The following is a 142433-nucleotide window of genomic DNA, read 5'->3' as shown; positions in this document are numbered from 1 at the left end:
GGGAGAGGCAGGCAGATCTGTGAGCCAGCATAGTCTACACACTGATTTACAGATCAGCCAGGATATATAGTGAATCTAAAGACGAGGCTGCATGCTCTCCAGAGTGCTGGGATGAAAGTTGTGCACCACGATGCTTGGGGAAAAAATTAGTAACTTTAAATTTTATGTGTATGGATGTTACATACGCTTGTTTGTCTGTGGACCATATTTGTGCCTAGTGCACAGGACTTGGTGGCCTTGGAGATGTGGGCAATAGTGAGTGTCTGGGCACTAGAAATGAAATCTGGATTCTCTAGAAGAGCAGTGGGTGCTCTTAACTGCTGAGATATGACCACAGCACACAAAATGGTTCTTGAGACAGGGTCTCTCTGTGGAGCTCTGGCTAGACTCCAATTCAGAGATCTGCCTTTCTCTGTGTGCCTAGTACCTGGACTAATTCTTTATTTTAATAATAAAAATGATAATTTTAAAATAAAAACAGTTATTGCAGGCTGGGCACTATGCCTAACTCTGCTTACAGCTCCAAAGGCTGCGGTTTGAGGGTCAAGTTCCAGGTCAATCTGGAACAAGACCCCACTTGAAAAGAAAATCAATAAATAAACAAATACCAGCAGGCAACCACTAGTCCCAGCAATGAGAAGGTCAAGGGATACAGACCCGAGCTAAGTGGAAAATGTCCTTGGAGTCTGCAACAGCATCATTGTAATTACCAGGAGCCGACACCGAGGAAGAAAGATGTTCATCAAAGGACACAGGAGGAGTTCTGGTACTTGGGGGTCCTTCTGTTGGTTTGCTGTGAACGCCTCACCTTGTGGCCCTGTACAGCGGGGAACTCGGCATGGCATCCTCCTGCATCAGTTCCCTTGTGTGGCGTTGCAGGTACTTCGTGCCCAGCTAAATTTGCAGCAGCCAATTTCTGTCTGCATCCAAAAACACAGCCTCCCTAAACCCAACTTCGTCCCTGGTTCACTTACCTCTAGGTCCTGTCTTTGTGCCTGCAGCAGCCTTGAGTCTTCTGAGATCTCTCTGTAAAGTTACAGGACCTCTAGGATCATGGCTTTTATTCAGATTCAAGGGACTGTCTTCCGGTTGCTAATTATCAGTGATCACCTGGAGCCTTTAGACACCATTATAGATGTCATTTCAGACATCGTGAGATAAATTACAAGTTAACCCTGGAACTGCCACAGGGAAGGGATGAACTTATTAAACTATTCGGTCATGGTCCTGTAGAACTGTGATAGGAGCTATTGAGAAAAGGATGCTGGAGGATCATAAAGTCAGGGTTTGCCTGGCCTCCTGGGTGAGTGTAAGGCAGCTTAGGAAATTTGGTGAGATCATGTCTCAAACTTAAAACATGAATCAATTAATAATTTTATTAGCCTTGCCTGGGGATGCAGTTCAGACTTCAGGGAGCTTGCCTTAGCATTGTCTGTTCCTAACACTGGATAAAACTGGGTGTGGCCAGGCTGCAGTTGCGTCTCACACCTTTAATCCCAGCTCTCAGGAGGCAAAGCCAGGCAGATCTCTGTGAGTTTGATGCCAGCCTGGTCTACAGTGGAAGATCCAGGACAGGCACCAAAACTACACAGAGAAATCCTGCCTCAAAAAAGCCAAAAACAACAATAACAAAACAAAACAAAAGCCTGTGTGTGGTGACACACTGTAATCCCAGGGAGGTGGGTCACAAATTTAAAACAGTTTGGGGCCAGCCTGTACTAAAAGAGACCCTTTCTAAAAAAACAAATGAGATCTTGGGACAATCAAGGATATGTTTCAGTGGCAAAGCATTTGCAAAGTATAGTGAGGTCCTGCCTAGTTCAATGTCTAAAAGATAATAGGGTAGATATGGGACATGATAGGCCAAGGAATAGAGGAATATGATCAAAATATGTTGTGTGCATGTGTGCAATTTGTAAAACATTGATGAAAATATGTTTAAATGATGAAATACTTAGGTGTGGTGGCACACATCTTTAATAGCAGCACTCAGGAGGCAGAGAAGGGTGGATCTCTGCAAAGTTCAGACCAGCCTGGTCTACACAGCAAGTTCCATAGTATCCAGGGTTGCATAAAGAGACTCTGTCTCAGATGGGCAGTCGTGGCTCAAGCCTTTAATCTCAGCACCTTAATGCAGAGGCAGGACGATCTCTGTGGGTTTAAGGACAGCCTGGTCTACAGAGCTAGTTCTAGGACAGCCAGAGCTATTGCACAGAGAAACCCTGTCAAAACTAAACAAAACAAACATGAAGAGGCCCAGTGTCAAAAATAAATAAAGGATAAAAAAAATCAATAAGATAAAATAAATGAGAAGGCATGCCTAGTTCTCTGGTCATGGACTAGGGCTGCATGCTCCTGCCATGATGATAATGGACTAAACCTCTGACATTGGGAGCAAGCTTCCAATTAAATGCTTTTTAAAAAAAGATTTACTTATTTATTATGTATACAGCATGTATGACTGCAGGCCACAAGAGGGCACCAGATCCCATGACAGATGGTAGTGAGCAACCATGTGGTTGCTGGGAATTGAACTCAGGACCTCTGGAAGAGCAGCCAGTGCTCTTATCCTCTCAGCCAACTGTCCATCGCCTAAATGCTTTCTTATGGTGTCTTTTCTCAGCAGTAGAACACTAAGTTACTTGCCTTTTGTTTTTTGTTTTTCTCTTGTGGCTTTGTTTTACTATAAATGTCTTAAAATGTTTTATTGTGGAAAAAATATTTCTTTTAAAAATTTCACTTTTTTTTTGTATGTGAATGGGGTAAGGGAAGGTGTGCCAAATGCTCATGCCGACACATGACAACTTTCAGGATCCAGTCCTCTCCTTCCACCATATGGGTTCCTGGGATCCAACTCAGGTCATTGTTTGCATCATGCTCCTTTACACACTGTGACAATCAATGGCCAGAAATAAATCTCTCAACAGAGCAAGTTCCAGGACTACACAGAGACCCTGTCTGGAAAAAACAACAACAAGAAAGAATACTGTTACTTCTGTGTGCACATGGCAGAAATGATCCCATCTGTGCTCATTTGGAGATGAGATCAGGAACCATTGACTCTTTAAATACAGCATGTGTAGGAACACAGAGTTGGAAGACTAGGATGAACTAATTTCTATATATTTGTTTTTGTGTTCTGAAACTGAATTTTGCTCTGTAGCCCAGGCTAACTTCAAATAAACTTTCTCTTTTAATGTCTCCAGTGATGGGATTATGGGTTGAGTCACCAAACCCATATGCTTTTGTGTTTTGAGCAGGGTTTTCTCTCTGTACACCAGCTGGCCTCAAACTCAGAGATCCTTCTGCCTCTGCCTCTGGAACACAGGGGTTAGAATTCTAACCAGATTTTAGAGAGAGGCTGTCTTAAAAGATTCGAGGGCTAGCCGGGCGGTGGTGGCGCACGCCTTTAATCCCAGCACTCGGGAGGCAGAGCCAGGCGGATCTCTGTGAGTTCGAGGCCAACCTCGGCTACCAAGTGAGTTCCAGGAAAGGCGCAAAGCTACACAGAGAAACCCTGTCTCGAAAAACCAAAAAAAAAAAAAAAAAAAAAAAAAAAGATTCGAGGGCTGGGTAGTAGCTCAGTGGTAGAATGCCTGCCTGGCAAGTGCAAAGACCCTGGGTTCGATACCCAGCATCAGAAACGAACAGACAAAGAAACAACAGAGCGGGGGCAGGGCAGCCACTTCTTTAATCTCAGCACTGGGAAGGCAGAGACAGGAGGATCTCTATGAGTTTGGGACCAGCCTGGGCTACGTGGTGAGTTTCAGGACAGCTAGGGCATACAGTGAGACCCTGACTCAAAAACAAACAATATCAATAGAGCAGCAGTGCGGAACAAAACCCTATAGACTCCAGGTAGCTTTGTTGGCGCTTTCCAGCGAGGCACACTTGCACATAGGCGATCAAGATGCTCCCGGAACCTTTATTTACTGCCTCACCTACAGGCATTCAGGAAGGGAAGGAAAGCACACTCGCGACACTGATGGACAGCGATTGCAGCCAATGAGAACGCTAAAGCCTGTAAACTACATCCTGTAAGACAGCCAAGGAAGTGACGTCAAGAGAACCTCGGCACCTGGTCAGATAAATTCCAAGTGGACCAAGGAGAACTGTTTCCCTCTCTTGTGCGACTGAGAGGAAGCGAAGATGTCGGAACGGAAAGTTCTAAACAAATACTACCCACCTGACTTCGACCCTTCAAAGATCCCGAAGCTCAAGCTACCCAAGGACCGGCAGTACGTGGTTCGCCTCATGGCTCCCTTCAACATGAGGTGTAAGACCTGTGGAGAATACATCTACAAAGGGAAAAAGTTCAACGCACGCAAGGAAACAGTCCAGAAGGAGGTCTACCTGGGCCTGCCCATCTTCCGGTTCTACATCAAGTGCCCGCGCTGCTTGGCCGAGATAACGTTCAAAACAGACCCGGAGAACACAGACTACTCCATGGAGCACGGGGCTACGCGCAATTTCCAGGCCCAGAAGCTCCTGGAGGAGGAGGAGACCCGTGTGCAGAAGGAGAGGGAGGATGAGGAGCTGAACAACCCCATGAAGGTCCTAGAGAACCGCACAAAGGACTCCAAGCTTGAGATGGATGTGCTGGAGAACCTGCAGGAGCTGAAGGACCTTAACCAGCGGCAGGCGCACGTGGACTTCGAGGCCATGCTGCTGCAGCACCGCCTGTCGCAGGAGCAGCGGCGACAGAAGCAGGAGGAGGAAGACGAGCGAGAGACTGCGGCCTTGCTGGAGGAGGCTCGACACCGCAGGCTTCTAGAGGATTCTGACTCAGAAGATGAAGCTCTGCCTTCCCGACCACCGGCAACAGCAAGACCCAACCCCACAGCCATCCTGGACAAGGCGCCGAAGGCCAAGAGGAAGGCAGAGGCAGTGGGCAGCAAGGCACAGCTGGCCGGCTTGGTTGTGCCAAAGAAGTTGAAGGCAGAAGCCAATGGGGGCTCAGAGCAGGTCTGGATGCCCGCCACAGGTGCCCCCGAGAGCAGGAAGGCGGTCAACCTTTTACTCCAGACACCCAGGGCCTCCTCCCTGAGCCAGCTGGGTGCATATGGGGACAGCGAGGACAGTGACAGCTGAGACCCCCCAGTGGCATCACAGACCCAAGAAACCAGAGATGGGAACAAGAAAGGCGTCCTCAGCAAATACCTCGTGACAATGTCTGCTGTTGATCCTGGCAGAGATGGAAGGCAATGTCCCTTAGCACCAGGGGCCCCAGGATGGACAGCCTGGTCCACTCCTTCAGTCCTTGAGTTATGGAGAGCTTTTTGGCCCCATCCCTTCCTGCCACAAATCTGAACACTATCTGACATGGGCAGGGTCCCTGGGGACCACCACCCAACAAGGCCTGGGGCTCCATCCACAACACAATACTGTGTGAGAAAGAAGATCAGGTGACAACCATTTGGACCAGCGAGCGACCCTGCCCGACTGTGTAACCAGGTCTTAACGCTCACCTGGGATTATGGCCACACACCCAGCCTGGGCCTGGACCCTCGGCACATGTCCTTCCTTCACAATTTAGCATTGCATTGGTCTGTGTTCTGGTACTGAAAGAAAACTGCTGAGGCTGAATCTGTTGTATAGAACACGGGGAGCCTGGTACAGAGTGGCGGTGGAGAAACAGGCACGTGTAGCCCCAACTAGCCTCCACCTCCCCAGTGAACCACCAAGCTGATCTTATGCCTGAAAAAAAAAAAGAGATTTCTAACCAGAAACCAAGGGAATATTCTCCAAAGGCATGGCTACCAACATGACTCGAGACAGCCTCCCAGCAGAGCAGAAACCATCACTAAGATCTCAGGTTGTCAATATTGAGTCACAAAATGGGAGTGATGGTTGTCTCCTAACACTGTGAAATGTGATTTTCCAACACATTACTTGTAACCAGGCCAAGGACAAAGCTTCTATAAGTGTGTATCTCCCCATTTACATTAATAAATATATTGTATTTTTCCAGACAGGGTTTCTCTGTGGAACAGCCCTGTCTGTCCTGGAACTCACATTGTAGACCAGGCTGACCTCCAACTCAGATTCCCAACCTTCTCTGCCTCCTAAATGCTGGGATTAAAGGCGTTGGCCAACACTGCCTGCCTTCTTGCAGGTCTTTAAATATTTATGGGTGCCTCCCCTGCACAGGATGTGTGGCTGGTACCTGAGGGGCTCAGAAAAGAGTGCTGCATCTCCTGAGACTGGAGTTACTGAGTGTTGGGAGCTCTTATGTGGGTGCTGAGATCAAACCCACCCGGGTCCTGTGCAAGAGCAGCCAGTGCTCTTAACCACTGAGCCATCTCTCCAGCCCCTTCTCACATATTTGCGGGTCACTTTCAAACCTGCACCTCTCAATTTGTCCTTAAATATTAAGCAAGTCAGTTTACTCTAAATAAAAAACAAATGTGTCAGGACTCTGAGAGAATTTTGGGTATCCTTGACTAACACCAGCTTCCAAACTCTGCCCACACTTCATTGTTATTTAATATTGACTCAATGATTTAGAAATAAGATACTTTTCTAAAATGAAAAATAATAAATGTTTCCCAAACCTGCAAGGCACACAGGCACTCTGTTCTGGTTTCCTTAAAAAGTATTTCATATTTGTATACATCATTGATGTATGGGTGTATGTAGGGGTCAAAGGACAATTTGTAGGTCTTGGTTCTCTCCTGACACCTTGTGTGTTTCCAGGATGGAACTCAGCTCATCAGACTTGGTAGCAGGCGCCTTTACCCTCTGAGATATCCTGCCGACCCTCCTTTGTTTTTATAAAAGATAGGTTGATGCTAAATCAGTCATCAATCTAGTATGAGCAAAGCTTTAACAGAAAGTGGAAATGTCACCAGGATTCACTCATGTTAGCAATGGCTTCCTGTTTTCCAAGGGTCTTGGAACAAAAATACTAAGACTTGGCATTTCTAGAATGTTGTAGAGTATTATTTTCAGGTGTGTTACATTTGTTTATATTGCATTTGTTTAACTCTGTGAAGCTGTGTTACTGTGCCTGTCTAAACACCAGATGGTTTAATAAAGAACTGAATGACCAATAGCAAGGCAGGAGAAAGGATAGGCAGACCTTGCAGGCAGAGAGAATATATAGAAGGAGAAATCTGTGAGGAAAAGGAGAAGTATCCAGAGAAGGAGGAGGACTCCAGGGGTCAGTCACCCAGCTACACAGCAAGCAAAGGAATAAGAAAAAAATATATACAGGAATACAGAAAGATAAATGCCCAGAGGTAAAAGATTAGTGGGATAATTTGAAGTTAATGGAAGCTGTCTAGACATTATCCAAACTAAGGGCAGGCATTTATAATTAAGAATAAGACATCGCTGCCTGCATCCTCCACCAAAGGAAAAAAAAAAGAATAAGACTCTTTGTTTTATTTGGGAGCTGGATGTCAGGCCCCCCAAAAGAGGAAAAACAACCCTAGACTCAGCACCAATGGGCAGTAATCGGCCAACTGCTGAGAAGTTCTTACTGCAATACGGCTACCCTTCCTTTCCTGACAACATTCTTTTGTGACACGGGCTCTATGTCTCTCTGTTCCTGTCTGTCTGTCTCTTCTTTTTTGTCTTTCTCATGCACTGTCCTTTTAAAAGTCTCAGAGATACAGGAGCTGGAGAGGTGGCACTGTGGTTAAGAGCACTGGCTACTCTTCCAGAGGATCCAGGTTCAGTTCTCAGCACCCACTTAGTTGCTGACAACCCTCTGTAACTCCAGTCCTAGAGGGCCTGACACCCTCTTCTGACCTGGAGCACAGGGCACGCATGTGGTGTGACAGGGAGGGAGGGCATACGGGGAATTGACTGTAACAGGGATCCAGACATTAGCACAACTGACTCCATGATGACAGTCCCATTCTGGCCATAAAACTCAGCACATAGACAGCACCACCTGCCACAACTAAAACAAAGACTTAGTCTATTGAAGTCCAGACTTCTGGGAAAGTCTCTAAATGAGCTAACCTTGCTTTTCAGCTTCTGTAGTTCTGTGTCTGGCTAACCGTTGTTAAGTGAATTATGTCAACCAAGATTATAGTTTTTGTCCTTAATGTCTCACCCAGAGAAATGATCGGGGCTACACTGGAATCCTGAACACCTAGTATTCTATTGTCTTATAACCATGTCCAAGCAGTCAATATCGACTCTACCATGTATAAAGATTCTGTGAAGCCAGGTGGTGGCATACACCTTTAATCCCAGCACTCAGGAGGCAGAGGCAGGCAGATCTCTCTGAATTTAAGGCCAGCCTGGTTTACATATTGAGTTCAAGGACAGCCAGGGTTACACAGAGAGACCCTGTCTCAACAAACAAACAAAAAGAAATGATCCTCAGCTGTTTAGTCTGAGGCCTGCCTAGCTACATGAGACCCCATCTCAGTGGTTCTCAATCTTCTTAATGCCAAGACCCTTTAATCAAGTCCCTCATGTGTGGTGACCTCTCCCACAACCATAAGATTATTTTCGTTGCTACTTCATAACTCTAATGTGCTACTGTTGTGAGTTGTAAAGTAAGAATCCAATGTCCAGGGTATTGGACGTGTGGGTGTTGAGACCCACAGATTGAGAACTGCTTCCCTGTCTTGAAAAAGAAAGAAAGGTAGAGAGGGAGTAAGGGAGGGGGAAGATTGTGTTGCCAAAGGCCCAGCTGCTTCCAAGTCAGTTAGACTTTTCTAATCTCAAGGAGCCTATTCTAATCTTTTGTCTTTTTTGGTCCTTTTTAGCATTTTAAAGAAAGACTTATTTTGCTGGGTGGTGGCGCACGCCTTTAATCCCATCACTCAGGAGGCAGAGCCAGACAGATCTCTGTGAGTTCAAGGCCAGTCTGGTCTACAGGGCGAGATCCAGGACAGGCACCAAAATTACCAAGAAAAACCCTGTCTAGAAAAACACAAAACAACAACAAAAAACCGAAAGCTTTATACACTATTGTAGATATCATTTCAGACATCCTGAGATTAAATTACAACTAACACTCCAACTGCCCCAAGGAGGAATGAACTTACTCAATTAAGCGGGCGAAGTCTTATAGACCTGTGATATGAGCTAGTGAGAAGATGAGGCAGGAGAATCATAAAGTCAAGGATTGCCTGGCCTCCTGGGTGAGTGTAAGGCAGCTTAGGAAATTTGGTGAGATCATGTCCCAAACTTAAAACATGAATCAATTAATAATTTTATTAACCTCGGCTGGGGATGCAGTTCAGACTTCTGGGAGCTTGCCTTAGCATTGTGTGTTCCTAACACTGGATAAAACTGGGTGTGGCCAGGCTGCGGTTGTGGCTCACACCTTTAATCCCAGCTCTCAGGAGGCAGAGCCAGAAGGATCTCTGAGATTGATGCCAGCCTGGTCTACAGAGCAAGATCCAGGACAGGCACCAAAACTACACAAAAGAACCCTGTCTTGAAGAAGCCAAAACAACAACAAAAAACAAAACAAAACAAAAACCTGGGTGTGGTGACACACACTGTAATTGCAGGGAGGAGGTTCACAAATTTAAGACAGTTTGGGGCCAGCCTATGCTACAAGAGACCATTTCTAAAAAAACAAATGAGATCTTGGGACAATCAAGGATATGTTTCAGTGGCAAAGCATTTGCCAAGTATAGTGAGGCCCTACCTAGTTCAATCTCTAAAAGAAAATAGGGTAGATCTGGGACATGATAGGGGAAGGAATAGAGGAATATGATCAAAATATGTTGTGTACATGTGTGCAATTTGTAAAACATTAATGAAAATATGTTTAAATAGGTGTGGTGGCACACATCTTTAATAGCAGCACTCAGGAGGCAGACAGGGTGGATCTCTGCAAAGTTCATGCCATCCTTGTCTACACAGCAAGTTCCATGGTATCCAGGGTTGCATAAAGAGACTCTTTCTCAGATGGGCAGTCGTGGCTCAAGCCTTTAATGTCAGCACCTTAATGCAGAGGCAGGATGATCTCTGTGGGTTTTGGACAGCCTGGTCTACAGAGAAAGTTCTAGGACAGCCAGAGCTATTACACAGAGAAACCCTGTCAAAACTAAACAAAACAAACATGAAGAGGCCCTGGGTCAAAAGTAATAAATAAAGAATAAATATTAATAAAGTAAAACAAATGAGTAGGAATGCCAGTTATCTGGTCATGGACTAGGTCTGCATGCTCCTGCCATGATGATAATGGACTAAACCTCTGACATTGTGAGCAAGCTCCCAATTCAATGCCTTCTTATGGTGTCTTTTCTCAGCAGTAGAACACTAAGTCACTTGCCTTTTGTTTTGTTTTTTTCCTGTGGCGTTGTCTTACTGCAAATGTATCTTAAAATGGTTTATTTTGGAAAAATATTTCTTTTAAAATTTCATTACATTTTTTTATTTTGTGTGTAGGATGGGGTAAGGGAAGGTGTGCCAAATGCTCATGCTGACACATACAACTTTCAGGATCAGTTTTCTCGTTCCACTATATGGGTCCCAGGAATTCAACTCAGTTTATTGTTTGCAGCATGCTCCTTTACACTGTGCCAGTCAATGGCCAGAAATGAATCTCTCTCTCTCTCTCTCTCTCTCTCTCTCTCTCTCTCTCTCTCTCTCTGCAAAATGATTTTTCTTTATTTCATGCATAATTATTTTTCCGAATATCTCCCAGTAGAAATGGAGTTACGGTGGTTGTAAGACATCATGTGTGTGCTGAGACATAAACCAGGGTCCTCTGGAAGAACAGCCCGTGTTCTTAACCCCTCGACCATTTTTCCAGCCCCCAACAAAAATATTTCTAAGAATGGATTTAGTAATGCAGAGATCTGCTCCTTCTAGGATCTGGAAATCATGCAGAAAGTTGTCCCCAGAGGGTGTGGAGGCTGAGCACCCCTATAGTTTCTCCTATCCATCTCTTCATTGCATCCTCTGTAATATCCTTTTGTTTTGTTTTTCAAAAAAGGGTTTTTCTGTGTGACAGCCCTGGCTGTCCTGGAAATTGCTCTGTAGACCAGGCTGGCCTTGAACTCACAGAGATCTACCTGCCTCTGTCTCACAAGTGCTAGGATTAAAAAGCGCCCCCATTAAACCCCCACCTTGACTGCTTAGCTGTGATATCCATTTTAACAAGCCATTCTGATTTAAGGCAATGCTCAACATCTATAGTCATCAGAAAAATGCAAATCAGAAGGACTCTGAGATACAACCTTACACCTATCAGAATGGCTAAGATCAAAAACACTAATGACATTCTATGTTAGAGAGTATGCAGAGCAAGAGGAACACTCCTCCACTGTTGGTGGGAATGTAAACTTGTACAACCACTGTGGAAATCAGTATGGCATTTTCTCAGAAATTGGGAATCAATCTACCTCAAGACCCAGCCATACCTCTCTTGGGCATAAACCCAAGGAATGATCAATCATACCACAAAGCTACATGTTCAACCATGTTCATAGCAGCACTATTTGTACTAGCCACAACCTGTAAACAACCTAGATGCCCGTCAACTGAAGAATAGATGAAGAAAATGTGGTACATATACACAATGGAGTACTATTCAGCAGACCAAAACAATAACAGCATGAAATTTGCAGGCAAATGGATGGAACTAGAAAATATCATCCTGAGTGAGGTAACCCAGACTCAGAAGGATAAACATGGTATGTACTCAGTCATAAGTGGATACTATTAAAGCAAAGAACAGTCAGACTGCAACCAATAGATCGAGGGAGGCTATCTAGCAGGGAGGACCCTAGGATGACTGTGGCTTATAATAAGTGTTGGTTTTGCCCAATCATAGGCCATGCTGTAGTGAAACATTTCACTATTGACATAAGAATTTTTTTAAAGAGTTCTTTTTTTAATGACCAAATGAATGATTTGTCTCTCTTCCTTTCGTTCCTTCTCTTCCACCTTCCTGGGAGGCATGAGCCCCCCAGATACAGAAAGATTTCAATTCTTCTCCTGTTTGGACACCTTTCCCTCTAAGCCCTTCAGGGAGGGCCTGTTGTAGGACAGTTACCGAATCTCTTTCCAGCTCAACTGTGCTGTTCTGATGGCATATGACCTTGAAGGTCAGTTCACTCTTTCCAGCTTTCCTCTCTGGTCTGGACCCACCTCCTCTGACGAATGAGACAGCAGCTTGCAGTGAGGAGTAAGAGCATGTTGAGTAAAAGAGAGAAATTAACTGGGATACATGACTGAACTGTGACCTCATTAGCACTTTGCCTTAACTGAGCTAACTGCTCCAGAATCCCTAAGGTCCAGTAGCCCTGCAAAACCAATTTGTTTGCTGTTCCTCAACTAATTAAACAGCTAATTACTTCCATTTAATCCTTGCCCAGTTCATTCCCTTTACCTTTTCTTGTGTCCCTGCCATTCTGCACCAATAACTGCCTTCACCTGCTTCCTCCAGGAAGACCCTCCTGACTGAACCCAGGGCACTACTACCCTGCATACTGACTTCCTGTATTTTCTCATTGTTTCATGTGTTTGTTATATTTTCCAAGGTTGTAAACATTTCAAAAAGAGACACTTGCCATAACTTACAAGTTTCTTTCTTTCTTTCTTTCTTTCTTTCTTTCTTTCTTTCTTTCTTTCTTTCTTTCTTTCTTTCTTTCTTTTTTGGTTTTTCAAGACAGGGTTTCCCTATGTAGCTTTGCACCTTTCCTGGATCTCACTCTGTAGACCAGGCTGGCCTCGAACACACAAAGATCCGCCTGGCTCTGCCTCCTGAGTGCTGGGATTAAAGGCATGTGCCACCACCACCCAGCTAACTTACATGTTTCTTAAAAACACAAACAAACAAAACTTCTGTCTTGTTTGGTTTTTGAGATAGGGTCTCATATAGCTCAGGCTTTCCTCAAACTCATAATGTAATCAAGGCTGGCCTTGAACTCCTCATGTTCTTTCTAATGCTGAGGATGCAGACTTATGATACCATAGCTGGCTATAACTTCTTCATTGTTTGTTTTCAAACAAGTTCTCACTATATATTCCTGGCTTCCCTGGAACATCCTATGTAGGCCTGGCTGGCCTTGAACCCCCAGAGATCTGTCTGCCTCTGCCCCTGCCTCTGCCTCCCAAGTGCTGGGGCTAAAGATGTGCCCACCACACTTCTAAAACTCTAAGTTTCTACCTACTGACCAGTTAGTGTAGTGCGGTATATATTCTGAATCTTCGTTAGTGTTGGGGGTAGCCCCCAGAGAAGACCGCTGAGGAAAGTCTTCATCAGCCAGCCAGCAACTACACAGGGGATCCCGGCGAAGACCCGAGCCCTTCTCAGGGTGAGCTTTTTAAGCACAAAAACCATATCCTGGTTGACATGCTTCAGTTAACAAGAACCATTAGCCAGAAGCAGAACTACAGAAGTCAAACAGCCAGGTTAGCACAGGCAGGAAATTTCTCACCACTATGGAGGTGGATGGATTAGGTCTTTGTTTCCATTTTTTGGCAGGTAAACTGTCTGCCTACTGAATTTTATGACCTGAGTTGTATCTCTATCATGGAGTCAGTTGTGCTAAGGTCTGGAGGCCTGTTACATTCCCCACTGTTCCATCATGGAGTTGGTTGTGCTAAGGTCAGGGGGTCTATTGTTACATCAGAAGAATGAAAACCTGTCTAAAGAAAGACAAGGCAAGTTAGGCTTGGTTCTGAACACCTGGGGTCTCAGAACTCAGGATGAATTGGAGGCCAGACAAGGCTACATAGTGAGTTTGAAGCCATCCTGGGCTACAGAGAAAGACATTGTCTTTTTTTTAATTAGTTAACTTATTTTTCTATTATCAGCTTGATACAGTATAAATTCTTATCTTAATAGTGAAATGTTTCATGGAGGCTTGCTCAGTAATTGAGTAAAACCAAAACTTTTTATAAGCCATAGTCATCCTAGGGCCCATATGCTATATATATATATATATATAGCATATCATCCATGGTTCTGTGGGTTCCAGTCTGATTGTTCTTTACTTTATATCTAGAATCCACTTATGAGTGAGTACTTACCATATTTGTCCTTCTGGGTTTGGGTTACCTCACTCAGGATGATTTTTTTCTAGTTCCATCCATTTGCCTGCAAATTTCATGCTGTTATTGTTTTTCTCTGCTGAGTAGTACTCCATTGTGTATATGTACCACATTTTCTTCATCCATTCTTCAGTTGACAGGCATCTAGTTGTTTACAGGTTCTGGCTAGTACAAATAGTGCTACTATGAACATATTTGAGCACGTATCTTTGTGGTATGAATGAGCATTCCTTGGGTATATGCTCATGTCTGGGTCTTGAGGTAGTTCGATTCCTAATTTTCTGAAACCGCCATACTGATTTCCGCAGTGGTCGTACAAGCTTGCATTCCCACCAACAGTGGAGGAGTGTTCCCTTTGTTCAACATCCTCTCCAACATTGACCTTCGTTAGTATTTTTGGTCATAGCCATTCTGACAGGTGTAAGGTGGTATCTCAGAGTTGTTTTGATTTTCATTGCTCTGATGATTAATTTGCAGGCAAATGCATGGAACTAGAAATATCCTGAGTGAGGTAACCCAAACCCCGAAGAGCAAACATGGTATGACCTCCCTCATAAGTGGATACTAGATATAAACAAAGAACAGTCAGACTGCAACCAATAGATCCAGGGGGGGCTACCCAGCAGGGAGGACCCTAGGATGACTGTGGCTTATAATAAGTTTTGGTTTTGCCCAATCACAGGCCATTTGTAGTGAAACATTTCACTACTGAGATAAGAATTTGTACTGTATCAATCTGATGAAAGGATATGCTGGCTGTACTTTCAGGAGGGGAGGCTAGAAAATGTCTGACAATTCAAACAGTGAAGGGGAAGATGAACAGGAAGCTCACTTCCACAACTTAAGTAAGCATAACTATCTGAACAGATGAAGATAGATTTCTTCTGTATCCCAGAATCTAATCAATATTTATATGTATATTTTAGCTTTCATTTGGCTTAAAGGAGTTTATTGAGAAATGTTTTCATATTTCCTGTTTTCTACAGAAAAAAATATTTTCCAGTTTCAAATAACACTGGACATTGGAATTATAACCTATTTTTTGTTCAAAAAACAAAACAAAAAACCCAAAAAACAAAAAACAAAACAAAAAACAAGTCAGTCTTTGTGTTTCCTTAATATCTGTGAGTCACTGTACAAGTCAACAGATCCCAAGGAGGAAATCGTATATTTTCTTGATTAATTAGGTATAATTTTAGATAAATGACCTTCAGACACTTCAAAGACCTACAGAATATAGCATCTAAAATGCTTCGTTTATTATAGTTTTTCATGACATGAGACACTCTGCTCCTGGTTGTATCAATTTATGTCAGAGATGATGGGCATTGAAGAAACTTCTTATGGAGTTTGATTTCACTGTGGCAAGGCTAGCCACTGGGCCAAGGAACTGTTCTTGCCTTTGACTGCTGTGCAGACTGGACATGCAGGACACACAGGAAAAAAGACTGTTGAACTTGCCAGAAAAGGCAGGACATTCCTAAAATACCTACTTCACAGAAGACTCTGCCAGACATTCTGCAGGACACAGGGGAAAGCGGCTGATGAATTTTGTCAAAACAAGGCAGGACAGACCAAAATTACTGATTCATAGAAAAGTCGGCCAGACACTCTAAACCTCTAGGCTGAAGATGGATGCCCCAACATTGCCGAGAAACTTTGGGTGACTGTCCAGACATCCAGATGTCTCTGTTCTTAGATAATATTATATCCTTCTGGGTCTCTGATGAAGTTGAAGACTTAATAACTATAGTTTCAGCTTTCTTTAGATATAATAGAAAGTAAATTATGTACAAGGTTTTGGATTCACTAAGTTAGGATAGATGACTCATTATTTTCTCTGAATTTGCTAAATACGAATGCACTGAATAATGCAAATGTAATTCTAACTCGATAATTTTTTTAAAATATTTGACACAGGGTTTCTCTGTGTAGCTTTGTGCCTTTCCTGGAACTTGCTCTGGAGACCATGCTGGCCTCGAAATCACAGAGATCTGCCTGCCTCTGCCTTCCTAGTACTGAGATTAAATGTGTGCGCCACCAACACCCGACCTGATAATTGTTTCTGTTGTTTATCGTTTTAGCATGTTAAAGTAAACACCTTTATATTTTTAATTTTTATTTCTATATTTATTATGTATACAGTGCTCTGCTGTAGCTTGAGTTTTCCTGCCTGGCCCACAGTCAGGATAAATCTCTGCCACCCGCCAGTCCCACAACCGCTCAGACCCGACCAAGTAAACACAGAGACTTATATTGGTTACAAACTATATGGCCGTGGCAGGCTTCTTGCTAACTGTTCTTACAGCTTAAATTAATCCATTTCTATTAATCTATACCTTTCCACGTGGCTTGTGGCTTACCGGCATCTTCACATGTGGCTTGTCATCATGGCGGCTGGCAGTGTCTCTCCCACCCAGCTTCCTGTTCTCTCCATTCTCCTCTCTGTTAGTCCCGCCTATACTTCCTGCCTGGCCACTGACCAATCAGTGATTTATTCATTGACCAATCAGCAACACATTTGACATACAGACCATCCCACAGCACTCTGCCTGTACATATGCCTGCACTGCAGGCCAGAAGAGAGCACCAGAACACATTCTCAATGGTTGTGAGCCACTGTGTGGGGAATTGAACTCAGGACCTCTGGAAGAACAGCCAGTGCTCTTAAACTATGAGCCATCTTTCCATCTCCACCTTTATATTTATTTAGACAAAAAGAAGGACATGTTGTAGAATATTATTTTAAGGTGTGTTACTTTTGTTTAAGTTGCAATTGTTTAATTCTGTGAAACTGTTTTACGGTGCTGTGTAAAACACCTAAGAGTCTAATCAAAAGCAAAACAGCCAATAATGAGGCAGGAGAAGGATAGGTGTGGCTGGCGTGCAGAGAGAATATATGGAAGGAGAAATCTGGAAGAGGAGAGTCCTAGGAGCCAGAGAAGGAAGAGGACGCCAGGGGCCAGCCACCCAGCTACACAGCCATCCAGAGTAAGAGTAAGATATACAGAAGTAAGAAAAGGAAAAAGACCAGAGGCAAAAGGAAGATGTGATAAGTTAAGGAAAGTTGGCAAGAAATAAGCCAAGCTAAGGCCTGGCATTAATAATTAAGAATAAGCCTAAGTGTGATTTGTTTTAAATCTGGGTGCCCTCACCCACCCAAAGAGCCAAAACAATCAAACAATTTGCTTAAATTCTTGACATATTTGTTTTGAATTTAGAGTAAACTGACTTGCTTAACATTTAAGGGCAATTTGAGTGGTTCAGGGTTTAAAGTACCCTCCTTAAACATATGACTAGGAACTGGAGAGATGGTTCAATGGTTAAGAGCCCTGGCTGCTCTTGTAGAGGACCCAGGTGGGTTTGGATCTGAGCACCAATATCGTGGCTTACAACACTTATTAATTACAGTTTCAGGAGATGCAGCACTCTTTTCTGACCCCCTCAGGTACCAGCCACACATTATGTGTAGGCCTAGCACCCATAAATATTTAAATACCTGTGAGAATCTAGGCAGTAGGGCACATGCTTTAATCCCAGGATTTGAGAGGCAGAGGCCAGCCTGAACTACAAAGCACATTTCAGGACAGTGAAAGGCTATAGCACAGAGAAACCCTGTCTTGAAAAATCATTTAAAAAAAATAAGGGGTTGGGGATTTAGCTCAGTGGTAGAAGGCTTGACTACCGAGTACAAGGTCCGGGATTCCCTCCTTAACTCCAAAATAATCATAATCATAATCATAATAATAATGTAATAAAGGTAATGAGGACATATACACAACTATAAAAGTGTTGTCTTTAGCCTGGGGATGATGGCAGCTACCCCTTTAATCCCAGTATTTGGGAGGCAGAGTCAGGTGGATTTCTGTGAGTTCAAGGCCATCCTGGGCTACAGAGTGAGTTCCAGGAAAGGTACAAAGCTACACAGAGAAGTGTCCTTGGCCAGAGACCAAGTAATTTATTGGAAAATCACATTTTACAGTTTATGAGGAGACAAACATCACTCCCATTTTGTGACTCAATATTTACAACTTGAGAATAACAGCACCAAGTAAAAACAAAATATAACAAAAGCCTTTCAAAGGGACATCTCATCACTCTGGGCAGAGGTATGAGTCCAGTCACAAGTTCATGGTCAATCTGGGATACATAGATAAGTAGGTCTCTAGTTTCAAGCTAGCCTGGGCTGCATAGTGAGTTTCCAGGACAGCCAGTGACACATAGTGAGATCCTGTCTCAAACACACACACACACACACACACACACACACACACACACACACACACACACACATACACACACACACACACCAGTGTGGCATAGTGAAACACAATTGTCCTCAGACCCTCAAGGGATGAGACATCCCTTTAAGTGCTCCCAGGGTGTTGCCATGTAACAAGGGTAACCTAGCAACAGCCTCTCTAGGAAAAGACTTCAATCTGGATACAGACTCACAAGGACGGCAAACATTTATTTTTTATTTTATTTTATTTTATTTTTGGTTTCTCGAGACAGGTTTTCTCTATGTAGCTTTGTGCCTTTCCTGGATATCGCTCTGTGGACTAGACTGGCCTGGAACTCACAAAGATCCGCCTGCCTCTGCCTCCCTCGTGCTGGGATTAAAGGCGTGTGCCACCACTGCCCAAGGATGCCATTCTTGAATGGATTTTCATGTGTTGTTTCAGAGTCCCCTGCTGTCTGAAGGCCTTGTCACACTCCTTACAACTGTAAGGTCTTGAGTCACTGTGGATCCGGAGATGGATATTGAGGTTGCCCTTGTGACTGAAGCATTTCCCACAGTGCTCACACTCATAAGGCTTCTCATTTGTGTGGGTCTTAGTGTGACCCCGCAGAGTGGACTTGTGGGCAAACCTCTTGCTGCAGATGCTGCACACATAAGGCTTTTCACCCCTGTGGATGCGCTTGTGGACCCGAAGGTCTGAGGATTGCACAAAGCCCTTGTTGCACACGCTGCACTCAAAGGGTCTCTCTCCTGTGTGTGACCTCTGGTGGAGGATGAACTGAGACCTGTACAGGAAGTTCTTCTTGCATTCACTGCACACAAACTGAGCCTGGCCGGGGAGTCGATCAACAGGCTCCACAGGTCGTAGGGTAGGAAGCCCTAGCTGCCCATTTTCTGTCCTGTCCACACAGAAGGCCCTTCCTTGACAAGGAGGAACATTGTCTCCATTGGAACTAGAGAGACTCTGAAGACCTGTGAGTGCAGCTAAATCTCTTCTTTCCAGAACGTGGGTGAACAGTGTGACAGCATCTGTATTTGCATCTTCCTGGGGCATCTTCACATCCTTTCCTCTGACAGAATCTGCTGGAAGAATGTCCACATACAACATTTAAAACATGAGAGTTCTTCTCAAAAATGGATTGCCTGTATTAATTGATTATGGAGGGGGGATGACACCCTAAGGATGTGGAGATTGGAGAACACTTTTGGGTTAGATTAATTCTCTCCTGTCACCATGAGGGTTCAAGGGTCAGTGCCTTACTACACTGAGACACACAACACTTATTAAAGATCATCCCATTCATACCAGACTCATTAGATCTCAACTCTGGTGCTGGATGGGGACATCCCATCAATATCCCAAGCCTGAGAGCTCAGCCTGTAGAATGCTCTGGAAGGCTAGTGACAGAGAGTGTGGGAGTGGGGGTCAGCTTTCTCCCACAGGGAAGGGAGTGCTGGACAGGGTATAGTAAGTCCCCAGTCCGATCCCACCTCGAACTCACCAGAACTCTGTGTCGGCTGAGGGTCCAGAGGTATCAACACAGAGGTATCCTCTAAGTACTGCACCCAGTCACTCCCCAGGCTCTGCTCATTTCTCGGGTCGTCCTGTTCTCTGCTTGCAGGAACTGTGTCCAGCAAAACTTCCTGTTTCTTGACATGGCACAGTGAAGAATTATGGGTGTGTGTTCATTCAATGGTGGATCATAGACATCTGTCTCTACTTCATCTTCGCCACTCAATTGTCCCACATTTGTGGGAATGTTTGTACTTCTATGGAACATCCTAATACTCCACATAAACAAATTTTCTTGTGTTATTATTAAGCCTGTTTTGGGATCGGTTGCCTTCTTTTGGCCTCCAAGAACAACAGACACATGTGGTGCCCAGGATACATAGATGAAGAAGGAGGAGGAGGAGGAGGAGGAGGAGGAGGAGGAGGAGGAGGAGGAGAAGGAGGAGGAAGAGGAGGAGGAAGAGGAGGAGGAGGAGGAGGAGGAGGAGGAGGAGGAGAAGGAGGAGGAAGAGGAGGAGGAAGAGGAGGAGGAGGAGGAGGAGGAAGAGGAGGAGGAGGAGGAGGAGGAGGAGGAGGAGGAGGAGGAGGAGGAGAAGAAGAAGAAGAAGAAGAAGAAGAAGAAGAAGAAGAAGAAGAAGAAGAAGAAGAAACAAAAAATGGAGAGAAAAACAGAGCTTGTGCACTCTGATTCAAGATGAGCCTGTTAGCTTACACTGTTTCCGATATGCACAATTCCTTGGCTTCTAAGCCAAGTGTCTGGGCCACATTCACAAAGACAAAACAAGCCCATAAAGATCCCCAGACATTGCCATTTATCACTTGGGAAGCCAAACTCTCCTCTTAGGAACTACTGACTAAGGGCAAGACCCTCAGTGGGTTCTGCCTCCAGGTCACCGTAGACCCAAGGCTGTCTTTTCCCTCAGCCCACAGCTGAGGCCCTGCTTACCCAATGTTGAGGTTTCCCGCCATCCCTCAGCATCTTCTCTAACTCTGTGCAGCTCTTCACTCCACTCTCCTTCACTAAGGCCTGCAGTTCTGGAGGCATGGAGATCAGGAACTGCTCCAACACCAGCTGATCCAGGATCTCCTCCTTGCTATTCAGGTCTGGTCTCAGCCACTGATAGCATAGCTCAGAGATCCTCTTCAGATCCTGGATGGGGTCTGACTGCTCTGATGGGCTGAAAGCTCTGAACTTCAAGTGCCAAACCTCAGGGCTGTAGTCTTCTTTTTCTGAATTCCTGTCCTGGGATATAGGTGATGGTGTCTGCTCTGATGGGAGGCTGTCTGGTGGCAGGTTGGTAGCCATGTCTGCTGGGAATATTCGCTTGGTCTCTGTCAAGTTGGAATTCTATAAAATGACTCTTGTCTCAACAGACCTACTCCTTTAGCCACAGGGATGGGCTTGGTGTTGGTTCCGAAGCCTGGGGGCAATAAAGAGCCAGATCAGTTTAACAATGCTGCCTCCTAAATGTCATCATTCATTATAATATACCCCCCCCTCAACACACTGGGACTGTTTAGTAAAGCAGAAATAAATCCATTCTATGGATCTGTGAGATGGCTCAGGGGTAAAGGTGTCTCCAGCCCAGCCCAATGACCCCACCTAAATCCCCTGGACCTAGAGTGTGAAACGATAGTCTCAGCTCTGACAAGCTGTCTTCTGGCCTCCACGTATGAGCACTGGTGCCCACCCCATATCCCAAGATAATTTTTTTAAAAACATCAATTACTCTCTTCTAGCTGTGTATCATGGACCATATCTGTAACCTCAGAGGTGGGAGCCAGATGCATGTCACAATTTCGAAACCAACCTAGTTTAATATTAGGTACCAAGTCTACAAGGGAGTGAGGGCTACAAGTGACACACTCTCCAATTCAAAGAACCATCCCAGCAGTGCTTGCACACCTGTAATCCCTCAGCCCAGAGGCAGGACAGGGAGATCTCTGAGTTCAAGGCCTGCTTGTGCTACCTAGCAGGTTCCTGGGCAGCCAGGACTATTAAAGGTGTGAGCCACCATACCTTTAGTCCTAGGACTCAGGAGGTGGAGGTAGGCAGATCTGTCAGTCCCAGAGCAGCCAGAGCTATGCAGTGAGACCCTGTCTAAAAGAGAAAGCCAAAAAGCATGGGAGAGGTAGAATTGGTTAGAAAACCTCGCTGCTCTTTTAGATAAGAGTTCAGTTCCCAGCCTTCACATTTATAAACACACAGAATTGCCGCTGGGTGTGGTGACCCACACCTTTAATCCCTGGAGGCAGAAACAGGCAGATCTCTGTGAGCCAGCCTGGTCTACCACTGTGTTCCAGAGCAATCAGGAAAGGCTAAATCTCAAAGGAAAAAAAAATAACCACCAAACAAACAAAAACCCCACAAAACAAGTGAAAAGCCCACAATTATTAAATAAATAGGCTAAATTTAAAACCTATTACTGTGTATAATTTGTATGTTAATAATTTTTAATTACATATATCAGGTCTAAATGACTAAGTATTTATGGCTCAAAATAGTCATTAGAAAATTCAGAACAAACGGTTAACAGAAAATAATTGTAGCCAGTTTGGTGGTGCACACCTTTAATCCCAGTTTGAGGCCAGTCTGGTCTACAGATCCAGTTCCAGGACAACCAGAACTACACAAAGAAACCCTGTCTCAAAACAAGTCAAAACAAATCAAAGAACAATAAAATGTGGTTGGTGTTTGGATACTGTGAAAAAACGAGGCCAGAATGTTCTCTGGGTAGACCAGGCTGGGCTCGAAATCAGAGATTCTCATGCATTTGAATCCAGAGTGCTGGGGTTAAAGTTGTGCACCATTAATAACTTAAATTTTATGTGTTTGGATGTTTTATGTGACTGTTTGTCTCTGGACCACATTTGAGCCTAGAGCACAGGACTTGCAGGCCTTGGAGTTGTATGTGATTGTGAGTCTCTGTGGGCACTAGAAATGAAATCTGAGTTCTCTAGAAGAGCAGTGGATGCTCTTAATTGCTGAGCTATGGCCGCAGCACACAGAATGGTTCTTGAGACAGGGTCTCTCTGTGGAGCTCTGGCTGGACTCCAACTCACAGAGATCTGCCTTTCCCTGTGTGCCTAGTACCTAGACTAATTCTTTACTTTAATAATTAAAATGATAATTTTAATATAATAACACAGTTAATAGCAGGCTGGGCATTATGGTGTATATGCCTATAATCCCAGCACCCTGGAGGCAGAGACTGAAAGGTCTGAGAGTTCAAGACCAGCCTGGGCTACATGGGAAGTTCCTTTTCCTGTCAGAGACAGAGAGATTTATTGTCCCAGTCCTACTCTCCTCTGAGGTCAACTTCTGGTCAGTGGAGCCCATTACTCCCCATGTCTTGTTTTGCCGAGCCTAGGATATATAGATTTATTGTTTCAGCCTTATCTTCCCCTAAGTTCAACTTCTGCTCAGTTCTAAAACTGCTGGTCATTAAATACCTTTAAAGGAGGGGTGTGGGGGGGGGCGCGTTGGGGGTGGGGGGCTGTGGGCAGGGTGTGGGGTGTGGGAGATGTGGGGGGGGGTTCGGAGGGTGTGAGAGCCGAGGGGGTTAGGGGGTGGGGGTTGGGTTGGGAACTGGGGTGGAGTGTGTGGGTGGGGTCAGGTAGTGGAGGGTGGAGGGGTAACCGGAAGCCTCTCTCAAGATGGCTATTGATTTTTCCCTTTCAGCCTCACCATGACACCCTGTCTACCAGGGAACTCAGGAAGGCTTGCTCTTGCCTCAGCTTCCTAGTGTGGAGTTGCAGGTACTTCATGCCCAGATAAATCTTGCAGCCTCTTTCCTGCATATGAACACACAGGCTGGCTAACCCACCTTCCTCCCTGGTTCACCTACCTACCCCTCCTGTCTTTGTGCCTGCAGCAGCCTTGACTGTTCTGAGATCTCTGCAAAGTGCCAGAAGCTCTAGGATCATGGCTTTTGTGTGGATCCACGGGACTGTCTTCCGGTTGCTAATCTGCCCAGTGACTGACCCGATCCTTTAGATGCCATTTTACACTTCAGTTTAAATGTCCTGAGATTAAATTACAGTGTAACACCAGGACTGCCACAGGGAGGGCATGAATTTATTAAACTTCCCGGGTGTGGTCCTGGAGGCCTGTGATACTGTTATGCCCAGATTGTGGGGACCCCCAAAAGACCACCAGAGAGACAATATCCGATATGTAAAAGCAAAGACCCTTTATTTTCTTTTCATTTTGGAGCTGAGAACCAAACCCAGGGCCTGGGCTTGCTAGGCAAGCTCTCTACCACTGAGCTAAATCCCGAACCCCTATTTTCAAGACTTTTTAATTTTAAGCTCCAGGACTTGATGTCTCTGTCTGTCAGAGTTGGAGGTGAGAGCCAGGCAAGGTGGGACTTTTATCACAGCAGAGGTTGGATGAGGGGATTTCCAGGGTTTAGGACCCTGATTGGCTGACATTTGTCTAGATGTATAGGGATGTTTGGAATGTCAGATATTTCCTCTTAGATGCAGGCCCCACTGGTTGAGGTCAGCTTATAGCTTTTCCAGGTCCAGGTGTTGCTAGAAGCTTTGTCTGGGCCTCTAAGCTGTCATGGCAGCTGTATGGTCAAATGTTTTAGGGCCTACCACAATATCAGCTAGTGGAATAGGAGGAGGCAGGAGAATGGTAAAGTACTGGCTTGCCTGGCCTCCTGAGTAAGTGTAAGGCCAGATGAGGAAATTTAGTGAGATCATGTCTCAAACATAAAAAATGAATGAAGAAAGAATTGTATCAGCCTCAGCTGGGGATGCAGTTTAGAGTCGAGTGCTTGCCTTAGCCTTGCAGTAGGCTGAGGGTCTGTTCCTAGCACTGTAGAAAACCGGGTGCGTGGACACACACTGCAATCCCAGGTGGAGGTTCAGAAGTTTAAGGCAGCTTGGAGCCAACCTGTGCTCCAAAAGACTGTTTCTAATAAACAAATATGTAAGATCTCGGGACAATCAGGGATGTGTCTCAGTGGCAAAGCCTTTGCCAAGAGTAGTGAGGTCCGACCCAGTTCAGTCTCTAAAGGATAAGAGGGTGGATCTGGGACAAGATAGGGCAGGAATAAGGGGGAATATGATGAAAATATGTTGTGTGTACGTATGGAATTTGTAAAACAATAATGAAAATATGTTTAAATGATAAAAAATACCTGGGGGGGGTGGCAGACACCTTTAATAGCAGCACTCAGGAAGCAGAGACAAGTGGATCTATGCAAAATCCAGACCAGCCTGGTCTACATAGCAAGTTCCAGAGGATTGAGGCCTACAAAGAAACATGTTGTCTCAGAAGGGCAGTGGTGGCTGAGGCCTTTAATCTCAGCACCTTGCGGGTAGAGGCAGGAGGATCTCTGTGAGTTTGAGGCCATTATGGCCTACAGAGGGAGTTCAGAACAGCCAGAACTTTAAAACAGAGAAACCTTGTTTAAAAACAAAACAAAACTAAAAGACAGAGACCCTGTCTCAAAAATAAAATAAATGAGTAGGCATGCCTAGTTCTCTGGTCATGGACTAGGTCTGCATGCTCCTGCCATGGTGATAATGAACTACACCTCTGACATTGTAAGCAAGCTCCCAATTCAATGCTTTCTTATGGTGTCTTTTCTCAGCAGTAGAACACTAAGTCACTTGCCTTTTGTTTTTTTTTGTTTTTCTCCTGTGGCTTTGTTTTACTGTAAATGAGTCTTAAAAGGGTTTATTTGGAAAAAAATATTCTATTAAAAATTTCATTCTGGGGGTTGGAAAGATGGCTCAGTGGTTAAGGGCACTGACACATCCATTTGCCAAATTACATTTCTTTATATACCTTTAGGATTATTTCCTGCAGGTAACAAAGTTTGGTTACAGAAAGAACAAGTAGGACCGCTTTTACAATTTACTTGGCTTGTTGCCAAGTGTAGCTACAGTTTTCCTGCCTGGCCCACAGTCAGGGCAAATCTCTCTCACCCGCCAGTCCCAAGCCGCTCAAACCCGATCAAGTAAACACAGAGACTTATATTGGTTACAAACTGTATGGCCGTGGCAGGCTTCTTGCTAACTGTTCTTACAGCTTAAATTAATCCATTTCTATTAATCTATACCTTGCCACGTGGCTTGTGGCTTACCGGCATCTTCACATGCTGTTTGTCATCGTGGAGGCTGGCAGTGTCTCTCCGACTCAGCCTTCCACTTCCCAGCTCTATTCTCCTCCTTGTCCCGCCTATACTTCCTGCCTAGCCAATGGCCAATCAGTGATTTATTTATTGACCAATCAGCAACACATTTGACATACAGACCATCCCACAGCAGCCAAGTGATAGAAAAAGCCTTTTTAAGCCTTTGTTATTGACATGGTGTTTTTTGTGACATTCTGAGGTCTGCAGCATTTTTCCTATTAATAATCAATCAATTTCATAATTACCTTGTGCTAGAGGACCTGGCAGACCCATATAGGATCTGATAGGTGTTATATATGTATAGGATGTTTTTATTCCTGACTATTTCCTGCAATTGTATAAATAACAAAGTTAATTCTGTTTTATCAGGAATACATTTAGCAGTTTTGATTTTATCAGAAATAAATTTAGCAGTTTCAATATGTAAAACAACTCTTTCTGCACATTGAGAGTCAGTAACTATATTGAGTGGTTCTGTAAAGTCCATTAGTACCATAAGAATGGCATACAGTTCTGCTTTTTATACAGAATCTCAATGGCTTTGAACCACGTTACTTAAATCTCCAGATTTATATCCCTCCTTTCCTGATTTATTAGCATCCATATAGAATACTGAGACTCCAGAGATTGGTTTCTCTCTATAATGTGCTGAAAGACCCAACTGTTGTGTGTCCTGTCACCCCCTCCCGCCCACTACTCCCCCCCAAACATGGTTTCTCTGTGTAGTTTTGGTGCCTGTCCTGATTCTCACTCTGCAGACCAGGCTGGCCTTGAACTCACAGAGATCTGCCTGGCTCTGCCTCCTGAGTGGTGGGATTAAAGGCCTGTGCCAACTCTTTATGGTTCTTTTTATGAATTTAATTCTCTTGCTTTTGGGATAACTGTTGTTAATCTGTCCCAAAGTAATTACTGCAAGCTCATTGGCAGTACTCGTTATCTTTCCATAAAGAGAAAATTTCCTCATTAGTTAAAGGTATTAAAATTTCTGCTGGGTCCATTTCTGTCAATTGAGAAGTCTTAATTTTCCTTTTAAAACAAAATCAGAAATCTTTTCCATATATGTCTTTCTTGGTCTGTTTATGTGGTAGAAATATCCATTTCAATATAATATCGTCCCTCTGCATCAAAATCCCTGTAGGGGATTGCCTAGAGGGTAATATTGAAAGGACCAAGCAGATGCTATAACAGGCTGCTCAGTCTTCTCTCAGAGATCAGGCCTCAATTTCAGTTTCTGAGACTGAGCAAGTCTCTGGGAGGGTCGTGAACAAAAGACATAGTCCTTGCAGTAGCTCCCTTTCTGCACGTACTCTGACTGCTCAAAGTTCAGCCAGATGTTTACTGTCTGTGACCCCTCACCAACTTATGTGCATGAGTCAAGGACAGAGCCTGGACCACTGAGCCAGTACCCACAGTCAATACATGCTAGGCCAGACAGCCCCCATGATGGCTCAAGGACAAAGCCTGGGATTGTGCTGTACTTCCCCCAAAATGATAATTATAACCCCCAACCAGTAAATTCAAAGGTTACATACCCTCACCCAATTAAAAGAGAACAGAGATAAAACTAAACCAATCCAAGTTGCCCCCGTGCAAAACCCCCAACCCCCCCAACCCCCCGAAGGGCTTGCGGTTTTTGCCTTTAAATAGCTAGCCTCACAAAGAAAGAGCAACTCCTCCCTGCCTCACTGTATTGGGTGTAGGAATGAGTTCCCTGTCTAGACTTGTATCTACAGAATAAACCTTGCTGTTGCATTCTGGACATCCATGCTCTTCAGTGCAGTTAAGCTCTAGAGCCACACAATCCACATGTACATTCTGTAATTTCTTTTCCACCAAAACCAATTCCCTCTCACCTTCAGCTGATAATTCTCTTAGACTATTTAAGTCCCTGTCCCCATCTAGGATACTGAAGAAATTACTCAGTTCATCAGGACTTAGCCCAAAAGTGGGTCATATGCAGAAAATGTCTCCTAGCAATCTTTGAAAGTCATTAAGAATCCGCAAGTGATCTCTCCTGATTTATACCTCTTGGGTCTAATTTTTTGTAGAAGTATTTTATACCCTAAGTAATTAAATAAGGTCATCCCTTCCCTGTGGCAGTTCCAGGGTTAACTTGTAATCTCAGGATGTCTGAAATGACATCTATAATGGTGTCCAAAGCTCCAGGCAATCACTGTGAAAATTAGCAACTAGAAGACAGTCCCGTGGATCCATATAAAAGCCATGATCCTAGAGCTCTGGGCACTTTAAAGAGAGATCTCAGAAAAGTCAAGGCTGCTGCAGGCACGAAGACAGGAACCTGGAGGTAAGTGAACCAGGGAGGAAGGTGGGTTGGCAAGGCTGTGTGTTCATATGCAGAAAAGAAGCTGCTGCAAGATGTAGCTGGGCATGAAGTACCTGCAACTCTGCACTAGGGAGCTGAGGCAGGAGGATGCCATGCTATACAGAGCAGGAGTTCCCTGCTGCTACTCAGGGTGGCAAGGTGAGGAGTTCACAGCAAACAAACAGAAGAACCCCCAGGTACATTGAACTTCTGCTGTGTCCTTTGATGATGTCCTTTCTCCCTTGTGCCCGGATCCTGCTAATCACCATGATGCTTTGCAGATTCCAAGCCTGGATTCCACCTTGCTCCAATCTGCATCTCTTGACGCTATTGTTGGGTCACACGGTTCCATGCTGGAATTTGTTTGTTTATGGTTTTACCAGACAGAGTTCTCTGTGTAGCCCCGGCTGTCCTGGAACTCACTCTGTACACCATGCTGGCCTCAAACTCTCAAGAGATTGTTCTGTCTCTGCCTTCCAAGTACTGGGATTAAAGGCATGTGCCAACACCGCCCTGGTTCCACAGTTATTCCTTTTTTGTTGTTGATTTTGTTTCTTTTTTCTGAGACAGCGTTTCTCTGTGTAGCTTTTGAAGCCTTTCCTGGAACTCACTGTAGACCAGGCTGGCCTCGAACTCACAGAGATCTGCCTTCCTCTGCCTTCTGAGTGCTGGGATTAAAGGCATGTGCCACCACCGCCCGGCATTTCAGCACTTATTCTTTTTTTTTTTTTTTGGTTTTTTTTTTGTTTTGTTTTGTTTTGTTTTGTTTTGTTTTTCGAGACAGGGTTTCTCTGTGTAGCTTTGCGCCTTTCCTGGAACTCACTTGGTAGCCCAGGCTGGCCTCGAACTCACAGAGATCCGCCTGGCTCTACCTCCCGAGTGCTGGGATTAAAGGCGTGCGCCACCACCGCCCGGCTTTTTTTTGGTTTTTTGAGACAGGGTTTTTCTGTGTAGCTTTGCGCCTTTCCTGGAACTCACTTTGGAGACCAGGCTGGTCTCGAACTCACAGAGATCCACCTGCCTCTACCTCCGGAGTGCTGGGATTAAAGGCATGCGCCACCACTGCCCAGCATCAGCAGTTACTCTTAATTAACACAATTATATCAAGCTGTGGGAACGAAGAACACAAAAATCCGTTGTGGAGGGATATGTGTACGCTTACCTGTAAATCAGTTCTCAGGAGACATGAAAGCAGATAGTGCTAAGAGTTCAAAGGTCAACCCGGACAACGGAATGAGTTTCAAGTCAGTTTGGGATGCACAGCCCTATCCTGTGTCAAAACCAAAAAGGAAAACAAAATCCAAACCACTATGGAACACATTTAAATCAATGATGAAAATAGTTCTCTTTTAATGTTCCAACTCCAGACACATTAAAGTAGTAGGTTTTTTTAACACCATTGCGGGGGTTGGGGGATGATGTTTGTTTTTAACTTTATTTCTGCAGTGCTGAGGACATGACCCAAGGTCTCAAAGATGCCAGGCAAGCACTCTAACAACTGAACTACATCTCCAACCTTGCAATCTCTTTTTGTCTCTGTCTCTCTGTCTTCCTATGTAGACAGGCTGGGATTAAAGGTGTGTACCACCAAACTGGCTACAAACATTTTTTTCTCTCAACCTTTTATATTGATTTTCTAATGACTATTTTAAGTAATAAATACAATACGTTAAGTCACTTAGACCTGATTTATATAATTAAAAATTTATTAGCATATAAATGATACATACTAATAAGTTTTTAATTTCATATATTTATGTAACAATTGTGTTTGGGTTTTTTGGGTTGGTTGTTTTTGTTTTGTTTTCCAGTTTGTGTTTTTTTTGGTTTTTTTTTTTGAGAGAGAGATAGCCTCACTCTATCCTGACTGATCTGGAACTCACGATGTAGACCAGGCTGGGTCACAGAGATTTGACTGTTTTGTCTTCCTGAGGTTAAAGGTGTGCATCACCACACCCAGCAGAAATTCTGTGTGTTTGTAAGATGTAAACTAGGAACTGAACTCTTATCTAAAACAGCAGCCAGAGTTCCTAACCACCTCTTCCTCTCCCCTGATTTTTGGTTTTTTTTTTTTAGGTAGGGTCTCACTGCATAGCTCTGGCTGCTCTGGGACTGACAGATGTGCATTCCTCTGCCTCCAGAATCCTGGGACGGAAGGTGTGGTTCATGGCTCACACCTTTAATCCCAGCACTTGGAGGTGGAGGCAGGCAGATCTCTGTGAGTTCCAGCCAGCCTGGTCTAGGGAGCAAGTTGTAGGACAGCCAGGGTTAAACAGAGAGACCCTGACAGAAAAAAAAGCAAAAAAAGAATTCTGTTACTTCTGTGTGCACATGGTGGAAACGATCCCATGTGTGCACATCTGAAGACGAGATCAGGAACCATTGATTCTTTAAAGCCAGCATGTGTAGGAACACGGAGTTGGAAGACTAGGAGGAGTGAATTTCTATATATTTGTTTTTGTGTTCTGAAACTGAATTTTGCTCTGTAGCCCAGGCTAGCTTCAAACAACCCTTCTCTTTTAGCATCTCCAGTGCTGGGATTATGGGTTGAGCCACAATACCCATATGTTTTGTTCTTTGTTTTTGTTTTTTGAGACAGGGTATCTCTATGTAGATCAGGCTGTCCTCAGGGATCCTCCTGCCTCTGCCTCCAGAATAGGGACTAAAGATGTGTGCCACCACTGCCCAGCATGTTCTTTGATTTTGAGAGACTCTTGTAGCCCTCAACGTTTTTAGACTTGGTATTTATATATGTAGCCTACAGTGGTTTTAAAACTATGGCAAGCATCAGGCTCCACCTCTCCCTTGACTGGGATTACAGATATATTTCATCATACACAGCTGGACTAGAGTAATTCTTTTTTTTTTTTTTTTTGGTTTTTTGAGACAGTGTTTCTCTGTGTAGCCTTGCGCCTTTCCTGGAACTCACTCTGTAGACCAGGGTGGCCTTGAACTCACAAAGATCCATCTGCGTCTGACTCCCGAGTGCTGGGATTAAAGGCGTGGGCCACCACCGCCCAGCAGAGTTTCTCTCTCTCGTTTTTTTTTTTTATTTATTATGTATACAGTGTTCTGCCTGCATATATGCCTACAGGCTAGAAGAGGGCACCAGATCTCATTACAGATGGCTGTGAGCCACCATGTGGTTGCTGGGAATTGAACTCAGGACCTCTGGAAGAACAGCTAGTGTTCTTAACCTCTGAGCCACCTCTCCAGCCCTTTTTTTTTCAACTGTCTTGGGAATGGGTTGGTGCCAGGTCTCACACAAGGAGACCAGATGACAGCTTCTCAGAGCTGGTACTCTCCTTCCACTGTGTAGGCTCAGGGGATTTAGCTGGGGTCATTGGGCTTGGCTGGAGACACCAATATATGAGCCATCTTACAGATCCATAGAATGGATTAATTTCTGCTCTACTAAACAGTCCCAGTGTGTTTATAGAGAGGGTATATTATAAGGAATTTTGACATTTAGGGAGGCAGCAGAGTTAAACTGATCTGGCCCTTTATTGCGTCCCAGGCTTCGGAACAAACACCAAGCCCATCCCTGTGGATAAAGGAGTAGGTCTGTTGAGACAGGAGTCATTTTATAGAATTCCAACTTGACAGAGACCAAGGGAATATTCCCAGCAGACATGGCTACCAACCTGCCACCAGACAGCCTCCCATCAGGGCAGACACCATCACCTACATCCCAGGACAGGAATTCAGAAAAAGAAGACTACAGCCCTGAGGTTTGGCACTTGAAGTTCAGAGCTTTCAGCCCCTCAGAGCAGTCAGACCCCATCCAGGATCTGAAGAGGATCTCTGAGCTATGCTACCAGTGGCTGAGACCAGACCTGAATAGCAAGGAGGAGATCCTGGATCAGCTGGTGTTGGAGCAGTTCCTGATCTCCATGCCTCCAGAACTGCAGGCCTTAGTGAAGGAGAGTGGAGTGAAGAGCTGCACAGAGTTAGAGAAGATGCTGAGGGATGGCGGGAAACCACAGCATTGGGTAAGCAGGGCCTCAGCTGTGGGCTGAGGGAAAGGACAGCCTTGTTGCTGTGGGGATCGGGAAGCAGAACCCACTCTCGGTCCTGCCCTTAGTCAGTGGCTCTTAAGAGGAGAATTTTGCTTCCCAAGTGATAAATGGCAATGTCTGGGGACCTTTATGGGCTTGTTTTGTCTTTGTGAATGTGGCCCAGACACTTTGCTTAGAAGCAAAGGAATTGTGCGGATCAGAAACAGTGTAAGTTAACAGGCTCACCTTGAGTCAGAATGCCTTGTTATTTTGGTTTTATATTTTTGTTTCCTTTTGTCTTTTTTTTTCTTGAATCTGTGTCTGGTGCTCTTGCAGGCCAGAAGAGGGCATCTGATTCCCTAGAGATGGAGTTTCAGACAGTTCTGAGCCACCACCTTGTGGATACTGGGGATTGAACCTGAGCCCTCTGGAAGAGCAGTCAATGCTCTTAATCTCTGAACCATCTTTCCAGCCCCCACCTCACTCCTTGTTTTTTGTGACAGAGTCTAAAGTTCCCAGACTGGTCCTCAGTTCACTGTACCTGAGTATGACCTTGTGGGCCAATCTATGTCCAGGAAGACAGATTTGCAAATAAGTCAAGCTGGGCTGCTGAATCAGCCCAGAGCAGTGCTGTGGGAGGTACATCCAGGGTCTTAGCCAGGGTCTCATCCTGTTCCCTTTCCCCCACAGTCCATAATCCACTCCCACGGACAACTATATCTCCTTCAGGATTCAAGTCTTAAGGCTGAAGCCACAGAGGATGAATGGGATGATGTGGAATTGTCCCAGGAGCACCCCTGAAATGAGAGAGAGAGGAGCCTCTCAACAGAAGCCAGGCCATCCAGTCTGTGGTGGCCCATCCCTTTAATTCTAGCACCCAGTAGGCAGAGGTAGGTGCATCTCTGTGAGTTCGCGGCCAGCCTTGTCTACAGAGTGAGTTCAAGGACAGCCAGGACTCTTCCCAGAGAAACCCTTTCTTAAAAAACAAAATAAACAAACACACAACAACAACAAAAATAACAGAGGCTAGGCCAGAACCCGGCAGAGACTGAAGAGCCATCCAGCAGCCAGGTGAGCCTGTGACATTATTTCTGGGTGAGTTGGGAGAAGCAACTAGAAGATGGGAGTTTTGAGCGATCTGGTAAGGGTTTGGGTTGAACATACTAGCAACAGATGGACATCCCATGCTTTGACATGGTCTGCAGAATGAAGACCCACCTACCTGTCTGTCAGGGACAAGGATAGAATCTCTAGTTAGTGGAAAAGTACAGACCCCCATAAGACAGGGAACTAGATCATCTTACAGTCAGGTTGCCTAGCAACAGGACATTGAGGCAGAGCCCTTGACCCTTTCACCCTGTAAACATCCTATACAAACATCCTGATAGCTTGCCCCACCTTATGCAGATGACAGCTTCTTGCTCCCCCCACCCTGCAGAAACTATATAAACCCTCTAGGAGAAAAATAAAGTTGCACCTTGATCAGAATCTAGACTTGGTGTGTTTCCTTGTATCTCCTGTCTCTATTATTCCCTCCTTAGGGTGGTCGAGAACCCGTTGAAGCCCTGCAGGCGGGGCACCTGTCTGCTTTAAAGCTTAACAATGAGTATGGAGAAAACCTCTCTGATGACATTTGGAACTGGCATTAATCTATGAGTACAGCAGGATGTCATTAGACATCACTACATTGACATGTGTTTTCTCAGTCCTTTTGGCTTCAGGCTGCATGGGACTGACCTAGGCTCTCTGCATTTGTGTGATATTAGTGTAGTTTGGTGTTCTAGGTGGACAGCTAGCAGTAGGAGCAGGGGCTGTCTCTGACTCCTTTCCCAGTGTTTGGGCCCCTGTTCCTCATACTGGGTCCCTTTGTCTAAAGGTAATACATGGGGAGGTGCCCAGTCTTCCTGCAACTTAATATGCTATGCTTTGTCATTATCTAATAGGATGTCAGGTTGGAGATGGGGAGTTTTGACAGCTACCTCTAGTGTCTTACCTGGAGTCTCACCTTGCTGTGGAAATCACTCTGTATAAATAAAATGCTGATTGGCCCGTAGCCAGGCAGAAAGTATAGGTGGGAGAAGCTGAGAAGAGAATTCTGGGAACAGGAAGGCTTAGGCAGAGAGACGCTGCCAGATGCCGCCATGAGAAGATGTTAAGATACTGGTAAGTCACGAGCCACGTGGCAACTCATAGATTAATAGAAATGGGTGGATTTAAGATATAAGAACAGTTAGTAAGAAGCCTGCCACAGCCATACAGTTTATAAGTAATATAAGTCTCTGTGTTTTCACTTGGTTGAGTCTGAGCAGCTGTGTGACTGTCGGGTGAGAGAGATTTGTCCTCACCCAGGGCCAGGCAGGACCAAGAAAACTCTAGCTACAAATGGTGCCCAACAGGTTGGCAAGAGTTTCCACCTAAAACCTGAGAAAGAAAGATTCTAAAACGGAGCTAAAAACAGCTTCCTAGTTTTCTCTCTAAAGTTAGCAGCAGGGTGCGGGTTTGAGCTACCATGGCAGGTTTCTGGCGTGTGTGTTTGAATTGCAGTATGGCAGGAATGAGGTGTCTCCAAGCAACAACACATTATGCTGCATGGTGGATTTAGTCTTGCTAGTACAAAAAAAAAAAAAAAAAAAAAAAGAGGTTTCTGGGCTGCACACTGCTTTGATGGAAGCATAGAACCACTGTTTCTAAGAGTTGATGGCTCCCAGAGGTGGCCGTAAATGAACCACCGCCATGTTGGGAAGATGAAGTGGGCGGAGCCAGCAGCCACATTGCCATTTCAGTCTTAGAAGGTTGCATTTAAAGCAATAGGTTCACAATAAGACAGATTCAGATGGAATAGTTTACAATGTGTGTAATATATACGTAGGCTTGAAAGAGACAAAAAATGTGATATCTATAGCTCTATAAAGAAATACAAAGTTTTTTTAAAAAAGTCTTTAAAGAGACAGTAAAGTTATATAAAAAAATAAGCCATGTAAAGATAGATATTACACAGAGAATCTTGATTGTGTTGTCTTTGATATTCTTTACTGCAGAAAGACATTTGTTTGTAAAAGCTGTTGAGTTAAGCCAGTATATATATATATATATATATATGGTACCATGACTTCAATATTTGGTTATAGGGATATGTTGCTTTGGAAAGAAGGCTCTGCTTTTGTTTCCACAGAAAGCCAGAGGCTATGGAATTGTTCCAGATTAAGATACATCAGGTTTGACCAGCCAAGACCCCCTGAAAGGTCACAGAAGACACCATGGCCCAGATAATTCAACATCCAGAATGGCTTTAAGACAACTGGCTCAGACAATACACCCTCACGGACTACTCCATAATCCTAAAATTTTCTTTGTGTCCCCATAAAATACAGCACCCCCCTCCAGCAGGAAGTAGTAAGAGAAGCTACGCCCCAATTCTCAAATACACCAAACTGGCTTTGGAGATGGAATTGGTTCACTCCTTCTCTATAACCAAACATACTCTTAAATAAAAAGATTGAGAAATTCTTTTGTCCCATATCAGAAGAGCCCTCTGGTGTGGGACAGAGAAAAACCAATATTTTTATTTAAATCAGGTTGATTATAAATGCAATCCTTTTCTAAACAAAAAAGGGGATATGATATAGATATGAAAGGATGGAAGGGTAGATTAATGATCCTACTTTTAAAGAGCAACAACTTGTTTGAAATGTTTTACATTGGTATAGATTTTAGTTTATCGATAAAAATTTAAAGTTAATTTTGTTATACTGTGTATATTTCTACTCTTTTTAAGGTATTATGTGTGTACAGCTCATTTAAAATTGTAATGGATAATAAAGAAAGAGATTAATATTTAGTTAGTCATCTATGATAATCATACTTGTAGCCATGTTAGCTAAGTCTTCTAGCTTTACATAGATATATTTCAGATGGATAGGAAATCTTCAAACTCTTCAAAGACCTACAGAATATGGCATTTAAAATGTTTTAAAATTTTAGACTTTCTGGATAGTGTGACATGTCTGCTCCTGGCAGCACCAGATTTACTTCAGAGAGGAGGATGGGCATCGAAGACACTCTATATAGAGTTTATCTTCACCTTGGCAAAAATAGCCATTTGGCAAGAAACTGGTGGTGCTTTCCTTTAATCTCAGCACTCGGGATGCAGAGCCAGGCAGATCTTTGTGAGTTTGAGGCCAGCCTGGTCTACACAGTGAGATCCAGGAAAGGTGCAAAGCTACACATAGAAACTCTGTCTTGAGAAAACCAAAAAAAAAAAAAAAAAGAAATTGATCTTGCGTGGACAGCTTTAAAAAATGTATCGATTGGACATGCTGGACCCATGTGATCACTGAAATTTGCTTGGAAAAGTGACCCTTCAGGTTCCTGCTTCACAGAGGAAACTTCCAGACATTCTACAAGACACAGAGAGAAGTGACTGAGAAACTCTAGGGCTGTGGGCTAAAGACAGATGCCCCAACTTTACAAAGGGACATTAGGTGACTGTCCAGGCTGCCTGCCAGCTGTCTCTGTCTACTCTCACAAGACTCCTGAAAGTTGCTTGTATCCTTCTCCCATTTCTCAGGTAGTTTTATATCCTTCTGAGGTCTTTGATGTAGTTGAAGACTAGATAGTTATAATTTCCTTAGTTATGATAACAGATAAGTTAGATATGAAACCTTAGACACACAAATAAGGATAGATAGGATATCTTCTTTAATATTGTAACTGTAACTCTTGCATTATAATTGTTTGGTTATATGCTATTTTACAATGTGAATGTTAAAAACCTTCTTTTTGAAAAAAAGAAAAGGGGATGTGCTGTGGATATTGCTCTGTATAAATAAAATGCTGATTGGCCAGTAGCCAAGCAGGAATTATAGGCAGGAAAAGCAGAGAAGAGAATTCTAGAAACAGGAAGGCTGAGGCAGAGAGACGCTGCCAGATGCCGCCATGAGAAGATGTTAAGATACTGGTAAGCCATGAGCCACGTGGCAACTTATAGATTAATGGAAATGGGTTGATATAAGACATAAGAACAGTTAGCAAGAAGCCTGCCACAGCCATACAGTTTATAAGTAATATAAGTCTCTGTGTTTTTACTTGGTTGAGTCTGAGCAGCTGTGGGACTGGCGGTGAGAGAAAATTGTCATGACCGAGGGCCAGACAGGACCAAGAAAACTCTAGCTATACCACCTGTTCCCTTATCCCCACAGTCTATAATTTCCCATGGACAGACATTCCTCCTATGGGGTTCTGGTTTTGAAATGGCCAAAGCCAAGGCAGATGTCTGGGATGATTTTGTGGTAGTGTTGTCAGAGGAGATTTTCAGCAGTGACCAGGCTAGCCAGAGCCATAGAACCTGCCAGGGACTGAGCTGTCTGCCTTCAGGTAAGCGTGTAACACTATCTCTGAGAAGAGATAGGAGATTTATCAAGGGTTGGGTTCAGACCCTTTGGCCATTGATGCATCACATGCTGGGATGCTGGAGAAAAAAGGCTCACCATCCCATATCTCTCCCACTAACATTCATTGTGAAGAGTGTGGAGAGGACTAGAGAGATGGCTCAGCTCTTAGGAACACTTGCTGCTCCTCTGAGGACCAGTGTTTGAGTCCCAGCACCCTCTCCAGGCAGCTCACAGTTGCCTTTAACTCCAGCTCTAGGGGATCTAAGACATCTTGTTTCCTTGGGCAACAAAGCATAGACACATCAATAATAACTTCAGAGTGGAGAATGTGCTGAAGAAATGGCTCAGTGGTTAATGCCCAGCCTGATGATGTGAGTTTGATTCCCAGGCCCTCTAAAGTTTGAAGGACTGGTCTCCGCCTAGGGCAGTTTGACTCCTGGGGGTGATGCTTGAGGTTTTGTTTTGTTCCAAGCAGAGTGCCCAGTAACTCAGGCTGGTCTTCAATTAGCCACGTGGGGGAGGTTGGTCTTGAACTTGTGATAATCCTGCCTTTACCTTCCAAATGCTGAAATTAATGGAGTGGGACCACATCCTCTAGAGGTGTTTCAGCCCTGTTAACCTACATGGATCGCATGACTAGAAATACATAGCTATATTTTTCCATTTAAGAGACAGTCTCTCCACATAGTTCTGGCTGTCCTGGAACATACCAGGCTGGCCTTGGACTCAGATTTCTGAGTGCTGGGATCCAAGTTGTGCAAAGCCGCACCTGGCTGCTCTGAGTTTTCACAGTGTGCAGTCGCTGTCACTTCAAAGTCACAGTATGGAGCTGAGGAGACCCTCTGCCCATCAGAAGTAATCATTCAACTTCCAATTTTTTTAAAGTTATCCTAATTTTATAGGTAGAGGTACTTTTCTTGTGTGTGTATGTGACCCCACATGTGTGTCTGGTGCCTGCAGAAGTGAAAAGGCATCAGACCCCACACCATCACCTGAATACAGGTTACAGATGGTTGAGAGCCTCCTTGTGGGTGCTGAGGATCCAAGCCAGGTCCTCTACAAATCAGCCGATGTTCTTAACCTCTGAGCTATCCCTCTTCTAGCCTCACTAGCCCCAAATCGGTTTTTTTTTTTACTAATTTTTAAATTTTATTTTACATACCTACCACAGTTTCCCCTTCCTCCTTCTCCAGTTCCCTCTTTCCATCTCCTTTCCACCCCACCTCAGCCACTCTTAAAAAAAGGGTAAGTGCTCCCCTGGGAGTTAACAAAGCATAGCATATCAAGTTGAGGCAGGACCATGCTCTTCCTCCTGCATCAAAGCTGAGCAAAGCATCTCAACATAGAGAATAGGTTCCAAAATGCCGGTTCATGCACCAGGGCAGAATCTGGTCCCACTGCCAGAGGTACCATAAACAGACCAAGCTACACAACTGTAACCCACATGCAGAGGGTCTAGGTCAGTCCCATGCAGGCTTCTTAGCTAACAGTCTAGAGCCTGTGAGCTCCCAGGAACATGGGTCAGCTATAGTGCCCAATTGAGAGTCATTTTGCATGTAGCGTCGAGAGCAGGAAAGATCGTGCATAGAGAATTAAATAGCAACCAATATGACCTGTAGAGGTATGCCGGCTCCATGTCAATGAGAATACAAATAAGAGGAGAATATTGGTTTGTGTAGGGTAGTGGAGTGGGTCATAGAATTAGGAACAACTGTGGAGAAAATTGAGTGGCCCAGATCAAGCAGAGACAAGTTTCTATGCTCCACCTCTCCACTGAACAAACACACACCAATAATTCTTCACTGTCGCCTATAAAGAAAGAAGTTTTGTTGGATATGGCTCCCAAGATCAGAGAACAGGATGACCTGAGACCTGAGCAGAGTCCAGGGAGTGACTCCCTGAAGAGCTGGGACCTCCCTATTGATACCTCAGGACCCTCAGCAACAAAGGGTCCTGGTGAGTTCAAGGTGGAAACTTTCTGAGGACTCACATCCCCTTGCCCAGCACTCCCTTCCCTGTGGGAGGAGGCTGACCACCCACTCCCACCCCCTCTGTCACTAGCCTTCCAGAGCATTCTACAGGCTGAGCTCTCATGCTTAGGATGTTGATGGGATGTCCCCAGCCAACACCAGAGTCTAGATCTAATGAGTCTGGTATGATTGGGTTGATCTTTAATAAGTGTTGAGTGTCTAAGTGGGGAAAGGCACTGGCCCTCCAGCTGACTGCCTGTGATCCATCTCAGGACCCTCCTGGTGACAGAGAGAACCAACCCAAAAGTTGTCCTCCACATTCTTAGGGTCCCACCTCCTTCCATAATCAAGTAAATAAATGCAATCCATTTTTGAGAGGGACTCTCATGTTTTAAATGTTGTATGTGGACATCCTTCCATCAGATTCTGTCAGAGGAAAGGATGTGAAGATGCCCCAGGCATCTATATATATACAAATATAGATGCTGTCACACGGTCCACCCATGTTCTGGAAAGAAGAGATTTAGCTGCACACGCAGATCTTCAGAGACTCTCTAGTTCCAATTGAGGCAAGGTTCCCACTTGTCAAGGGGGGCCCTCCTGTATGGACAGGACAGAAGATGGGCAGCTAGGGCTTGCTACCCTACGACCTGTAGAGCCTGTTGATCATCTTGCCGGCCATATGAGTGTAAGCACTATGGGAAATGCTTCAGCCACATGGGCAACCTCAATATCCATCTCCACATCCACAGGGACTCAAGACCTCACAGTTGTAAGGATTGTGACAAGGCCTTCAGACAGCAGGGGACTCTGAAACGACACATGAAAATCCATTCAAGAATGGCATCCTCATGAGTCTATATCCAGATTGAAGTCTTTTCCTGGAGAGATTGTTGCTAGGTTACCCTTGTTATGTGGCAACACCCTGGGAGCACTAAAAGAGTGTCTCATCCCTTGAAGGTCTGAGGACAATTGTGTTTCACTATGCCCCACTGGTGTGTGTGTGTGTGTGTGTGTGCGTGTGTGTGTGTGTGTGTGTGTGTGTGTGTGTGTGTGTGTGTGTGTGTGTGTGTTTGAGACAGGATCTCACTATGTGTCACTATCTGTCCTAGAAACCCACTATGTAGACCAGGCTAGTTTGAAACTCAAGAGTCCCACTTATCTATGCAGTCTAGATTGGCCATGAGCTTGGAACCGGATTCCTACCTGTGCCCAGAGTGCTGAGATGCCCCTCCTTGGAAGGCTTTCATTACATTTTGTTTTTACTTGGTGCTGTTATTCTCATGTTGTCAATATTGAGTCACAAAATGGGAGTGATGTTTGTCTCCTCAAACTGTAAAATGTGATTTTTCCAATAAATTACTAGGTATCTGACCAAGGACAACAATTTTATAGTTTGTGTATGTCCCCATTACCATTATTACATTATTATTATTATTATTATTATTATTATTATTACTACTACTATTACTACTATTATTATTATTTTGGAGCTAAGGACCGAGCCCAGGGCCTTGAACTTGCTAAGCAAGTATTCTACCACTGAGCTAAGTCCCCAACCCCTTATTTTATAAAAAATGATTTTTCAAGACAGAGTTTCTCTGTGCAACAGCCTTTAGCTGTCCTGGGATGAGCTTTGTAGACCAGGCTGGTCTCTGCCTCTCAAATCCTAGGATTAAAGAACATGCCACTACCCCCTGGATTCTCACAGATTTTTAGAATATTTATGGGTGCTTTGCTTGCATACAATGTGTATGCAATGGTACCAGAGGGGGTCAGGTAAGTGTGCTGCATGTCCTTCGACTCTAGTTAATAAGTGTTGGGAGCCCTTATGTGGGTGCTGGGATCCAAACCCACCTGGGTCCTCTGCAAGAGCAGCCAGTGTTCTTAACAACTGAACCATCTGTCCAGCCCCTAGTGACATATTTAAGGAGGGTACTTTAAATTGTGAACCACTCAATTTGCCCTTAAATGTTAAGCAAGTCAGTTTACTCTAAATTCAAAGCAAATGAGTGAAGAATTTGAGCAAATTGTTTGATTGTTTTGGCTCTTTGGGTGGGGCACCCAGCCCCAAAACAAATTACACATGGGCTTATTCTTAATTATCAATGCCAGGTCTTTGCTTGGCTTGTTTCTTGTCAACTTTCCTTAACTTATCACATCTTCCTTTTTCCTCTGGTCTTTTTCCTTTTCTTACTTCTGTATACCTTACTCTTACTCTGTGGCTGGCTGTGTAGCTGGGTGTCTGTCCCCTGGCGACCTCTTCCTTCTCTGGCTCCTAGAACTCTCCTCTTCCAGATTTCTCTTTCCATATATTCTCTCTGTATGCCAGCCACATCTATCCTTCTCTTGCCTCATTATTGGCTGTTTTGCTTTTGATTAGATGATCAGGTGTTTTACACAGGCACAGTAACACCACTTCACAGTTAAACAATTGCAACTTAAACAAAAGTAACATACCTTAAAATAATATTATACAACATGTCCTTCTTTTTTGTCTAAATAAAAATAAAGGTGGGGCTGGAAAGATGGCTCAGAGGTTAAGAACACTGACAGCTCTTCCAGAGGTCCTGAGTTCTATTCCCAGGAACAACATGGTGGCTCACAACCATTGATAATGTGTTCTGGTGTTCTCTTCTGGCCTGCAGTGCAGGCATATGTACAGGCAGAACACTGCATACATAATAAATATAGAAATAGAAATTAAAAAATAAAAAATAAAGGCTTTAACTTTAACATGCTAAAATTATATACAACAGAAACAATTATCAAGTTAGAATTACATTTGCATTATTCAGTGCGATTGTATTTAACAACTTCAGAGAAAATAATGAGTCATCTATCCTATCTTAGTGAATCCAAAACCTTGTACATAATTTACTTTCTATTATATCTAAAGAAAGCTGCAACTATAGTTATCAAGTCTTCAACTTTATCAGAGACCCAGAAGGATATAATATTATCTAAGAACAGAGACATTTGGATGCCTGGACAGTCACCCAAAGTTTCTCTGCAATGTTGGGGCATCCATCTTCAGCCTGTAGATTTAGAGTGTCTGGGAGATTTTTCTATGAATCAGGAATTTTGGACTTCTTGCCTTGTTTTGGCAAAATTCATCAGATGCTTTCCTCTGTGTCCTGCAGAATGTCTGGCAGTGTCTTCTGTGAAGTAGATATTTTAGGAACGTCCTGCCTTTTCTGGCAAGTTCAACAGTCTTTTTTCCTGTGTGTCCTGCATGTCCAGTCAGCACAGCAGTCAAAGGCAAGAGCAGCTCCTTGGCCCAGTGGCTAGCCTTGCCACAGTGAAATCAAACTCCATAAGGAGTTTCTTCAATGCCCATTATCTCTGACATAAATTGATACAACCTGGAGCAGAGTGTCTCACTGCCATGAAAGATTTTAAATTTCAAAGCATTTTAGATGCTATATTCTGTAGGTCTTTGAAGTTTCTGAAGACCATTTATCTAAAATTATACCTATTTAATCTAGAAAATATACCATTTCCTCCTTAGGATCTCAACTTGTACAGTGACTCAAAGTCATTAGGGAAACGCACAGACTGGTTGTTTTCTGTTTTTGTTTTTTGGGTTTTTTTTTTTTTTAACCAAAAACAGGTTTTAATTCCAAAGTCCAGGGTTATTTGAAACTGGAAAAAATTTTCTCTGTAGAAAATAGTAAAAATAATTACATTTCCCAATAAGCCCCTTTAAGCCAAATGAGAGCTGAATAATACGTGTAAATATTGATTAGATTCTGAGATACAGAAGAAACCTATCTTCATCTGTTCAGAGCCCTATGTTTTCCTTAAGTTGTGGAAGTGAGATTCCTATTCATCTTCCTTCTAGCCTCCCATCCAGAAAGTACAGCCCCCATATCCTTTCATCAGCTTGATACAGTACAAATTCTTATGCTAATAGTGAAATGTTTCACTGAAGTGTGCCCAGTGATTGGGTAAACCCAAATCTTATTATAAGCCACAGTTATCCTAGGGTTCCCCCGTCTAGGTAGCCTTCCTGGTTCTGTGGGTTGCAGTCTGACTGTTCTTTACTTTATATCTAGTATCCCCTTATGAGTGAGTACATAACATGTTTGTCCTTCTAAGTCTGGGTTACCTCACTCAGGATGATATTTTCTAGTTCCATCCATTTGCCTACACATTTCATGCTGTCACTGTTTTTCTCTGCTGAGTAGTACTGCATTGTGTATAGGTGCCACATTTTCTTTTCTTTCATTTTTCTTTATTAAGAAATTTTCTACTCATTCCACATACCATCCACAGATTCCCCCCTCCTACCTCCTCCCACCCCCCAGGACTCTTTCCGAAGCCACCCCGCATCCCCACATCCCCCAAATCGAGGTCTCCCATGGGGAGTCAGCAGAGCCCACACACTGAGCCTAGTCCAGTCCAAGCCCCTTCCCACTGCACCAAGGCTGTGCAAGGTGTCACACCACAGGCACCGGATTCCAGAAGCCTGACCATAGACCAGGGACAGATCCCGATCCACCTGCCTGGGTGCCCCCCAAACAGTTCTAGCCAAACAACTGTCTTCCATATCCAGAGGGCCTAGTGCAGTCCCATGGACTTCCCACAGTTCATGGGCTTCCGCAAGTGGTGCCACATTTTCTTAATCCATTCTTCAGTTGATGGGCATGTCTAGGTTGTTTCCAGGTTGTGGCTATTATGAATAATGCTCCTATGAAGACAATTGACCATGTATGTTTGTGGTATGATTGAGCATTCCTTGGGTATATGCCCAAGAGTTGTATGGCTGGGTCTTAAGGCAGATTGATTCCCAGTTTTCTGGGAAAACGCCATACTGATTTCCACAGTGACTGTACCAGTTTGCACTCCCACCAAGAGTGCAGGAGTGTTCCCCTTGCTCTGCATGCTCTCCAACATAGACTGTCGTCAGTGTTTTTGATCATAGCCCTTCTGACAGGTGTAAGGTGGTATCTCAGAGTTGTTTTGATTTGTTTTTTTCTGTGACGACTAAGGATGTTGAGCATTTCCTTAAACCAAACTGGCTTGTTAAAATGGATATCATAGCGAAGCAGTCCGGGGGCGACGGGGTGTGTGTGTGTGTGTGTGTGTGTGTGTGTGTGTGTGTGTGTTTTAATCCCAGCACTCAGGAGACAGAGGCAGTTGGATATCTGTGAGTTCAAGACCAGCCTGGTCTACAGAGCAAGTTCCAGGACAGCCAGGGCTGTCACACAGAGAAACCCTGTCTTGAAAAACAAAACAAAAGGATATTACAGAGGATGCAATGAAGAGATGGATAGGACAAACTACAGGGGTGCTGAGCCTCCACACCCCCTGGAGACAACTTTCTCCATGATTTCAACATCCTCAAAGGAGCAGATCTCTGGTTTTGTAAATCCGTTCTTAGAAATATTTATGTCTGTGGCTGGAGCAATGGTCAAGAGGTTAAGATCACTGGCTGTTCTTCCAGAGGACCCTGGTTTATGTCTCAGCACATACATGATGTTTTACAACCACCTGTAACTCCAGTTCTACTGGGAGATATTTTGAAAAAAAAACAAATGATATGCATGAAATAAAGAAAAATCTTTTTAAAGAGAGACAGAGACAGAGACAGAAATTTATGGTCATTTATTGGCCCAGTGTGTAAAGGAGCATGCTGCAAACAATGACCTGAGTTGGATCCCCGGGACCCCTTTGGTGGGAACCAGATCCTGAAAGTTGTCATGTGTCCAAATGCCCATTTGGCACACCTTCCCTTACCCCATCCTACACACAAAATAAAGTAAGACAATAAAATGAAAATTTTTTCTTTGTCCTTTTATTTTTCCATAGCTAAGGACAGAATGCAAAGCCTTGCGCTTGCTAGGGAAGCACTCTACCACTGAGCTAAATCCCCAACACCATGAAATTTTTTTTTTTTTTTTAGTTCTTTTTTTTTTTTTTTTCATTTTTTTTTTTTATTAATTTATTTTGCAATACAATTCATATATCTTTTGCAATAGAATTCATACAATTCTACATATCAGCCACGGATTCCCTTGTTCTCCCCCCCCTCCCGTCCCCCTCACCTTCCCCCCAACCCCCCCCCCCCCCATTCCCATCTCCTCCAGGGCAAAGCCTTCCCCACAGACTGAGGTCAACCTGGTAGACTCAGTCCAGGTAGGTCTAGTCCCCTCCTCCCAGGCCGAGCCAAACAATCCTGCATAGGCCCCCAGGTTTCAAACAGCCAACTCATGCAATGAGCACAAGATCTGGTCCCACTGCCTGGATGCCTCCCAAACAGATCAAGCCAATCAACTGTCTCACCCATTCAGAGGGCCTGATCCAGTGGGGACCCCTCAGCCACTGGTTCATAGTTCATGTGTTTCCATTCATTTGGCTATTTGTCCCTGTGCTTTATCCAACCTTGGTCTCAACAATTCTCGCTCATATAAACCCTCCTCATTCTCGCTAATTGGACTCCCAGAGATCCACCCGGGGCCTAGTCATGGATCTCTGCATCCAGATCCCTCAGTAGTTGGATGAGGTTTCTAGCACAACAATTAGGGTGTTTGGCCATCCCATCACCAGAGTAGGTCAGTTCGGGCTGTCTCTCGACCATTGCCAGCAGTCTGTTGTGGGGGTATCTTTGTGGATTTCTGTGGGCCTCTCTAGCACTTTGCTTCTTCCTATTCTCATGTGGTCTTTATTTACCATGGTCTCCTATTCCTTGTTCTCCCTCTCTGTTGTTGATCCAGCTGGGATCTCCCGCTCCCCCAAGCTCTCTTTCCCTCAACCCTCGCCTTTCATTACCCCCCACTCATGTCCAGGCTGTTCATGTAGATCTCATTCCATTTCTCTGTCATTGGGTGATCCCTGTGTCTTTCTTGGGGTCCTGTTTTCCAGGTAGCCTCCCTGGTGATGTGAGTAGCAGACAAGTCATCCTTGTTTCATGTCTAGTATCCTGCTATGAGTGAGTACATACCATGTTTGTCTTTCTGAGTCTGGGTTACCTCACTCAGGATGATTTTTTCTAGATCCATCCATTTGTCTGCAAACCTCATGATGCCATTGTTTTTCTCTGCTGAGTAGTATTCCATTGTGTATATGTACCACATTTTGTTTATCCATTCTTCAGTTAAAGGGCATCTGGGTTGTTTCCATGTTCTGGCTATTACAAACAATGCTGATATGAACATAACTGAACAAGTGCTCTTATGGTGTGGTTGAGCATTTCTTGGGTATATGCCCAAGAGTGGTATAGCTGGATCTTGGGGGAGATTGATTCCCAATTTTCTAAGAAAGCGCCATATTGATTTCCAAAGTGGTTGTACAAGCTTGCATTCCCACCAGCAGTGGAGGAGAGTTCCCCTAGCTCCACATCCTCTCCAGCATAAGGTGTCTTCAGTGTTTTTGATCTTAGCCATTCTGACAGGCGTAAGGTGGTATCTCAGAGTTGTTTTGATTTGCATTTCCCTGATGATTAGGGATGTTGAGCAGTTCCTTAAATGTCTTTCGGCCATTTGAGTTTCCTCTGTTGAGAATTCTCTGTTTAGTTCTATAGCCCATTTCTTAATTGGACTGTTGGGCATTTTGATGTCTAATTTCTTGAATTCCTTATATATTCTGGATATCAGTCCTCTGTCAGATGTGGGGTTGGTGAAGATCTTTTCCCATTCTGTAGGTTGTCGCTTTGCCTTGTTGACCGTATCCTTTGCTCTACAAAAGCTTCTCAGTTTCAAGAGGTCCCATTGATTGATTGTTTGTCTCAGAGTCTGTGCTACTGGTGTTCTATTTAGGAAGTAGTCTCCTATGCCAATGCGTTCAAGACTACTTCCTACTTTCTCTTCTAGCAGGTTCAGAGTAGCTGGATTTATGTTGAGGTCCTTGATCCACTTGGACTTAAGTTTTGTGCACGGTGATAGATATGGATCTATTTGCAGCCTTCTACATGTTGATATCCAGTTTTGCCAGCACCATTTGTTGAAGATGCTTTCTTTTTTCCATTGTGCACTTTTGGCTTCTTTGTCAAAAATTATATGTTCATAGGTGTGTGGATTAATGTCAGGGTCTTCAATTCGATTCCATTGGTCCACATGTCGGTTTTTATGCCAGTACCAAGCTGTTTTTATTACTGTAGCTCTATAGTAGAGCTTGAAGTCAGGGATCGTGATGCCTCCAGAAGTTGTGTTATTGTACAGGATTCCTTTGGCTATCCTGGGTTTTTTGTTTTTCCATATGAAGTTGAGTATTATTTTTTCCAGGTCTGTGAAGAATTGTGTTGGTATTTTGATGGGGATTGCATTGAATCTGTAGATTGCTTTTGGTAAGATTGCCATTTTTACTATGTTAGTCCTGCCTATCCATGAGCATGGGAGATCTTTCCATTTTCTGACATCTTCTTCAATTTCTTTTTTCAGGGACTTAAAGTTCTTGTCATATAGGTCCTTCACTTGCTTGGTTAGTGTTACCCCCAAGGTATTTTATGTCATTTGTGGCTATAGTAAAGGGTGATGTATCTCTGATTTCCTTCTCCGCCTCTTTGTCCATTGTATATAGGAGGGCTACTGATTTTTTTGAGTTGATCTTGTATCCTGCTATGTTGCTGAAGGTGTTTATAAGCTGTATCAGTTCCTTGGTGGAATCTTTGGGGTCGCTCAAGTATACTATCATGTCATCTGCAAATAGGGAAAGCTTGACTTCTTCCTTTCCAATTTGTATCCCCCTTAATCTCCTTATGTTGTCTTATTGCTCTGGCTAGAACTTCAAGTACTGTATTGAATAAGTATGGGGAGAGTGGACAGCCTTGCCTCGTTCCTGATTTTAGTGGAATTGCTTTGAGTTTCTCTCCATTTAATTTGATGTTGGCTGTTGGCTTGCTGTAAATTGCCTTTATTATGTTTAGGTATGTTCCCTGTATTCCTGATCGCTCCAAGACCTTTATCATGAAGGGGTGTTGGATTTTGTCAAATGCCTTTTCTGCATCCAGTGAGATGATCATATGGTTTTTTTCTTTGAGTTTGTTTATATGGTGTATTACATTGACGGACTTTCGTATGTTGAACCACCCTTGCATCCCTGGAATGAATCCTACTTGATCATGGTGGATAATTGTTTTGATGTGTTCTTGGAGTCTGTTTGCCAGTATTTTATTGAGTATTTTTGCATCAATGTTCATGAGGGAGATCGGTCTGTAGTTCTCTTTCTTTGTTGTATCCTTGTTTGGTTTAGGAATTAGGGTAATTGTAGCCTCGTAGAAGGAGTTTGGTAATGTTCCTTCTGTTTCTATTGTGTGGAACAATTTAGAGAGTATTGGTATTAACTCTTCTTTGAAGATCTGGTAGAATTCTGCGCTGAAACCATCTGGTCCTGGGCTTTTTTTGGTTGGGAGACTTTTAATGACTGTTTCTATTTCATTAGGGGTTATTGGACTATTCAAATAGTTTATCTGGTCTTGATTTAACTTAGGTATGTGGTACCTATCCAGAAAGTTATACATTTCTTTTAGGTTTTCCAGTTTTGTCGAATAGAGGTTTTTGAAGTATGACCTGATGATTCTCTGGATTTCCTCAATGTCTGTTGTTATGTCCCCCTTTTCATTTCTGATTTTGTTGATTTGGATGCTCTCTCTCTGTCTTTTGGTTAGTTTGGATAAGGGCTTGTCTATCTTGTTGATTTTCTCAAAGAACCAACTCTTTGTTTCATTAATTTTTTGTATTGTTCTCTTTGTTTCTATTTTATTGATTTCAGCTCTCACTTTGATAATTTCCTGGCGTCTATTTTTCCTGGGAGACTGTGCTTCTTCTTGTTCTAGAGCTTTCAGGTATGCTGTTAAGTCTCTAGTGTGAGATTTCTCCAACTTATTTATGTGGGCATTTAGTGCTATGAATTTCCCTCTTAGTACTGCTTTCATAGTGTCCCATAAATTTGGATATGTGGTGTCTTCATTTTCATTGATCTCTAGGAAGTCTTTAATTTCTTTCTTTATTTCTTCCTTAACCCATTGGTGATTCAGTTGGGTATTATTCAGTTTCCATGAGATTGCAGGTTTTCTGTAGTTTTTGTTGTTGTTGAAATCCAACTTTAGACCATGGTGGTCTGATAGAACACAGGAGGTTATTCCAATTGTTTTGTATCTGTTTAGATTTGTTTTGTGGCCAAGTATGTGGTCAATTTTAGAGAAGGTTCCATGGGGTGCTGAGAAGAAGGTATATTCTTTTTTGTTAGGATGGAATGTTCTGTAGATATCGATTAAGTCCATTTTAGTCATGACATCAGTTAAGTCCTTTATTTCTCTGTTAAGTTTCAATTTGGGAGATCTGTCCAGTGGTGAAAGTGGGGTGTTGAGGTCTCCCACTATTAATGTGTGGGGTTTTATATGTGATTTAAGCTTTAGTAATGTTTCTTTTACATATGTGGGTGCCCTTGTGTTTGGGGCATAAATATTCAGAATTGAGACTTCATCTTGGTGGATCTTTCCTGTGATGAGTATGTAATGCCCTTCTTGATCTCTTTTGATTGATTTTAGTTTGAAGTCTATTTTGCTGGATATCAGGATGGCTACACCCGCTTGTTTCTTAAGACCGTTTGATTGGAAAGTCTTTTCCCAGCCTTTTATTTTTAGGTAGTGTCTATCTTTGAATTTGAGATGTGTTTCTTGTATGCAGCAGAAAGATGGGTCCTGCTTTCGTATCCATTCTGTAAGCCTATGTCTTTTTATAGGTGAATTAAGTCCATTGATATTGAGGGAAATTAATGACCAGTGATTGTTCATTCCTGTTATTTTTTGGTGGTGATGTGTGGGTACTTCTATACGTTGGGGTTTACTGCTGTGGCTTTATCTGTTGCCTGTGTTTTCGAGGGTGTATCTGACTTCCTTAGGTTGGAATTTTCCTTCTAGTGCTTTCTGTAGGGCTGGGTTTGTGGATAAGTATTGTTTAAATCTGGCTTTGTCATGGAATGTCTTGATCACTCCATCTATGGTGATTGAAAGTTTTGCTGGGTATATTAGTCTAGGTTGACATCCATGGTCTCTTAGTGTCTGCATTACATCTGTCCAGGTTCTTCTGGCTTTCAAAGTCTCCATTGAGAAATCGGGTGTTATTCTGATGGGTTTGCCTTTATATGTCACTTGGCCTTTTTCCTTTGCTGCTCTTAATATTCTTTCTTTATTCTGTACGTTTAGTTGTTTAACTATTATGTGGCGAGGGGACTTTTTTTGGGGGTCTAGTCTGTTTGGTGTTCTATAAGCTTCTTGTATCTTCATAGGCATTTCCTTCTTTAAGTTGGGAAAGTTTTCTTCTATGATCTTGTTGAATATATTTTCTGTGCCCTTGAGTTGGTATTCTTCTCCTTCTTCGACCCCTATTATTCGTAGGTTTGGTCTTTTCATGGTGTCCCAAATTTCTTGGACATTTTGGTTCATGACTTTGTTGGCTTTAGTGTTTTCTTTGACTGATGAATGTATTTCTTCTACTGTATCTTCAACGCTAGAGATCCTCTCTTCCATCTCTTGCATTCTGTTGATTATACTTGCATCTGAAGTTCCCAATCGTTTTCTCAGATTTTCTATTTCCAGCATTCCCTCTGTTTGTGTCTTCTTCATTTTTTCTATTTCCCTTTTCAGGTCTTGGACTGTTTCCTTCATTTGTTTCATTGATTTTTCTTGATTTTCTCTCAGTATTTTATTGTTTTCTTCCAGGACTTTATTGATTTCTTCTAATTTGTTTGCCCTTTCCTCTAGTTGTTTACAGCGTTCTTCACATTTTTTTGTCTTTTCCTCTACGCAAGCCTCTAGCTTCTTCATGATGTCATTCATAAGGCTGTTTTCTTCTGCTTCTTCCAATTTCTGATGTTCAGGTCTAGGTGTTGGAGGAGGGCTAGGGCCTGGTGATGCTGTATTGCTATTCATTTTGTTGTATATGTTTCTGCCTTGACGTCTGCCCATCTCCTTGTGGTTCGTTCTTGGCCTTATCCGCACACTTGGTTCAGACAGACCAGGGTTCCAAAAGGGAAGTCAGTGTTCCAAAAGGGAAGTCCGGAGCAAGATGGGAGCTGGGGGCCGGCCTCTAAGTCTCAGGAAGAGGCTTGGGGCTCAGGCGGATGGGCTTGGGGGCAGGGCGTGGAGACTGCAGGGTCTGCCAGGGGTCTTGGAGAAGGGGATCCTTCCCGGTGCGGCTAGCAGGGAACCTGCCTGGTGGCCAGAACCTGGGGCCAAGTTGGGCAGGTCTTCCCTGGAGTGGCTGGTGCCCAGGGATGGGGTCTGGGGCAAGGAAGGGTACTCACCAGTATTCCAAAAGGGAAGTCCGGAGCAAGATGGGAGCTGGGGGCCGGCCTCTGAGTCTCAGGAAGAGGCTTGGGGCTCAGGCGGATGGGCGTGGGGGCAGGGCGTGGAGACTGCAGGGTCTGCCAGGGGTCTTGGAGAAGGGGATCCTTCCCGGTGGGGCTAGCAGGGAACCTGCCCGGTGGCCAGAACCTGGGGCCGAGTTGGGCAGGTCTTCCCTGGAGTGGCTGGTGCCCAGGGATGGGGTCTGGGGCAAGGAAGGGTACTCACGAGTGTTCCAAAAGGGACGTCCGGAGCCGAAATTTTTAAAAGAAAGTTTTTTTCCAAAATAAACCATTTTAAGACACATTTGCAGTAAAACAAAGCCACAGGAGAAAAACAAAACAAAACAAAAGGCAAGTGACTTAGTGTTCTACTGCTGAGAAAAGACACCATAAGAAAGCATTGAATTGGGAGCTGGCTCACAATGTCAGAGGTTTAGTCCATTATCATCATGGCAGGAGCATGAAGACCTAGTTCATGACCAGAGAACTGGCATTCCTACTCATTTGTTTTACTTTATTAATATTTATTCTTTATTTATTATTTTTGACCCAGGGCCTCTTCATGTTTGTTTTGTTTAGTTTTGACAGGGTTTCTCTGTGTAATAGCTCTGGCTGTCCTAGAACTTTCTCTGCAGACCAGGCTGGCCTTGAACTTACAGAGATCTTCCTGTCTTTGCATACAAGGTTCTGAGATTGAAAGCATGAGCCAGGACCACCCATCTGAGACAGAATCTCTTTATGCAGCCCTGGGTACCATGGAACTTGCTGTGTAGACCAGGCTGGTCTGAACTTTGCAGAGATCCACCCTTCTATGCCTTCTGAGTGCTGTTATTAAAGATGTGTGCCACCACACCTAAGTAATTCATCATTTGAACATATTTTCATTAATGTTTTACAAATTGCACATATGCACACAACATATTTTGATCATATTCCTTCTATTCCTTGCTCTATCATGTCCCAGATCTACCCTATTTTTTCTTTTTTATTTATTTTTCTATTATCAGCTTGATACAGTATAAATTCTTATCCTAATGGTGAAATATTTGATTGAGGCTTGCCCAGTAATTGAGTAAAACCAAAACTTATTATAAGCCACAGTCATCCTAGGGTCCTCCCTTCTATATAGCCTCCCTGGTTCTGTGGGTTGCAGTCTGACTGTTCTTTGCTTTATATCTAGTATCCACTTATGAGTGAGTACATACCATGTTTGTCTTTCTGGGTAACCTCATTCAGGATGATATTTTCTAGTTCCATCCATTTGCCTGCAAATTTCATGCTGTCATTGTTTTTCTCTGCTGAGTAGTACTCCATTGTGTATATGTACCACATTTTCTTAATCCATTCTTCAGTTGATGGGCACCAAATCTACACTATTATCCTTTAGAGATTGAACTAGGCAGAACCTCACTATACTTGGCAAATACTTTGCCACTGAGACACATGATTGGATGTCCCAAGATCTTATTTCTTTTTTAAAAAGGGTGTCTTGTACCACAGGCTGGCCCCAAACTGTCTTAAATTTGTGACCTTCCTCCCTGGGATTATACTGTGTGTCACCACACACCGGTTTTTGGTTTGGTTTGGTTTGGTTGTTGTTGCTGTTATTGTTGTTGTTTTGGCTTTTTTTTTTTTTTTTTTCGTTTTTCGAGACAGGGTTTCTCTGTGTAGCTTTGCGCCTTTCCTGGAACTCACTTGGTAGCCTAGGCTGGTCTCGAACTCACAGAGATCCGCCTGGCTCTGCCTCCCGAGTGCTGGGATTAAAGGCGTGCGCCACCACCGCCCGGCCATTTTGGCTTTTTTGAGACCAGGTTTCTCTGTGTAGTTTTGGTGTCTGTCCTGGATCTTGCTCTGTAGACCAGGCTGGCATCAAACTCACAGAGATCCTTCAGGCTCTGCCTCCTGAGAGCTGGGATTAAAGGCGTGAGCCACCACTGCTGCCCGGCCACACCCAGTTTTATCCATTGTTAGGAACAGACAATGCTAAGGCAAGCTCTCTGAAGTCTGAAATGCATCCCCAGCTGAGGCTAATCAAATTATTAATTGATTCATGTTAAGGTTGAGACATGATCTCACCAAATTTCCTATGCTGGCTGTACACTAACCCAGGAGGCCAGGCAAACCTTGACTTTATGATCCTCCTGCCTCATCTTCTCACTAGCTCCTATCACAGTCCTTCAGGACCACACCCGAGTAGTTTAATAAATTGATCCTTTCCCTGTGGCATTCCCAGGGTTAACTTGTAATTTAATCTCAGGATGTCTGAAATGACATCTATAATGGTGTCTAAAGGCTCCAGCCAATCACTGAGAAGATGAGCAAGCGGAAGTCAGTTCCGTGGATTCGTTATAAAAGCCATGATCCTAGAGCTCCGGGCACTTTACAGAGAGATCTCAGAAGACTCAAGGCTGCTGCAGGCACGAAGACAGGAACCTAGAGGTAAGTGAACCAGGGAGGAAGTTGGGTTTAGCGAGGCTGTGTGTTCAGATGGGGACAGAAATTGGCTGCTGCACGATTTATCTGGGTATGAAGTACCTGCAATGCCGCACTAGGAAACTGAGGCAGGAGGATGCCATGCCGAGTTCCCCGCTGTACAGGGCCACAAGGTGAGGCATTCACAGCAAACCAACAGAAGGACCCCCAGGTACCTAAACTCCTCCTGTGTCCTTTGTTGAACATCTTTCTTCCTCGGTGTCCGGGTCCTGGTAATCACCACGATGCTTTTGCAGACTCCAAGGGCAGATTCCACTTAGCTCAGGTCTGTATCCCTTGACCGTCTCATTGCTGGGTCTAGCGGTTGCCTGCTGGAATTTGTTCATTTATTGATTTTTCTTTTCAAATGGGGTCTAGTTCCAGATTGACCTGGACCTTTACCCTTCCACCCCAGCCTTCGGAGCTGTGACCTGTTGTTTTGTGACAGGGTTTCTTTGTGTAGTTTTTGCACCTTTCTGGATCTCACTCTGTAGACCAGGCTGGCCGCGAAATCACAGAGATCCGACTGCCTCTGCCTCCCGAGTGCTGGTATTAAAGGCGTGAGCCACCCCCGCTGGGCTTCTTTGTTTGTTTGTAACTTTATTTCTGCAGTGCTGAGGTCATGACCCAAGTTCTCAAGATGCCAGGCAAGCACTCTACCAACTGAACTACATCTCCAATCTTGCAATCTCATTTTGTCACTGTCTCTCTGTCTCTGACAGGACTGGTTTTCCTATGTATTCCAAGCTGGCCTTGAACTCTCAGACCTTTCCGTCAATGCCTCCCGAGGTCTGAGATTACAGGCATACACCATACTGGCTAGCCTGCTATTAACTGTGTTTTATTTTAAAATTATCATTTTAATTATCAAAATAAAGAATTAGATCAGGTAGTAGGCACACAGAGAGAAGGAAGATCTCTGTGAGTTGGAGTCCAGCCAGAGCTCCACAGAGAGACCCTATCTCAAGAACCATTTTGTTTGTTGTGGCCATAGCTCAGCAGTTAAGAGCACCCACTGCTCTTCTAGAGAACTCAGATTTCATTTCTAGTACCCAAAGACTCACAATTGCCCACAGCTCCAAGGCCACCAAGTCCTGTGCACTAGGCACAGATGTGGTCCAGAGAGTAACATGTATATAAAACATCCAAAAACATAAATTTTAAAGTTATTATTTTTTTTCTTTTTCTTCTCCTTCTTTTTTTTTTCTTTTTTGGCCAAGCATAGTGGTCCACAACTTTAATCCCAGCACTCTGGAGTCAGTTGCATGCAGATCTCTGAATTTGAGGTGTCTACAGAGAGCATGTTGGCCTCATCTTTCACAGATTCCAGCCACTACACACATTTTTCTTGTTCTTTGATTTGCTTTGATTTTATGTTAAAACAGGATTTCTGTGCAGTTATGGAGGTACTGAAACCTGATCTGTAGACCAGGCTGGCCTCAAACTCGTGGCTTAAAGGTGTGCACCACTGGGGCTGGAGAGATGGCTCAGAGGTTAAGAGCACTGACTGCTCTTCCAGAGGTTCTGAGTTCAATTCCCAGCACCCACATGGTGGCTCACAGCCACCTGTAATGAGATCTGACACCCTCTCCTGTCTACATAATAAATAAATAAATCTTAAAAAAAACCCAGCTTCAATTATTTTTTCTCTCAACCTTTTGTACTAAATTTCCAAATGACTAAGTTTATTTAATAATTTTGTATGGGTATTTAGTTTAGCTTCACTATATATCCTGGCTGAGCTGTAAATCAGTATGTAGACCAGGCTGGCTCACAGAGATCTGCCTGCCTCTGCCTCCCTAGGAAGTGAGTCACCACATCCAGCAGAAATTCTGTGAGTTCGTAAATGTGTAAGCTGGGAACTGAACTCTTATCTAGAAGAGCAGCCAGGGTTCCATGCTTGCTAGTCCATTCCTTTGTTTAGATTGTCTATGGGATTAGTGGACTATAAGCCACATTATGTTGTGTGTTGACCTATGTTTTGTGCTATTTTATTCAAATGTTAAGTAACAAGGAAAAAATTAAGGCTTCCTTTTGAGCCATGAAACCCACAGGTCTTCTTATTTTAAAAATGTTTTTTGTTACTTGAAAGCATTATAGATTAGTGCCCTCAAATACCAAGTGCCTTGACTTTCCCCCAAAATGAACCAACTCTGCTTCTTCTTGCTTTTTGGTTGGTTGTTTTTAGACATTGTCCCACTGCATAGCTCTGGCTGGTCATGGACTGACAGATCTGCCTGCCTCCACCTCCCAAATCCTGGGACTGCAGGTGTGGTGGCTCCTACCTTTAATCCCAGCACTTGGGAGGTGGAGGCAGGCAGATCTCTCTGAGTCGGGGGCCTCCCTGGTCAACAGAGCAAGTTCCAGGACAGCCAGGTCTACACAGAGACCCTGTCTGGAAAAAACAACAACAAAAAAGAATACTGTTACATCTATGTGCAGATGGTGGAAACGATCCCATCGGGGTTAATTTGGAGATGAGATCAGGAACCATTGATTCATAAAAGCCAGCATGTGTAGGAACACGGAGCTGGAAGAATAGGATGAATTAATTTCTATATATTTGTTTTTGTGTTCTGAAACTGAATTTTGCTCTGTAGCCCAGGCTAGCTTCAAACAATACTCTTTTAGCATCTCCAGTGCCGGCATTATGGATTGAGCCACCATACCCATATGTTTTGTTCATTGTTTTTGTTTTTTGAGACAGGGTTTCAGGGATTGGGGATTTAGCTCAGTGGTAGAGCGCTTGCCTAGCAAGCACAAGGCCCTGGGGTCAGTCCTTAGCTCCAGGAAAAAAAAAGAGTCAGAGTTTCTCTGTGTAGACCAGGCTGTTCTCAAACTCAGAGATCCTCCTGCCTCTGCCTCTGGAGTATAGGGATTAAAGGTGTGGGCCATGTTCTTTCATGTTCTTTGATTCTGAGAGTGAGTCTCTTGTAGCCCTCATGTCTTTTAGACTTGGTATTTATACATAATCGAGGGTGGTTTCAAAATTATGGCAAGCTTCAGGCTCCACCTCTCCCTTGTATTAGAGATGTTCCATCATACACAGCTGGACTAGAGTAATTGACTTTTTAAAAATTATCTTTGGGGATGGGGTAGGTGCCAGGTGTCCCACATGGAGACCAGATGACAGCTTGTCAGAGCTGGTACTCTCCTTCCACTGTGTAAGACCAGGGGATTTAGCTGGGGTTATTGAGCTTGACTGGAGACATCTGTACCCCTGAACCATCTCACAGATCCATAGAATGGATTAATTTCTGCTTTACTGAACAATCCCTTTGTGTTGGGGAGGGAGGCTATATTATGAGGCTTGATGACATTTAGGAGGCACCAGAGTTAAACTGATCTGGTTCCTTCTTGCCTCCCAGACTTCTGGACCAACACCAAGCCCATCCTTGAGCCTACAGAAGTAGGTCTGTTGATACAGGAGTCATTTTATAGAATTCCGACTTGTCATAGACGAAAAAAATCCCAGCAGACATGGCTACCAACCTGCCGCCAGACAGCCTCCTGTCAGAGCAGACATCATCACCTACATCCCAGGACAGGAATTCAGAAAAAGAAGACTACAACCCTGAGGTTTGGCACTTGAAGTTCAGAGCTTTCAGCCCCTCAGAGCAGTCAGACCCCATCCAGGATCTGAAGAGGATCTCTGAACTATGCTATCAGTGGCTGAGACCAGACCTGAATAGCAAGGAGGAGATCCTGGATCAGCTGGTGTTGGAGCAGTTCCTGATCTCCATGCCTCCAGAACTGCAGGCCTTAGTGAAGGAGAGTGGAGTGAAGAGCTGCAAAGAGTTAGAGAAGATGCTGAGGGATGGCGGGAAACCACAACATTGGGTAAGCAGGGCCTCAGCTGTGGGCTGAGGGAAAGGACAGCCTTGGGGCTGTGGGGACCTGGATGCAGAACCCACTTAGGGTCTTGCGCTTAGTCAGTGGCTCTTAAGAGGAGAATTTTGCTCTGTGATAAATGGCAATGTCTGGGGACCTTTATGGGCTTGTTTAGTCTTTGTGAATGTGGCCCAGAAACTTGACTTAGAAGCCAAGGAATTGTGCAGATCAGAAACAGTGTAAGCTATCAGGCTCATCTTGAGTCAGAATGTGGAAGCCTTGTCATTTTGGTTTTATATTTTTGTTTCCTTTTGTCTTTTTTTTTTTTCAATATTGGTATCCTGTCTACGACATGTATCTGGTGCTCTTGCAGGCCAGAAGAGGGCATCTGCTCCCCTAGGAGCTGGAGTTACAGACAGTTCTGAGCACCACCTTGTGGATGCTGGGGATTGAACCTGAGCCCTCTGCAAGAGCAGTCAATGCTCTTAATCTCTGAACCACCTTTCCAGCCCCCACCTCACTCCTTGTTTTTTGTTACAGAGTCTAAAGTGGCCCAGACTGGTACTCAGTTCACTGTGTAACTCAGAATGATCTTGTGGGCCAATCTAAGTCCAGGAACACAGATTTGCAAATAAGTCAGGCTGGGCTGCTGAATCAGCCCAGGAACAGTGCTGTGGGAGGTATGTCCAGGCTCTTACCCAGGGTCTCATCCTGTTCCCTTTCCCCCACAGTCCATAATCCACTCCCAAGGACAATTGTACCTCCTTCAGGATCCCATTGCTAAGGAGGCAGAAGCCAAGGAGGATCAAAAGGATGCTGTGGAATTGTCCCAGGAGCCTCTGAACAGAGACAAGCCCAACCCAGTGTGGGGGATCCCATCAGAGACTGAAGAGCCATGCACCAGGCAGGTGAGTGAGTGACAGAATCTCTGGGGGGATTTGGGAGATAACTAGAAGACCAGAGTTATTTGAGAGATGTGGTTAAGGTTGGGGTTGGGGTTGCAGACTAGATGTACACCCCCTGGGTTTGACGTTGTTGTGCAGAATGAAGGTCCATCTGCCTGTCTGCACTAAAGCTTAGCATTGAGTATGGAGAAAGCTTCTCTGATGACACTTGGGACAGCTATCAACCTAAGAGTATAGCAGAATATCGTTAGGCATGATTGCATTGACATTTTTTTTTTCAGTCATGTTGGCAGCAAGCTTCATGGGACTGATTAGGCTCTCTGCATATATGTGACAGTTGTGTAGCTTGGTCTTCTTGTGGGACTCTGTGCAGTGGGAGCAGGGGCTGTCTTTGACTCTTTTACTGACATTTGGGATGCTATTCCTCCTACTGGGTTGCCTAGCCAGCCTGAATACATGGGGAGAGGCTCAGTCAAGGTGATATTGCATGCTTTGTCTATATCCATGGGAGGTCTGCCCTTTCTTAATAAAGAGGAGGAGGAGGAGGAGGGGGAGGTAGTGGAGCAGGTGGGGGGAAACTCTAGTGAGGATATAAAATAAATAGATAAATAAGTAAATAAATACTCTTTTAAAGGAAAGTGTGAAGGAAAGATCAGGTAGGGTGGTGCAAGCCTTTAGTCCTAGCTCTCAGGAGGCAGAATCTGGCAGTGCCTCTGAGTTCAAGGCCAGCTAAGGATTCATAGTAAGACTTTCTCTCCAACAATAAATGTGTGAGGCCAGCATCAAAATAAAACTGATAAAACGCAGTGTTATCCTAAACTGGAAGGCATTCAGAAGGCTAAGGTATCAGGTGTCAGGCTAGTCTGGGTTACACACCATTTTGATCAGGGACAGCCTGGGCAAATAGGCAAGACCTTTTTCAAACTGAAAATATTTTAAAGGGCCAACAGAGAGGCCAGAGGTAGAACACAGGCCTAGAATCTACCAGTGAGGAGAGGGCTTGTGGCTCTGCCACAGAGTGCTTGCCTGCACAAAGCCCTAGTACCATATACCAGTGAAGAAGCAAAGAGAAAAAACCTAGTTGGATAACCACGTCTGACTGGGTGTGAGCAGAGGAAGCCACAATGATGGGAAAAAAGGGCGTCCATCCTCCTGCAGAGTCTCTCAGGTCCAGAGTGAGGCCAGAAGCTGTAAGGAAGTTTCTCTTCACTGTCCACTCTTCCCTCTAACCTCTCCCAGACCCATAGCAGGTCCCCAGTCTCCAAACTTCTGTTCCTCTTAAAAATAATACCGCCAGGCAGTGGTGGTGCATGCCTTTAATCCCAGCACTGGGGAGGCTGAGGCAGGTGGATCTCTGTGTGTTCAAGGCCAGCCTGGGCTACCGAGTGAGTTCCTGTAAAGGCACAAAGCTACACAGAGAAACCCTCTCTCAATAAAAATAATAATAATAATAATAATAATAATAATAATAATAATACCACCCCACACCCCTAATTCCAATTTGTATGATCCATATGGTTCCTCGGTGTGGAGGCTCTCACCAGAGTAGCGTCCACCTCCCCAGAAGCCATCCACTCTGCATAGATCCTTGGTTAGGGTGGGGACTCCCGATGGCCTCTCCCTCCAGGCTGGAGTGGTGTCTGGCTGGAGACTGAAGGCGTGTGCAGGCAGCTCCAGCTGTGTGAGCTCATGACTGCAGGGGTGTCCTCTCTGAAACACTCTGCCCTGTTCTCGGCCTCCCCAACTCTGCATCTGAGAATCTTACCAGATCATATTATCTTGAGACAGGGTGTCTCTAAATAGCCCTGGATGTCCCAGAACTGTGTAGACCAGGCAGCCTCCAACTCACACATCTGCCTGCCTCTCCCTCACAAGCCCTGGGATGAAACCCCACCAACACCACACCTGGCTGCTAAGAGTTTTAACAGTGTGCAGTCACTGTCACTTGGAAGTCCACAATATGTAGCAGAGGAGACCCTCCCCCCATCAGAAATAATCATTCAACTCCCATTTATTTTACAGTTGTCCTGTTTGTATAGTGTGGGTATTTTGCTTGTGTGTGTACCAGACCCCACATGTGTGCCTGGTGTCTGCAGAAGTGAAAATGCATCACACCCCCCATCATCACCTGAGGAACTGGGGTTACCGATGGCTGTGAGCCTCCTTGTGGGTGCTGAGACTCAAACCCAGGTCCTCTAAAAGCAGCTGCTGTTCTTAACCTCTGAGCGGTTCCTCCTCTAGCCTCATTAGCCCAAATCTTAATAGCACCAAGGTTGAGAGGCATTTTGCTTTTAGAGTCGAGGGCAGAGAAGATCGTGCATAGAGAATTAAAATGGCAACCAGTATGAGGTACAGAGATGTAGTGGCTTCTCGTTCATGACAGACTTACAAGTCAAAGGAGAGCATTGGTTTATGTGGGGTATGGGAGTAGGTCATGGAAGTGTGAACATTCCTACAACTCGGGGAGAAAGTGAGTGGGCCAAATGAAGTAGAGACAGATGTCTATGTTCCTTCCACCTCTCCATTGATGAACTCGCACCCATAATTTTTCACTGTCCCCTGTGAAGAAAGAGGAAGTTTTGCTGGATACAGTTCCTGAGAGCAGAGAACAGGACGACCCAAGACCTGAGCAGAGCCTGGGGAGTGACTCGGTGCAGGACAGGGAGGAGGCCTCTGTGTTGACACCTCAGGACCCTCAGCCCACACACGGTTTTGGTGAGTTTAGGTGGGAACTGACTGGGAACTTACTATAACTTGCCCACTCTCTTCCATGTGGGAGGAAGCTGACCACCCACTCCCACCCCCTCTGTCACTAGCCTTCCAGATCATTCTACAGGCTGAGCTCTCAGGCTTGGGATGTTGATGGGATGTCCCCAGCCAACACCAGAGTTTAGCTCTAATGAGTCTGGTATGATTGGGATGATCTTTAATAAGTGTTGTGTGTCTTAGTGGGGAAAGGCACTGGTCCTGGAGCTGACTGCTTGTGATCCATCTCAGAACCCTCATGGTTGGTTACAGGACAGAACCAACCCAAAAGTTGTCCTCTGACCTCCACATTCATAGGGTGCCACTCCCCTCCTTAATCAAGTAAATAAATGCAATCCATCCTTGAGAGGGACTCTCATGTTTTAAATGTTGTACATGGACATTCTTCCATCAGATTCTGTCAGAGGAGAGGATGTGAAGATGCCCCAGGAAGACACAAAAGATGCTTTCACACTGTTCACCCATGTTCTGGAAAGAAGAGATTTAGCTGCACACACAGATCTTCAGAGTCTCTCTAGTTCCAAGGGAGACAAGGTTCCCACTTGTCAAGGAGGGGCCTCCTGTGTGGACAGGACAGAAAATGGGCAGCTAGGGCTTCCTACCCTGCGACCTGTGGAGCCTGTTGATCGACTCCCTGGCCAGGCTCAGTTTGTGTGCAGTGACTGCAAGAAGAACTTCCTGTACAGGTCTCAGTTCATCCTCCACCAGAGGTCACACACAGGAGAGAGACCCTTTGAGTGCAGCGTGTGCAACAAGGGCTTTGTGCAATCCTCAGACCTTCGGGTCCACAAGCGCATCCACAAGGGTGAAAAGCCTTATGTGTGCAGCATCTGCAGCAAGAGGTTTGCCCACAAGTCCACCCTTCTGGGTCACCTTAGGATCCACACAAAGGAGAAGCCTTATGAGTGTGAGCACTGTGGGAAATGCTTCAACCACAGGGGCAACCTCAATGTCCATCTCAGCATCCACAGCGACTCAAGACCTCACAGATGTAAGGAGTGTGACAAGGCCTTCAGACAGCAGGGGACTCTGAAAAGACACATGAAAATCCATTCAAGAATGGCATCCGAGGTAGGCCCGGCGGCGGAGGCTGGCAGAGGAAGACAGGTGCCTCAGTGGCGGCAGTGGCATCAACCAGCAGAAGCAGGCAGACCCGGCGGGTGGTGGCCAAAACAATAAAAAGCAAAGAAAAAGAAAAAGAAAAATTTGAAATATTAAACAAATAAAAAAAAAGGTGAACTAGGGACTCATCATTCCTCTCCACATTCTATTCTTTCCCTTTTTTTATATATTTTAAACTTTTTATTGGTGGATTCTGCTGGAGTTTATCAGTGGATTCTGCTGGAGTATCCGATATAGATAAGCACTGGAGGGCTCCTGTTGCAAATCACCCTCTGGAGCGATGGAAGGATCTTTCTACTGGAGGAGACCCGATCTAGTGTTGGTGTGGCCCCAGGGTTCTATTTATGTCTTTCCTCAGGACAATGAGGTTCCTCTTTGGATTCCTGAGCACTGAATGTGCCCTATGGCTGCTGCTGAAGCCCAACATGACAGAGACCTAATGGGTCTTCATGAAAAAAATCTACCCTTCTGATGCCAATGGGAATTGAGAGCCCAATATCCCAGCTTTGGCAAGCATTAATGTAAGCCTAGGAACTGTAGCCATGAGATTGGATTGTCCGGAAGAGCTGCCAGCTAAAGTCGTTCTGGGATCAAGAAAAAAGGCCTTGGCGGTTCGTGTTACTGGAGTTGTATCCATACCAGTGGTTGTCCACACACCCCAGAAGAGAATTTGACATTGCTGCTGCCGCTGTTGCTATTATAGCAATGGCGCCCACCACTGCTACTGTTTCTGGGATTACCATTTCATAATTGCTTACTACAGCTAGCACAGTGGAGACCCTGGCAACAAAAGTAGCTACCACAGTTAGTTAATTTTCCATTCTATTGGGCATGATAAATTTAATTCAGTAGTTATATACATCTCGATTGGCTTTGAAAATTATAAATTTATTAACTCAAGTTCCAGTTGCTTTTGGGATACCATCTTACAAGGACTCCAACGTATGGAGTACAGTATGGCTCATTAAGGAAGGGAATGGCTCAGTTGCCTTTAGCCTACTGGCTATGGGTGAGATAGGACCTCTGTTAGTCTTTTTATTCTGTCGAACACACAGATTGCAAGTCCAGTGCCACTATGAGATCTTTGGCAGCAATTAACTCTGCAGCTCACACATGATTGAGCCTATATGATAATGAGTATTCAGAGACAGGAAGGGGGGCACTCACCAACCTACCTAAGACAGAGCACCTATGTGGCCTGGGCAGGCGTCTCAATGATAGGTAAGGTGACCTGCTTACATCCCATGCAACCCAAGTCAGAAGCTCATTTTTTAATAAAAGGGGGACCTGTAGGGTCCTGGCCCCCATTTTGGGTAACTGTTGCCTTGTTTGCTGACCTTGACCTTGATATACTCCCTATGCTAATTCCCCGCCAGGTTCCATCCTCCTGAATGCTTAAGGGAAGTTCCTTGTCTGTGTATCCTGAATAATGGGCTTTAACAGCTTAGATGCAAGATTGTAAAACATCAGTAGTGAACTTCTGCCCTCCGGGGTCCTCTCATTGTGCTGTAAACCTGTGTTTAAGACCTCTTCCCCCCTTCAATAAATGACATTCGGCATTTAAAATTTATATATATATATATATATATATATATATGTATGTATGTGTAATTGAATGAATACTACGAATGTAATCTATGAATACCACAAATGTGATTAATATCATGAGTGTAATTAATGATATGAGTACAGTCTAAAAAATAAATAAATTAATTAATTAATTAAATTTAAAAAAAAGAATGTCATCCTTGTGAGTCTGTATCCAGATTGAAGTCTTTTCCTAGAGAGACTGTTGCTAGGTTACCCTTGTTACATGGCAACACCCTGGGAGCACTTAAAGGGATGTCTCATCCCTTGAAGGTCTGAGGACTATTGTGTTTCACTATGCCACACTAGTGTGTGTGTGTGTGTGTGTGTGTGTGTGTGTGTGTGTGTGTGTGTGTGTTTGAGACAGGATCTCACTATGTGTCACTGGCTGTCCTGGAAACTCACTATGTAGACCAGGCTAGCTTGAAACTCAAGAGACGACTGGTCTATGTATCCCAGATTGGCCATGAACTTGTGACTGGACTTATACCTCTGCCCAGAGTGTTGAGATGCCCCTCCTTGGCAGGCTTTTGTCATATTTTATTTTTACTTGGTGCTGTTCTTCTCAGGTTGTCAATATTGAGTCACAAAATGGGAGTGATGTTTGTCTCCTCATAACTCTGTCAAATGTGATTTTCCAATAAATTACTTAGTATCTGGCCAAGGACAACACTTTTATAGTTGTGTGTATGTCCCTATTATCACTATTATTATTTATTATTATTATTATTAATTTTTATTTTGGTTTTTCGAAACAGGGTTTCTCTCTGTAGTTTTGGTGCCTGTCCTGGATCTCAATCTGTAGACCAGGCTGGCCTGGAACTCCCAGAGTTCTGCCTGGCTCTGCCTCCCGAGTGCTGGGATTAAAGGCATGTACCACCACTGACAGACCTTCCTTTCTTTTTCTTTTTCGAGATAGGGTTTTGATATTTAGCATTGACTGACTTGAACGATATAGCTCAGGATGGTCATGGGCTAGTGTCCTGTCTCTGTCTTCAGAGTTCTGGGATTACTGGCTTGATCATCGTACCCACCAAATGGAGCTCAAAAAACTTTTTGAGGCAGAATCTCTCCTTGTTTCCCAGGCTAATCTTGAAATCACTACCATCCTCCTACCTTGGCATCTGGAGTTCTGGCATTACATATTTGAGCCAGTACATCCAGCATAAATTTAAAGTTTTGTCTTTTTATGTTTTATAGTGATCATGTGTCATTGTTATGGAAAATGTCCAGCAGGTGGAAGCAAAGGCCCTTTTCTGACATGTGGGGCAGGCTAGTTCAGCTTTGACTAGATAATGCTACAACCATTCAATGATTCAAACAAAGGAATGCTTTTTTTCTTAATGTTTTTAGATTTATTTCTTGTTTTATGTGCCTTGTGACTGTGCGTGTGCCTGTGGTAGTCAGAATAAGGCATCTGATCTCCTGCAGCTACTGTCATAGGTAGTTGTGAGCCATCATGTGGGTGCTGGGAATGAAACCTTGATCCTCTGAAAGAGCTTCGAGTGCTCTTAACTGCTGAGCCCACTCTCCAGCCCTTGGGAATGCATTCTAGCTGATAAAACAATAAAAGCGACATCTGTTTGAAGTCATGTAGAGTTTTGTGCATGCAGTGTGAAGCTAAACTTACCTACCATTCCCATCTCCCCAAATTTGTTTTTTAAAGATTTATTTAAACAACAACAACAAACTAATGTTGCAGGAGCAATGGCTGTGCACACCTTAGTCCTGGCTCTTGTAGGCAGAGGCAGGTGAATCTCTGAGTTCAAGGCCAACCTGGTCTATAGAGTGAGTTCCAGGATAGCCAGGGTGACACAGAGAAACCCTGTTTTGGGAAAAATAAAGATTTATTTTAAATTAAATATGTGTGTATAGGCCAGAAGAGGATAAAAACCCGTTGCCTGAAACTGGAGTAAGAGGAGGTTGTGAGCTGCCCAGTGTGGGTGCCGGGAGCCGAACTCAGGTTTTCTGCAAGATCACTATACCCCAAACCACATCTCTTGGTCCCCACGTTTTAACTACATTTATTTCTTTCATGTCTGGAGGTTGATGAACATGTGTCCTGATGCCCATGTGATGGTCAGAGGACAAGTTGTGGAGGTCAGTTCTCTTTCCACCCTGGGACCGCCTGGGATAGAACTCCGGTCCCTGGGCTTGGTGGTGCCTTCGCCTTCTGAATGGTCTGCCTGTCTCAGATTTGCCATGTTTTGTAAATCTCATCCTGAGTTATTTTGTTATCACAACAATGAAATAGATGAGGTTGTTAGTAGTAGGCAAGGACCTCTTGCTTGGATGGTAACTTGTTTTTGTTATGCCAGGATTTTTATTTATTTTTTATTTTAATTTTTTTAATTTATTGTCAGTACTGAAGATCAATCCTGGGGCCTCCAGCCCCTTAGGCAAGTGCTCTGCCATTGAGTCACTCCTCCAGCCCCTTATTGGATTCTGGACAAGCATACTCCTGGCTGAGTCACTTTTATTTTTTTAAATTTTGGGGCCAGGTCCAGTCCAGGCTGGTCTTGAACTTGTGATCTTCATGCCTCAGTCTCCTTAGTAGCTAGGATTACAGACCTGTGACATCAGGCATAGCTTGTTTTTAATTATTACATTTTTTTGAGACATGTTCTCATGGAGCCCAGGCTGGCATGAAATTCTCCGTCATAGCTGAGGATTGATTTGAACTCCTAACCATTCTGCCCTTTCCTCCCAAGTACTACCATGCCTGGCTTATGCATTTAAAAAATTATTTATTTTAAATATGTGTATATGTGTGTTGTGGTTGGGGGTTGGGGGGACAGTGGGATGTGTGTATGAGAGTATAGTGTCCCAGAGAGGCCAGAAAAGGATGTTGGATCTCCTGGAGCTGGAATTGCAAGCCACCATTGTGGGTGATGGGGGAATCCAGTTCAGGTATTCTGCAAGTGGAGTATATGCTCTTAAATACTGAGTCATCTCTCCAGCCCTCATTTTTTCTTTAATTTTTATTTATGGTTATGGGGGTTTTACCCGTAGTGCCCTTGGAAGGCCAGAAGAGGGCGTTGGATGCCCTGCAACTGGAGTTACAGCCAGTTGGGAGCTGTCAGGTGGGTGCAGAGAATTGAACCCAGGTCCTCTGTAAGGAGGGTCAGTGATCTTGACCACCTGAGCCCTCCCTCCAGCCCTCATTTTTAACAAATACACGTCAACTCTCTTTGTTGGGTACCGTATTCTACTTCAATGCATGGATACGTTGCCCTGTGTTAAAAGTGTTCTCCTCCAACATCTGCCATTTCCAGTGGAGACTTTCAAAGCCTTTTCTCCTGCTGTGGGAGAGCAGCAACATCAGAGCCTCATTCCCCATCCAACCATGACTTAGTGCCCACTAAAGAATAAGAGCTTCATTTACTAATCTAAGGAATCTCTTTGTAACATATTGATAACTGAATTTTTTTTTCAAAAGCTAGCTAGCTAACCAGATGTATGGTACACCCAGAAATTTCTACAGCACACAATGTCCAGACAAGAGAAAGTCATACAGAGCAATCTACAGGGAGATCTGTGCTTTCTCATCTGTCTTAGTTTCCGTCACTGGAAACAGGAAAACTATTTGTACCAGAAGTTTTGTATATCCGTTTATTTGTACGTGTCTGTGCCTTGTGCACATACACCCACATGGAGGGCAGTGGACACCCACTGGCATTGGCTCTCTTACCATCCTTTGGGTCCTGGGGATGGAACTCAGGTTTCATCACGCTTGGCACCAAGTGCCTCATCTACCCACCGAGCCATCTGGCAGAACCACTGCTTGCATTTTAATTACAAAGTTTCTTGAGGAATATTTAGTGAGCAGGAAAACAAAAACAGCAATCACACAACCAACATGTAAAATGGTGTCTCCAAGAATGCCAATTACTGAGCCTAAGTGTGCTCAGGAGCCCGCAGAGAGCACTCATAGGGGAGTGGGGATCAGACTTGTCCTTCGCCGCAGAGGTAGACACAGAGAATGAAGAAACTTCAGCAGTGGCTCCTGTCATCAGGCCAACAGCAGAAGAAAGGACACAATGCCAAAACATCTTTGGTGCACGCGGGCCAGCTGACTAATTAATCCCCAGCACAAGGCGGCAACACTCACTAGCCATTTCAGAGTTTAACTCTGGAATTGGTTCAAATTGCTTTATTCCCAAATCCTTCTGCCAAACTCAAGGCTATTTTTTTCCTCTTTGGTGCTTGTTTTTTTGTGTGCCAGCACAGGATGGGTGGAGTAAATTGGCCACGAAAATCCCATGGTGATAAGAGTTGTTCAGAGTCCCCGTGGGAGCTCCTGACACCGCTTTTAATGAGTCCCGGGAGAGTGAAGTTCAATTCCTGCCAGCTGCAGTTTTAAATTAGCACCAGAAAGTTAACTCGGAGAACCCGGAAAACATCATTTGTCAATTGCTGGCCCCCGAGGGTGGCCTGCCTTTACTCAGTGCTCATTAATTTAAAGTGATTTTTGCCTGTGTCTGATCTAAAGAGAATACACATGTGTTCATCAAATACACTTGATAACACAGAGAAAGGACAATGGAGAATGTTTATATTGTCCCCAATCCCACCATTTTATTTACAGTTTTGTTTTGTTTTTTTTTACCATGCACAAGAGTCTGCATTCGCCACCCTGTCCATGTGAAGTCAGAAAAGACAATTTTTCCAGGAGTCAGCTCTCTCTATTCACCGTGTGGGTTCAGAGACTAGAGCTTCGGTTGCGGGTCTTGGCAGCAAATGCCTTTCCCTGATGAGCCCTCTCACTGGCCTACAGTTGTGCTGCGGTTTGTTTTGTTTTTAAACCAGGTCTCCTGTAGCTCAGGTTGGCCTCTAACTGGCCATGTCACCAAGTCTGGCTTTGAACTCCTGATTCTACGCCCTCCACCTTCCCAGTGCTGGGTTTACAGACAGGCTCCACTCTTCCTGACTCCAGTGACAAGTTTAATACTGATGGTGGCTTTTAAAGATTTTTGTGTGTATGCATAAATATCTACATTTGTGTGCATAAAAAATTTGGACACACCTAATAACTGTCCCTTAGGATTCTTGGGAGAGTAGTCCAATATCTGCTTCTAAAAGCCAAAAATCAATGGATGCTCAAATTCATTATTAAAAAGCTGCATCCCAATTTCCATGTAATCTATGCATGATCTCATATTAAATCACCTCAAAGCCAGGCAGCGGTGGTGCACGCTTTAATCCCAGCACTGGGGGGAGGGGGAAGAGGCAGGGGGATCTCTGTGAGTTCAAGGCAAGCCTGGTCTACATAGAGAGTTCTAGGACAGCTAGGGCTGCACAGAGAAACTTTGTCTCGAAAAACCAAAACCTCAAATCACTTATAACAGCTGATGCAATGAAATTCTATGCAACTAACTATTACACTGTATTGTTGAAGAAGTGATGTGACAAGAAGTCTGCAACGTTCAATACGGATGTAACTCTGTGTGTGTGTGTGTGTGTCAGGTGATCTGCTCCATCACTCTTCACCTTATTCTTTTGAGGCAGGAGCTCTCCTTGGACATGGTACTAGCTGGCAGCCAGCAAGCTCCAGCCACTGCTCTTTCTCTGTGCACCCCCGACAACGTTGGGGGTTCCGGGTGGGCGTGACCACGTCCAGCTTCCTTGGAAGGCTCTGGAGACTTGAACTAAGGTTCTCACATTTGGATGTGCTCTTGCCCAATGAGCCACCTCCCAGCCTCGGTGCATTTTTTTTTTCTTCAAGTATTTAACCATCTGAAGATGGCTGAATCAGAGGATGTGGAATGCAGATGTGAAGAGCTGTCAAATGTGCATATGTCCCACACGTGATATGAACATTATATGTATGTGTGTATATATATATATATATATATATATATATATATGAAATTCATTTTGTAGGCTAGCAGACAGAGTAATGAGGTGTTTTTGTTTGTTGTTTGCTTTTTCAAGACAGGGTTTCTCTGTGTAACAGCCCTGGCTGTCCTGGATCTTGCTCTGTAGACCAGGCTGGCCTTGAACTCACAGAGATCCTCCTGCCTCTGCCTCCCCGAGTGCTGGGATTAAAGGTGTGTCCTACCACCGGGTGGCCAGGGTAATGCGTTTTATCATGGCCTCTTCGCATATATGTGTCATTATACTTGGTTCTCATTTGTCCCCCTCCCTTCTGCCTAAGGCAGGGAGTATAGGAGACAGTTTAGCCTAGGACACTAGTTTGTATTGCAAACACAGACGCCCCCTTGTGACAGCTCAGCTCCTTCACTTGCACTTCCTATGCACAAACACCCCATCCCCACCCCGCCCCCCAATAAACAATGCGCCTAGCAGCCTCTGAGTTCCTCATGCCACACGCGTGTATCAGGCTACTGTGCTCCCGTCTCTGAATATAAGTTTCCCTGGCCCTAGTAAGAAACAACCAGGAAGTGGGGGTCACTCTGAATGGACACTGTGCATGCATCCGTTGTCCTGTGATGCCGGTGCCCCAGCAAGGCATCTATCTCTACAGTGGGTGTAGAGAAGAGTCCGACATCGCTGGAGAGATGGAAGGCACGAGTTTATGTTGGAGTCTCAGATGGCGACAAAGAAAACCAAGATTGCGGCGGAAAGCCCCTAAAGCAGTGGTTCTCAACCCGTGGGCCGTGGCCCCTGGGGGGGAGGGCGGTCACACATCCGATATTTACATTATGATTCACGGCAGAAAAATGACAGTTATGAAGTCGCAACGAAAATAATTTCATGGTTGGGGGCGGTCACCACAATATGAGGAACTAACTGTATTCAAGGGTCTGGCGTTAGTTAGGAAGGTTGAGAACCGCTGCTTAAAGGGAGCCTGGAGATGGAAAGGTGACCTGAGGTGGAGAGCTTGTCAGTCAAGGTGTCGGAGACAAGTGAGGACAAGGAGACACCTCAGTCAGCAATAGAGGTCCTCTCCTCTGCTCTCCTGTCCTCTGCTCCTCTCTCCTCTGCTCTGCCCCTCCTCTTCTTCCCTCCCGTCCTCCCCTCCCCTCCCCTCCCCTCCCCTCCCCTCCCCTCCCCTCCCCTCCCCTCCCCTCCCCTCCTCTCCCCTCCTCTCCTCTGTTCTCCCCCTCTTTTCTTCTTTCTCTTCCCTCCTTTCCCCTCCCCTCCCGTCCCCTGTTTCTTCTCTTCCTCTCCCCCCACTCCACTTCCTTTCTCTCCTCTTTTGGGACAGTTTCCTGAACGCCCTGCTGGCTTGGAGAGGGTCTCATCAGCCCAGTGTTGAGAGTGCAGAGAGAGCGACGTCTCAGATCAGGAGCGGGAAGGACTAAAGGAAGAGGTGGGAAGGGTCCCCGGGTTTGAACAGGGGCGAGGTGAAGAGGAGTAAGAGACTGGAGGGCATTCGGGCTGGTAGAAGCCCAGGAGCAGACACTGCCCGGGGCTGGGAGAACAAAGCGGGTGGTGGAGCCGAAGCTGGGGGAGGACACAGAAGGCTGGCTCACCAGGATGGGGCCCTCAGTGTTCTGTCAGTGCGACAGGGATCGCTGATCGCAGAACCTAGACGCTGGTTCCCTGGTTCCCGAGGCGCTGACGGGCTTCCCCACCTCTGACACTGTCCCTTGCCTGACCGGAGACGGAGCCCCAGGGAGGCTCTGGAAGTCCTTGGCAGCTGCCCAGAATGCCCTCCTCGTCTGACCCTCAGCGCTTGCGTGGCTTGGGTCCCTCATCGACTCCACACAAACTAGAGTCACCTGGGAAGAGGTACCTCCTGAGAAAACGCCTCCATCAGTAAGCAAGTCTATGGGGGCGGGTTCTGGACTAGTGATTGATGGGAGAGGGAGCAGCCCACTGTGGGCGGTGCTACCCCCAGGCAGATGGTCCTGGGTTGTAATGGCAAGGAGGCTGAGCAAGTCAGCCACCACGGGGGAGTAAACCAGTAGGCAATTTTCTTCACGGTCTCTGCTTCAGTTCCCTGCCATAAGTTGCTGCCCCGACTCCCTTTAGACTTTTGATCTTCGACTGGAACCTGAACTCCAAATAAACCCTTTCCTCTTCAAGTTGTTTTTAGTCTGTTTTTTATCACAGACAGAAACAGAAAGCAAACTCAGCCAGTCCCATCCCAAGGCAGGAGCAGGGTGAGCACTTGAAGTCAGTCAGCCCTACCTTTTCCAAGAGTGACACTCGGGACGCTTGGGATGCTCAAGCGGCTTTCAGTTAACTACCAAGTTCCTTTTGTGGAGCAGGCGTGTGTTGACATTAGGGATAGTGTGAGAAAAGAGTCCTTGCCTTTGAAGACCTCCCAGGCTGGTGGGGTTGACAAACACCCCTGCTGAGGTCTCTTTCCTCTTCTCTTTCCCTCCCTCCCTCCCTCCCTCCCTCCCTCCCTTCCTCCCTCCCCCATGGTTCTCACTACACAGGCCAGATCTGCCTGAAACTTGGGAACTTGTGATCCTCCTGCCTCAGCGTCCCCAGTAATGAACTTGCACACTCAGCTTTGCTGTGGTTTTCAGAGATGCTCACATCATCTCCCAGTCCATCTGAACTACACCTGTCCATTCTCCACCAAGAGAATGTCCTCATTATTACTTTGCAGCCAGATACGGTGATGTTTGTATGTCATCTCAGAAACTGGGAGGCTGAGGGTCTTAAATTCAAGGTTCGTCTGGGCCACAAGGCGAGAACCTGCCTTAAAAGCATACAAAAAGAGGAGCCTGGGAGATGGTAAGGCAGGTAAAGGCACTTGCTGCTAAGCCTAATTACCTGAGTTGGATCCCTGAGACTCACACAGTAGGAGACAACCAACTCTACCATGTTGTCCGATGACCTCCATCCACGTGCCCTTGTCTGAATGTGCACACACCCACAACACCCCTCAAAACAAGCAAGCAAACAAAAAAATGTGAAATAGAAATAGGGGACCAGGTATAGCTTGGATGATAGAATGCTTAGTGCTTGCCTGGGTTCGATCCCCGGAACCACATAAACTGGGTATGGTGGTGACACCTGTTGTCCCAAACACTGGAGAATCAGGGGCAAACACTTAAGGTCATTTTCAGTGACACAGTGAATTCCAGGCTAGGTTGGGTTATGTGATGCCTTGCCTCAAAAAAAAAAAATTGTTCTTGGTGTGGTAGCACGTGACTATAATTCCAAAAGTTGGGACACTGAGGCAGGAGGATCACCATGGATTCGAGTCTAGCCCGGAATACAAAGTGAGATCCTGTCTCAAAGCAACAACAACATACCCAGTAGGGGCTGAATTGATGGCTCCATGGTTAAGAGCGCTGGCTGCTCTTCCAGAGGACCTGGGTTCGATTCCCAGCACCCACATGGTGGTTCACAACCATCCTAACTCTGGTGCCAGAGAGCTGACACCCTCTTCTGGCCTCTGAGGGTCCTGAATGCATGTGATATACAAACATATGTAGGTAAAACACCCACACTGAGCTAGCTGGGCAAACTTTATTTATTAACATACAAATAAAATATCACCACATTTCAGCACAAATAAAACATCATTTTAAAAATGTTAAATTTAAAAATATCATGTTAAAAAAATTAAAATTAAAATGCAAAAGTCACTGTTAGCTACAAATGTCACCAAACAAGATGTTACATTTGGGCCACAGGAAAACGAGCAAGTGGGTACAACATGTCATCATCATAGAGTGTTGCTTTGAGATAAATATCAGGTGCTGGTGGAGAGGGGCAGTTGCTGGGCCAGAAGCTGGTGGTGTGGGCAAAGGTCTCACCAGCTGACTGCCTCCGGGTAGCTGGAGGGCATGTGTAGGCAGTGAATTTTGCCTTGAGAGCCCAGGAGAGCAGTGAGTGAGCAGAGTCCTCTTGAGCCTTGAGGGAGAAGACCAGGCACCCTGTCCAGGCCCCACTATGTGCAGATTGGAGCCGTTTCTGAAGAGGTCCCTGGTGGTCCTCCTTTTCCTGGGCCTGACAGAGGCCTGCATTCCTCGTGAAGGTAAGGCTTCCACCCACTCCTAAACTCTTCTCCGTGGCATCTTAGGATGGGGAGGCCACTGAGGCTGGATTCAATAAGCATTTCTGAGGTCTACCACAGGTTTCCTTGCTTTGGGCTTAGGCAGTTCCTTCTCTTTTCCCTAGTGGAGATGGCTGCAAGAGTCCTGGGTTGCCCGTCAAGATACCAGTGGCTTCTAGTTTGTGGCCTTACCCTTGGAGGTACTAGTGTCTACACCTGGAGATGAGCATACTGTGTGGTTCTCATAAGTGACTTTTTGCCACATAGGAGAGAGACCCACCTGTCTGTGTCGGTCAGCTTCTTGTCCTCTTCTGCTCCTCGTTAGTCACAGACTCTCCTGGACGGCTTTGCGTCACTGCAGAGATGACATTTGTGTAGTGGAGTCACCAGCCCTGTAGCCTGAGTGTAAGGCAGATGCCAGTCCTTTACACCGAGACCCTGGACTGCTCTGTGTCACTGCAGAGGTAGAATTTGTGTGGTGCCGGGAGTCACCAGCCCTCTAGCCAGAGTGTCAGAGATGCCGGTCCTTTACAGCGTAAAGATGCCAAAGGCTACACTGGAAAGTCTCAAGTCCTGTCATGAGCCGGCACTGTTTCCTCCACTACCAGATCTACAGTGCTTTCCAGTTTTAGCTTGTCCTCAGTGCTGGGAATAGAGTTGGGGAGAGGTGGGCATAACTCTGTCTCGATGTGATCCTCATGAGGAGCAGATAACCACATCCCTACAGTAGGGAGCTGTAGGCAAGACCATTCCTGAAGTGTGACGTTTGAGACGAGACTTCAACAAGAAGCAGGAGCTAGCCAGCTAAAGTGGTTACACGTTATTTCGGGCAGACGGAACCGCGTGTGCGAAAAGAGGGTGGGCTCAAGACGCCGAGGGCCTTCGAGGCTCTGAGAATAGTCAGCGTGGATGAGAGCATGGCGGGCGAGGGAAGGTTCGAGCAAGAATAGAGAGAATGTGGGGACCAGAATATACAGGTTATGGGGGTCATATGAGGCGTGTGGTTACTTCTTCCTCCTTCTCTTTCCCCTTCTTTTCCTTCCTTTCTCTTCTCCTATTTCAAAAGTTGAATCTATCTGTCTGTCATCTATCATCTATCTATCTATCATCTATCTATCTATTTATCTACCTACCTATCTACCATCTATCAGTCTGTCTGTGCATGTGAAGATCAGAAGGCAGCTTATAGGAGTTGGTTCTCTCCTTCCACCATGCGAATCCCAGCATCGAACCCAGACCATCAGGCTTTGGTGGGGACAGTACCTTTACCTGCTGGGTCATCTCGCCTGCCCTTCTTCTCCTGAGTCATCAGTCTTTTCCTGTCTTTCATGAACTCCAAACATTTAAATGATTCTGGTCGGCTGGTCTCAGAATGTCTCCTAGACTGACTGACTTTCCCTGAGGTTTTCCCATGCTTAGACTGAGGTTATGCATTTGGGGCAAGAAGACACTGCAGCCACAGTGTGTCCTCACTGGGGAGTTATAGCCAAGTGATTGATAACGGTTTGTCTCTAGCCTATGATGTTCTCTTTGATCTCTTGGCTAAGGTTGTTGGAAAACCAGGTTTCTCCACTACCTGTTACTATTTCCTTTCTTGTAATTGATAAATATGTGGGGAAGATACTTAGACTACATTATATATATATATATATATATATATATATATATATATATATATATATATATACTCTTTTTCATCTTGGCCAATTAATTTTAGCAGTCACCTGTAGATCTTGCCTTAAGATGGGATTTCTGGCAGTGGTGGCGCACCCCTTTAATCCCAGCACTTGGGAGGCAGAGGCAGTTGGATCCCTGAGTTCAAGGCCAGCCTGGTCTACAAATTGAGTTCCAGGACAGCCAGAACTGCACAGTGAAACCCTGTCTCAAAAACCAAAAACAAAACAAAAAAGGCAGGGTGGGGGAATTGCTATAGTGTCTACCAAATAGAATATAAAGATTTTCTCTTCTCTTTATCCATTCTTTGGGTTTTTTTTTTCTTTTTGGTTTTTTTGAGACAGGGTTTCTCTGTGGTGGATGGATGATGGATGGTGAGTGGGTGAGTGGATGGCTAGAGGAGAGGGTGGGGAATCAGTAGGTGGATAATAGGTGTGGGGGTGAATGGATAAGTAGATGGGTGATAGGCAGACATGCGGAGATGGTGGGTAGATATGTGGGTGAGTAGATGAGTGAACCTGAGGAACTTTGATAGAAACTGTGTGTAGTAGCTAGCCTCCAAAACCATGACAGTTGTGGTGGTCTTGATTATTGTAGTGCTTTGAGTCTCATGTCTAATTCTCTCCCTGCACCTGCTTCCCGGCCCCATTGGAATCCACATGAACTATGCTTTTGCCTCCAGTCGCAATGGAAGAAAAAAGTAAGAACTGTAGCTAACCCATGTTTGTGCTCTCATAGGTGGCTCCTCTCAGATTCTGTTGGGTCCGAAAACCCTCTGGGAATTCTGGGGAAGGGCCGAGTGTGGCTTCAGTCTGCCATACAATCTTGGCTTGAGGGTCACAAAACAACTATTAAAAAGTAAGCAGCTGCCAGGCATGCCAGTACCTGTAAAACCAGCACTCAGGAGGTGGAGGCAGAAGAATTGGAAGTTCAAGGTCGTCCTCAGCTACACAGTGAGTACAGGGCTAGCCTGTTCTACATGAGACCCTGCTTCAAAAAACTAGGCTGGCTTAATAGAAAACATCTGGTTCTCACATCTGTAGCTACGTCCAGTCTGTTATGATGTGTGAATTGGACTGAAGTAAATTAAAATGCCATCTCAAACAGGGAAGGAGTTCGAGTGTTGAGCAAACTGTTTCAGCCAGATTTCTCCAGAGAACCAGAAAGAACAGACTAGAGAGAATAAACAGAACATAACGGAAATGGAAGTAGACTAGAATAAAAGCAGGAACAGAATGAAAATATAACAGAAGTGGGTTAGTACCAGGTAGTAGTTTAATCCCAGCACTCAGGAGGCAGAGGCAGGTGGATCCCTGTGAGTTCGAAGCCAACCTGGTCCACATAGTGAGGTCCAGCCTTTACATAGGTTCCAGGCATCAAACTCAAGGAAAAGAAAGAAATAGAATAGAACTGGCTAATATAGAATAAACTAGGAAATAGAATATAAAGATAGAATAGAACAGACTAGGATAACCTATGATAAGAAATAGAATATACAGAATGGAATGGAATATACAGGTGTGAAGGGATTTATTTGGGATATTAGCTCCCTTGATGATGGGGACTGAGAAGGTACACAACAGAACATCCCAAGCTAGAGAACCAGGGAGCTTGGCAGTGTGGCTCAGTCCAAACCTGAAGTCTCAGAAACAGACACCAGTGATATAATTCTCAGTCTAAGGCAAAGGTCCATGGGCTCAGGGAGCTGCTGACCTAAGCCCTGCAGTTCCAAGGGGCAGAACCTAGAGTTTTGACATCCAAGTGTAGGAGATGAAGTTGCAAGAGAACAAGGATGCTTCCCCTTCTTCTGCCAGCCTACTGAACAGCACACACATCCACCGAGTACCATCTCCTCCAAAACACACCTGCAGACACTCCGGGGCCACACAATCATCCAAAGCCAAGGCCAAGCCACCGAGGCTTCTGAAGAGGAGGCAGGGCTTGGTGCTATCGACACACCGAGAACCAGGGATGCAGTGATGAGGTGAAATCATGCTTTCCCAGCCACCGGAGCATCCTTTAATTCACTCAGCCATCACACCTTTGAAAAGACCCCAGGGATGACTCAATGGTTCTTGCCAGGCCCTTGAGAATTATTTCTCCATGACACAAGGAACAGGGAAAGGCCTCTGAGACTATGAATACCCAGAGAGCATGAGCCCTTGTCTTTAAACCTATGGCCTGGGAAAATTCCTAGTACTCAGGTGGACTGAATAAACAGAGATTGCTTTTCTATGCAAATATAAGGTAATGCTATTGTTTGGGGCTGAAAATAGAGAGAAGGAATCAATGGGAATTAGGTACTTAGTGTGCTTTGAGCATGCCAAACAAGCCATGGCACTGAGTTGCCAAATCCAGGTGGCAGAAGGGTCCGAAGCCCTGCACTGTGCCATCCATTCTCTGACTCTCTTGGGAGGAGGTCCATATGTTTAGTTCCGGACCCAGTGAGGTGGCTCAGTGGGCCAAGGCACTTGCCACCAAGCCTGGCCGCTTGAGTTCGACCCCCCAGGACCCACTGTGGAAGAAGACCAAGTCCTACAAGTCTTCTTGTAGCTGTGTGGTCACTACACGAGTGTGTGGGTTCACGCGGGTTCGTGGAATGAAGACACTTAAGGCATCTTAAGAATGAATTTAGCTGGGCAGTGGTGGCGCACGCCTTTATTCCCAGCACTCGGGAGGCAGAGGCAGGTGGATCTCTGTGAGTTCGAGGCCAGCCTGGGCTACCCTGTCTCAAAAAACCAAAAAAAAAAAAAAAAAAAAAAAAGGAATGAATTTAGCCTATCATGGCTGCAGGGGGGTCCAGCCTTGAAGGACTGAAGCCCTTTTCCCTTCACCTAGGGCATATTTATTTACTCTCTTTTACAGTTTAGATAGTTAATTTCTGTACCTTCAAAGCAACCTAAAAGGAGCTCCCAGAGACCAAATGCCAGGTGCAAGGCCTTTGATCCTTGGGGACTCTGATCCTTGACTCTCAAACAAGATTCACATAGGGTAATAAGAGAAACAAAAGGTAAGAGAAATAAAAGGTGTGGTTAAACAAAGGAAGGATTAGGGCTAGGTGCTGCTCTCTGAAGCCAAGCCAGGAGCTCAGCAGAAATGCCGCCACATCTTCTGCAATTTATTTTATTTTATTCATTGTTATTACTGTGGGGGGGGGGGCACATCTTTTTGGCTCCGAGGGCAAGAGGTCCACAAGCAGTGCATTTATATACATGCAGGTAAAACACCCATACGCACAAAATAAAAATGGCATAAAACTCTTATTAAAATATGGAGGTTAGGGGCTGGAGAGATGGCCCAGTGGTTAGGAGTGCTGACCGTTCTTCCAGAGGACCCAGGCTTGGTTCCCAGCACCCACAGGGAGGCTCACGCCATCCGTAACTCCAGTTCCAGGGGATCTGATGTCCTCTTCTTATATCTGAGGGCACTACAAGAAAGTGGTGCACAGACAGACAGACATGCAGGTAAAATGCTCACATACATAAAAATAAAAGCAAATAAAAATCTCAAGAAACATAAGAAAACATAGGGTTAGGGGGCGACTTAGTGGAACTGGTTCTCTCCTTCTACCTTTACAGAGGTTCCGGGTATCAAACTCTAGTCTCCAGGCTTGCAGTGTTTACCCACTGAGCCATCCTGCCAGCCCATTTTCTTTGAAAAAACAAAGTCTCACTGTGTAGTCTAGGCTGGCCTCAAAATTGTGGTAATCCTCCTGCCTCGAACTCCCAAGTGCTGAGATTATAGACATGAACCAGTATGGTTGGCTCAAATATATAAATCATAAAAATATTTTTTAAAATATTTCTTATAAGAACTAACTATTGATGATCAAATAGAGTTATAAAAAGTGCAAAAAAAAAAACCCTGTCTTGAAAAAAAAGTGCAAAAAAATTGTTTGTGGTTATTTGAATAAATGGATGCAGAGCCTGCTCATATTGAGGGCCAACTACATGAATGTAGTGCTCTATCTATATAGATATGTATCTGTTTGTCTCTAGGCATACATATATATGTGTGTAGATACATGTGTATATGCAAATATGTATATATGTAAAGCTAATTTAAAAAACACAAGACTAAAGGAGGTGTCTTAGTCAGTGTTCTGTTGCTGTGAGGAGACACCATGACCACAGCAACTCTTAGAAAGAAAAACGTTTCATTGGGGCTGGCTTACGTTCAGAGATTTAGTCATTATCATCACGGCAGGGAGCACGGCAGCACGCAGGCAGACATGGCGCTGGGGAGGGAGCTGAGAGTTCTACATCTGAATCAGCAGACAGCATTTGAAACCTCAAAGCCCACCCCCAGTGACACACTTCCTCCCACAAGGCCACACCCCTCCAACAGAGCCACACCTCCTAATAGTGCCGCTCCCTGATGACCAACCATTCAAATCTATAAGCCTATAGGGACCATTCTTATTCAAATTACCAGGGGAGGGTTCTGAACGCTTTTGGCAATCAGTGTTACCACCATTTTGACCTTTCTCAAATTATATGCAACCGATTGCGTAGAAGCCCCTGGCTGCATAACAGTGAGCATGTAAGCATTCCATGAAGGAACAAAGAAGTACATGGGGAGACTGAGGTAGTTTGCGTGCGTACTAACCCTACCCTCTTCTTCTACCTCTGTTTCCCATGCTGACTCACTGGCTCCTGGTTCTGACTCCTCTTCCAGTCAAATGTAAGTCACAATCCCTCCAAATATAAACAAGGGTTGGGGTGGGGATTCAGCTCAGGGAGATGGCAGAGAGGGGCAAACACCCGACCATCACATTTTGCAGGAGCAGACTCAGAGAACGCTCAACTTGAACATGGCCATTCAGCCTAGATCTGAAGGTCGTGGGGGTGGGGATGGGATCCACTTTAAGGTCAGCCATTCTCTTAGATCTTGTAGGAATGGTGCGTGCAAGGCAGGAAGAAAGAGTCATTGGTTTCCATGACTACAGCTTGATATTGGTGTCAGTAGGATCAATGAACTGACCCGGTTAAGAGCCTACGTTATCTGTACAAACAGGCTGGATTGTGTATTCACTGGTGAGTTTCAGGGCAGACAGGCTCTCTTCTTTACTGAGAAGTAACCATCTCAGCGCCCAGCTGAGAACAGAAGGTGAGGGTTGTTCTGGAGACCATAGTCTGCTAATCTCCTGGAAGTCAAGTGGACCAGGGAGGCTTTAGATTCCTCACATAACTGGTACCCTGGAGTTCTCACTTCTGCAATAAACGTGTCTTCAAAGAGAAGGAGGAACCATAGGTTACATGAAAGCTCCCCATTCTGGTTCCTTACCCTATTGGGGGGAGGGGGATCTTTGGAGTGCCCTGAGGGAGGATGCACAAAGGATGACTTGACTGATTCCAAATTCCTTCTCAACTTTGATTGGACAAATGTTCTCATTGGTCCTGGCTCACCTCCTCCTTCCCGATGCTCTCATGACTGCAGTGCTGAAAGGTAAGGTCTCAATTTATTTCCTTCTCCATCCATCTGCTCTAGGTGCCTTTGTCCCACAGAAATAATATCCGCTGACTTTCAACAAGCATTTCCTCTCCGGTGTCCCCATCCCAGCTTCTAATCTAGGGGCTGAAGAGAACTTGAGTACCTAGAATACCTCCTTTGATAGAATTCAAGCACCACTCTTTTCCCTCCAAAAACTCAGTGTTTTTTCCTTGGTCCATATGTACCTGGTTTGCGTCTTGGTGAGAGCAAGATCAAAGCAAACTCAGCCAAGAAAAAAAAAAGAGTAAAGAAAGAATTATCATCCGCAGCAGACAGGGAGAGACAGTCGTGATTTCCATGGCAGAGTCCTCCTCCAAGGAAAGCACATAACGGAAGGTGTATTCCCCAATATGCTTAGTCAAAGGTCCCAACTAAAGAAGGGATCATGGAAAATACATTGTGGGGCATGTTTAGCTCAGGGTCATGTTATAAAAGTTATAGATGGCAGCCAGGGACACACCTGAGCATGTCCAGTTTGAATCACAAACCTGGTGGAGAAATGCTTCTGAGCATGCTCAGCTCGTGTTTTCAGATGATTGACAGGAACGTCTCTGAGCATGCTCTGTGTGCATCATAAAGACAGTGGACCGAAATCTTTCTGGTATGGTCATCTTTAATCATGACATTTTCTTTTTTGTTTTGTTTTGAGACAGGGTTTCACTATGTAGCCCTGGCTGGCCTGGAGCTCACTATGTAGATCAAGCTGGCCTTAAACTCTCAGAGATCCACCGTGTCTCTGCCTCCCAAGTGCTGATATTAAAGCCTGCACCACCATATCTGACTAATCACAAATTTTTCACTGAACAGCAACAACGAGAGAGAGAGAGAGAGAGAGAGAGAGAGAGAGAGAGAGAGAGAGAGAGAGAGAGAGAGAGAACAGTTTGAAGGCCCTAAAAAGGCCTTCCTTGTTAATACAAGCTTCAGAATGGGACAGAAACAAAAGCCATTTGGCCAGAAAGCAAACTTTAGATCTACCCTAGATTTAATTTGGTCAGACACATTCAAACAGAAAAAGTCACATGGGCTGGGAAGACGGCTCAGTGGTTAATGCATCTGCTGAAAGCATTAGGACATGAGTTCAGATCCCCAGAGCTTATAACAAAGCCAACGGGCATGATATCCCAGCTGATATTCCCGCCCCAGAAGGCAGACATTTGGGATCCCCAGATCAAGCTGAGGTGAGCCTGGGACCTCCTTCTAGAGTCATGAAAGAGCAGCCTTGCCTCTCCCTCCAGCATGGCTGCAGGCCATGGACTGCTGTTCTCAGCTCACTAAGGTCTCTTCCAGTCTGCTGCAAAGGGACTCTTGGGACTCTCAAAGGGACTCTTAGGGATCTCAAGGAACCCGAGTCTTCATCTCTGACCATGCATCATGACTCATTGACCTATTATAGATTACACTTTCCAACATGTTCCCAGTCCCCAGCTTCTGATCTTGTTTGTCACTTTCTAATTATGGCTTTGTCTCTACGACCCACCTGGCTCAATGTCCTGCGTGTCATCTGTGATCTTGGCCACCATGTCACCTCTCCCGGTCCTGCTGCTGTCAGGAATTGTGGGTAAGCATATGAACACATGGACAATGTCATGGGCTGGGAAGTTCAATGTAAGACTTTGAGCAAGAATCTGTGGGCTAGAAGACAGTAATGGTACATACCTTTAACCCTAGCACTCAGGACAGAGGTAGAGGCAGGATCTCTGTGAGTTTGAGGCCAGCCTGGTCTATAGAGTAAGTTACAGGACTACCGGCTACATAGACCCTGTCTCAAAAAATTAAAATTGTGGACTGCACGCAAGGTTGTCTTTTGACCTCCAACATCTACCATGGTGTGCACACACACACACACACACACACACACACACACACACACAAGCACAAATACATGCATATTTTTAAAGGAGGTTGACAAGATGGCTCAGGGGATAGAAGTGCCTGCTTCTTGATGACCTGACCTCATCCTAGAAACACATGGTAAAGAGAGAGAACCAACTCCAGCAAGTTATCCTCTGCCCTCCATGCACGCAGTATGGTATGGGCAACTCCTCACTTTTAAAATAAAGAACAGAGCAGGGGCTAGAGAAATGGCTCTGTGGTTAGGAGCACCTACTGATCTTCCAGAGGATCTGAGTTCAGTTCCCAACAGTCACATCCAGCAGCCCACAACTGCTTATAACTCCAGCTCCAAGGGATCTGTCGCCCTCTTCTGGTCTCTGTGGGCATTGCATTCACATGCACATACCCACATACACCTAATTAACACTTTTAAAAATTAAATCTTGGGGGTAAGGGGAATGACAAGATGAATGGCTCCTCAAACAGCATTGGAGGTTGACCTTTGGCCTCACTATGCACACACATGCATCTGCATACACCTGAGCACACACATACACATAGAAAATTGGTAAGATTTTCAGCGTGCGTCATGCTCAGATGGTGGAAACTCAAAGATGGAACTAATTCAGAATGTGTTGGGGTCATGGTCATGTGCTGTATGACAACCATATGTTGGGCCAGTGATGAATTGTCTACACTCCAACAGACTCTAATACCACATATCAATGCCATAACCAAAACCTCAGTTTGAGGAAGTCCATTCCATGATGCTTGCACAATGATGAAATTGCCTTCCGACTTGGTGTGCAGACCTCACTGGAAGCAAATGATGCCTTATTTGACTGAGCTGGGACAAGGAATTGAGACTATTTAAGGAAATTCTAAATCAGTGGTTCTCAACCTTTCTAATGCTGAGACCCTTTAATACAATTCCTCACTCCATGGTGACCCCCAACCATAAAATGATTTTCATTGCTACTTTATAACAGTAATTTTGCTACTGTTATGAATCACAATGTAGATACCTGATATGCAGATGGTCTTAGGTGACCCCCGTAAAAGCGTCATTTGACCCCCAGGTTGAGAACCATTGCTCTAAGTCATGTTGATGCTAGCTGGTGGGTGGGTTTTCCTTTTCTTCATTAGTTAAAGAATGAGAAGACTCTCTGTGAGTTCGAGGCCAGCCTGGCCTACAGAACAAGCTCCAGAACAGTCAGGAAAAGAGCTTGGCACACAGTGAAAGTCCATGGCCGGTGGTGTAGATTTATCCGGTAGAGGAGGGACTCTGAGGAGTGCAGCAGCTCTAAGGGGTTTTATTTAGGGTTAGGGTCTCCCACAATTCTCTATCCTGTTTTCTGCTGATCTGAAGTTGTCTATCTGCGTCCCTTCCACAGCAGGGACCGAGTCTCTGTCTATGTCCACAAATGCAGAAATGCCCAAATGGTGGACTGGCTGGGGTCAGAGTAGATTTCCCAACTTCCTTTGTTCTTGGGGTGTAACAGGTCCAGAGAGATTCACCTCGTGTGAGGGGAAAATGGGCTGCATCCCAGAGAAAGAGAAACTGCTGGGGGTGAAAAGCCACAAGAAATGGAAACTTATTGCCTATTGTTGGGGGGCAAAAAGCCATTAAAAAAAAACTAACTGAACTTAAATGCTCTACGTCCTGCCATCCTAAAATGGCCTTGGCCTCAATACCTAGGGCACCACAGTTGCACTTCCCCCAGAGAGCTGGCTGAATCCGTCGGACTGGGAAAATCCATTCCTTGTGGATTTTCTTTCTGTTGCAATTGCTGTGTGTGTTAACAGCATTCTGGTTTTTGTCTCCTTCCTCAGGGCTGATGAGCAGACTGTCCCCGGATGGTAAGTGTGGATCTATGTCGTTAGCCCACAGTCTTTGCTCTTTCTTGTCAATGGGGGATGCATACCTAGTGAGGTTACAGAATGCCTCACGTAACACCCAGTTCCATGCTTTGTTTATTTGGCTTTAAATTTAACTTTTTTTTTTTTTTGGTTTTTTGAGACAAGTTTTCTCTGCATAGCTTTGGAGCCTGTCCTGGATCTTGCTCTGTAGACCAGGCTGGCCTCGAACTCACAGAGATCCGCCTGGCTCTGCCTCCCAAAGTGCTGGGATTAAAGGTGTGTACCACCACCACCCAGCTTAAATTTAAATTGAAAAAATATTGATATTGAAGGGACACTTGTGTCGAGGTATGCATGGGGAGGTCAGATGAGACCTGGTGGGAGTTGGTTCCATCGTTCCACCATGAGGGTCCTGGGAATAGAACTCAGATCTTCAGACTTGCTAGCAAACACCTTTACAGGCTGACCTATCTTGCTGTCCCAAAAGTTTTGATGTGTGTTTGGGATGGGTGTGGGGCGGGGGCGGGGGGAGTGAGTATACACACCTGTGCATGCATGCAAAGGCCAAGGGAGGACAATGGGTATCCTGTTCTGTCCCTTCCAGTCTTAGTACTTCCATGACATAGTCTCTCACTAAACCCGGAGCTCACCATGTTTAGGTTGGCTCAGGCCAGCAAGTGCCTGGGATCCTTCTGTACTGTATCTCCCTGGTATTGGGACTACAGGTGCAGGTGACCTTAGCCAGTTTTTTATATGGGTGCTAAGGATCAGAACTCAGGTCTTCATGCTTGCACAGCCAGAGCTCTTACCCACCATCTCTCCAGCCCCCTGCCTCTATTTTTGGCCAAATATCAATCTTATGTGGCATTAATAGCTGTAATGGTAGATATTATAATATATATACATATATGTGTATATATGTATAAACCATTGCTTCTCAACCTTCCTGATGCTGCGACCCTTTAATACAGTTCCTCATGTTGTGGTGACTCCCAAACATAAAATTATTTCATTGCTAACTCATAACTGTGAATTTGCTGCTGTTATGAATTTTAATATAAATATATCGTATGAAGGATATCTGATATGTGACCCTCCCCCCCAAAATGGGTCACAACCCACAGGTTCTGGTATAGTAGAACAGTATTCCTTTAACATCTGTACAATCAGATTGGAGTTATAGAAGGTAAGGTGAGAGTCATTGGGGACAAGGTAGCAACTGATCAAAATTCAGCAACAGACCAGCAAAATGGCTCACTGAGCAGTCACCTGCTGCCAAGCATGATGACCCGAGTTCAATCCTCAGGACCTACATGGTGGAAAGAGAAAAGTAATTCCTTCGAGATGCCCTCTGATCTCCATATGTGTGCCACAATGTGCGCACACACACACACACACACACACACACACACACACACACACCCCTATTAATTAAAATGAAATGAAGAGATACAACAAACCATACTATTTCACATCTGTAACTCCAGCACTTAGGAGGCACAAGAGGGTCTTAAGTTCGAGGACAGTCTGGGTTACATAGGGAGTACCAGGCTGTATATGTTATGTTTCTCATGGCAGTGACAGAATACCCTGAGCTTAGGAAAATAAGGGTTTATCCAGCTTACAGTTTGAGGGGGGTAGCATGGTGGGGAAACTGAGGCAGCTGGGTATGTTGCATCCACAGTCAGGAAGCGCAGGGTGACGACTGCAGGCGCTCGGGTCACATACTCCTTTTCATTCAGCCCATGGGACGATGCTGCCCAAAGTTAGAGTGGGTCCTTCCAGCATCAGATAATTTTGTCTAGAAAGTCCCCTACAGACATTCCAGAAAAATAGTCTCCAACGTGATCCTAGGCCCCGTGAAGCAGACAATATAAGACTATCCAAATTCGAGCTGGGATTTGAAATCCTGCCAAGAAAGACCGAGAAAAGAAGTTATTAAGCACCTTATGAGCTAATGGATTTTCAGATCATCTGCAGGGTTTTTTTTTTTCCTCTCTCAGAGGAGAAGATACCATGCTATGCTATTATAGTGTGTGGTGTGTGTGTGTGTGTGTGTGTGTGTGTGTGTGTGTGTGTGTGTGTGCCTGTGCTGCCCAGGACATCTCCAGTTTTAACAGTGATATCTCTCATTCTGGAATCTTTTGTATGAAGGTTGTTTGTTCTGTTTCGATTGCCCCTCTCTCCCCTTTTTCTTGTGAGAAGATCTCCTGTGCGGCCCAAGCTGGTCTTGAACCCCCAGGCTACCTGCCTCGGCTCCTGAGTGATGAGATCACAGGTGTGCACCACCTGAATATGATTCCATTGTGTATATGTGCAGTGTAGGCAGGTGTGCATGTTAGTGTGTGCACCGGTGTGTATATCCACATACGCTCCTGTGGAGGCCAGAGGTCAATGTTGGCTGTCTTCTGCAGTCACTCTCCACTTGAGTTTTTCTTGAGACGGGCTCTCTTCACTGAACCTGGAGTTCACTTTCTTTTAATTTTTATTTTTATTTTTATTTATTTATTTATTTATTTATTTATTTATTTATTTATTTATTTGTTTGTTTGTTTGTTTGTTTGTTTGTTTGTTTGTTTGTTTATTTTTGGTTTTTCGAGACAGGGTTTCTCTGTGTAGCTTTGCGCCTTTCCTGGAACTCACTTGGTAGCCCAGGCTGGCCTCGAACTCACAGAGATCCGCCTGGCTCTGCCTCCCGAGTGCTGGGATTAAAGGCGTGCACCACCACCGCCCGGCTCTTTTTATTTTTTTAAATATATTTGTTTTTAATCTTACGTGTCTGGGTGTTTTGTCTGCATGTATGTCTGTGAACCAAGTGCATGCAGTGCCCACAGGGGCCAGAAGAGGGCATCAGATCCCCTGGAGCCGGGAGTTAGAGGCAGTTGTGAGCCACCCTGCGGGTTCCAGGAATCGGAACTTCTGTCTAGTAAAAGCAGCCAGTGTTCTTAACTGCTGAGCCGCCTTTTCCAAGCTTCGCTGGCTTTTTGTGTTGAGGAAATGAAGTGGGTCACACAGCTAGGAGACGGATGAACTAAGATTTGATCACAAGTCCCGTTTGTTCAGCAACACCTCCCTTGCTCTCAGATGGAGTCGAGGATGTTAAGATTGCTCGCGTGTCTTTTCATCATCCAGCTATAATTTTGTCTCTCGGCCCCATTTCCAGCTGAGTTCTTTCCAGGCAGAGCCATCCCCATACTCTTCCCCACGTCTGGGATAATTTTTTCCTTTCCCTTCCAAGGTTTTATTTTCCACTCAGCTAACCCCTGCTCATCTTTCAGGTTTCAGACAAAACATCATATCCTCCTCCAAGACGCCTCCCCTGGTAACCACTCCAGGTCAGCAACCACCATCCCTTTATAAGTTCCCACTGTGTCCTGCAGGTTGACCAGAACACGACTCACACCTCTGTCCCACTTCACAAGGCTTTTGTTCCCCTTCCTCTGCGAGTTCCTGGAAAACCATGGATATTGTTCGCTGGGGTAGATATTGTCTCACCCAGATCTTGCTCAGGCCCAGGATACCGCAGGTGCTCCTTGAATGTTTCTTAGGAGAAAGAGTGGTTGCGGACTTGAGTCCTGTCTTACCCTGTAAATTGAGAGAGTGGAGTTGCCCGCCTTCTGATAGCGTTCTCATCTCTGGTCTCTGACTGGTCGGGGATGCTATTTGGTGGCAAAACTATTAATCTCTCTCTCTCTCTCTCTCTCTCTCTCTCTCTCTCTCTCTCTCTCTCTCTCTCTCCTTCCCCCATACCCACCTTCACTCCCACCCCTCCCTCTCTCCCCGTCTCTCTGCACCCCCGTTGAACATGGCTACATTCACTCTTCCTTACAGACAGGACAGAAGAAGAAAGTAAGTACTTTGAAAATTTATGACCCTCACCTACCCGCCCCTGCCCCCACCCCGCCCCTGACCCCATATCGCCAGGGATTGAACTCAGAACTCATGTATGCTGGGATGGTGCTTTACCACTGAACCACACCCCCAAGTCCTCACTGGGGGATTCCAGACAAGTGCTGTAACTGATGATGAGCTATACCCCGTAAGCACTTTTTATATCTATTTTCAAACAAGTTCTCACTAAGCTGCCCAAGATAGCCGTGACTTCAATTCTGTCTCAAAATAAAAAATAAGAACAGAGAATGGCTCAGTGGTAGAGCCCCTGCCTAGAATCCCCCAGTGAGGGGCTGGGGGTGTGGTTCAGTGGTAGAGCCCTGCCTAGAATCCCCCAGTGAGGGGCTGGGGGTGTGGCTCAGTGGTAGAGCCCCTGCCTAGAATCCCCCAGTGAGGGGTTGGGGGTGTGGCTCAGTGGTAGAGCCCCTGCCTAGAATCCCCCAGTGAGGGGCTGGGGGTGTGGCTCAGTGGTAGAGCCCCTGCCTAGAATCCCCCAGTGAGGGGCCGGGGGTGTGGCTCAGTGGTAGAGCCCCTGCCTAGAATCCCCCAGTGAGGAGCTGGGAGTGTGGCTCAGTGGCAGAGTCCCTGCCTAGAATCCCCCAGTGAGGGGCTGGGGGTGTGGCTCAGTGGTAGAGCCCCTGCCTAGAATCCCCCAGTGAGGGGCTATGGGTGTGGCTCAGTGGTAGAGCCCCTGCCTAGAATCCCCCAGTGAGGGGCTGGGGTGTGCCTCAGTGGCAGAGTCCCTGCCTAGAATCCCCCAGTGACGGGCTGGGGGTGTGGCTCAGTGGTAGAGTCCCTGCCTAGAATCCCCCAGTGAGGGGCTGGGGGTGTGGTTCAGTGGTAGAGCCCTGCCTAGAATCCCCCAGTGAGGGGCTGGGGGTGTGGCTCAGTGGTAGAGCCCCTGCCTAGAATCTCCCAGTGAGGGGCTGAGGGTGTGGCTCAGTGGTAGAGCCCCTGCCTAGAATCCCCCAGTGAGGGGCTGGGGGTGTGGCTCAGTGGTAGAGCCCCTGCCTAGAATCCCCCAGTGAGGGGCTGGGGTGTGGCTCAGTGGTAGAGCCCCTGTCTAGAATCCCCCAGTGAGGGGCTGGGGTGTGGCTCAGTGGTAGAGGCCCTGCCTAGAATCCCCCAGTGGGGGCCTGGGGGTGTGGCTCAGTGGTAGAGTGCTCTGCTAGCATGCACAAGGCCCTATATTGAGTCCCCAGTACCACAACAAAAAAGTTTGCTAGAGCAAGTAATTCACAAGTTAGACAGAGAAAAACCAGAAGTAGTTTGGGGAACTCTGCCCAGACAGGACAGTGGGGCTGAAGGACAGGGGACAGAGGGATGATAATGCAGATAGGATGATGGCTAGGTCACAGCAATTCCGTTGATTTAGTTGGTCCAGCCCATTGCCAAGTCCGTGAATGTACAAAGTAAGTATGCTGGATGTTTCTGATTAGCGGAGCCAAATTCATCTTTTCTCTAGTCTTGGGCAGCTTTAGTTTCCCTGACTGAAATGCCCGAGGCTAGAAGTGTTTCAAGTTTCAAACATTTTCAGAATTGTGACCATTGACACGGACTCTCCCCATTCAGCATCTCTCACCCTATACCCCCAAATCCGGTCCATACAGCTCCTAAATCCAAAGCTGGATGTGGTGGCTCTCACTTGCAATTCCAGGGCTTGGGAGGCCAAGGCGGGAGGATTGGCTGGATTCCACCCTGCACAATGAGTTGGTAGGTAGATCAAAGGATAGCCTGGGTCTATGGACTGAGAAGACCCTATCTCAAAAATTAAAAACAAATGGAGGAGGGAAAGATGACTCAGTGGTTAACAGGACTTTCTGCTCTCCCAGAAAACTCAAGTTAGGGTTCCAGCACCCACCTAAGACAGCTTTCAATTGCCTGTGACTCTAGCTGGCCTCTGAGGGCATGCATATGGGATCTGCTAACACAGACATACATACATAAATAAAAGTAAAATAAGCCTTAAAAATAATAAAAAACAAATCAAAGGGAAACTATTTGAGCATTACATTGACACTCAAAAAGCTTGTCACTGGAGCATTTTGGATTAGGGGTGTTCAGCCTGTGCAGGCATTGATGGGAAATAGCTCAGATTAGACTTGATAATGCCCACAGATGAGGTAAGGCTGAGGCCAGAGGAGAATGGTAAGGCTGCTTGGGGATCCTGCAGACCTGGTCTGCTCTCTGAGTTTGTTCAACAGGACACAGGAATACTCCTAGAATACTCCCAGCACTCTTTAAAATATTTTACCAGGAAAAAAAATGGGAGGTACCAGGGGCAGAGGTACTAATATTCATTCTATTCTCTTTCCCTTTCTTTTCCACACTGACCACTTGATTCTGCTTCCAATCCACCCTCCAGTGAAAAGTAAGTTATTTTTCCTTTTACAGTTAATGTCCTTTGGTGTTTGATGGAATAGTCTTAAGTAGCCCAGGCTAGCTTCAAACTCTATATATAACCAAGGACGACCTCAAACTCTCGATCCTGTCTCAGCCTCCTGCCTAGAGTCCCCCAGGGAGGGGCTGGGTATGTGGCTCAGTGGTAGAGCCCCTGCCTAGAATCCCCCAGTGAGGGGCTGGGGGCATGGCTCAGTGGTAGAGCCATATACAGGTATATACATATACAGTGCTGGCGTTATAGGTATATACCACCATGCCTAGCACAAGAAATAATTTTTAGAGTTTTTCCCTTCCAGTGGGTAACTTGGGTGTTTCCAGATACTTGGAAGGAGGGGGAACAAGAAAGAAGGGAGCCAGGCATGGTGGTACATGCCTATGATCCCAGCCCGCTGGAGACTGAGGCAGGAGGGTTAGCTGCTCAAGGCTAGCTTCAATTACATACTGAGTTTGAGGTTAGACTGGGCTATATGAGGTTCCATCTCCCCCCCCAAAAAAAATAGGAAGAAGAGAAGGGGAGAGGAAGGAGAGGGGAAGGGAGGAGAAGGGAGAGGAAGGGAGGAGAGGAAAGAGAAGAGAAAGCTGGTTTTTGTTGTTATTTAGGTTTTTTTGCTTTTTGGTTTTTTTTTTGGGGGGGGGGGCATTTCAAGACAGGGCTTCTCTGTAGACCAGACCGGTCTTGAGCTCAGAGATCCTCCTGCCTCTGCTGGAATTAAAGGCGTGTGCCACCACCGCCCACCCTGCAAGCAAGCTGTTTTCAGAGCTACCTGTGGAGGAGACTCAAGGTGGCCTTCAGGCTCCACTCGCTTCCTGGGGCTGCATGGAGGGGTCCCAGGATTTGAGCAGATTCTCCAATCTCCACATTGCCCTAGAGCATGGGACAGCAAGAGTTATGTGTGTTTATAGGTAGAAAACAAAACAAAAAAAAACAAGCTTTTCCTCCCTCACTCGGGGAAAGAGAGAAGAGTAGAGACGCCTTTCTGATCCCCTTCAGGTATCTGTAGGATGAATCAATCCCCAGGGGAAACTGAGGCCAAGGGATTCCAGTCATAAGGATGAGTGTGTCTTAAAACATCAGGTCACAGACGATCCAGCATCTCTGTGGTGCCATTTGGACTGGATGATATTTCCACATTCGGTGTGGGGAGGGCCTCTACTGAGGATGCTCCGGGCGGGAGGGGAAAAGGCCAGGCATCGTTAACACTCGTTTCCTCTCGGATCTTCACTGCCGCTGGTACTCAACAACTCCACCTGGTTTTTCCTGTCCTCGACGCTTCTGTTTCAACAGTATTGAAAAGTAAGTTTACAGTTTTCTTCTTTTCATCTGCTTCCCCTTCTAATTGTTGCCCGGAGGTCCGCCATCCGCTCAGGGACTGTCGGGAGTGGGGGTAGAGTGGGACTGCCATTACTTCCGTCTTCAAAAAGGCAGGTGTAGGAACAGCCAGATAACTCAGAGGGAAAAGCCTGAGTTTGATCCCTAGTATCCACATGGTAGAAGGAGAGAATTGACATGTTGTCCTCTGACCTCTGCGTGCATGCTGCGGTGTACACACACACACACACACACACACACACACACACACACACACACACACCAGTAAATAAATACAACGTAACTGGAAAGATTATAAGAGAGGCTTAAAGAGATGGCTCAGTGATCAAGAGCACTTGCTGCTCTTCCAGAGGATCTGAGTTCAGATCCCACCCACGTCTGGTGGCTCAGTATCCGCTTGGAACTCCAGCTCCAGGGGATCTGATGCCTACTTCTGGCCTCAGTAGACACCTGCACTCACACACAAATAACAATAACAACAACAACAATAATAATAATATTAAAACAGGATTCTGGGGAAGTGACTTGGTGGTTAAGAGTGCTTGCTGTTCTTTCAGAAAACACAAATTTGATTCCCAGCACCCACGTTGGGTGACTCATATTCACCTGTCACTCCAGATCCCTGGGCTCCAGTGCCCTTTTCTGGTCTCTGTAGGCACTTGCAGACACACACATACACATACACACACACACACACACACACACACACACACACACACACACACATACACATATACATGTAAATAAAAACAATTTTTTTTAATTAGGGGCTGGAGAGGTGGTTCAGTGTGGAGAGCACTGGCTGCTCTTCCAGAAGACTGGAATTCCTGGCATTCACATAGCCTCTCACAACTGTCCATAACTCCAGTTCTAGGGGACCCAACACCTTCCTTTGACCTCTAAAGGGCAGCAGGCGTACATGTGGTGCACAGATACATGCAGGCAAACACCCCCACACACATGAAATAAAACAAATAAATGTAAAGATAATAATACATTTTAAAGGCCCTGACTATCCCTTCTGTCCTCCATCACTGTCAGATTCTCATTGACCTCCAGATTTCTTAGGCCAATGCTGTCAGGTCAGCTCTGATCTAAGGCCCACTGTCCCGGGCTCTGAGCACATTTGGTCCCTATCTCCCACCACGTAATGCTGTGATGTATTTTTCCCTCTTGTGGTCTCCTCTCTCATGGACCCTGGACTCATCACTACCTCCTGCCTCCCGGACGGACCACAGAGATCCTCGGTAAGCACCTCGTTCTGTGTGGGACCAAGCCCTGTGCACCAAGCCTCTTTTTATTGCCTTGTGTGCCAAAGTGGGGGAGAAGGTGGGAACCTGAAATGTGGTGCCGGTGGGTGCAGGCCTCCTGGGAAATTCAGGATCTGTGGTGGTGTACACCTATAATCCTGGTGCTAGGAAGACACAGACAGGTGGATCTCTGGGGCTCATGGGCCAACCAGCATAGCCTATTTGGTGAGCTCAAGGCCAATGAGAGACTCTGTTTCTAAAAATAAGATGGACAAGCCCCTGGAAAATTACACCTGGGGTTGACCTCTGGCCTCCATGCATGCAGGCATGCATGCCTGTGCACATGGTACACACACACACACACACACAGAGAGAGAGAGAGAGAGAGAGAGAGAGAGAGAGAGAGAGAGAGAGAGAGAGAGAGAGAGAGGAGCAGGATGCTTCAGCAGGAAAAGTCCCTTGCTGCTAAGCTTGCTGGCCTAAGTTAGATTCCCAGGTCCCACACGGAGGAAGGAGAGAGCTGACTCCTGCAAGTTGTCCTCCGACATCTGCATGCTTCTTAGAATATGCTTGTGCTCACAGTCACAAGCATAAACATATATACACCAGTAAAAAGAACAACAACGACAATAATAATAATGATGAGAGAAAGACAATTGGTGTGCTGGGCATAGTGGCACACCCCTTTAATCCCAGAGGCAAAGGAAGGAAGATCTCTGTGAGTTTGAGGCCAGCCTGGGCTACATTGCAAGTTCCAGTTCAGCCAGGGCTGCACAGTGTGACTCTGTCCCCAAAGAGAAAGTGTTAAAGAATAAATTATAGACTTTACACACCTTCCCAGTGAGAAATTACTATACCACTTAGAGATTAATACAGAAAAACTCTTTAATGAGTCTGAGTGGTTCAGGCTAATTGTGTAGAAGGGAACCAGCTCTGAACAGAAAATCCTTTCAGTTTACAAAGTGTCACAGCCCCAAGTTACATTTTGAGCATTTAAAACATGTTTCCCAGAGACAGAAAGGCCAAGCTTTGGTTGTTTGGACGGATGGGGGGACTTACAGTATAAAATATTGTCATAGTCATCTTGAGATGAACAGGCTGCTTTGCCAGGCTGCTGTCAACCAGGGTCATCCTGTCTGCCTGGCAGAATCACAGTCCTCTGGGTAGGCGAACCGAGAGCTCCTTTAGCTAAGTGCTGCTTTGTGTACCTTAATATTTATTTCCTAAGCAAGTTTAGTAGATGCTTTGCATCATCAACTTATTATTCCCAGTTTCTCCTATATCAAAAGGAAGGAAGGAAGGGAGGGAGGGAGGGAGGGAGGGAGGGAGGAAGGAAACAAGCAGGCAGGCAAGCAAGCAAGTCGGTCAGAATTCTGCAGGGCTCGTTAGCAGACAGGGGTTGGTGAGCCTGTGGGCCCTATTGATCTGAGTTCTGTCTGGCTACCTTTGTGATTCTATTTGCGCGTCTCTGTTGTCTTAGGTCTGCTGAGCCTCCAAGTGCTGAACGGTGAGTTGGTGACCTCATCCTTTTTGTTTCTGAATATACAGAGCTATTAGGTTTGGGGGTTGGAAGAGCCTCTAGACGTCATCCAACCCTGCGTCTCTCAACCCCACCATCATTAGCAGGACAACCATATGACGTCACGTACTCACCAACAGATACCACTTCACGTTCCACTCTCTGCGCTGAGTTATCTTCTAGGTGTCGAGACATAACAGGGAACACGATACGTGAAATACGTCCCCAGCTGCAGCTGGCAAGCTGAGCGAGGTGGTGCAGGCCTGTGATGCCAGCACTCGGGAGGCGGGCACAGGAGGGTCAGAAGTTTATCTTCTGCTACATAGCAAGTTCAAGGTCAGCCCACACTACGTAGGACCCTGATCCAAACAAACACACACACACACACACACACACACACACAAAAGAGCCAGGGAAATGGCTCGGTGGGAAAAGGCACTTGCTGCTGAGACTGATGATCTGAGTTCAGTCCTTGAGATGCAAGTGGGGGCAGGAGAGAATCAACTCTCATTAGCTGTGCTCTGACTGCCACACGTGTGCCTGGCCTGCAGATCTACAGCACACACACACACACACACACACACACACACACACACACACACACACACCATTGCCGCCACCACATGTACCACACATACCCCCACTGTGGGGGGCCAGCCCCCACTTTTTCCTCCAGGGTACTCTTGAGCAGGGAGAAATAAGGAATATGTAGATAGAAATATAGAGGAGAGAGACAGATAGAAACACAGGATAGCTCAGGAGGGCCTGGGTCAAAACCTACCAGCCCCTTCTTTCTCTTCTAAAGGGCTATTTATAGAAATGCCAAGGGGTGGAGCAAAAGACCTCCCCCCCAGCACAGCCAAGTGCAGACCATCCCAAACATCTGGTGACCACGCATGTGACCAAGCCATCCTCTAATGCAGCCCTGCTGTGTAAAGCAAACTCAGATCTCACTAGGAAACCTTTGTGGAATCCCACAGCCCACATACACACAGACCCCACACCATACACATACACGCATACACCACCATCACCACCACCACACACCCCATACATACCACTACATACACACAGCCCCCCCACACATATACTATCACCACACACACTACACATACCCCTGCATACACACAGACCCCACACCACACACACGCACACACCACCATCACCACCACCACACACCCCATTCATACCACTACATACACACAGCCCCCCACACACATATACTATCACCACATACACTACACATACCCCTGCATACACACAGACCCCACACCACACACATACATGCACACACCACCATCACCACCACCACACACCCCATACATACCACTACATACACACAGCCCCCCCCACACATATACTACCACCACACACACTACACATACCCCCATATACACATAGACCGCTCCCCCCACACATACACTACAACACACACCACACATAACCCTACATACACACAGACCCCCCCCACACACACACAACATACACCATACACATTCACCAAATAAATAAATGTAATTTTAAAAAACAAAACCAAGCACACAAATGCAGCTAGTATTCTGGCGAGAGGGAAACAAGGGCCTCAAGAAGCCGGCTCAGAGCCTGAACACTGCTGTTCTCTGAGGAGAGGAGTGCAGGGGACATGAGAGCCCAGTGTGTTAGAGCCCAGTGTGTTAGACGGTGCCAGAGGGAAGTGACACCTGAGCCAAGTCTTGAGAGGACAGGGGGACCCACATACATGTGCATATTGTGTGCATTTGTGTGCATGCATGTGTATCTGGGGAAAGGGCGCTTCGTGCACAGGGATAGCATGTGTGCAGCCTGGTAGTAGAGTGCCTGAGTCCAGGGACACCAAGGAGGCCAAGGGGGGTCCCCTTTTACCCCACAGATCCCCATGCAGTCGCTAATTTTCCTTTGTTTCTTCTTCCCTTCCCCCTGCCCCCTTCTTCCTCTCCTCCCTCTCCTCCTCTACTGTCTCCGTCTTTTTCCTTCTTAGAAGAAACAGATGACTGCCAAGAAGAAGGTGGGTGGGGCTGTGTGCCCGTTCCCTCCTGCAGGCGGTGAGCACCTTCCCTCTGAGGGAGGTGTAGCCATTACCCGAGGAAAGTTCAGAGTTCAGATGCGTCGGTACCCGAGTCATCGGGAAGCATCCGTAGCCCTCAGCCACCCTCTCCCTTCGCCTCTGCTCCTCTGGGTCGAGGTGCCTGACACATGGAGGTAAGAAGAGGCATTCTGCTTCTGCCGGCCTCCAAACCCCTCTCATCTGCCTTGGAAATGAGCAGGTAAGTTGAATGACAGGTGTGTGCGCGGATGGGACCTAAGAAAGAATCGTAGAGAGCAGAAGCAAGCCTCCTCCGAGTGAGGGGGATAGTGGAGAGAGTTAAAGGAGCTGGGGTTGGGTTGTGGGGTAGAACTCAGCAGAGTGCTAGCCTGGTAGGCACGAAGGCCTGGGTCCGATCCTTAGGACCACACACAGTGGGTGTGGTGCCTCATACCTGTGACCTCAGGGCTCAGGAAGAAGAGGCTAGAAGATGAGCAGTTCAGGGCCAGCATGGGCAGCTTATGAAGGTCCAAGGCCACTCTGGATTTCGTGAGACTCCCCTTTCAAAACACAGAACCGAGAAGTAACATCAGAAAAGAGAGGTGGGACCACTGGACATCCTAATCGGACATCAGCGTTGGAGGCAGAGGCAGGAGGATTGCAGGTTACAAGCTGGATCTGACTGAGTAGCCAATTCAAGGCCAGCTTAGGATAGTGCGCATCTATATCAGAACCAAAACAAAGCAAAAATGAACAACAAAATAAACAAACAAAAATACCACTGGGCACAGAACACTTAGGACAGTAGATCTCAGCCTTCCTAACGTTGTGACCCTTATGTACAGTTCCTCATGTTGTGGTGACACCCCCAACCATAAAATTATTTTCATTGATACTTCATAATTATAATTTTGCTACTGTTATGAATAGTAATGTGAATATCTGTGTTTCCCAATGGTCTTCGGTGACCCCCTGTGAAAGGGTTGTTCGACCCACAAAGGGGTTGTGACTCACTTAGGAAGTAGAGAAAGGAAAAGTTCAAGGCTAGCCTACGCTACATGGCCAGTTGGAGGCCAGCCTGGGATCCACAAGACCTTGTCTCACAAAAAAAAAAAAAAAAAAGCTAGAGCTATCGGTAATGTCACCAGGAAAATACAGTAATTTATAACAAGTATTGAAATCCTAGAACTAAGAACAGGCAGTTAGAATTAAGAGTTGAGTTTCCGGATTGGCGAGATGGCTGAGAGAATAGAGGAGCTTGCCGCCAAAGCCTGTGGACCTGAGTTTGATCCCCATAGAGGAGAACTAACTCTTGTGAGTTGTATGTTGATTAGAAGAACCACCAAGCAACATGTTTTAGGAGATTATGAGAACCCCACAGAGACCCGATATCAAAATCAGGGCCCCCAGAGGCTCCATGGTTAAAAGAGCTTTTGGAGCAGTCTGAGGAACTGCATTCAGTCAGAACCTACGTAAAGGTGAGGGGAGACAACTAAACCTGTCCTGTGACCGCCACATGTGCACTATGATATGCACACACCAGTGCGGACATATTGCACACCCACACAACGATAATAAAATACATTGTCTTAGTTACTTTCCTATTGCTGTGATGAGATGCCGTGACCAAGGCAACTTATGAAAGAAAGCATTTAATTGGTTGGTTTTCTTAGAGTTTCAGAGGGTGAGTCCATGACCGTTATGGTGGGGAGGCCAGAGGCAGGCAGGCAGGCTGGCATGACGTTGGAGCAATAACTGAGAATTTACATACGATCCACAGGCGTAAGGCAGAGACAGAGAGCGAGCACTAACTGAGAAGGTGTGGGCTTTTTAAACCTCAAAGCCCACCCACAGTGACTTACCTCCTCCAACAAGGCCACACCTTCTCACCCTTCCCAAACAGTTCCAGGAACTGTAGAACCAAGTATAAAGCACACGAGCCTGTGGGGGCCATTCTCACTCCAACCACCACACACATCTTAAAAAATAAAGAATGTTAAAGGGCGGGGCGGGGCAGGCAAGCTGCCTCAGCAGGTGCTTACTGCCAAATCTGATGACCTGAGTTTCATCTCCAAGAAAGAGGGGGCTCTTGCAAGATGTCCTCTAGCCTCCACACTGGCCCATGTGGAGTTTAGCCAGCCTAGCCAAACCAGTGAGCTCCAGGCTCAGTGAGAGTCCCCGTCTCAAAAAAAAAAAAAAAAAAAGAAAGAAAAAGAAAAAGAAAGAAAGAAAAGAAAAGGTAGAAAAAAATATAAGGTGGAGCAGGCTTGATGAAGACTCTGACATCAGCCTGTGGCCTTCACATGCATGTGTGTGAGTGTGTGTGTGAGTGTGTGTGTGTGTGTGTGTGTGTGTGTGTGTGCGTGCGCATATGTATAAAGCACACATACACACAGAGAACATGCACACAGAGAAGAGAAAATCGAGAGAGTTAGTAAGATGGGCTTGGAGGCACATGCCTGGGATCCAAGTACTTTCGAGGTGGAGGATCAAGAGGTCATCCTTAGCTACATATTGAGTTTGAAGCCAGCCTGAGTCCGTGGGGTCCTGTTTCAAAAACCGAACCAAATTAAACAAATAGTCAAAACAACACGAGGAGGGATGTTGGTGAGGTTCCCACAGAGCAAAAAGCGGTTTCTGCTGAGTGGTTTTTTTTTCTTCAGTGTATGGGTTCGACTCAGTGATGCCTAGATATGAGGAGAGAGAGAGAGAGAGAGAGAGAGAGAGAGAGAGAGAGAGAGAGAGAGAGAGAGAGAGAGAGAGATGAAAGAGCAAATTGTTTGCCTGGGAGTTGAGTGATGACCAAGACGGGAGACAATGGCCACAACATTGAACGTTAAAAAAAAACTTCAACTCAGGAAATACATAGGGACACAAGTTTGGAGCGCCAGCGGGCCAGGGATTGGTTTCTGGGTCTTGTCGATCCTTCTCACCATTTTCACTTTAGTGAAGTCCCCCCCAGCCACCACCACAGCCAAGGTACTCGTGAGGCATGGCGGATGGAGCTTTTTGAGATGTGCCTACATGGTGATGACCTTCTTCTTCGTGTCCTACAATAAAGGAGACTGGGTAAGGAGGCCGTGCCTGGGTGCCTTTCTGTCTAAGGAGGGAGGAAGGGGAGGAGAGGGCCAGGTTAGAAAGGGAGAGAAGGAGGAGGCACCATGGGAGAAGGGCATCTACACAGCACAGCACAGCAAACTTTCTTGTCAGATTGTCTTCTGTGGGACTGCCAGCTCCCCAGCAACGACAGGGAGACTTAATATCAATTATGAAAGTTTGACCTTAGCATAGGGTTTTTTTTCCCCAACAAGCTCTTATAACTTAAATTAACCTATCTCTATTAATCTACATTCTGCCACATGGCTCGGTTACCTCTGTTCTGTACTGTATATCCAACTTCTTCAGGGTCTCTGGAGAAATCCATGTGCCTAGATTCCTCCTCTTCTTCCTCTAGAATTAAAATGCCTTCCCAGAGAGAAATCGTTCTGCACACTTAGAGATTGATAAAGGAAAATTTGGATAATTGCAAGTTTGGGCAATTTCACACTTGCAAATGGACTGGCTCCAGTTAACACCCAAAGGGTTGCCAGTCATGAAGACAAGATTTTACTAACTTAGATACACCTTAGGCACCTGCACTTTACATTGTACTGGCCCCAGTTTACACTTCGAACAGTCTAAACAGCCAAGAGACTGCAAGTCTGGCCACTTGGGCAGGTGGGAGATTTACACAGCTAAGATTCTATTGCCAGAATTATTTACATATATCAGTATTGATTGCTTCGAAGAGTTGTTATCCAGGGTCATCTTGCCCACCTGGCAGAATTATGTTTTTACTGATAAGAGCACAAGGGATTTAATGGCAGGCTAGGACTTAATGATGGTTGTGACCCCACACTGCCCCCTTGAGCTGCCTCGAAGAGGCATATTCTTTGATGTGGGAACTGGTTGTAAGTCTGGGCTACCTCCTTTTGTTATGGGAATGGAGCCTAATTGGAGGTCAATCCTGGTGAACAAACACCAGCAGAAACTTTCTCAAGGACCCTAAACTTTTAATGATGGTACAGGATTTTCATTCTGTCCCAGCCGGGTGAGCACACCACTTCATCTCCTGGCCACATCGGAGGCAATACTCCATCAGCTAACTCCTACTTCGTGTAACTTGGTGTGTCCGTCCTAAGCAGGTCTGTGAGTAAATCCATTCGAGCGTCAGTGTTACTACTTCAGTTTGCCGGTATCATTGCTACATCCAGTCTCAGACTGAACCCTGATCGTCGGGCGTGGCCACAAGCTGCTTTTCTTACTGAACCACCTCCCTAGGACAAGACCCATGCCACTAAGAGCGCTGTTTCCTGTGAAACGCCAACTGTGTTCTCAATCTCTCTCTCTCTCTCCCTCTCCCTCTCCCTCCCTCCCTCTCCCTCCCTCTCCCTCTCCCTCTCCCCCTCCCCCTCCCCTCTCCCCCTCCCCCTCCCCTCCCCCTCCCCCTCCCCCCCTCTCTTTCTCTCTCTCTCTGGAGATTCTTTTATTTTTAATTATTATTCTCTCATATATTACATCCCGACCACAGATTCCCCTCCCTCCACTCCTCCCAGCAACCCCTCTCTTCGATCCACTCCTCCTCCATTCCCCTTCAGAAAAGAGCAAGCCTCCCAGGACTACCAACCCAACATGGCATATCATGTTGCACTAAGTCATATCAAGGCTGGACAAGGCCACCCAGTACTAGGAAAAGGGTCCCAAAAGCAGCTGAAAGAGAAACACACCCTCACTCCCGCTGTTAGGAGTCCCGCAAGAACACCAAGCTACACAACCACAATGTATATGCAGAGGACCTAGTGCAGCCCCACGCAGGGTCCACGGTTGCTGCCTCGGTCTCTGTGAGCCCCTCTTAGTTGACTCTGTGGGCCGTGTTCTCCTGGTGTCCTCGACCCCTCTGACTCCTACAATCCTTCCTCCTCCTTTTCTGCAGGGTTCCCTGAGCGCCACCTAGTGTTTGGCTGTGGGTCTCTGCATCTGCTCCCAACAGTTGCTGGAGGAAGCTTCTCTGATGACAGTTGGGCTAGGCACCGATCTATGAGTATAGCAGAACATCATTCGAAATCATTTCACTGCCTTTTTTTTTTTTTTTTTTTTTTTTTTGCTAGTCGCGTTTGATTTTATGCTACGTCTCTGGGCTCTCCAGCCTCTGGTTCCTGGCCCTCCAGGCAGTGTGGGGCATGGGCTCCCTCTCCTGGTGTGGGCCTCAAGTTCGACCAGTCATTATTTGGCCACTCCCACGAGTTCTGCGCAACCATTGCCCCAGCACATCTTGCAGGCAGGATAGATTGTGGGTTGATTGATGGTTTTGTGACTGGGTTGTTGTCCCAGATTCGGTAGATTTTTAAGGGCCAAATGTTTTACTGTTTTCTGGAGACGCTGATGGATAAGACACCTACACACATTTCTGCCTGCTGAGTCTTCTCGTTGACTCGTGTTTGTTTTTTGAAACGGGGTCTCGAATGTAGGCCAGGATGACCTTGTGCTCTTGGTCCTCCTAAATGCTGACGTTTTGGGGCGTGAACTGCCATATCTAGTTGAGCGGGTGCTTGGGATCAACCCAGGACTTCATGCATGCTAGGCAAGCACTCTGCCAGCTGAGACCCCCCCCCCACCCCCCCACCCCCACCCCCGGCCCATCAGAATTGTGAAATGAAGCCTCTGGGCACTGAGTGTGAAGGGAATTTGGAGCAGGACACAAGGGAAGCAGAGGGAAGGAGATGGTCTCCGTGGTCAGGACAGGGCCCGTGGTGGTAGTGAACACAAGGAAAATCCCGCTAGGTCTGCTGGAGCAGCGGTTCTCAACCTTCCTAATGCTGCGGCCCTTTAATACAGTTCCTCACGTTGCGGTGACACCCCCCCCCCCCCGCCCCCCCAACCATAAAATCGTTTTTGTTGCTACTTCATAACTGTCATTTTGCTACCGTTATGAATTGTAATGTAAATCTCCGTGTTTTCTGATGATCTCAGGAGAGCCCCATGAAAGGGTCTGGGGTTGTGATCCACAGGCTGAGAACCACTGGGCTATACTCTTACCAGGAAGGCAGCTCATGGATTGAGTTTGAGGGTTCAGGGAAACGGGGAGACCCAGGAGTTGATGGGGAACCCCCATTCTCATAGAGGTGACTTGTTCTTCCAGAGGATTTTGAACAGTATCTGGAGACGTTTTATTATTTTATTATTTTACTGCCACCCCTGAGGGATGGGATTTAGTGAGAAGCCAGGGACAGCTCTCAACCTTCCTGTACCACCCGCACTGAAAATGACCCAGGTCAAAAGGTCATCACTGTCGGAAATAGAAACACTGGGTGGGGCGGTGACAGGAGGTATGGAGAGTGAACAGGCTGGAAGATGGGGCACAGCTCGGGAACGTAGGGAGACTGGCCCATCAGCAACACCACAGGAGGGAAGGCGGGACGAAGTGGGAATGAAGGAAGCTGATTGGTTTATATTTTGTTTAGTTTTGAATTTTGTCTTTCTCTGTGTGTTCACTCATCATTGTTATCTCCCCCAGTGTTACTGCCACTACTGTAACCCGGATATGGATGTGAGGTACGACACAGCCCGGAAGGAGATCTCATCTCTTGCCAATGGGCCCAGGGAGGTTAACTTTAAACTTTTTAAATGACATTTTGCTATTGAAAGAGATGGGGATCGATGCTCAGGAGCCCCGAGGCCACATTCTCGGAACAAAGGGGATAAAGGGCAGGGGTAAGAGACAAACCCCGGAGGGAGAGGGAGAGAGGGCAGGGGGCAAGGGAACAGGGCAGAGGTAGTTGTCCCAAAGGGTGACAAAGGACCGCCTCAGGATAGAGAGGAGACAGATGTGGCCCGCAGGAAAGTGGCAGTTTATAAAGATAAAAGGTGAAACCCCCGTGTATCTTAGGGTTTCTATTGCTGTGAAGAGACACCATGACCATGGTAACTCTTATAAAGGAAAAAATATTTAATTGGGTGGCTTACATTTTCAGAGGTTTGGTTCATTATCGTCATGGTGCAACATGGTGGTGTGCAGGCAGACATGGTGATGGAGAAGGGGCTGAGAGTCCTTCATCTTGACTTGCAGGCAACAGGAAGTGGTCTGGGACACTGGACGTGGCTTGAGCATATATGAGACTTCAAAGTCCGCCTCCTCAGTGACACACTTCCTCCAATAAGACCACACCTTCTCCAACAAGGCCACACCTCCTAGTACCGCCACTCCCTTTGGGGGCCATTTTCTTTCAAAGCACCACACTGTGTCAGGATGAAGTGTTTAATTTTATTTAGGCATGTTAATTAGGTGAGCCCAAGGGGGCTCCTGATTGCTGGACCTTGGTAGTCAGCCTCAGGAGGAGGAAGTGGCCAAATAAGGAACTAGACCTTGGTGTCCAGCTTTAGGAATGCAATCTAATGGTTTTTAGCAAGGCAGAGGGAATGGGGGAGAAGGGCAAGGCCTGCCAGAGCCACATGCTCCAGTGGGCTAGTGTCTCTTCAGCTGCTATTATTTGTGTGCGTGCATGTGTACCTGTGCCACGGCACACATGTGGAGGTTAGTGGACAGCGTGCTGGAGCCAGGTCTCTCCTCTATCACGTGGGTCCTCAGTCTTGGCCACAAAGTGGCTCTATCTGCTGAGCCATCTCTCAGGGTCCAGAAGGTTGGTTTTAATACCTGGTGTTCAAGGTTGGGTTTGTAAGCTCCAGTCAGAGTCACAGAATTGCACGGGAGGTCCCAAGTTCATGCTCCTTTACCCCGGGACATATGGCACGTGCCTGTTCGCCTCCCCTGCACAATGAATAAAATTAAATGTAATTCTGAGTGGGGGTTTTTGTTTTGTTGTTGAAGAAGAGAGGTAGGGAGACAGTTCAGAGGTTAAGAACATACACTACTCTTGCCGAGGATCCAAATTAAATTCCCAGCACACACATTGTGGACTCGGACTACCTGTAACTCCAGCCACAGGGGGTCAGATGTCCTTTGCTGGCCGGCAAGGCCCTCTTGCAAGCGCATCTGCATTCAGATGGACAAACCCACCCACCCACCCACAGACACCCACCTGTGGATAATTAAAAAGCCAGCAAGATGGCTCAGTAGTAAAGGCCATTTGCTCTTCTTGCAGAGGACTCAGGTTTGGCTCCCGCACCCCCATGGTGACTCACAACCATTAGAGGCAGGAGATCTGACACCCTCTTCTGGCCTCAGGGACACTGCATGCACGGGTGCACTTACACATGGATAAAGACACACATAAAATAAAAGTAAATCTTTAAAACTATATTAAAAAAAACATACGGGCGGTGGTGGCGCACACCTTTAATCTCAGCACCTGGGAGGCAGAGGTAGGCGGGTCTCTGAGTTCGAGGACGGCCTGGTCTATAGAGCTAGTTTCAGGACAGTCAGAGTTACACAGAGAAACCCTGTCTTGAAAAAAACGAAACAAAAAAACTGAAATCAAAGGAAAAAAAAAATCCTCCCTCCAAAGTGGCTGAGCCACTTGTGTAAATCGTTAAGTAGGGGCCAGTGCCCATGAGGCCTGAGGGAAGCGAATAGCTTGGGGAGGGGCGGGGGGGGGGGGGGGTGGCGGCTGCGGATGGGCGGGGATGGGACTGGACGGACAGACGGACAAAGTGGGTGGGGCCATAGCCCTGAGGGGCGTGGTCCAGGATGGAGGGAGAGGTGCAGGCTCAAGGGTGGCACATAGAGTCCGATGGGGCGGTTGGGGGCTAGGGGGTCGGGAGTCTGAGAATATATGAAGATGTAAATACGTGTCCAACTGTGTTTCTCCCCCTCACCTCTTCCTCAGAGACGACCCCTGCTGTTCTTTCTAGTGAACCTGCCCCATCTCACCCAACCTTCACAAGCCCTCCAGCTCCAGCACCTCTGCATTTCACCTCCCAAGGAAGCTCTTCGCACTCGGGCCTGTCAACTCAGAGGGCGATGGGCGTATCCAGAGGGAGTTTCTCAGAGGACCGTGCCATGAGACAGGGCCGGGAGAGCAGCAGAATGATCAGGGTTTCCGGGTTTCGCCCACAGCTTCTCTTCTGGACCATTTCCAGCCTCTCTTTACTGTTCCTCTAACGAAATGTACACCTGTGTAAGGGCTAAGGGTTCCTTTCTTCTGTTCCCCAAACACAGCAAATGAACGCAGGGTGGAGGCATGCTAAGAATCATCTATAATTTTTAAATAAAAAATCTATTACCTCCTGAGTCAGTGCGTGTGTGTGTGTGTGTGTGTGTGTATGTGTGTGTGTGTGTGTGTGTGTGTGTGTGTGTCGGCTTAGCAGCAAGCGTCTTTACCCACCAAACCATCTTGCTGACCTTCAAATACAAATCCAAGAGCAGAAAGGCTTATTTTCATATTCTTTTGCTTTCGGATGTTGGCCAGAGCCCAAGTGTGTTGTTAAACTCTCCCCACACTGGGCTTGCAGAACCTGATTTCCCCAGTATCATAAGATAGCTCTGCTGGCACTCTCTATGATTTCCGGCAACACCTATATCCTGTCTCCTCTTTTTCTAATTTTATGTGCATTAGTGTTTAGCCTGCATGCATGTTTGTCTGAAGATGTTGGCTTCCCTGGAACTGTAGTTACAGAGAGTCGTGAGCTGCCATGTGGGTGCTGGGAATTGAACCTTGATTCTCTGCTAGAGCAGCTAGTGCTCTTAACCACTAAGCCATCTCTCCAGCCCCTCTTTTGTTTTTTGTTTGAGACAGGGTTTCTCTGTGTAGCCTTGGCTGTCCTGGAAACTCACTCAGTAGACCAGGCTAGCCTCAAACTCAAAGATTCACCTGCCTCTACCTCCCAAGTGCTAGATTAAAGGTGTGCACCACCGCTGCTTGTATTTCCTGTATTTTAATTCTTTAGTTGGCAGAGAAAATGAACCCATCCATACACCCCTAGACAGTATCAAAGTCAATGCAGGAGAATCAGGAGTCAAGGGCCATTCTTGATTACATAGCGAGTTCCAGGCCAGCCTGCAATACATGGGAATTTGTCTCAAAACGGAAACAAGAGGATAGACAGATGGCTCAGCAGTTAAGAGCACTGCTCTTGCAAAAGACCTGGGTTCGGTTCCCAGCATCGACATGGAGGCTCACAACTATCAGTAACTCTAGTTACAGAGGATCTGTCGCCCTCTTCTGGCCTCTGCTGGTACACACGTGGTGTACTTCACATTTGTGGAGGCAAAAATCACATCTAATATAAAAATAAAATCGGAGCCGGGCGGTGGTGGTGCACGCCTTTAATCCCAGCACTTGGGAGGCAGAGGCAGGCGGATCTCTGTGAGTCTGAGGCCAGCCTGGGCTACAGAGTGAGTTCCAGGACAGGCACCAAAGCTACAGAGAAACCCTGTCTCGAAAAGCCAAAAAAATAAATTAATTAAAAAAATTTAAAAAAAATCTTGAAGGGGGTGAAGGGGTGGCGCACGCCTTTAATCACAACACTCGGGAGGCAGAGGCAGGAGAATATGAGTTCAAGACCACTCTGGTCTACAGAGCGCGTTCAACAGGGCTACACAAAGAAACCCTGACTCGAAAAACCAAAACAAACAATTAAAAAAAAAGAAAAAGAAAGAAGGATTGGTTCAAGGCTGTAGGCTGTACACCGGTCCTATTCACTACTGTATCCTTGGCAACTACACTAACTGGACTCTTAATAAGTGTGCGTCACTTGTTAAGTTACAAGCTAGACCAGAGGAGCAGGGGTGCTCCGTAGAGCCTTCAACGACCCGGTTTGCCTCAAGAGTATGATTCCTGTCAAATTTGGAGGCGGGAAAAAGTTTGGTGCACTCTGCTCACTTACTATAAAGCAGTCATCCTGGCACAACGTGAGGGTTTGCACGTACATTACTGTTGCACAAATAGCACCCCCCACTCCCACCACCCTGTGCCTGAATCCTAGAGGGAGTCAGCCTCCCTGGCTGCCCTTGGGAACCTGTGCTGGGGAAGCAGCAGCCAAGGTCCATCGGCTGTTATGCTCACAACTGCCGCGAGGCGGCACTGTCTCAACTTCCGGCTCCAGCCTGCCACAGACTGCAGAACTACAATTCCCACAAACCTTCGCGCCTACCCTCTTTTTTTTCTCTCCTCCCTCTTTCCTGACAAATCACACCTCAAGAATATCTGAAAAGCGTTTTCAGTCTCCCAAATCTTTCCCTGATGCAAGCGCGTCTGCTAACAAACTCCTTTTTACTGACAATCGCACCTCCCGCCCCTCGGCTTCTTTGATACTACAATACCCAGAAGTCGCTGGGCCAAACTCCAAGCCCACAAGATGGGTTGCCTTGGAGACAGAGAAATGCCAGACGGAGGGTGGGGGGGGGATGAGTGAGAAAGCCCGTGGGTACTGCGGAAAGCAGGATTCCGATGGGTGGAGAGGCCTGTTTGTTTGTGTCCTCTTTGTTTTTTGTTTGTTTGTTTTTATTTCTTTCCTCTGTCCTTCACTCCCCCCCCTCCCCGTATACAAGTTCTAAGTTCTTTCTTTTTTTTTTTTTTTTTAATTTTTATTTATTTATTTTGTATACAGCATGTATGACTACAGGCCAGAAGAGGGCACCAGATCTCATTACAGATGGCTGTGAGCCACCATGTGGTTGCTGGGAATTGAACTCAGGACCTCAGGAAGAGCAGCCAGTGCTCTTAACCTCTGAGCCATCTCTCCAGCCCTCTACGTTTCTTTATGGCATTTTTTTCATACAATTTTTTTTTCATGGTGTTACTCTTTTCCCCGCCCCCTGCCTTCTCCTCGAACCCCTTCCCCAGCCTCGTATCCTTCTATCCTCGGTAGGCAAAAGGGCACATTTCAGAGTGCCACAGGCGCCATCGAGACGTGTCCTCTCCTCATTTCTTGTCAGTGGAAGGAACCCTTGGGTCCTTAAGTCTGGGTCAGCTGGGCACTGTTGCAGGGGTGAGACAGGAGAGGCGAGTCTGGACATGCGTGCTAGGCCTGTTCCTGAGGTCCCAAGAGGTCTCCTGGGTGTTAGGTGTCCAACCCGGGACAAAGGGCCGAGGAAGTGGACCTGGCCTCCAGGGCTCCCAGCATCCTTCAGTCCCTACCTGTCATGGGGTCCTCTTGATCTCCAAGATAATGGCCTGCCTCATTCATCGCCGGTGACATCATAGTTCCTCCTGGATAGAGGATGTGAGTATCTGAGCCGCGCCTCTTCGGGGCTTCCCACCCTGTACCCTTGTTCTTGGGGTGGGGCCCTTTCACTCTGGGTTTCCGCTTTAGAGAAACGATGTGTAGAACTTAAGTTCTGTGCTCCCCCTCCCCCGTTTCCTGTTCATCGGCCTCAGGTAAGGAACATGTGCTTGGAACCTCAGTTTTCCCATCTGTGAGATGAAATCATAGTTTTGAAATCATAGCTTTTGCCTCAGGAGTGCTGTCGGGAGAACTATAGGATCTTAAGAACGGTGTTCCTCACACAGTGACCATTCAGATGTCACGGCTGATGCTCATCCGTCTTAAGTGAGGATCTAAATAAGTCACTTCCTTTCCTCGGGGCACTCGGTGCATTCACACGCAGGTTGAATTGTGCGGCGGCCACGCTTTCTCCTGTGCACAAATTCATGGCTGTGCTCTTGCTAAAGGTGCTACAGGGTCCGGTGTCGAGCCCTGTCCTTATCCTGGCAAGATCGCTGTGTGGCTCGAGTCCTCGCCCTTCATGGAGCCAAGAGTTTCCTCAAGGATCACCACCACCGCTCCTTCTCTCCTGGGTGAGATGGGAGGTGGCTCCGGAAGTGCCTTGGATAGAGTTATGATTTGTTAAGGTAGAACCAGAAATCGTTAGGGTTGCTGAAGAGGTTTGGGGCAGGCCTTTCCCCTTTAAGGGTTTTTTTTTTCCCCCCCTAAAAATCTCAGGTTTATAGCTCGGGAGGGAGGATGCAGTGGCTAATTGTGCGGGAATTCCGTGCTCAGCTAAGGAGAAGCATCATCCAGACTCCACGGTGGGGCGCTCCTCTTCCTTCTCCGGCTTTCTGTCCTGAGGCAGGAGAAAATCTGTCCTCCCCTCTCGGGGTCACGAGGTCCCCAGATGGGCGACAAGGAAGGCTTGACGTGCCATGCCCTTCCCAAGGTTCTGGGCGTGGTCCTCCACAGTCCCTTTCCGGACGTCGGAGGCAGGCGGGGCAAGCTCGCGGTTGCGCGCGGCGTGAGGCGCGTGGGAGCGCCGTGAACCCGCGGTGTGGAACCCTGGGAGGAGAAGCACCCCGGGACGGACGCACGCTGCTGCACGGGCGCTCCCTTGGAGCTGCGCGGAACCCCTCCGAGACGGACCTCGGCTCCGGAGCGCGCACGACCGCCCGCGGGCGAGCACGCCTCCCAGCGCGCGCGCGCGCTATGCAAATTTGCAGGGCGTGGCCTCGCTCGGTCTCCGGGGCTCTGATTGCGTGAGCAGCGTCAGGGGGCGTGGTTCCGGGGGAAGCCCCCTCCCAGGAGGGCGGGGCCGCACTCGTCTACGTGTTCTTACAGGGCGGCGGGAGGAGCCGCCCCGAGGGGACCCCCTGCGGGTCCCGGGAGGAGACGAGCGCGCAGGCGCAAGGGCTCGGCGGCTGGCAAAGGCTCTGTCGCCGCTGAGAGGCTGAGGACGCGAGCGGGGAGGCAGGTGAGGGGACTGGCGACCGCGAGCGGGGCTGCTGTGGAAATGATTGCTGGTGTGTGTGTGTGTGTGTGTGTGTGTGTGTGTGTGTGTGTGCATGCGCGTGCGCGCGCGCCACCGGTTTGCGTGGGTCGAGCACTCTTGAACTCTTCTCGTGATCTGAGGGTGATTCGGTGCACTCCTACGGCTCCGGGTAGGCTTGGCATGACTTGTGGGTTAGACCTGGTGTGAGGATGCTAAAGGTGATTCCGTGTGTGTGTGTGTGTGTGTGTGTGTGTATGTGTGAGGGGCGGGGGAGAGACGGAGACTGACTAGGCCTGTGAGCCTCGAGAAACAGGTGCGAGCGAGCAAGAGAGAGAGACAGAGAAAGAGAGACAGAAAAACAGAGAGAGAAAGACAGACACAGAGACAGAGAGAGGGACTGACTAGGCCTGTGGGCCTCAAGAAACAGGTGCGTGTGCCAACTGCGTGATCTGTGGCGTGTGAAAAGGATGTGGGATGTGGGAGCACACAGTCCTGAGCATCTCAGTTGCACCTGTGAACGAGTGTGACAGACTGATGGGGTTGTTTATCATAGTCTGGGAGACAATCTCTATTGTCGCTGGCTGTGTGTGTGTGAGAGAGTGTATCTGTGTGTTTGTGAATGTGTGTGTGTGTGTGTGTGTGTGAGAGAGAGAGAGAGAGAGAGAGAGAGAGAGAGAAAGCTGTTTATCATAGTCCAGAGATACTGTGTGCCACCAGATGTCTGTGGCTTTGTTGAGTGTGTGCCAGTGTGTGATTGATTCTGCCTTATCTCATTTGTTACTGTGGCAACGGTCTCCTCTAGAGCAGGAGCTGTGATGGCTACTCTGGGAAACTGACCCTGTTAAGGATGAGACTTTTCCTTCTGTACAACAGGATAAATAGTGCCCATCAGAGTGTAGATGGTAAGACTAAATGGAATAACAAATGAAAACGCCCTGTGTAATGCCTGGGACACACTGAGTGCAGGTAGGGTCTGGCCTTTGTTATAGTGCTGAGAGTGGGGGTTTGTGTTGTGTTGCTGACCTGTGTACAGGTAGGATTGTAGTGATGAATCCCAAAGGAATTTGTGTCTGCATTTGGAATTTGGCTGTCTTCCGCCTCTAGCAGAGGTTCTGGTCTCTCTGATTTGAGCAGTGGAGCACCCCCCATCCCTCCTACCCCTAGGCAAGTGCTAGCCTTCCTGGTGTCTGCTCAAGTATGCTTCTGAGGGGAAGGTGCAGCCTACCCTGACCTGTGGAACCTGTTGTGTGCCTTCCTAATCAGGGTATCTTGAGGGAGATAAATGGAGGTGGTGGGGGTGGGCACAGAGGGCCTGGGGCCAGCCACCTTTATCCACTAACACTTGGGAGACAGAGGCAGGTGGATCTATGTGAGTTCCAGTCTAGCTTGGTCTACAAATCAAGTTCCAGGCCAGGAAATGAAACTCTGTCTCAAAAGAGAGAAGGGGGTGGGGGGAAGAGACACATGGTAGATGTCACAGAACCCTTTTGGAGTGACTTGTTGACTAGCCTGGGCCATCATCGACAGACCCTTCCTTTCATTCCAGCCTATGTTTTTCAGCATTGGTCACTGACAGCAGAAGCAACCCATTTACTGGGTCTATAACCTGAAAGAACAGAAGATAATGTTGCTGCTATAACAAATTGCCCCAGATGTAATGGTTTCAAAGCTTTATTCACACTCAGTATTTACTAATCTTTTAAGTAGTTAACCCAACCAGTAGGACTGGAGAGATGGCTCAGCAGTTAAGAGCCTTGGCTGTTCTGCCAGAGGACCCGGGTTCAATTCCCAGCACCCACATTATTATTCCTTCTTACTACTGCATAATAAATCCAGCCTTCTGAGAAGATGGCTTCCCATAAACAGTGTAGATCATCTTAAAATTCATGTTTAGCATCAAAACTTACTGTTAGCTAAGCCTAGCCTTGGTTTCACTTATCTCCCTTCACCATTTGTAGAGGGAGATGTTCATACTTCCATTTTCAGCTTTCTGTATCTTCCATCGACACATCACAGAAAGAGCTATGTACAGATCTGCTGTTAAAGCATCAGGGTGTGGGGATGGCATTCTCTGAGGGTATTCAGGGGTCAACTGTCTTCAGATCTAAACTCACTTCTAAGTGATTCCACTTTTTTTTTAATATGTAGGAAAATGTTACTGTTTGGTAAAGAGCGCTCAGTCACTTGTTACACTATTTTCTTTTTCACTAGAGTCCGTGTTTTCTCAATAGTTTGTCCCTGTTTCTGCTCTCTTGGAAGGGACAAATTTTAGAGGGCTGTGGAATGATTGCTAGCCCAGTGACCTTCTCTGCAATGTCATTTCAGCATAGGAGAATGGAGTTCCACGTCGGTCAGCACACACAAGCATATTCAGGATGGGTTAGTGAGTGGTTATGGAGTCTCTGCCCCTGTTTTTGTTTGGTTGGTTGGTTTTTGAGACAGGGTCTCATGAATCCCAGGCTGGCTTCTTAACTTGGTGTGTAGCCCGGGAGACCGTGGATTCCTGATCCTTTGCCTCTACCTTCCAGTCCTGGGAATGTGGCACCACACCCAGTTTATGCAGTGCTAGAAACAATTTCCTGCATGCTAGGCAAGCACTCACCCTACTGAGCTGCATTCCCATCCCAGTCAAGATCCCTGCTCTTGATCCTAAATCAAGCATGCACTTGTGTGTGTGTTTGTGGTAGTAACTAATTAAAAGTGTAAGCAGTGGGTAGAGTTTAGTGCTAGAGCACTTGCTTAGCATGCATAAGACTCTAGTTTCAATATGCAGCACTGCAAAATAAGTAATTATATAGATAAGGAGATCTTAAGTACTCTGAATAAAAAAGAACAATGCAATATTGTATATTCTTTAATATATGGAGCACTGTCTGAAAACATAAGAGGCATATACATTTAAAACATTCCAGTAGCCACATTTTAAAAAAGCCATTAAAAAAAAGGCCAGACAGTGGTGGCGCATGCCTTTAACCCCAGCACTCAGGAGGGGAGGCAGAGGCAGGCAGATCTCTTAGTTGAAGGCCACCCTGGTCTACAAAGTGAGTTCCAGGACAGCCAGGGCTACCCAGAGAAAGCCTGTGCAGCTTCTCTGGGTGTGGCAGCTCTGGGAATAGGGCAGTGAACAAAACAGTCTGAATCCCTGCTCTTGACCCTAAGTTACTCTGTGCCATGTCGACTTGTTTTCCCTGTTGAACAAATGGGACAGAGGAGCAGGTACCTTCCTGGTTTAACTCCCACTGCAGTGCCTGGCACCAGCAGTCACCAGTCAGATGGAGGGTGGGTGTCTGTACATTCTTCATCTGTGTCCTGAGCAGGAGCGTGCTATGTGATTTCCTCCTTGCCTCTTCCCAACTCTTAAGAGCGGACACACACACACACACACACACACACACACACACACACACACACAGACGGACGCACGGTCGCACTTATTCCAGGTGCCTTGGCCTTTGGAGAGGTGATTGGGGACTGGAGACTACTCCAAAGGCCATTGAGATTCATGATCTCTCTCGTCTGCCAGCACTCTGCCTCATCCTCTGAATGTGGACCATCAAAGTCGGGGGGAAAGGATGCCTGTAGCACGAGGGAAATCAAAATCCAGGGTAAGTGGTGACCCCCCTCCCCAAGTACTCCATTCTGTCTCATAAGATGTGGCCCATTTGTTTTCTTTCTGGAGGCCTCCTGCCTGTAGGAGATGGATGTGACATCTGGTGGTCCTCCCATTTCTATGGAGATGGGATCTGAGAAAGTACCAGTACCCAGAAAGCTGCTTCAGGTCCCGTTTCCATGCCTCTCAGTGTTCACATGACTGTTGACGGTCCATTCGGCATCTGTAGGGGCTCTGCAGGACTCAGAAATACCCTCCCCAGAAAAAATATGAGAGCTCTGTAGTTTCTCTGGCTGGGGGTGAGTACCCAGGCGGGACCCACTCAGCCGAAGTGGTTAGGTGTGTACGTGTCAGAGCAGTCCAGTTTTATCACTTTGTGTTTTCCATTTAAAAACAATCCTCACGTGGGAGAAGTTTGCCTGGTTAAGGTACAAGAATGAGGAGTATAATTTGGAAACGGAAAAGCGAGGTGCACAAGCCTTATGACTCACCTGCTTCTCCACTGGAGATGATCAGATGAGTATCCATCAACTCAAGGGCAGTTTCTCATCATTTCCAGCCCGCCAGTGGTGGCGCACGCCTTTAATCCCACCTCTCGGGAGGCAGAGTGAGTTCCAGGATAGCCAGGGCTACACAGAGAAACCTTGTCTTGAAAAACCAAACCAGACAACAAACAAACAAACAAACAAACAACACCCCCCCCCCCCCCCCCCCGCAAAAAAAAAACCACATCCTTAGTCTGGGGATGTTGCTCAGTTGGTAGATTGCTTGCCTAAGATTGATCTCCCTCACCCCCATAAATGGAGTGTGGTGGAGCATGCCTATAACCTCAGTACTTAGGAGATAGAGACAGGAAGATGGAGAGTTCAAGGTCATCTTTGGCCACATGGTGAATCCAGGCTAGCCTTGGATACATGAGGCCCTGCGTCAAGCTAACAAAACACATTTCCCTCGGTTACGTGTGTTTGCTCCCTCTTGCTGCCCCAATAACTTTACATCAGCATACATTCCCTGTCATTTCTGACCTGGTCAGGATTCAGCCACAACATGGTTTAGCTGGGGTCTTCCGCTTGGGTTTCCCAGGACCAAAATCAAATTGTTAACTAACTGTATTTTCACTAGGGGCTTCGGTTCTCTTCCAGGTGTGTTTGTCATTAACAAAATTCAGTTCATTTTTACATTTTGCACCTTCTCCCTGCTCCTCCATATTCATGGGAGCAGTAGTCAGGCAACCCAGAGCAAGACCTAGGTACTCTGTGTGAGTTTTCCTGGAGCAAAGGAAGGTGGCAGCACAGTGCTTGCCATTCCGTCAGGAGGACCCAAGTCAGGATCCATATTGTAAAAAGCAAGGTGCTGGCCAGCAAGGTGGCTCAGCAGGTAAAGGCACCAGCCACCAAACCTGACTACCTGAGGTTGATTCCCAGGACCCTCACTGTGGAAGGAGAGAACCAACTTGTCCTCCAAGTTGTCCTCTGACATCCACCTCTGTACCACAGCACACCCCTACCTCCCCGAGTGCACACATAAATAATGTGTTAAAAAAAAAAAAAGTTAGAAAAAAATAAAGGCCAGATTCAACAGCATGCATCTGTAATCCCACAGCTGAGGAGGCAGAGAGAGGGGGCTCGCTGTCTGAACAGTGTTGGAATTGGTGAGCTCCAGGTTCAGGGAGAGGCCCTGTCTTAAAAAGCAAGGTGGAGAGCAGGTGAGGAAGATACTCATCGTCGACCTCTGTTCTCCATGTACATCAGCTTATGTGCACCCTCACACATGCACACACCCAAATGAGCATGTACATACAATTCCCCGGGCACGCTCGCACAGCATCTTCCTATGTTGTGATGAACCAGTGATAACCTGATTGAAGAACTTTTTTTTTTCAATTTTGAAGGAGCCAGACTGTCCCATTGAATCCCAGCTCCTTGATTCAGTAATTGTGTGAACTGCAATACTTTACCTTACCTCTCTAGGTCTTTGTTCCCTCATTTGCAGCATTACTATGATTCCCTTGGCAATGCCTTACTACTAGGAAGGGTGAATACTGGGTGAACCTGTATAGTTAGATACTTAGAAAAAAAAATGCCTTGACTATAAAAATCAGACCAAATTACTCTGTTTTTTAATGCAGCATAATCTTTAATAACAGATTTACTATGTGATATTGCATGCTATTAAATTTATTTAATATCTCTGCTTCTTTGGTCTCAGAACTCCTGTTATGACATATCTCACCTATTTGCCATTTTCTCTACCAGGCAGAAGGGATTTTTGAAGCTCATGGTTGATAGACTTGTCACTTTTTTCATTTCAGGCACCAGTGACTTTCGGGGACTTAGCCATCTACTTCTCACAGGAGGAGTGGGAATGGCTGAGTCCCATTCAGAAGGATTTGTACCAAGATGTCATGTTGGAGAACTATCAGAATCTGGTCTTGCTTGGTAAGGTATCATGCTCCCTTCCCTCACCCTGTCAGTAATCCACAACCAGCCGGTGAAGGCATGTGTCAGTTGGGGGGTGTTGGGGGGTGTCGGGGGGAGGTGTTACTTAAGTTGTGTGGTTTTTTTTGTTTTTGTTTTTTGTTTTTTAATGGCTGTATGTCTATACTTCTAAATTACACAGTCAGGGGGCTGGAGAGATGGCTCAGAAGTTAAGAGCACTGGCTGCTCTTCCAGAGGTTCAATTCCCAGCAACCAAATGGTAGTTCACCACCATCTATAGTGAGATCTGGCGCCCTCTTCTGACATGCAGGCAGGACACTATACATAATACATAAATAAATAAATAAATCTTTTAAAATAAATAAATAAATTGCACAGTCAGTTGGTTTTTACTGTAATCACAGTATTAGAGACATCAGTTACCATGATCAATTTTAGGACATTTTCCAAAGACACCCTGTAGTCAAGAGTAATTCATTTCCCATGCCTGTGTATCCCTTGAGTGGGTAATCCCTAGCCCTTGTTCTGTCTCCTTGGAGTTGCTAGTCTGAGCCTTGTGTGCAAATGGAATCATAAATACATGGCTTTTTCTCTCTTAATATAATGTTTTGAGGTTCACCCCCATTGCAGCACGTATCAGTACTTTGTTCTGATTCATTATTGAATATTTACATTGTCTGGCTAGACTACTTCATCTTATTTATGTTTCATTAACCTGTGGGTATTTGGGTTGTTCTACTCCTAATGAATGGCTGCAGTAAGCAGTCATGAACAGGTTTTTGTTTGTTTGTTTGTTTGTTTGTTTTCCGAGACAAAGTTTCTCCATGTAACAGCCCTGGCTGTCCTGGAACTCGCTCTGTAGACCAGGCTGGCCTCGAACTCACAGAGATTCACCCATCTCTGCCTCCCAAGTGCTGGAATTAAAAGTGTGTGTTACCACTGCCCAGCTTCATGGACAGGTTTTGGGACATATGTTTTTATTTTCTTGGTTATATATTTTATAAATGGAATTGTGGGTCATTTGTAAACTGTACTTTTTTATATAATTCATGTATTTTATTTTATATGTATAAGTGTTTTGCCTGTATGTATGTATGTGCACCATGTGCATGCCTGATGCCCAAGGAGGCTAGAAGAAGGCATCAGCTCACCTAGAACTGGAGTCACAGGCAGTTCTGAATCACCATGTGGGTCCTGAGAACCAGACTCAGGTCCTCTGTGAGAACAACCATTGCTCTTAACCTCTGAGCCATCTCTTCAGCCCCCTGTACATAATTTTCTTTTATTGTTCTTTTGAAAGAATTTACTGTAAGGAGTTGATGGGTGTTTAAGGTGAGCAGAGACACTGATTTAATACAGATGGTAAGAAGGATGTAGCTACCATCGCTAAGGCTGTGGGGGAAAGGAAGAGTCTGGGGGGTTTTAAGGACTAAGAGGACGAGCCCATAAAGCTAGGACTCATATTTCTGAAAGGCAAGGGGCGTGTGCTGTATGGTTTGTTTATATGAAACTAAGTCTATGAATGGGGGTGAAAAGAAAACTAGAAATTGAAATAGACCCCTGTCTTAGTTAGGGTTTCTATTGCTGTGAAGAGACACCATGGCTACAGCAGTTCCTATAAAGGAAAACATTTAATTGGGCCTGGCTCATGATTTCAGAGGTTTAGTCCATTATCATCATGGCGGGATATGGCCGTGCGCAGGCAGACATGGTGTTGGAAAGGGAGCTGAGAGTTGTATATCTGGATCTGCAGGCAGCAGGAAGAAAGAGCAAGCCACTAGTCTGGATTGAGCTTCTGAAACTTCAAAGCCTAACCCCCTAACAACACACTTCCCCCAACAAGTCCACACCTCCTGGTAGTGCCACTCCCTATGGGCCTATGGGGGCCATTTTTATTCAAACTACCACAAACTCTGATTGGCAAAGCTGGCCAAGGGGACATTTAGATTGCAGAGCTTGAGGCCATGTAAGGTCCAGTTCCTTCACTTTTTATTGTTATTTTGTCTTTTTTTTTTTTCTTTCTTTTTTCCAGAGCTAAGGACTGAACCCAGGGCCTTGCACTTGCTAGGCAAGCGTTCTACCACTGAGCTAAATCCCCAACCCCTCCTTCACTTTTTAAATCCTTAATGGGTCCAAGTTGCTGTTGTTAAGTTATTTGTGTGTGTGTGTGTGTGTGTGTGTGTGTGTGTGTGTGTGTGTAAAACATTTAGTTATTTTAATGTATAGAAATTATTGTATATAACTATACATTACTTGCTTTTTATTTAATACATGTACACTTTTGGCCTCAGAACCTTGAATGGAGGCACAACATAGCAGTGAGTCACAGAATGATGGCGATTTAGAGCTGAAAGATGATAGTTTCAGATCTTGTCCCAAGAGCACTTGGCCCTATGTTCAGAAAAGTAATTTATAGGGTTAGTGTCTTAGTCAGGGTTTCTATTGCTGTGAGGAGACACCATGACCACAGCAACTCTTAGAAAGAAAAGCATTTCATTGGGGCTGCCTTCCAGTTCAGAGGTTTAGTCCATTGTCATCATGGCAGGAAGCATGGCGGCATGAAGACAGACATGGTGCTGGAGAGGTAGTTGAGAGTTCTACATCTGGATTGGCAGGCAGCAGGAAGAGAGGGTGATGCTGGGCCTGACTTGAGCATCTGAAACCTCAAAGCCCCGCCCCCAGTGGCACACTTCCTCCAACAAGGCCACACCTAAGTGCCATTCCCTATGGGCCTAGGGGGGCTGTTTTCATTTAAACCACCACAGTTAGATTACACAGCACTACTCTATATAACTTAGTTTTCATCTTCTCTGTCTAAAAATTTTATACCAACTCTCAATTTAACCATTCAGTACAGAATAAATAGTGTGACACCAGAGGGGTGGAGGTCATCCCAACACCAAACAGTTCTTTGAATATCAGACGGATATTACAATTCTAACACTACTTACCTGGGTCAGTATCAGATCGCAAGACTATCCCTACCTCAAATACTATTCAACAAGTCCAGACCCCTGGAGCTTCCAACTAACTGTAGATTGGGGCTTCCCACAAACCGCCCTCCCTCCAGGTTTGATAGAACTCAGGTATATCCTTAAGTTTACTAGTTCAACATAAAAGACTCTAGAGGCTGCAGGTGAAAAGATGACTCAGGAGAGATTCCGGGGGAGAGAGTGCAGAGCTGTGCCGTACCCTCTCCAGGAATGCTCCTCCCCGTGTGCTCCGCAACCTCGATGCTCTCTGAACCCCTCCTTTGAGCTTATAAAGGCTTCGTTGTGTTGGTTTGACTGTTCCTTCTCCAGTTTCTGATTAGCCCTCTTGTGAAGTTGGGGGATGGGATGGTCCGAGCTCTAATTGCTGTTGATTTGTTGATTTCTCTGGGTTCCCGAGGAGCCCCTGTGCACTTGCTATCTCATGAGCATGTGAAGGACCATAGAAGTCTCCAGATCTACTCTACCTCATCCCTACCCTGCCCCTGTTCTTCAGCTGCCCCTCACATTCTGGGTATTTCCGTTGTGATGACAAACCCACATTTTATTGACATAGGGCATGGCTCTGTTTTCAGTGGTGCCCACATAATGACTGGTTTCCCTTATTTGTCCCATGTGCAGGTCTTGCCTGCCGGAGGCCAAATATCATCACCTTGTTGGAGAAAGGGAAAGCACCATGGATGGTGGAGCCATCCAGACGGCGCCGGGGCCCTGGTGAGTGACCGAGAACCAAGGCCTGAGTCTTATCATTCCAGCTGCAGAAAGGTGCTGAAGCAGTACCTACATATGGCTATCTGTAAACAACAGATATATCTTACACAATCCTAGGAGTTGGTAATTCTACGAGGAAGACTGTAGCAGATAAAGTATCTGGTGACAGTGCACTTCCTGGTTCATAGATGTTGCCTTCTTACGGTATTGTCCTAGAGTAGGAGGGGTGAGGGAACACGGTAAGGACACTGATCCCAGCTTGAGGGCTTCAACCCCAAAACCTGATTGAATTCCAAGAGCCCTTACCATATTTCCTAGTAGAAAAGTGGGCATTCTGCCTGAGAGCCATGGGATCATTGTTAGAACAAGTGCCTGCCCCTTTAAGGCAGTGGTCACTCTTAAGAGGCCAGCTCCTACCATGACAATCAGCCCCAGCCTCAACCCCTTCCTCGGGCAGAGAGTTAAGGAGCCGTCTGTGCTCTGGTCTCTACAGCTCCTAAAGTATGGTCTTACCCAGTAGCAGGCTCTTCCATGCTTTTGGTTAGATACATGATGTAAATCATGTGATGTAAACCTTTCTGCTACTCCTTGAAATGTTATAAAAGTCATGTATTTCCGGTGTTTGAAGGACTTCTCTAAAGCCCGCTCTGGGGACTTCTCTGAAGAGGCTCCTATGGCCTCCTCCCAGCCCTACGTTTCATGGCTCGTGTCTCGGAGACTCTCATTGTGTGAGTGCTCTCCCTCCTCCTTTCTCCCTCCCCCATCTTCTTCCCCCGTCTCTCTTAACTCTCACTTTAAAAGAAACTCCTCTCCAGGTAAAGCCTCTTCTTCCCTTTAAGGTCGCCAGTGATGTCTGGTTCTCGAATACGCTTCGTGCCTCGAGGCCTGATTGTGGTCTCGAAACCCTGCCTCCTAATAAACCTCACTTCATAGTGGGCAGTCGTCAGCCTTGGTGTCAGGTATGCTTCGAGGTCCAGGTTCCTCCCGGCAATGCTGTAGTGGGTGGAATTAGTACTGTTGCATCATAGATGAGTGGGACCCTGCCGTCCAGAGAGGTCCCATCCTTGACAGATCCAGAACGGAACTCAGTCTGCCTTTGCATCCTGAAGCTCAGCTCTTCGCCCTCCTTCCCTCTGACACCCCATGTCTATACTTTCTCTTTTGTGATCAGAAGAGGTATCAGCTGATCTTCTGATGCCAACACTCATTATGATAATGCTTGGATTTGAATGATTCTGTTATTCCTTAAGAAATCTTCATCTCGTGCTGGGCATAATTGGTACACCCCTTTAATCCCAGCACTCGGGAGGCAGATCCAGGTAGATCTCTGTGAGTTTGAGGCCAGCCTGGTCTACAGTGGGAGTTCCAGGAAGGGCTGTTATGCAGTTACCTACTTCTTCCATCTAGGTCTAACTTCTTACTTTCTACCACCTTTCAGTAATGCCAGTGTATTAGGAATCCATCGAGGGCTTAATCTTCCAATGAAAGTGGATGAGCCCTCATTGTCTATCCCCTGTTAGTGATTAGACCCACCAGCTAAGGATAAAGTGTTCAGTACACAAGCCTTTGGGGGAACATCTTCATGTCCAAACCCCAGGGAGATATGTAACACAAAGAAGCCAGAGCAATACCAACCTGCCAGGAAGGTATGCCCACTGATGCAGTGGTGTTAGGAAGGTAACCAGCCACTTTCTGATTGGATTTAAGCCCTGAAGTCATGGGCTTGGGGTGGGGGGTGGCGGGGCAAATGGGGACAGCTACTACTGTGTTTGTTTGTTTGAGAGAAGATGTTGGCACAATGAAAATGGAAGGCCCATCTTCATTTTCTATCTTTTAACATAAGAAGAAATATTTATTTTTGTACAGCATAATGCTGTTTTAAGTCACAGATGAAATTTAGCCACATCACGTAAGGTTTAGAAAAAGCCAAAGTTGCCAACTAAGGATACCACTAGATGTCAATCACTAAGTTGCCGTGAAAGCGATCAATCGTCATTCTTATGTACAGTTAGTAGAGTTTTGCTTTTGTAACATTGTATCCCGTTTCCATTTTGATTCTAATTTCTTATTAATAGCAGTGCGTTTGTGTAAGCAGTTTGTTTTTGTTTTTTCCTTTCTGTTGTTTTTAGTCATGGAAATGAGATGCGGGATTCGAGAGTTATACTCTAGATATCTCTGAGTTGCTTTTCAGAGTTGTGACGTTGCCAGCTCCCAGGAAACTCCGCACCAACTTCAGAAGCCTTTCTAGGGACGGCACTTCTCACCTGCTGTCTTAGTTGGTTGCTGAAGGAGCGAGCACGACCCATGGCACGATACCAGGAGACAACTCCAGAAAGCTTGTGCCACGGCTCCTCTCGGTCTCACCTTATTGACTTGTTCCCTTTGCCAGTTTCGTTTTTTCCCTTTTAGTGTGATGCAGCGGTTCTCAACCTTCCTGACGCGGCGACCCTTTAATGCAGTTCTTCATGTTGTGGGGACCCCCAACCATAAAATTATTTTGTTGCTACTTCATAACTGTAATTTTGCTACTGTGATGGATCATAATGTAAATATCTGATAGGCAGGATATCTAACATGTAGCCCCTGTGAAAGGGTCATTTGACCCCCAGAGGGGTTGTGAATCACTGCAGTGAGCGCTCAGAGCCCTGAGTCTGACCAGCAAAGGAGATGTAGTAAATGAGCACCATCTACAGAAGTGCGGCCTAATGTCAGTTCAGCTTTCATTTTCACTAGAGCTCATGTCATTCTTTTTTTTTACCCCTGAAGGGCTTGGAGATAGCTCAGTGGCCGAACACTTCCCTAGAGCATACAAAGCCTGGGCTCAGCTGACAGTGCCCAAGAAAATAAAAATGTTCTCAGTAAAGTTGTGGCAACCAGTTTATGGAGCGCTTGCTGGGTCCAGGTTCTATGCCAAGGCCTGCACATTCATTATCTCATTTATTCTTTCCAATACTTGTAGAAGTCTTTGTCATTCCAATATGACAAACGAGGATTAGAACCGAGCTTAAATACCTTGCTTAGGTCTGTGGAAGAACCAAGTGGTGAGGATTGGAGCCCTGGCAGTTTGCATTGTGACTCCAAATAGAGACCTACAAGGCCAGGTGCATTGGTGCACACCTATAACCCCAGCACTCAGGAGGCAGAGGCAGGTAGATCTCTGTGAGTTTGAGACTAGGCTGGTGAGTTCCAGGCCAGCCAGAGTTCATAGTGAGACTCTGTCTCAAAAAAAAAAAAAAAAAAAAAAAAAATCCTATTTTAGTCAATTTTATTTTATTATTTCTTGTTTTCTCTTAGGTTATAGGAAAATTGGTGGTTTTTTTTTTTTAACTTTTTTCCCATTTTTTGTTTCTTCTGTGTGTGTGTGTGTCTGTGTGTGTGCATGCGCCTGCACATGTCTGCATGCATGTGTATGTGTGCATATATATGTGTGCATGTTTGCATGTGTGTGGGCATATGTGTGTAAGTGCATTTGGTGACGTGAGGTTGGTGTCAGGAGTCATCGTACCCATTGACACAGAGTCTCTCAATCAAACCTAGATCTCGGCAGTATTATGGCTGGACTTGCTAGCCAGCCTGCCCCAAGGCTCCCCGTCTACAAACCTGTGGCTGGAATTACAGACAGGCCTCTGTGCCAACCTATCATTTACTTGAGTTCTGGGAATCTAAATTTTGCTCCTTAAGATTAGAAAGCAAGTGTTTTAATCACTGAGCCATGACCCCATCCCAGGGTTTTGGCTTTTTTTTTTTCTTACTTCTTTGTGTGTGCATGTATGTGGGTCAGTTGGTGGATAAGCACATGGATGCCTTGTGAATGTCAGATGATAATCTATGGAAGTTGGTTCTTTTCCTTCCATCCTGTGGGTCCCAGAAATCAAACTAATGTCAACAGACTTAGAAGCAAGTGCCTTTACGGGGTGAGACATCTCATAGGCATTTTCAAATGGTGGAAGGTATTGACTTCTACTTGGTAATTTCTCTTGTTGTTGTGAAGACATTCATCTGTATTCTAAAATTTTGAATATGTGCCATATTGTTTTAGTTTAAAGTGTTTTCAATATTTATTTATTGTGTATATTGTATGTTGTATGTGTGTGGGCACTTGCATGCTGTATTGCATGTTGTGGAATTCAGAGGACAACCTTGTGGAGATGATTCTTTCTACTTCTTTTGTTTTGTTTTTTAAGACAAGGTTTCTCTATGTGACCCTGGCTGTCCTGGAACTTGCTCTGTAGACCAGACTGACCTTGAACTCACAGAAATCTGCCTGCCTCTGACTCTTGAGTGCTGGGATTAAAGGCATGCACCACCACCGCCCTGCTCTCCTGCTTTTATGTAGGTTCTAAGGCTATAACTCAGGTCAGGCTTGTGTGGCATCACTGGGATTAGCTTTAGCATGTGCTGTGGTTTAGACTTTCTTCTTGGAAACAGGGAGAGGAACTGAAGGAATGTGTTAATATTCAAAACAAGAAAAGGAGAGGTCCTTGGTAAATGAAGGTACAAAGAAAAAAATAAGAAAGTGTCTGTAGAGATGGCTTAGTGGTTAAGAGAGCCTACTGCTCTTCCAGTGGAGCTGGGTTTGGTTCTCTGCACCTCTGACTCCTGCTCAGGAGATCCAATACCTCTGTGTGTACCTACACAACGAACACACACACACACACACACACACACACACACACACACACACACACCACAACACACAAAACCAATGGCATCAGAGCCAGGAAGGATTCTAAGATAAATCCCATTAATCTTTTTTAAGAGTTTAATTTCTTTTTTATCTGTTTTTAATTATGTATATGTGTATACATGCACATGAGTACAGGTGCCAAAAGAGGCTAGAGGCATCAGATTCACCTAGAGCTGGAGTTACAGGTGGTTCGTTGTAAATGACCCAGTATGGGTGCTGGCCACTGAACTCGGGCCCTCTGCAGCATTATGCACTCTTAACTACTGAGCCATCTCTCCAGTCCCCAATTCTTCTCCTTTTTTTTTTGAAAGTCAAGAAGTTTTAATTAGCAAGATTTGTTTTTTCACAATTTGTTTTGTTTTAAATTTATTTAAATAACTTTTTTTCTTTCTTGTCTTTTGTTTTTATTTATTTGTTTTTGTTTGCTTGGGCGTTTTTTTTTTTTTTTGTCTTTTTTTTTTTTTTTTTTTTTTTAGTTTCTCTGTGTAGCTTTACAGATGGTTCTGGATCTTGCTCTGTAGACCAGGCCGGCCTCTGGTATCACAGAGATTGTGCCTGCCTCTGGCTCCCAAGTGCTGGGACTAAAGGCGTGCACCACCACTGCACGGCCATTTTTTTTTTCATTTATTTTACACAGTGTCATGTTCCCCCCTCCCTCCTCTATCTCCATACAGAAAGGGGTAGGCCTCTCATAAGAGTCAATAAAGCATGGCACATCAAGTTGAGGCAGGACCAAGCTCCTCCCCCTGCATCAGGGTTGGGTGAGGCAATCCAGCATGGAGAATGGGTTCCCAAAAACCAACTCAAGCACCAGGGACAGGCAGGTCTTGATCCCACTGCTAGGAGCCCCACAAGCAGACCAAGCTACACAACTGTCACACATACACAGAGGGCCTAGTCCAGTCCCATGCAGGCTCCCTAGATGTTGGTCCAGAGTCCATGAGCTCCCAGGAGCTCAGGTCAGCTATCTGGGTGCCCCCATCATGAACCCCCTGACTCATACATTCCCTCCTTCCTTTCTTCTGCAAGACTCCTAGAGCTCAGCCCAGTGTTTGACTATGGAACTCTGCATCTGCTTCCATCAGTTACTGGATAGAGTATCTCTGATGGCAATTTCAGGATCGTCACCAATTTGATTACAGGAGATGGCCAGTTCTGGCACCCTCTCCACTATTGCTAGGAGTCTTAGCTGGGGTTATCCTTGTGGATTTTGGGGGCTTTCCCTGGCACCAGCTTTCTTCCTAACCCCAAAATGGTCCCCTCATCAAGACTTCTCTTTCATTACTCTCCCCCTCCATCCTGCCTCCCACACCCAGCCCCTCCAACCTGCTCCCTCAAGCTGCCATCCCTCTATCTCCCCCCCACCCCTCTACCCCACTTGCAGTTTACCCAAGAGATCTCTTCTATTTCCCCTTACCAGGGGAAATCTATGAATCCCTCTTTGAGCCCTCTTTGTTATCTAGCTTCTCTAGAGCTGTGAGTTGTAGTCTGGTTATCCTTTGCTTTGTATCTACTATCCACTTATGAGTGAGTACATTCCATGTTTGTCTTTCTGGGTCTGGGTTACCTCACTCTGAATGGTTTTTTTCTAGTTCCACCCATTTGCCTGCAAATCTTATGATGTCATTGCTTTTTACCGCTGTGTAATACTCCATTGTGTAAATGTACCATATTTTCCTTATCCATTCTTCAGTTGAGAGGCATCTGGGTTGTTTCCAGGTTCTGGCTATTACGAATAATGCTGCTATAAACATAGTTAAGCAAGTGTCCTTGTGGTATGATTGGGCATCGTTTGGGTATATCCCCAAGAGTAGTATTGCTGGGTCTTGAGGCAGGTTGACTCCCAATTTTCTGAGAAACTACCATACTGATTTCCAAAGTGGTGTACAAGTTTGCACTCCCACTAACAGTGGAGGAGTGTTCCCCTTGCTCCACATCCTCTCCAACATAAGCTGTCCTCAGTGTTTTTCATCTTAGCCATTCTGACAGGTGTAAGATGGTATCTCAGAGTCGTTTTGACTTGCATTTCCCTGATGACTAAGGATGTCGAGCAATTCCTTAAATGTCTCTCAGATTCTTCTGTTGAGAATTCTGTCTTTAGATCTGTACTCCATTTTTTAATTGGATTATTTGGTATTTTGTTGTCTAGTTTCTTGAGTTCTACATATATTTTGGAGATCAGCCCTCTGTCAGATGTGAGGTTGGTGAAGATCTTTTCCCATTCTGTAGGCTGTTGTTTTGTCTTATTGACCGTGTCCTTTGCCCTACAAAAGCTTCTCAGTTTCAGGAGGTCCCATTTGTTAATTTTGCTCTCAGAGTCTGTGCTACTAGTGTTTTATTCAAGAAGTAATTCCCTGTGCCAATGCATTCAAGACTACTTCCCACTTTCTCTTCTTTCAGGTTCAGGGTAACTGGATTTATGTTGAGGTCTTTGATCCACCTGGACTTAAGTTTTGTGCACAGTGACAGATATGGATCTATTTGCGTTCTTCTACATGTCAACATCCAGTTATGCCAGCACCATTTGTTGAAGATGCTTTCTTTTTTCCATTGTACAATTTTGGCTTCTTCATCAAAAATCAGGTGTTATAGGTGTGTGGATTAATGTCAGGGTCTTAGATTCGATTCCATTAATCCACCTGTCTGTTTTTATGCTGTTAACAAGCTGTATTTATTACTATAGCTTGATAGTAGAGCTTGAGGTCAGGGATGGTGATGCCTCCAGAAGTTCCTTTATTGTACAGAATTGTTTTGGCTATGCTGCGTTCTTTGTTTTTCCATATGAAGTTGAGTATTGTTCTTTCAAGGTCTGTGAAGAATTGTGTTGGAATTTTAATGGAGATTGCATTGAATCTGTAGATCGCTTTTGGTAAGATTTCCATTTTTACTATGTTAATCCTATCTATTGAATGTGGAGATCTTTCCATTTTCTGATATCTTCTTCAATTTCTTTCTTCAAAGACTTAAAGTTCTTGTCATATGGGTCTTTCACTTGTTTGTTTAGTTACCCCAAGATATTTTATATTATTTGTGACTATTGTAAAGGGTGTTGTTTCTCTGATTTCTTTCTCAGCCCCTTTACCATTTGTATGTGGGAGGGCTACTGATTTTTTTTTTTTTTGAGTTGATCTTATATCCTGCCAAATTACTGAAGGTGTTTATCAGCTATAGGAGTTCCCTGGTAGAATTTTGGAGGTCACTTATGTATACTATTATATCATCTGCAAATAGCAGAAGTTTGACATTTTCCTTTCCAATTTGTATCCCCTCAATCTCTTTTTTTTTTCTTACTGCTCTAGCTAGAACTTCAAATACTATATTGAATAGATCTGGAGAAGATCTATTATCTTCTATCTGACTTTAGTGGAATTGCTTTGAGTTTTTCTCCATTTAATTTGATGTTGGCTGTTGGCTTGGTGTATATTGCTTTTATTATGTTTAGGTATGTTTCTTGTATCCTTGATCTCTCCAAGACTTTTATAATGAAAGAGTGATGGATTTTTTTTTTTTTTCGGTTTTTCGAGACAGGGTTTCTCTGTATAGCTTTGGAGTCTGTCCTGGAACTCGCTTTGTAGACCAGGCTGGCCTCGAACTAACAGAGATCTGCTTGCTTCTGCCTCCTGAGTGCTGGGATTAAAGGTGTGCACCACCACCACCCAGCAAGAGTGTCCGATTTTGTCAAAGACTTTTTCAGCATCTAATGAGATGATCATGTGGTTTTGGTTTTTGGGGTTTTTTTTTTTTTTTTCTGTATGTGAATTACATTGACAGATTTTGTATGTTGAACCATCCTTGCATCTCTGGAATGGGGCCTACTTGATCATGGTGGATGATTTTTTTTAATGTGTTCTTGAATTTGTTTTGCCAGTATTTTACTGAGTATTTTTGCATCAATGTTCATGAGAGAGATTGGTCTGTAATTTCTCTTTCTTTGTTGCATCTTTGTGTGGTTTGGGTATGAGGGTAACTGTTAGCCTCATAAAAAGAATTTGGCAATGTTCCTTCTGTTTCTACTGTATGGAACAATTTGAAGAGTATTGGTATTAGCTCTTCTTTGAAATTCTGATAGACTTCTGTGCTGAAACCATGTGGTCCTGGGCTTTTTTTCTTTTTTCTTTTTTTGGTTGGAAGACTTTTAATGACTGCCTCTTAGGGGTAATAAGTTTATTTAAATTGTTTATTTGGTCTTGATTTAATTTTGGTATATGGCACCTATTGAGAAAATTGTCCATTTCTTTTAGGTTTTCCAGTTTTGTGGAGTAGGGGTTTTTGAAGTATGGCCTGATGATTCTCTGATTTCCTCGTTGTCAGTTGTTATGCATCCCTTTTCATTTCTGTTTTTGTTAATTTCCATGTTCTCTTTCTTCCTTTTGGTTGGTTTGGGTAAGGATTTGTCTATTTTGTTGATTTTCTCAATGGATCAACTCTGTTTATTGATTCTTTGTATTGTTCACTTTGTTTCTATTTTATTGATTTCAGCCCTGAGTTTCATAATTTCCTGGCTTCTCTTCCTCCTGGGTGAGTTTACTTCTTTTTGTTCTAGAGCTTTCAGGTGTGCTGTTAAGTCACTAGTGTGAGATTTCTCCACATTCTTTATGTAGATACTTAGTGCTATGAATTTTCTTCTTAGCACTGCTTTCATTGTGTCCCATAAGTTTGGGTATGTTGTACATTCATTTTCATTGAATTCTAGGAGGTCTTTAATTTCTTTATTTCTTCCTTGACCCAGTGGTGATTCAACTGAGTGTTGTTCAGTTTCCATGTGTTTATAGGTTTTCTGTAGTTTGTGTTGTTGAATCCTAACTGTATCCCATGGTGATCCGATAAGATACATGAGATAATTCTGATTCTTTTGTATCTGTTGAGATTTGCTTTGTGACCGAGTATGTGGTCAGTTTTAGAGAAGGTTCCATGAGGTTTTGAGAAGAAGGTATATTCTTTTGTGTTTGGGTGAAATATTCTATAGATGTCTGTTCAGTCCATTTGAGTCATAACATCTGTTAGCTCTCTTGTTTCTCTGTTAAGTTTCAGTCTGGCAGACCTATCCAATGGTGAGAGTGGGGTGTTGAAGTTTCCCACTATTAGTGTGTGGGGTTTGATGTGTGATTTAAGCTTTAGTAATGTTTCTTTTACAAATGTTGTGCCCTTGTATTTTGAGCATAAATGTTCAGAATTGAGACTTCATCTTGGTGGATTTTCCCTGTGATAAATATGTAATGTCCTTCCCTATCTCTTTTGATTGATTTTAGTTTGAAGTCTATTTTATTAGATATTAGGATAGCTACACCAGCTTGCTTCTTAGGTTCCTTTAATTGGAAAGACTTTTCCCAGCCCTTTTCTCTGAGGTAGTGCCTGTCTTTGAAGTTGAGGTGTGTTCCTTGTATGCAGCAGAAGGATGGATCCTGTTTTCATATTCGTTCTGTTAGCCTGTGTCTTTTTATAGGCAAATTTAGTCAATTGATATTAAGAGATATTAATAATGAGTGGTTGTTAACTCCTGTCATTTTTTGATGGTAGTGTGTGTGTTTCCCTTCTTTGGATTTTGCTGGTGTGAGATTATCTATTGCCTGTGTTTTCGTGAGTGCAGCTAACTTCCTTATGTTGGAGGTTTTCTTCTAGTACTTTCTGTAGGGCTGGATTTGTGGATAGGTACTGTTTAAATCTGGTTTTGTCATGGAATATCTTGTTTTCTCTGTCTATAGTGATTGAAAGTTTTGCTTGGTAGAGTAGTCTGAGCTGGCATCCATGGTCTCTTAGTGTCTGCAAAACATATATATCCAGGACCTTCTGACTTTCAGAGTCTCCATTGAGAAGTCAGGTGTAATTCTTATAGGTCTGCCTTTATATGTTACTTGGCCTTTTTCCTTTGCAGCTCTTAATATTCTTTCTTTATTCTGTATGTTTAGTGGTTTGATTATTATGTTACAAGGGGACTCTTGGGATTCCAGTATATTTGGTATTCTATAAGCTTCTTGTCCCTTCATAGGCATATTCTTCTTTAGGTTGGGAAAGTTTTCTTCTATGATTTTGTTGAATATATTTTCTGTGTCTTTGAGCTGGAATACTTCTCCTTCTATCCCTATTATTCTTAGGTTTGGTCTTTTCATGGTGTCCCAGATTTCCTGGATGTTTTGTGTTAGGAATTTGTTGGATTTAACATTTTCTTTGACTGATGAATCTATTTCCTCTATCATATCTTCAACATCTAAGACTCTCTTTTCCATATCTTGTATTTTGTTGGTTATGCTTGCATCTGTAGTTTCTGTTCATTTACTCAGATTTTTCATTTCCAGATTTCCCTCAGCTTGTGTTTTCTTTATTGCCTCTCAGTTTTCAAGTCTTGAACTGTTTCCTTCACCTGCTTTTTCTTGGTTATCTTGTCTGTCTTTATGAGATTTATTGATTTTTTCCAAGTTTTTGTTTGTCTTTTCCTCGATTTCTTTAAGTGAATTTTTCATTTCCTCTTTCAGGGCTTCTAAAGTTAGTTTAAGTTCATTTTCTTCTGTTTCATCTGCATTGGGATGTTCAGATCTTGCTGTTGTAGGACCACTGGGATCTGGTGGTAACATATTGCCCTTTATGTTGTTGCATGTATTCTTACACTGCCCTTTACCCATCTAGGTTTGGGATAGTTATAGGTGCAGGTATTGTTTCTTGTGATGTCTTTGTTGGATGGGTCTTTTGTTCCTTTATTGTCTTTTTGTCCTAAATGGCCAAGGGTTCTGGTGGTTGTCTGGTCCTCAGATCCAGTAGGCTTGTCTCAGCTGAGGTTTGTGGGCATTTGGCTATCTAAATGCAGCGTATTCTCCAGTTCTTCTGACTTGTGTGGTCTTTACTTGTGCTTATGGAGTCTGTTCTTCCTACTGGTGTGGGTTGTGCCTGTGCCACGGAGACTGTTCTTCTGTCTGGTGTCGATGGTGCTGGTGCCTATCGGGGCTGCTGTTCTTCCAGCTGGTATGGGTGTCCCCTCTGCCTGAAGGATCTGATATTCTTCCAGCTGGTGTAGGTGGTACTTGTATAGGGGCTGCTCATGGTGTGGGGGATGGTTGGCCAAGGGGAGGAGGGTGGGTCGGTGGGTTTAGGCAGCAGAGTGGGTTGTAGAGGTTACAGAGTGCAGCGGGTGTCGGGGGTGTTGGTGCAGCCTGCCCGCAGGTCTCTCACCTATGACCGGTTGCTGGGGACTGCTTCAGTCCCCAATTCTTTAAAAAATTCTTTTGTATATTCTTTGAGAATCTTATACATGCATATATTAAGTATGTCTCCCTGCAACCTGGCCTTCCCAATCCCCAGATTCTCCCTAGCATGTCCTCCTTTCTTCCACTTTTTGCTTTGTCTACTGGAAACCACTGAGTCCTTTTTAGTGTTGCCCTGCTAGAATATTGACTGATCTTGTTGGCTTGACCTTGTGCAGGTGGCCATAACTACAGTGAATTCTTGAGTGTAATGACCACACTCCTCCACATCCTGACTCTTAACATTCTTTCCACCCCCTTTGCCACAATGTTTTCTGAGCCTTGGGGAGCCAGACTTCTTGTTTATTTGATCTTGCTGGCTTTGTGGTGAAATTTTCTGTTACTTCCTTTAGCTCCTCATTTTACCGGGATGTAATTCTAGTATACTATTCTCCTAATTGTAGTTATGGTAGTTGTTACCAGATATTAAACAGCTGCAGGATGACAGAAGTTCCCCAGCATTCATGGAGTAGCATGTGCTTCACAATTCATAATTGTCCAGACTTGAGAAAGGTAAAGTGGTCCTAGACTGTATGTTGAGTAGTACATCCAGCAAGGGCTGGATGGGTACTCCAAAACCAAACACATTAATATTTTGACAAATATATTATATATTTGTAATATAACATATAATACTATAATATAGCATAGCTAGTCTTCTGTCTTGATTACTTTTCCATCAGTTGTGGTCAAATACTCTGACAAAAGCAAGTTAAGGAGAAAGGTTCTTAGTCACTGTTCCATTGCTGTGAAGAGACACCATGAGCAAGGCAACTCATAAGAGAAAACTTGCCTGCCTGCCTTCCAGCCTCCCTCCCTCCCTCCCTCCCTCTCTCTCTCTCTCTCTCTCTCTCTCTCTTTCTTTCTTTCTTTCTTTCTTTTGTTTTTTGTTTTTTGAGATAGGGTATCTCTGTGTATCCCTGGCTGTTTTGGAACTCATTCTGTATGTATATCAGGCTGGCCTCGAACTCAGAGATCCACTTTCTTCTGCCTCCAGAGTGCTAGGATTAATGGTGTGTGCCACTAAGCCCGGCATAAAAGAAAGCATTTAATTGGAGGCTTGCTTACCGTTTTAGAGGATTAGTCCCTGATCATCATGGCAGAAAGCAAACAGGCATTAAACTGGTGCAGTAGCTGAGCATTTTCCATCCTGATCTGCCGGCATCAGGCAGAGAGAGAAAGACAGCCTGGTGTGGGTTCTTTAAACCTCAGAATCCATGTCCAGTGACACACTTCTTCTAAAAAGGCATCACCAACTCCAACAAGGCCATGAACTGGTGACTAAGCATTCAAATAGATGAACCTTTGGGGGTCATTCTCATTCAAACAACCACAAAAGGGTTCACTTTTGGTTTACATGCTGAGGGTAAAGTTCATTACGGTGAAGTCGTAGCAGCTTGCAGCAGCAGCGACAGCCAAGAAGTTATGAATGCTTGTGCTCATCTAGTGTAGCCCAGGACCTCACCCCATGGAATGGTGTCACCCACTGTTACCTAACAATATTCCAGGGAGAGGTAGATAAACATCACTCACCCCAGACAGGGAACTAATGACGGATCAACCAAGGATACCGCCAAAGTCCAACTTGATAAACCAATGAGTTTTATTGAGGTTATTTGCAGGAATATGGGTGAAAGGTTACCTAGGAGAGCAGAAATGACTCAGAGACAGCTCCATCACCAAAAGTCCACCCCAGAGTGTGTTGTGTGACAAAACTTTTCCTGGGGAGACACAGCACACACATCTACTCACCCCAAATAGGGATCCCATGACAGATCAAAGTATGGATAACACCAAAGTCCAACTTGGTGAACCAATGAGTTTTATTGGGGTTACTTACAGGAAGGTGGTCAGGGGTCATTTACAGGAGTAGACATGTCTCAGAGACAGCTGCATCACCAAGGTCCACCCCTGCATGAGTGATAGCTCACAAAAGCTAGGAAACTTGGAGCATCCCACACAGCCTGCAGGCAGCTCAACAGGTTGGAGAGTGTCCTTTCCAAGTAACTCTGTCAGTATATTTGTGCTTTTCAGAATTTGACATTCAAGAATATGCTTTTAGGATTCATAATTTTATAGAGGTATTCACTCAGTTTAAAAATATAATCCATTTTTTTCATAAATTTACAAAGTTTGATGTCACCTTAATCCAGTTTTAGGCGATTTTCATCACACAGGTAACTCTCTTAACCCATCTACAGTTAATTTCTATTTCCACCTTTAATCCCAAGTAACCATTTAACGTTTTTGTATAAATATTCCCTTTTATGAACATTTCATGTAGTGAAATATGTTTAACTAGTGAAAAGTTTATAAAGTTAAATGTATATGATATAAAATATATCATATATCATATATAAAAATGATTTATTCTCTTTCAAACTTCAAACTTTCCTGAATTCCAGTTACTAAATATTTCTGGAAAGCCCTGTCCTACATTTGTTTCTTGTTGCTGTGATTAAATAGATACCTAGAAAAAAAGCATCTTAAGAGAAAAAGGATTTATTGGTTCACAATTCTAGGTCACAGTCCATCACTGAGGGAAAGTTAAAGCAGCAGGAACTTGAAGCAACCCGCCACTTTATATCCACAGTTAAGAGCTGAGCAGTGCACTAATGCATGCATTGCTCAGCCGGCTTTCTCCTTTCTACTCCATCTGGAACCCTGAGCCCCAGGAATGGTGCTGCCCACAGTGAATAAAGACGAGTAAGATACTCTCAGATGCCCTTCTCCAGGGATTCTGGATTGTGTCACACTGTTGATTAAAAATAATCATCACAAAGCAGGAAGATCATTAATAAAGAAATCTGTAAAATTGGAGGCCAGCCTGGTCTACAAAGTGAGTTTCAGGACAATGAAGGCTGTCACACAGAGAAACCCTGTCTCCGAGAACAAACAAAAGTAATTACCACAAAGACCTTAGTATAGTAGTGGGAACACTGTTCTTGTTAACATTGTGTTGTTACAATCACCGATTATAATGACTCCTTTTTTATTACACAAGCTTCATTTCTTCAGCACAGAAAAACTAATTCTAACTTCTTGCTGTATTTCAGAATCAGGGTCTAAGTGTGAGACCAAGAAGTTACCACCAAATCCGTGTAACAAATCTGGGCAAAGTATCCATCAGAAACCAGTTTCTTCACAAGGAAAGGTCACCACAGGGAGGACAAAATGTAACAAGAGTTCACTCCGGAGAAAACCCAAGAAAAGACATTCAGGCAAGAAATCTTTAAAGTGTGATAATTGTGGGAAAACCTTTTCTCGAAGTTTGTCTTTTAAACTTCATCAAGACTTTCACACTGGAGAGAGGTCTTATGGATGCAGTAATTGTAGACAAGTTTTCAGACAGATCTTATCCCTCATTCTTCATCAGAGAATTCACAATCGGAAGAAAAGCTATGAATGTGACAAATGTGGGGAAATTTTTAATAAAAAATTAACTCTGATGATACATAGGAGAACTCACAATGGAAAGGAAAATTTGAACCATGAGAAGGCCCCAGGTTCATGCCCATCTTTCAGTGTACACTCTAATAATCACATTGTTGAGAGTATCCACCAGTGCAGAAAATGTGAGAAAGCCTTCAGCCGGATGTCATCCCTTTTACTTCATAAGAGAATTCACAATAGAAAGAAAATACAATACAATAAATATGGCAGAGGCTTCAAAAAGAAGACATTCCTTGTGCATAAGAGAAATTGTATTGGAAAGAAAACTCATGAGACTAAGAAGGCCTTAAGTCAGGGTCTCAAGCAGAGAACTCACCATTTAGAAAATCCTTTTACATGTAGGAAATGTGGGAAGTCCTTCAGTAGGATCTTATCCTTAATGCTTCATCAGAGAATTCACACTTCAGGGAAACCCTACAAATGTGATAAATGCCAGAAAGACTTTAGACGGCTTTCGACCCTTATTCTGCACCTAAGAACTCATAAGGGGGAGAAGCAGTTTAAGTGCAATAAATGTGAGAAAGTGTGCAATCGGTATTCGTCCCTTATTCAACACCAGAAAATTCATAAGAGAAAAAAGAAACTCATTGAGTGCAAGGAATGTGGAAAGATGTTTTGTGGAATGAAAAACCTTAAAGTACATCTGAACATTCATTCAGAAGAGAAACCTTTCAAATGCAATAAATGTAGTAAAGTTTTTGGCCGCCAGTCATTTCTTATTGAACATCAAAGAATTCATACTGGAGAAAAGCCCTATCAGTGTGAAGAATGTGGGAAAGCCTTCAGTCACCGAATATCTCTTACCCGACATAAGCGAATTCACAGTGAAGATAGACCTTATGAATGTGATCAGTGTGGGAAAGCCTTCAGCCAGAGTGCTCACCTTGCACAGCATGAAAGAATTCACACTGGAGAGAAGCCCTATGCATGCAAAATATGTAAGAAATCCTTTACTCAGCGCATATCCCTCATTCTACATGAAAGAAGTCATACTGGGGAGAAACCCTATGAATGTAATGAATGTGGGAAGGCGTTTAGTAGTGGCTCGGACCTTATACGACATCAGAGAAGTCATTCTTCAGAGAAACCGTATGAATGTAGCAAATGTGGTAAGGCATATAGTCGGAGCTCATCTCTGATCCGACATCAGAGCACACACTCGGAGGAAAAATCCTGAAGTTGTTGCTAACTCTGCAAAAGCTAAAAAGGGTGTCAAAGAAGTGTGCAGAGGCATGGAGAATGTGTGTAAGTGTTCTTGACTTATGATGATGTATGTCCATAGGTTGAAACATTTAAAACAGAAATATATTTAATATCCCTACCCTACCAAATGTGATCGTTTAGCAGCACAGTATAATGTGGAGTCCCAGTTGTTCACTCTCCTGATTGCATGGCTTCCTGAGGGCTATGACCTGACCTGATACTGCTGCCCAGCATTTCGAGAGTTATCTTACTGCTTACTGCTTATCGTCAGCCTAGGGAAAGATCATAATTCCTAGCCTCATGGATATTGCTTCTGTACACTGTAATGCTGAAAAATCCTAAATCAGAAATCATTCATTGGAGGGAGGGAACTATCTGCCTATAATGTGTTTTGTGTCTATGGGGCCATTTTATGATATCCTCCCTTTGAAAGCCAAAGAGCAAAAGTAGCTGGTGGATTTTGAACTGAAGATCTGAAATCAGCTGAGGTGTGCTCAGGATATTGGATTAGGGGTTGTGAATGAAGGTGTTTTTCAGTTCGCATTTTATTTCCAGTGCAGTTTTTAAGGATAATTCACTGGATGCATACAAGGAAATGGAACTGCAAAGTCCATTTTTTTTCTAGATGGTGCTTTGAGCCTGAGTTGAGGTCCCAGGAAAATGGAGTGTTGAGTCTGTTCTCAGAACTAGAACTCCTGTGTGTAAGGACCTAGCAGGCAAAACAATAAACAGGGTGCCTCTTTCTCCTGACAGAAATGTGTTGGAGTGAGAACAAAGAAGAGGTTGCTAAAGATAGTATTGACAGTGGTGTAGAGCAGTAGCCAATATCACACAGCCTCCATGGATGTGAAGATACACTGTGAAAATCTGTGTGACTAAGACAGGCTGGGGTGGGGTGGGAAGAAGATACTGAACAATGAGGAACTTCTGAGCAGGGAGAAGCTATTTTTTACTTTTTTATTTGAAAAAAGAGTCTATATTTATATAAATAAACAGCATTTTTATGTAATAATGCTAATTGGTGTACAAAAAGTAACTATGTGTTTGTGTTTTTATGGCCTGAATATTTGTGTCACCCTAACTCATATGTTGAAGCCCTAACCCCTCAGTGTGATGGTACTTGGAAATGAGATTAATGAAGTCATGATGCGGATGGGCCTTTTTGATAAGTTTATTGATCAGAGACACCAGAGGGCTTGATCTCTTTCTGTACCATGTGAGAACACAGGCAGTCATCTGCAAAGCAAGAAAAAGCCCTTATGAGAACCTGACCAGTGTGATGCCCTGACCTTGGATTTCCAGCCTATGGAGGAACTATGAGAACCTAATTTCTCTTTAAGTCACCAGTCTGTGATACTGTGTTATAGCAGCTCGAGCTGATTAATACATGGAAGAACTCCTAGGTTAATGTATTGGATGTTTTCCTTTGAGCTGTCCAACCCATTCAATGTGTTTTTCTGTCCCTCTTTCCAGCTTGTGTAAGTTATATAAGAAATAAAGTCCGAGTTCTTTTGTGTGACTAGGTTGTATATAATCAGGCTCTTTTGAACGAGTTTTCCTTCTGCAAAAGCTATTTAGGAGAACACTTAAATTTTCTTAAGAAATTTAAAAAAACTAGTTTCTTAAGAAAAGTTTATAGTGTTTGATCATGGGGATATGAATTTAACCACAAATGTTGGGGTTTGAATAGGAAATGTGAACGATAGGCTTATAATCCCCAGCTGGTAGGAGGTTCTGGATGAGGCCTTGCTGGAGGAACTAGATCATGGGGGTGTGGGTGTGTCCTTGGGTACTGTGTCATGTCCCATCCTTTCTTTAAAGCAATCTTTTTGAGAATTAAAATTTTTATTTTATGTGTATGAATATATATGGTAGCAGATGTAGACTCACAGCCAAACATTAGTCAGAGCTCAGGGAACCCTGCAGAAGAGGGAGAGAGAGGCTTGTAGGAGCCAGAGTGGTTGAGGTCACTAGGAGAACATGGCCTACAGAATCGACTAAGCAGGACACAGGGACCTCACAGAGACTGAGGCAGCAGTCTTGGAGCCTGCATGAATCTGTGCTAGGTCCTCTACATGTTATGGTTGTTTAGCTTGGGGGTTTTGAGGGATCCCAGCAGTGGGAGTGGGGGTGTCTCTGACTCTTGCCTGCTCTTGAGACCCTTTTCCTCCTGCTCGGTCGCCTCGTCCAGCCCTGATGTGAGGGTCTGTGCCTAGTCTTGTAACTTGTTCTGCTGTTTCTGGTTGCTGTCCCTGGGAGGCCTGCTCTTTCTGAAGAGAAATAGAGGAGCAGTGGATCTGGGGGGGAGGGAGGTGGGGGAAGGGACTTAGAGAAGTGGAAGGGGAAGGGAGAGGAAGCTGCAGCCGAGGTATATGAGAGAAGAATAAAGAATTGAAAATATTTTGTATGGATGAATGTTTTGCCTGCCTGTATATATGTGCACCATGCGTGTGCCTGGTGCTCTTGGAGGACAGAAGAGGGCATCAGATTCCCTGGAACTGGAGTTGTGGTTGTGAGTTACCATGTGGGTGCTGAGAATTGAATCTTTGCAATGACAAGTGCTCTCAACTACTGAGCCACTTCTCCTCCCTCCTCCCCTTTCAAGTCAATCAATTTATTGTATGTTGCTATGGCATCTTAAGCTAATATTGGGGAGCTTTCACAAGAACCTTCTCTACCCCTCTTTTTTCTGATTACCACATGAGAGCTCTGCCCTGCCTACCCTGCTCACCCTGCTATGATGGACTAAAACCAAAATAAATCTTAACCTCGTTTTCCTCTGGTATTTTGTCTCAGCAATAAAAGCTCTAATACAAGTAAGAAAACAACCAACTTGCAGGCAAGGTAAAAGCAGCTGTCATGCTGTTTAAAGGTTAAATTTTCATTATGTAAACAAAAATAAAATCACTGCGGCAAATGGGTGAAGAATGGCACAGAAGAGGATCAAGGAGAGGTGTGCTTTTCTCTTTCCCTTTCTACTCCCCTCACCCCTGCCCAAAGCTTTATCCTCTCTCACCTGCCTGGAAGGTTGGCTCCAGATCAGCGGTACATCCCTGAGAGGATGCCATCTGGGATGTGGCTCAGTGGGAGTAGAGCATGTGTATTCCACTTTGCTGTGATAAAACACTGACTAAAAGCAACTCGGGAGGAATGACTTTATTTGGCATACACTTCTATGGCATGGTCCATCATTGAGAAGTCAGGGTAGGAACTCAGAAGGCAGAAACTGGAGGAATGCTGTTTCCTGGCTGGTCCTCAGGCTCATGCTTAGCTAGCTACCTCGTATACCTCGGGACATCTTGCACAGAGAATGGTGGTGCCTTACCCACAGACATCAGTTTCCAGTTAAGACAGTCCTCCACAGACATGCCCACAGTCTGATCTGGGCAGTGCCTCAGCTGAGATTCCAAATGACTCTAGGCTCCAAGCCTGATGAATCTGAGTTCAATCCCCGGAAAGGGGAAAACCAATTTCTGCAAGTTATTTTTTTTTTTTTAGGATGCTTTAAATTGGGGATTTTTCTTTTCATTTTTCTTTATTAAGAAATTTTCTACTCACTCCACATACCACCCACAGATCCCCCCTCCTCCCTCCTCCCACCCCCAGCCCTCTCTCTCAAGCCATCCCGCATCCCCACATCCCCCAAATCAAGTTCTCCCATGGGGAGTCAGCAGAGCCTGGCACACTGAGCCTAGGCAGGTTCAAGCCCCTTCCCATTGCACCAAGGCTGTGCAAGGTGTCACACCACAGGCCTGAATTCCCAGAAACCTGCCCATGCGCCAGGGACGGATCCCGATCCCCCTGCCTGGGTGCCCCCCAAACAGTTCGAGCCAAACAACTCTCTTCCGTGTCCAGAGGGCCTAGTCCAGTCCCATGGGGGCTCCACAGCCACCAGTCCACAGTTCATGGGCTTCCACTAGTGTGGCCAGTCATCTCTGCACATCTTCCCATCATGATCTCCACGTCCCTCACCTGCAGTATCTCTCCTCTCTCTCATCAATTGGGTTCCCGGAGCTCAGCCTGGTGCCTGGCCGTGGATCTCTGCATCTGCCTCCATCAGTCACTGGACAAAGGCTCTATGATGACAGCTAGGTTATTCACTAGACCGGTCACCAGAGTAGAGCAGTCCAGGCACCCTCTGGACCACTGCCAGCAGACCAAGGTGAGGTCATCCTTGTGGATTCCTGAGAGCCTCCCCAGCACCCTGCCTCTTCCTATTTCCATAGTGTCCTCATCTATCATGGTATCTTCCTCCCTGCCCTCCCACTCTGTCCCTGTTCCAGCTTGACCCTCCCATTTCCCTATGTTCTCATCCCCCACTCCTCGCTCTTTGCCAACCCCCCACACCCAGTCTGCTCATGTAGATCTGATCCACTTCTCCTTCGCAGGGTCATTCATGTGTCCCTCCTAGGGTCTTTCCCTGTTAGCCTCTCTGGAGCTGTGGGTTTCTGCAAGTTATTTTAATACACATAATAAAATATAATCTTTAAAAAGAATATATAGCCGGGCGGTGGTGGCGCACACCTTTAATCCCAGCACTCAGGAGGCAGAGGCAGGCAGATCTTTGTGAGTTCGAGGCCAGCCTGGTCTGTTGAGTGAGATCCAGGAAAGGCACAAAGCTACACAGAGAAACCCTGTCTCGAAAAAAAAAAAAAAAAAAATATATATATATATATATATATATATATATATATATATATATATA

General features: G+C 45.4%; 6 protein-coding genes and 1 long non-coding RNA gene across 14 annotated transcripts; 5 read left to right on the top strand and 2 right to left on the bottom strand.

Annotated features, from left to right (window-relative positions):
- The first annotated feature begins 4069 nt into the window (after positions 1 to 4069).
- Positions 4070 to 5091, top strand: LOC128095530 (splicing factor YJU2-like). The gene has a single exon (XM_052714588.1). It carries the CDS (start codon positions 4150 to 4152, stop codon positions 5089 to 5091), a length of 942 nt encoding a protein of 313 aa, XP_052570548.1. The 5' UTR covers positions 4070 to 4149.
- Positions 5092 to 13096: 8005 nt separating this feature from the next.
- Positions 13097 to 21045, bottom strand: LOC128124157 (zinc finger and SCAN domain-containing protein 5B-like). The gene is made up of 4 exons (XM_052760352.1): positions 20686 to 21045; positions 19729 to 19876; positions 18636 to 19306; positions 13097 to 13285 (listed from the first exon to the last, which is right to left on the bottom strand). The coding sequence occupies exons 1-4, from the start codon at positions 21043 to 21045 to the stop codon at positions 13097 to 13099; spliced, it is 1368 nt and encodes a 455-aa protein (XP_052616312.1).
- Positions 21046 to 31846: 10801 nt separating this feature from the next.
- On the top strand, positions 31847 to 39584 carry LOC128124156 (zinc finger and SCAN domain-containing protein 5C-like). The gene is given in 4 exon segments (XM_052760351.1): positions 31847 to 32206; positions 32903 to 33056; positions 33243 to 33283; positions 39420 to 39584. Coding segments are annotated over 4 exon segments (720 nt in total).
- Positions 39585 to 57812: 18228 nt separating this feature from the next.
- Positions 57813 to 63013, top strand: LOC128124155 (zinc finger and SCAN domain-containing protein 5B-like). The gene is made up of 4 exons (XM_052760350.1): positions 57813 to 58172; positions 58895 to 59071; positions 61636 to 61783; positions 62229 to 63013. The coding sequence occupies exons 1-4, from the start codon at positions 57813 to 57815 to the stop codon at positions 63011 to 63013; spliced, it is 1470 nt and encodes a 489-aa protein (XP_052616310.1).
- Positions 63014 to 74368: 11355 nt separating this feature from the next.
- Positions 74369 to 106969, top strand: Eddm13 (epididymal protein 13). Its single transcript, XM_052714599.1, is given in 12 exon segments — positions 74369 to 74453; positions 76828 to 76857; positions 81387 to 81398; positions 85305 to 85331; positions 88610 to 88666; positions 89163 to 89184; positions 93464 to 93483; positions 95686 to 95712; positions 97721 to 97747; positions 100713 to 100834; positions 104319 to 104356; positions 106588 to 106969. Coding segments are annotated over 12 exon segments (492 nt in total). The 3' UTR covers positions 106613 to 106969.
- LOC128095539 (uncharacterized) lies at positions 105046 to 111141 on the bottom strand. Its single transcript, XR_008213258.1, has 2 exons — positions 109840 to 111141; positions 105046 to 105569 (listed from the first exon to the last, which is right to left on the bottom strand). It is a non-coding gene; the product is annotated as an uncharacterized LOC128095539 (long non-coding RNA).
- A 138-nt stretch (positions 111142 to 111279) lies between these two features.
- On the top strand, positions 111280 to 139247 carry Znf667 (zinc finger protein 667). Of its 8 annotated transcripts, none has more exons than XM_052714574.1 (6): positions 111280 to 111386; positions 114928 to 115009; positions 117326 to 117452; positions 121064 to 121156; positions 130320 to 130358; positions 136129 to 139247. In XM_052714574.1, exons 2-6 carry the CDS (start codon positions 114977 to 114979, stop codon positions 137700 to 137702), a joined length of 1866 nt encoding a protein of 621 aa, XP_052570534.1. In that variant the 5' UTR covers positions 111280 to 111386; positions 114928 to 114976; the 3' UTR covers positions 137703 to 139247. The 8 variants fall into 8 exon arrangements, with proteins under 8 accessions (XP_052570534.1, XP_052570535.1, XP_052570536.1 ...); XM_052714575.1 differs by lacking the exon at positions 111280 to 111386 and adding an exon at positions 111432 to 111573; XM_052714576.1 differs by lacking the exon at positions 111280 to 111386 and adding an exon at positions 111586 to 113783.
- Positions 139248 to 142433: the final 3186 nt, after the last annotated feature.

This window comes from Peromyscus californicus, unplaced genomic scaffold (assembly GCF_007827085.1).
Source record: "Peromyscus californicus insignis strain IS unplaced genomic scaffold, ASM782708v3 Scaffold_4__1_contigs__length_199733344, whole genome shotgun sequence".
NCBI lineage: Eukaryota > Metazoa > Chordata > Mammalia > Rodentia > Cricetidae > Peromyscus > Peromyscus californicus.
The sequence above is the reverse complement of the archived record's forward strand: the minus strand, read 5'-3'. Positions and strand labels throughout refer to the sequence as shown.

What these genes read in the sequence shown, in the direction of transcription:
- Znf667 (XM_052714574.1), top strand. Translation starts at nt 114,977, where the DNA reads ATGCCTGTAGCACGAGGGAAATCAAAATCCAGG. An exon ending in TCAGAATCTGGTCTTGCTTG is followed by an intron (nt 117,453 to 121,063) that starts GTAAGGTATCAT and finishes TCCCATGTGCAG; the next exon opens with GTCTTGCCTGCCGGAGGCCA. An exon ending in CAGACGGCGCCGGGGCCCTG is followed by an intron (nt 121,157 to 130,319) that starts GTGAGTGACCGA and finishes TATTGATTTCAG; the next exon opens with CCCTGAGTTTCATAATTTCC.
- LOC128124155 (XM_052760350.1), top strand. Translation starts at nt 57,813, where the DNA reads ATGGCTACCAACCTGCCGCCAGACAGCCTCCTGTCAGAGCAGACATCA. An exon ending in AAGAGCCATGCACCAGGCAG is followed by an intron (nt 59,072 to 61,635) that starts GTGAGTGAGTGA and finishes TCCCCTGTGAAG; the next exon opens with AAAGAGGAAGTTTTGCTGGA. An exon ending in TCAGCCCACACACGGTTTTG is followed by an intron (nt 61,784 to 62,228) that starts GTGAGTTTAGGT and finishes TTCTTCCATCAG; the next exon opens with ATTCTGTCAGAGGAGAGGAT.
- LOC128124157 (XM_052760352.1), bottom strand. Translation starts at nt 21,045, where the DNA reads ATGGCTACCAACCTGCCACCAGACAGCCTCCCATCAGAGCAGACACCA. An exon ending in GCGGGAAACCTCAACATTGG is followed by an intron (nt 19,877 to 20,685) that starts GTAAGCAGGGCC and finishes TGCCATGTCAAG; the next exon opens with AAACAGGAAGTTTTGCTGGA. An exon ending in TCAGCCGACACAGAGTTCTG is followed by an intron (nt 19,307 to 19,728) that starts GTGAGTTCGAGG and finishes TTCTTCCAGCAG; the next exon opens with ATTCTGTCAGAGGAAAGGAT.
- LOC128095530 (XM_052714588.1), top strand. Translation starts at nt 4,150, where the DNA reads ATGTCGGAACGGAAAGTTCTAAACAAATACTACCCACCTGACTTCGAC.